General features: G+C 49.1%; 37 protein-coding genes and 1 non-coding gene across 38 annotated transcripts; 17 read left to right on the top strand and 21 right to left on the bottom strand.

Annotated features, from left to right (window-relative positions):
- Positions 1-2,783: 2,783 nt before the first annotated feature.
- ColSpa_10341 (inversin-B) lies at positions 2,784-3,559 on the top strand (the record flags this gene model as incomplete). Its single annotated transcript, XM_049276553.1, has 2 exons — positions 2,784-3,092; positions 3,230-3,559. 2 exons carry the CDS (start codon positions 2,784-2,786, stop codon positions 3,557-3,559), a joined length of 639 nt encoding a protein of 212 aa, XP_049132510.1.
- Positions 3,560-5,361: 1,802 nt separating this feature from the next.
- ColSpa_10340 (uncharacterized protein) lies at positions 5,362-6,646 on the bottom strand (the record flags this gene model as incomplete). The annotated part of the gene is made up of 2 exons (XM_049276552.1): positions 5,362-6,044; positions 6,169-6,646. 2 exons carry the CDS (start codon positions 6,644-6,646, stop codon positions 5,362-5,364), a joined length of 1,161 nt encoding a protein of 386 aa, XP_049132509.1.
- Positions 6,647-12,440: 5,794 nt separating this feature from the next.
- Positions 12,441-12,629, bottom strand: ColSpa_10339 (cytochrome P450; the record flags this gene model as incomplete). The annotated part of the gene is made up of 1 exon (XM_049276551.1): positions 12,441-12,629. One exon carries the CDS (start codon positions 12,627-12,629, stop codon positions 12,441-12,443), a length of 189 nt encoding a protein of 62 aa, XP_049132508.1.
- A 1,543-nt stretch (positions 12,630-14,172) lies between these two features.
- Positions 14,173-15,205, top strand: ColSpa_10338 (regucalcin; the record flags this gene model as incomplete). Its single annotated transcript, XM_049276550.1, has 2 exons — positions 14,173-14,251; positions 14,292-15,205. 2 exons carry the CDS (start codon positions 14,173-14,175, stop codon positions 15,203-15,205), a joined length of 993 nt encoding a protein of 330 aa, XP_049132507.1.
- A 2,004-nt stretch (positions 15,206-17,209) lies between these two features.
- On the bottom strand, positions 17,210-17,600 carry ColSpa_10337 (uncharacterized protein; the record flags this gene model as incomplete). The annotated part of the gene is made up of 2 exons (XM_049276549.1): positions 17,210-17,361; positions 17,420-17,600. 2 exons carry the CDS (start codon positions 17,598-17,600, stop codon positions 17,210-17,212), a joined length of 333 nt encoding a protein of 110 aa, XP_049132506.1.
- Positions 17,601-18,316: 716 nt separating this feature from the next.
- On the bottom strand, positions 18,317-18,994 carry ColSpa_10336 (uncharacterized protein; the record flags this gene model as incomplete). Its single annotated transcript, XM_049276548.1, has 1 exon — positions 18,317-18,994. One exon carries the CDS (start codon positions 18,992-18,994, stop codon positions 18,317-18,319), a length of 678 nt encoding a protein of 225 aa, XP_049132505.1.
- A 4,375-nt stretch (positions 18,995-23,369) lies between these two features.
- On the bottom strand, positions 23,370-24,981 carry ColSpa_10335 (kynureninase 1; the record flags this gene model as incomplete). Its single annotated transcript, XM_049276547.1, has 3 exons — positions 23,370-24,260; positions 24,312-24,760; positions 24,795-24,981. 3 exons carry the CDS (start codon positions 24,979-24,981, stop codon positions 23,370-23,372), a joined length of 1,527 nt encoding a protein of 508 aa, XP_049132504.1.
- Positions 24,982-26,068: 1,087 nt separating this feature from the next.
- ColSpa_10334 (indoleamine 2,3-dioxygenase) lies at positions 26,069-26,860 on the top strand (the record flags this gene model as incomplete). Its single annotated transcript, XM_049276546.1, has 1 exon — positions 26,069-26,860. One exon carries the CDS (start codon positions 26,069-26,071, stop codon positions 26,858-26,860), a length of 792 nt encoding a protein of 263 aa, XP_049132503.1.
- A 3,769-nt stretch (positions 26,861-30,629) lies between these two features.
- Positions 30,630-30,812, top strand: ColSpa_10333 (uncharacterized protein; the record flags this gene model as incomplete). The annotated part of the gene is made up of 1 exon (XM_049276545.1): positions 30,630-30,812. One exon carries the CDS (start codon positions 30,630-30,632, stop codon positions 30,810-30,812), a length of 183 nt encoding a protein of 60 aa, XP_049132502.1.
- A 9,139-nt stretch (positions 30,813-39,951) lies between these two features.
- Positions 39,952-40,845, top strand: ColSpa_10332 (repressible alkaline phosphatase; the record flags this gene model as incomplete). Its single annotated transcript, XM_049276544.1, has 1 exon — positions 39,952-40,845. One exon carries the CDS (start codon positions 39,952-39,954, stop codon positions 40,843-40,845), a length of 894 nt encoding a protein of 297 aa, XP_049132501.1.
- Positions 40,846-45,162: 4,317 nt separating this feature from the next.
- On the top strand, positions 45,163-45,947 carry ColSpa_10331 (uncharacterized protein; the record flags this gene model as incomplete). The annotated part of the gene is made up of 2 exons (XM_049276543.1): positions 45,163-45,466; positions 45,517-45,947. 2 exons carry the CDS (start codon positions 45,163-45,165, stop codon positions 45,945-45,947), a joined length of 735 nt encoding a protein of 244 aa, XP_049132500.1.
- Positions 45,948-46,367: 420 nt separating this feature from the next.
- On the bottom strand, positions 46,368-48,653 carry ColSpa_10330 (ubiquitin homeostasis protein lub1; the record flags this gene model as incomplete). Its single annotated transcript, XM_049276542.1, has 1 exon — positions 46,368-48,653. One exon carries the CDS (start codon positions 48,651-48,653, stop codon positions 46,368-46,370), a length of 2,286 nt encoding a protein of 761 aa, XP_049132499.1.
- Positions 48,654-51,778: 3,125 nt separating this feature from the next.
- On the top strand, positions 51,779-53,239 carry ColSpa_10329 (uncharacterized protein; the record flags this gene model as incomplete). The annotated part of the gene is made up of 2 exons (XM_049276541.1): positions 51,779-52,077; positions 52,222-53,239. 2 exons carry the CDS (start codon positions 51,779-51,781, stop codon positions 53,237-53,239), a joined length of 1,317 nt encoding a protein of 438 aa, XP_049132498.1.
- Positions 53,240-55,937: 2,698 nt separating this feature from the next.
- On the top strand, positions 55,938-56,700 carry ColSpa_10328 (sphingoid long-chain base transporter RSB1; the record flags this gene model as incomplete). Its single annotated transcript, XM_049276540.1, has 2 exons — positions 55,938-56,412; positions 56,468-56,700. 2 exons carry the CDS (start codon positions 55,938-55,940, stop codon positions 56,698-56,700), a joined length of 708 nt encoding a protein of 235 aa, XP_049132497.1.
- Positions 56,701-57,044: 344 nt separating this feature from the next.
- On the bottom strand, positions 57,045-58,451 carry ColSpa_10327 (actin-related protein 6; the record flags this gene model as incomplete). The annotated part of the gene is made up of 2 exons (XM_049276539.1): positions 57,045-57,955; positions 58,016-58,451. The coding sequence occupies 2 exons, from the start codon at positions 58,449-58,451 to the stop codon at positions 57,045-57,047; spliced, it is 1,347 nt and encodes a 448-aa protein (XP_049132496.1).
- A 4,744-nt stretch (positions 58,452-63,195) lies between these two features.
- On the top strand, positions 63,196-65,900 carry ColSpa_10326 (protein SIP5; the record flags this gene model as incomplete). The annotated part of the gene is made up of 2 exons (XM_049276538.1): positions 63,196-63,594; positions 63,654-65,900. 2 exons carry the CDS (start codon positions 63,196-63,198, stop codon positions 65,898-65,900), a joined length of 2,646 nt encoding a protein of 881 aa, XP_049132495.1.
- Positions 65,901-66,280: 380 nt separating this feature from the next.
- ColSpa_10325 (D-arabinose 1-dehydrogenase) lies at positions 66,281-67,471 on the bottom strand (the record flags this gene model as incomplete). The annotated part of the gene is made up of 1 exon (XM_049276537.1): positions 66,281-67,471. One exon carries the CDS (start codon positions 67,469-67,471, stop codon positions 66,281-66,283), a length of 1,191 nt encoding a protein of 396 aa, XP_049132494.1.
- Positions 67,472-70,192: 2,721 nt separating this feature from the next.
- On the bottom strand, positions 70,193-70,840 carry ColSpa_10324 (cytochrome P450 monooxygenase gloP; the record flags this gene model as incomplete). The annotated part of the gene is made up of 1 exon (XM_049276536.1): positions 70,193-70,840. One exon carries the CDS (start codon positions 70,838-70,840, stop codon positions 70,193-70,195), a length of 648 nt encoding a protein of 215 aa, XP_049132493.1.
- A 202-nt stretch (positions 70,841-71,042) lies between these two features.
- ColSpa_10323 (uncharacterized protein) lies at positions 71,043-71,330 on the bottom strand (the record flags this gene model as incomplete). The annotated part of the gene is made up of 1 exon (XM_049276535.1): positions 71,043-71,330. One exon carries the CDS (start codon positions 71,328-71,330, stop codon positions 71,043-71,045), a length of 288 nt encoding a protein of 95 aa, XP_049132492.1.
- Positions 71,331-74,493: 3,163 nt separating this feature from the next.
- ColSpa_10322 (uncharacterized protein) lies at positions 74,494-74,800 on the top strand (the record flags this gene model as incomplete). The annotated part of the gene is made up of 2 exons (XM_049276534.1): positions 74,494-74,542; positions 74,592-74,800. 2 exons carry the CDS (start codon positions 74,494-74,496, stop codon positions 74,798-74,800), a joined length of 258 nt encoding a protein of 85 aa, XP_049132491.1.
- A 71-nt stretch (positions 74,801-74,871) lies between these two features.
- On the top strand, positions 74,872-76,755 carry ColSpa_10321 (cellobiose dehydrogenase; the record flags this gene model as incomplete). Its single annotated transcript, XM_049276533.1, has 3 exons — positions 74,872-76,028; positions 76,081-76,181; positions 76,238-76,755. The coding sequence occupies 3 exons, from the start codon at positions 74,872-74,874 to the stop codon at positions 76,753-76,755; spliced, it is 1,776 nt and encodes a 591-aa protein (XP_049132490.1).
- Positions 76,756-76,959: 204 nt separating this feature from the next.
- On the bottom strand, positions 76,960-78,833 carry ColSpa_10320 (beta-lactamase-like protein ARB_00930; the record flags this gene model as incomplete). The annotated part of the gene is made up of 3 exons (XM_049276532.1): positions 76,960-77,851; positions 77,900-78,278; positions 78,335-78,833. 3 exons carry the CDS (start codon positions 78,831-78,833, stop codon positions 76,960-76,962), a joined length of 1,770 nt encoding a protein of 589 aa, XP_049132489.1.
- Positions 78,834-79,870: 1,037 nt separating this feature from the next.
- ColSpa_10319 (AB hydrolase superfamily protein) lies at positions 79,871-80,446 on the bottom strand (the record flags this gene model as incomplete). Its single annotated transcript, XM_049276531.1, has 1 exon — positions 79,871-80,446. One exon carries the CDS (start codon positions 80,444-80,446, stop codon positions 79,871-79,873), a length of 576 nt encoding a protein of 191 aa, XP_049132488.1.
- A 2,268-nt stretch (positions 80,447-82,714) lies between these two features.
- ColSpa_10318 (uncharacterized protein) lies at positions 82,715-83,143 on the bottom strand (the record flags this gene model as incomplete). Its single annotated transcript, XM_049276530.1, has 1 exon — positions 82,715-83,143. The coding sequence occupies one exon, from the start codon at positions 83,141-83,143 to the stop codon at positions 82,715-82,717; it is 429 nt and encodes a 142-aa protein (XP_049132487.1).
- Positions 83,144-86,549: 3,406 nt separating this feature from the next.
- On the bottom strand, positions 86,550-88,989 carry ColSpa_10317 (uncharacterized protein; the record flags this gene model as incomplete). The annotated part of the gene is made up of 4 exons (XM_049276529.1): positions 86,550-87,343; positions 87,397-87,683; positions 87,734-88,360; positions 88,415-88,989. 4 exons carry the CDS (start codon positions 88,987-88,989, stop codon positions 86,550-86,552), a joined length of 2,283 nt encoding a protein of 760 aa, XP_049132486.1.
- A 1,343-nt stretch (positions 88,990-90,332) lies between these two features.
- Positions 90,333-90,620, top strand: ColSpa_10316 (uncharacterized protein; the record flags this gene model as incomplete). The annotated part of the gene is made up of 2 exons (XM_049276528.1): positions 90,333-90,385; positions 90,446-90,620. The coding sequence occupies 2 exons, from the start codon at positions 90,333-90,335 to the stop codon at positions 90,618-90,620; spliced, it is 228 nt and encodes a 75-aa protein (XP_049132485.1).
- A 462-nt stretch (positions 90,621-91,082) lies between these two features.
- Positions 91,083-92,767, bottom strand: ColSpa_10315 (putative rhamnogalacturonase B; the record flags this gene model as incomplete). The annotated part of the gene is made up of 2 exons (XM_049276527.1): positions 91,083-91,112; positions 91,169-92,767. The coding sequence occupies 2 exons, from the start codon at positions 92,765-92,767 to the stop codon at positions 91,083-91,085; spliced, it is 1,629 nt and encodes a 542-aa protein (XP_049132484.1).
- Positions 92,768-97,574: 4,807 nt separating this feature from the next.
- On the top strand, positions 97,575-98,594 carry ColSpa_10314 (uncharacterized protein; the record flags this gene model as incomplete). The annotated part of the gene is made up of 3 exons (XM_049276526.1): positions 97,575-97,749; positions 97,803-98,016; positions 98,159-98,594. The coding sequence occupies 3 exons, from the start codon at positions 97,575-97,577 to the stop codon at positions 98,592-98,594; spliced, it is 825 nt and encodes a 274-aa protein (XP_049132483.1).
- Positions 98,595-100,719: 2,125 nt separating this feature from the next.
- ColSpa_10313 (uncharacterized protein) lies at positions 100,720-102,006 on the top strand (the record flags this gene model as incomplete). Its single annotated transcript, XM_049276525.1, has 1 exon — positions 100,720-102,006. The coding sequence occupies one exon, from the start codon at positions 100,720-100,722 to the stop codon at positions 102,004-102,006; it is 1,287 nt and encodes a 428-aa protein (XP_049132482.1).
- Positions 102,007-103,864: 1,858 nt separating this feature from the next.
- ColSpa_tRNA_273 lies at positions 103,865-103,947 on the bottom strand. Its single transcript is given in 2 exon segments — positions 103,865-103,900; positions 103,912-103,947. It is a non-coding gene; the product is annotated as a tRNA-Trp (tRNA).
- A 693-nt stretch (positions 103,948-104,640) lies between these two features.
- Positions 104,641-105,255, bottom strand: ColSpa_10312 (UPF0160 protein; the record flags this gene model as incomplete). Its single annotated transcript, XM_049276524.1, has 1 exon — positions 104,641-105,255. One exon carries the CDS (start codon positions 105,253-105,255, stop codon positions 104,641-104,643), a length of 615 nt encoding a protein of 204 aa, XP_049132481.1.
- A 410-nt stretch (positions 105,256-105,665) lies between these two features.
- On the bottom strand, positions 105,666-106,563 carry ColSpa_10311 (uncharacterized protein; the record flags this gene model as incomplete). Its single annotated transcript, XM_049276523.1, has 3 exons — positions 105,666-106,157; positions 106,220-106,432; positions 106,495-106,563. 3 exons carry the CDS (start codon positions 106,561-106,563, stop codon positions 105,666-105,668), a joined length of 774 nt encoding a protein of 257 aa, XP_049132480.1.
- Positions 106,564-107,017: 454 nt separating this feature from the next.
- ColSpa_10310 (uncharacterized protein) lies at positions 107,018-108,142 on the bottom strand (the record flags this gene model as incomplete). Its single annotated transcript, XM_049276522.1, has 2 exons — positions 107,018-107,373; positions 107,605-108,142. The coding sequence occupies 2 exons, from the start codon at positions 108,140-108,142 to the stop codon at positions 107,018-107,020; spliced, it is 894 nt and encodes a 297-aa protein (XP_049132479.1).
- A 601-nt stretch (positions 108,143-108,743) lies between these two features.
- On the top strand, positions 108,744-110,669 carry ColSpa_10309 (glucosidase 2 subunit beta; the record flags this gene model as incomplete). The annotated part of the gene is made up of 3 exons (XM_049276521.1): positions 108,744-108,840; positions 109,026-109,970; positions 110,020-110,669. 3 exons carry the CDS (start codon positions 108,744-108,746, stop codon positions 110,667-110,669), a joined length of 1,692 nt encoding a protein of 563 aa, XP_049132478.1.
- Positions 110,670-110,921: 252 nt separating this feature from the next.
- On the bottom strand, positions 110,922-111,776 carry ColSpa_10308 (repressible acid phosphatase; the record flags this gene model as incomplete). The annotated part of the gene is made up of 1 exon (XM_049276520.1): positions 110,922-111,776. The coding sequence occupies one exon, from the start codon at positions 111,774-111,776 to the stop codon at positions 110,922-110,924; it is 855 nt and encodes a 284-aa protein (XP_049132477.1).
- An 879-nt stretch (positions 111,777-112,655) lies between these two features.
- Positions 112,656-120,153, top strand: ColSpa_10307 (serine/threonine-protein kinase/endoribonuclease IRE1; the record flags this gene model as incomplete). The annotated part of the gene is made up of 4 exons (XM_049276519.1): positions 112,656-112,720; positions 112,786-112,853; positions 112,935-119,641; positions 119,695-120,153. 4 exons carry the CDS (start codon positions 112,656-112,658, stop codon positions 120,151-120,153), a joined length of 7,299 nt encoding a protein of 2,432 aa, XP_049132476.1.
- Positions 120,154-120,601: 448 nt separating this feature from the next.
- Positions 120,602-122,405, bottom strand: ColSpa_10306 (beta-lactamase-like protein ARB_00930; the record flags this gene model as incomplete). Its single annotated transcript, XM_049276518.1, has 2 exons — positions 120,602-121,671; positions 121,898-122,405. 2 exons carry the CDS (start codon positions 122,403-122,405, stop codon positions 120,602-120,604), a joined length of 1,578 nt encoding a protein of 525 aa, XP_049132475.1.
- A 1,602-nt stretch (positions 122,406-124,007) lies between these two features.
- ColSpa_10305 (aspercryptin biosynthesis cluster-specific transcription regulator atnN) lies at positions 124,008-126,091 on the top strand (the record flags this gene model as incomplete). Its single annotated transcript, XM_049276517.1, has 2 exons — positions 124,008-124,100; positions 124,226-126,091. 2 exons carry the CDS (start codon positions 124,008-124,010, stop codon positions 126,089-126,091), a joined length of 1,959 nt encoding a protein of 652 aa, XP_049132474.1.
- Between the last annotated feature and the right edge of the window lie 10,736 nt (positions 126,092-136,827).

Below are 136,827 nucleotides of genomic sequence, written 5' to 3'. Positions count from 1 at the left end.
GTGACGGTAAGTCGTAACCCAGATTTATCCATTGACAAATCTAACGGTTTGTCATGTATGGTATCGGCTTATCTTCATCTTCCCCTTCCTGTGACATTGGCTTCCTTTTCAGCTTTTATTGTCCTCTCTTCAAACTGAAATTTCTGAGACTGAACGGCAATTTGGAAGCATCCGCTGTTTGGAGCACCCTCAGTCCGACACCTTTTCGGCTCTCTCTGCACTCCAGACATTTCATTTACATGAAAGCTTCACTGCGGTTATAATTACTTCAAGATCTGTCAATGACGGCTTCAGTCTTCTTCGTCTCGCCCTGAAAAGAGGACAACTAAAGAATGGTAGCTTCAATGTCATTTTTAGTTGTCCGCAAGTGGGTCATGGCTCTCAAAGAACTTAGCATCTCCATTAACCTCCCCCCTCCGCTATCCCCACTTTCCAGGTAAAGTCGTGTAGGGCAACGGTGGATAGGGGTAAGCGCTGATCAGCGGGAGGGGGGGGGAAGTTGAGGGAATGGCCGAACTAGCGTCAACGTTGGTTTTGAGCTCATCTGTGCTGATGCCTAAGGCATTAATGGAAAGAGTTTTAATATCGAATAGCTCTAAGGGGATCAGGCTATGCTAGACAATTCGGTTGCTAGTTACTTGAATGGGTTTCCTGCGTAGCATACCAAGGATATCGTTCCATCTATCTCCCGAAGCTTTCTTAGTTAAGTATTCTTAGTCCATTTAAAGGTGATTCCTATGCCGTGAAGAATTTGTGAAGCACTGCCTGCCGAAGAATCACTGCACAAAGCCTTAACAAACAAATCACCACCTCTCTCCGGCATCACTTATAGCATTGACCATGCAATTGAATAAACCAAGGTTATCGGCAAAGAACCGGTGCGGAAACTGCAAGATACATATATATGAGTTCTCAGGATGCAACAAATGATTTTAGCAAGAGGGTAAGGGAGGTATGTGATTGCTCCAGGCTCCCAAAAACTCAATCAAGCAGTGAGGGCCGGAGTGGTCGTAAGGTCAATAGGTGACATGACGCCAGAGCACACAACTCAGACAGTGATAATATATCAGATAAATAGAGACAGAGGTGTACAGAAATCAATCTCTGCATCGAACGTAAGCTAGCAACAACCCTTATCTCCAATTTCCATATACATTCTCTTGCTGCTCGTCACTGACTCTTGTCTTCACACTCCTTAGGCTAATAGTTTGTTTTCCAGGATCTTGGACAGCCAAGTAGCATTTTTGTACCAAATGCTGAATTCATTGAATGAAAGATTTCCAACTAGTTGTTGAGCTAAACGCCCAAGCCATGAACACACAACCAATATATGTGACTAGTGGAATGGCCAAGAAGGTCTCTATTAAAGCACCTGAAGACGGTTGAGTGTTGTTGCCTTCTGGTGTTGTGTTCAAGAAGGGTAGTAATACCCAGAATGCCTGGATGTACTGTCAGTCGCACTTTCGACTGCAGCGGGGCATTACCGTTGAGACCTACAGCAATAAACCCGAGGGGAGTAAAGACAATTGTGACGGTAGGGAACACTTAAATTGCACGATTGGGTGCCATTCTTTTCATAGCTTCTCTGACAGATGCAGCGTTAAACAGCTAAAGCTCGCGTGTCAGTAAGACTAAGACCAATTGAATTGTCGGCGGGCTGCGAATGGCTCGACCGGCCTCGGGAGCAAGGGAGAGTAAAGCGCGAAGGGAAAATCATACCCTATCCTATAACGATTTAATCTCCTCCGTCTTCCTGTCAAGGCGCTGCAAGAGCTGCTGTGTCAATGTGTCTATGAAATGCGTTACTTCAGAGATTCAATGCGTCATCCCCTATGTGCTCTCTCATGGAAAGATTCCTTGCAATGTTCTATCCGTCGTTATCTGGAGAGCTGAAGTGGGTCAATTCGACAAAGTTGTCATTGACACGCTGTCTTGCTATCCATAAAAATTGCAAGGTTGTGAAGTAACGATTTGGCATGTTCATCGTAGCAGAGCTATCGAAGATATAAATTTCCAACAGATCATCATCGAAACCGTAATCCATCTAGCCAGATCCCTCAGCGCATGGTCTCTATGGTATCAAAAAATGAATACACACTGAGCCTACACAGGAAGGCTCAGTTCGGTTATAGGTTGAACTCACGTACTGCGATGCTAATGATAGTGTCGATAGTATTCAGCGTATCGTTCCATCCCGTGTACCAGGATTCCATCGGTGACGGAGCGTATGTTATCTCATGTTTTCTTTACCGCATTTTGGACTTGGCTGACGGATTTACTTTATAGCGACTCATCCATTGCCCCAGAAGATCTGGCATCTCAGTCACTACGCCTGAAAGATGAGCAGCTCCGAAGGGAAGAAGAGAAACTCCGTGAGATCGAGGTGAGGGTTTAACGCGAGATCAACGATAAGCGCCAAGAGCTGCTGGCTCGCGAGGCCCAGCTGCGCGACATTAAGGCCCGACTTCATCAGGTGGCTGCAGCTGCCGAGGTTCAGCAAGAAGTAGTTGCAAATTGTCAGTATCAAGGGCACGATGATGGTAACGGGAAGTGAGGCGGCTATCGTTGCTCATGGATCAACTGTTCATTTGTCTATAGCTAGAATACTAGTTTTGTGAAAGCATATAGGCCGTAGAATTACCACGCGCTTCTAATCTTTAATATCTTCAAGCGAGATCATTTTTCTATTCTTTATCTTTGTGATGATTACCAATTCTTCACAAGTTTCTAACACCATATCTCTGCTACCACAACGCGCAATATTCTGGAAGCTCAGCACAACCATGGGCTGGAGGGAGAACGGAAATGACGGTGCAGTACGACAGCCGGGAGCCTATGGAGGCAACATTCACGCTGCCAACAGCTATGACCAGAGCCCGCTCTTTTTGGCGGCAAATCACAAAGACCAACTTATAGTCAGATTTCTTCCAGACAAAGGTGCTCAAATTGACTCGAAAGATGGTTATGGCAGGACATCGCTATCTTGGGAATCAGCGGGAGGTGACGAGACACTGCTCAAGCTTCTGCTTGAGCAGGATGCCGAAGCCACCTCGAAAGACGACTATGGGCAGACCCCGCTTTCGCGGGCTGCTGTAGGAGGACACGAAGGAATCATCATACTACTTTTGAGGAAATAGGTGCATTTGGAATCAAGGGACCTCACCGGACTGACACCGCTGTTGTTGGCGGCAGCGGCAAGGTACGAAGCGGTAGTTAAGCTACCTTACAGAAAGGTGTTGATACGAGGCCTAGGGACCGCAATAGACAGACACCGCTGTCTTGGGCTGCTGCGGGAGGACATAGGGTGGTGGTTGAGTTATTCGTTGCGGAGAACGTTGACCTGAACCCTAAAGACGACTACGGCCAGACACCGCTGCTGTTAGCCGCGAGGAATGGACAAATTGCAATAGTAGAGCTCCTTACAAAACAAGGGGCCGATCCAAATTCTCGTGACAACTATGGCCGATTTTCGCTATCTTGGGCGGTTGAGAACGGCCACGTTGGTATGGTAAAGGTATTGTTGGCATATGGAGCAGATCTATGTTCTAAGAATCTCTAAGAATCGACCATGCTGGAGTTAGCGGTGCTGAGAGGCAATAAGGGTGTAAATGGACTCTTTCCAGATACAACGATCAATGGGAAACTACATATAATAGTATCCAAATGACTTAGGGGGAAATCCGCCGATTAAGGCTGTGATGAACTTAGAAAAAGCTTTGGGAGCGGTTGTGAGTAGTTTGTTGCTTCTACGGATTAATCAAAGAAGTTGCCATTTACAACATCATCTGCTATAGGTGTGTCGTTCTCCTAACAGGATTCACTTGATCGAAATTTGTTTAAGCTGGATATTACAGCGTCTGGCTGTGCACAAGCTTCATTGAAAAGGAGCCTGAATTCTGAGCCTGCGAGGTGTAACAGTTTAGAAGCGGCTGTGGTGGCCCCTGGCCTCGGATAAGTGAGAAGATCTCATATCGAATACGTCCTCATCAAGTCCGACTACTTGTACGTTATTTTCTCGCATGGGCAGTCTTTCGGTCAAACCTCTTTTCAACAACAACTAGTGTAATATGATTAATCCAAGTACCGAGCAAGAGGAGAGTAAAGCTTGTTAAAAAGTGAAGATACAAGGTGTTATTTTTTAAGCTACCCACAAGCTCAATGGCAGCAATTATATGCCTTGTTAGTTCTTCACAAGCTTGAGTGACCTACTTTTTCAAAGTTATCAGCATATTACACAAAATCACTTCAGTATTCACAACCTTGAGCACACATCTTCAAAGCAAGTGGTAATCTGAGTCCAGCGCTGTAACTGCTGACAAAAACAGACATTTACAGTGTACTTAGCACTGTAGCACCTGTCTACTTTAACTACAGCTCTACCAGCCTTGCGAATACAGTAGCACTGCTTGACAAGTATTATAAAGATAGCGAAGACTTTATATAGCCCTTAAAAACTCAGCGATTACTGGTCTCGACTTACCCCTAATCCGTTTAACATTATCTTTTGGCCTTAAGTGACAGTAAGTCTTATCTTTTCTGTTGATAACGTTTCTAGCTCTTTCCAATACTCTCACTTATAAAATATGTAGTCAGGCTACATTCTGGATTGTAGAAGTAATATAAACTACATACTCAGTTAGTTATAGCAGCTTTTCATCTCCCGCGATATTACATGAAAAATCTATTCGCCTAGCTTTTACAAAGCAAAGCATACAATAATCTCCTAGAGAGCTCTAGCATCTTTTTAGTTAATTTTGTACGCGTTGGCTAACTTTACACCTTACAGTATCTAACTATCTAAGAGGCTAATGCTTAGCATTATACTGTCTTACCTTTCTTGTGTTTTTTCAAAACGCCTCGTACTCACTACCTTAATATCCTGTCCGTCTTCGGCTCTTTGCAACTATATTAGTATCCTAGTTCTAACTTTCATTCCTTCTTTGATAAGGTAGTCTGTTAGAATTAGTAAGACTAAGTTAGTAGCACCCTTATAATAGTACATTTAGTTAGTATCTTAGTTGGAAATCCCTGGAATCTAAGGACATAATTGTAACAAAACCTAATAATTCAGTAGTTAGTAAAGAGCAGAAGAAAAGATAAACAAAGCTTTTTCATATTTAAAGTAAAAGATTTCAAAGTATAAATCATCTAAAAGAACAGTTAGGTGCTTTCTATATGCTTCTGTAATCTTGCATCCTAGTATCTAAGGTTTATTAAGCCCTTGATAGCCTATAACATTTGCTGCACTCTGTAGTACATACTATAATTGAACAAACATCTTTCTTCTCTTACATATTTAGAACTCCCTTCTGTTGGTATCTTTTTCGTCGGGTTTTGTAGTGCTGTCGATCGGCGAAATGGCTATTCGTCATCATGGCCAATCAATGTACCCCAAGCTGCTTTGATGGCTGGATTTCTTAAGCCAGTCGTGTCACCCTTTAGCTGCCACACATCGTGCTGTTTGTGTGCTTCTTCCCATCCAGTCCGATCCTGGTCTTTTTGCTCAACCCTAATATCGCTTCCCATAGATCCCCACATTCCCAGCTTGTCGCGGTACCGCCACTGCACGACAGGTGGAGGCCAGATGCTGTACGCGTGTAGTTGACCGTTCATTATCATCTCATTCATTATGACGTCCACAGGTAGGTTCAAGTCAAAATTGCTTCGTAGCAAAAGTTTCGCAGCGCCTTGGGCACTCACGGCGTAAGCTCCGGTACAAGTCATACCACCGGCTCGACGGATCATCCGACGGTCACCCTTGAGACCGATCCCAAAGTACTCGCTTTTTTCACCGTTCGTGTAAGGGTCGTCGTACTTGATCCGTTCAGACTTCCAACCATCCCCATCGCCGCAGTGTCCGAAGGTGATTAAGTCCCATCGATTGCTGTGCCAAGGATCCATTTGGACCTGCTCTTTTGATGGCTGGGTTGATTTGATGCCGAATACGCCAGAGCCGTCGAGAAGAACAGCCAAATTGGAGGCGGCAAGGCGCATGACTTCTTTGATGTGGATATCCCAAGTTACATCGTCCTCCATGATGAGGACTGTTTCTGCATTCGCACGAAGCATGGAACTCCAAGCCTATTTAGGCATTAGTGTATGGAAAGAAGTAGGATTGGAGAAAACGCCAACTCACATTAGCATGTGACCTCCAGCATCCTTTCTCACCCCCAGATAAGCCAGGCTCGGTATCGGCAATGCTGCTTGGTGGCATGCCCACTTCGCTAAGGCGGCTGCCATTGACACCCTCCACGATTTTGATCTCAATGCCGGACAGGAAGGCTTGAACAGTGGCAGCATCTGATTTGTCCTGCCTGATAGGCAAATTGATCATCTCTATTGAACCAAAGCCCAAGGTACGGTTGGCGGCCGCGTTGATTTCGAGAATAACGGCGGGTTTTGAATTTGTGCGTGCGGCAGTAAGAAGAATGACGAGAAACAAAGCACCTCCGATGGCAATGGTGAGACGGCGGTTGCTTAGGAATCGAGTCGGAATATAGTGTCTTGCACTTTTAAAGACAGAGTAGTTCTGGAACGATCGGCTTTGCGTATCAAAAATGGTCCTAACGGAAGACTGCGACGTTGAAGAAGACCGTGGCAGATCTATTGACTCTTTCGAGGTCGGCAAAGAACTCTCCGGCTGCATGGTGGCGGAATCGGGGCACCAGGCGCCCGGTTCTTCGAGCTACTAGGTCAAAGTACCACTTATGCCTTAAAGTTGAACAGCAGTGCGAATTATACTCAACGGATCTCCTCTCGGCGTGTAAGTTCGATGTCCGTCTGCTATAGATTGTGTCGATGAAAATTAGAGGAAGAAACAAAACTTAGGAAGACAAACTGCGGGAGGGCTAAATGGGAAGACCAAACTATCACACAACAACGGGCCAAGCTTTACTTACGCCCGGCTACTTAGCTGGTGACGCATCATTGGCTGGATTTAGTAGGTCCCTAGAGCGATTCTGGCCCGAAACTTCGTGTATTGCTGTGCCTCGCTTGCAGAGGATCCTCGCTTATCTCAAGACTGGAGGCAGCAGGCAAAAAGAACCGCAGTGATAGGTTAGTCAACAAGTGGAGTCGAAATGTGCCAAGGCAGGCTTGTCAGAATTTAGACTCACGAGTACAGAAGCGAAAGTGACAGTCCGACTTGCTCCGTCGAGATTTGATGACGGATTTGCAATGTATAGGACCAATCAATTCTTCTATGCTACTATTATTGGTACGAGACAGTACAATAATTGAACCTGGAATCCGGTAATGTCTACGCGTAGCCGCCGAGAAAATGGGAAGTCCATGAAGTTCACTTGAATCCTGCTTTGCATATAGTCAAGCAAGACGGGAAAAGGAACTCCTCAGGCTGACGATGTGGCACAAGGTCAAGGCTAATTAGCCGTTTGCCAGGTGTTCCTCAGTAGGAGAGGCTATTGAACACTGCGGGAACTAGAGGATCGAGCCCCTTGTCACTCACCGATTTGTCCCCTCCGCTTAATGAGCGTGTCAGCCAGAGAACAAGGTGGAGGGTGACTGCTCTCTTCAGAGTTTTAGATCCGCAGCAACGTTAGCGAATATCCGGGTTGGTTCACCCTTCCCAACGCGTTTTAAGCGACTCCAGTTATAGTAGGGAGAGGGATCCTAATTGCTAAGCTAAAACACATACTCATTTACTGGTACAAAAGCTAATCATTTCAGAGACTGATTTCACTAAGACTTGTAATTATGCTATGTTCTAACTGCGATGGTTTCATCACTTTTAGAGAAAGAACATCGACTTATGAATACAAGATCATTATTGACCAAGCGCTCTAACTTTAGGCCCCCATACCCACAACCACACCGTTACTGGGCAGCCGATACCGATAAAGAGAAATGCAAGCAGGGTGTTACCCCATCCGTAGCCAAGGCGGCCAAACAATTGTGGCGCAAGGATGGGAAAAACAAAGCCTACTAAATATGAGAGCGTGCGGCTTGCTGCATTCGCTGATGCAGCGTGGGCAAATTCATCGAGGAGGTAGGCGAGCATGGCCTGGGCCAGCAAAAAGTTTCCGCACACAAAGACGGCCACACCAGTGTCCACCATGGCCCAGTGCATGTCTATCTCGGCCGTCCAACCATACCATAACAGGCCAACGGGGATTGTGACGACACCCGGGACGAGACAGGGCACTCGAAACTCTGGCGTAGTGCTGCTATACCCAGTCCATGAAGCGGCCTCCTCCCCGGCCAGCGATGGTGGCGCCAACTGAGACGGAAATGTAGTGGAGACTGCTGAAACTCGGACTGGCCATAACGACTGATCCACAGAGTGGCGAAAGTCGAAAGGAGAAGGCAATAGATGCCGAAGTTCAGGGCCATAACCAAGGCAATGACCTGAATTACTGGCCGTCGCCAAAGAAGCTGAAGTGGCCGGCATAGGTTGTCCGCCGATCTAGAAGCCGCTACCTTGAAGGATATTGGGCTTGGTGAAGAATCCTTGAAGAAAGCCGCATTGCGCTTGCCAGCAACACAGGAGCATAGCTTTCCTTTATGAAGACAAAGCCAGCAGCCCAGATACCAGCATCGGAAATCTCATTATCCAAAAGAGCCAGGGCCACTCTAGCTTCTGCGTAATAATTCCACCCATAAGGGGGCCAAGGCCTGGTCCAAAGAATGATACGAGTGTTACAAGCGTCAGGGACTTAGCTCGTTCCTCCTTCCGATACATATCAGCCATGATAGGGCCAGTCAACTACATAATGCATGTTAGAGCAGCTGTAACGCATTTTAAAGTTAATTTACTGTAATTCCTTCGCTTGCGCCACAGCCACCTAAGAATCTTCCGACGATCATCAAAGCCGGTGAGCGGCTGACAGGGCACAGGGCGTTCCAGAGAACGTATATAGCATTGCATAACAACCAGACTGGCTTGCGTCCATCTCTATGTCCTTATTGGCTTACCAGTACTCTGCACTAGGGCTCCGCTGATGTTAAGCTGTAGCTAATAGGATACTGAGCTTGAATTTTCCCTTTCAGACCGTTAGACAAATCAAGACCCAGCTTATTATAAGTCTCAATAGAGCTCCGACCTGCAGTCGCTGCTTGTTATAGCGAGAATATAGTAGGGAACAAGAAATAAAAAGGTCCTAATCATGAGATCTATTAAATCAATCTCACAAGATATGCAAGGCACTTCAGACCATATCAATGTGGGAAATATCTACCTTAAACTCTACAATGAGTGATACATTTTCGCTCTCAAATCACTCCTACGAACTCATCCTTACCAAGCTTCACTACACGCGGTAACTAGAGCGAAAACTCACAAATGTGAGCATGATATTTACTTAACAAACCTGACTCTTACTGCACACTTGGGAGTCAATATAATTTTGGCAGTCATCTCGGGTCTTCCCTGTGTGCAAAGCTCTGCCAAACACGGTTTAACACAACCACCCTGTTAACGAGCCACCCCCACATCCGAGCCACCATCGGCACCACCATCACTACCACTATCACCACTTATTTCACTCCCTCTTCCACCCACCCAGATGTAACTTTCGGCTTCACTAGATAATTCAGATGCGCTGGATTCATCTAGAATATCTGTATCGCCGATATCCGTATTTTGCGCCCGCTGGATATGGGCTATTGTCGCGAAGGTGCTGTTAGGAGATGTTGGGACCTTTTTCCTCTTGCCCTTGTGCTGGTTATCTAGACAGGCCTGCAGATCGCTGGCTTGTTGCTCTACAATTGCTAGTCTAGATGCCTGCTTATCATATCCCTTTTGTAGCTTTTTAGATAGGTGACGGATAGTATAGGTATCTAGGGTATCCTTGCCTAGCTGGTTGAATAGATGTAACTGATGCCGCAGATCAGCAGAGTGACGAGGGGTTGACCATGGGATAGCAGATACTGCCTCATCCTATTGCTGGCTGCTGCTTTGCTAGCTGGCTGGCTGGCTAGATGATGCTTTTGATACTAGGGAGTTAGATAGAGGGCGCTATATAAATACTGGCCATAACCTAGCCTATTTCTAGCTAGACTTTATGTTCTGGGTTGTTATTGCTGCTTTACGCACATCAAAATAACAGTTTAGAAATGCCTTTTTGCTAGCAATAGTTAAGTCACTTATCTAGTTACCTAGACTTTTAACCCCTTTTTGATATGTCTGCTTTAATGGGCCAAAGACTGATATATCTAGAGGCTGGAGGACAGTAGAGGAATGTGGCGGTAAAAACAGCAGATAGATATAATGCTGGAAGTATTGCTACATAAAGTCTGTTGTTATATGGCTGTGATGGCCGTCTAGAATCAGTAGCCTGGCCTCGTCTGGCTGGCTGGGCATAGTCCCTAGGATAAAGACCTTCTTTAGCTACTCAAGGGCAGTCTGGTCATTTGTCCAGCCATTATCTGATGCTGTAAAGTGCCAGCCAGCATATCTAGATAGGTTGGATGATGGGAACCACTGAGCCTGGACTGACTTGCCCTTATATATAATAAGGGGAAGTAAAGAGGTCCTAGCAGTAGACACACACTCAATCAGTGATATCTATGCCCTAGATCCAGGCTGTTTTTTCTGGATATATTGTGATGCTGCAGAGCCTAGCACCAGCCCATTGCTTCCTTTGCTTTCCATGATGCTAGTCTCATCCATATTCCATTGGTTAGATGGATGGATACCCTTGATTGCTAGCAGATCTAGATAACTGAACCATTCTTGGATAGCATCTGTAGTATGGGCTCTATATCGCCTAGAATCGATTGATTGGCATCTTTGGGTCCTGATTGATGGGTATTGCCGCAGGAATCGAGCTATCCATCTCTTTCCTAGAGGTCGCTGGGTATCGCCTGTTATACGCTCTGCCAGGCCCTTCACTTGCTGATGGGTAAGGGCACTGCCTAGGGCAGCTTGGGTAGATATATAAGTAGCCAGATTAGCCTCCTGTGACTGCGATAATCGCTGATAATCAACCCACGCAGTATTTCTGCTTTGCCTGCCGTGCAGCTGATGCTGAAGGGTCTGGTATGGTATACCCCAGTTACGAGCAGCCTGGCGGATAGGGTAGCTATCTGCTACGTCTGCAAGGGCTCGTTGGAGCTCAAACTCAGTGTATTGCTTCATGGTGTAATAGAGAAGGTATCCTAAAAAGATGGCGTTGTTTGGCGACAAATAGCAATTGTTGCGATAGTTTGAAAAAAGGGATGTTCTTGACGATGCAGCAATTTCGGATGGCTCGGATGTGGGGGTGGCTCTCTTGTGGGGTGGGTGGGTTACCGTTGCCCTTCCTGAGCCAGGGCACCGGATCTGACTCAAGCGCAGGGTAGCCGTCGCCAGCACTGACAAGCTCGGCCTTGCGAAAGCGCTGGAATAGGCGCACAAGGACAAACGACATCTCAGTTAGAGCGAATGACTGCCCAATACAGATACGAGGGCCCCCGTTGAACGGTATGTAGGTCCATGGGGCCGGAAACCACTTGTCCCAGCGATGAGGATCAAAATCCTGTGGAGGGGCGAAATCAGGGCCCTCCGACGGGTAAATGTCGTTATCAAGTTCTGCCATGATATGTCAGCTAGACCTGTGTCAATTCAATGTTGAAAAAGAGAGGAAGTATTTACGCATTAAATTTGTAGAGTATAGAATGGGTGTGTTGGTTCTGATACCGATGGGGCGCGTCCCGTCTGGCCCGCCTCCTCGGGGTAGGGTTGTTTCATGGAGCGCAGCGCGGGTTTTATTTGGGGTAGTTGGATACAGGCGCAGCGTCTCATTGATTATGTTTGACACAAGCTTCAGTCCAGGTCTCTTGAGATCGTCAGATGTTGGCTTTGTGCCAAGACCGATGGTGTCTTCGATAGCGCGGCGCAGCTCTGTGACAAGAGCTAGTTGTCGTGATAGCTCGAATAAACACCACGTCAGGGTCATGCTTGTGGTATCACGACCAGCAATCATAACTGATCAAATCTCATCCCGAAGGAAAACTGGATCGCGCGATATGGCCGCGCACTGCTGCACGAAAGTGCAGGTACTATCGCCCTTTTCCATCGTATTAAGGCTTTCCAACGGCAGATTGAGGGCCTCCTGGATGCTTGGCTCAAGAATAGAGTCAAGGACGGCCAGGTCACGTTTGAACTGCTTGCGTTGTACGAGAAAGTTAAATGGACCCGCTCTCTGGATAAGTGATTGGGTTTCGTGAACCCTCTCAAAGGCCTCAAAGAACTCCTCACTCCGATTCCGCATTGTATCTAGCTCAAGACCCAATGAGAAACTTGCTGCAGTATCCATAGTAAACCTAACAGGCCAAGTTAGCTTGCTGGAGTCGAGAAACTGCTCGTGGCTCACTAACCTCAAGAATAAGTCTTTCAAGTCGACGACTACTTCCTTATCTAGCATAGGTAAGAGGACCTGCATATGCTTCTCGAAGCACTCAAGGTCGTTGATGCGTTGTCGCATGAAAAGAGGACGGAGTCGCTAACGCGCGTCATGCCATGCCTTGCCATCTGTGGTGAAGACGTTGTGACCAATGATGTCCTTCCAATCACGCAGAAATCGGTCGCCTTTTCCAAAGTCGTCGAACTGCGTCCCCAGCAGAGCTTTGATGCTCACTGGGTCCGCGGTAACGACATAACGAATTCCCATGCGGCGGACCTCAAATGTCATTGAGTTAGGCGGTTGCTGTGTGGTATCAGACACCCTTGTTGAAGCCAAGCATGGGTTATGAAAGAACTTTAGCACCTCGTCGCGACCGGCGTAGAGAACAGATTGGTTGGTAAAACGTAGTCCTAAGTTTCTCGCAGTAAGGGACGGCCTTCAGGAGCAAATTTCTGTATTGGAAAAACGTACCTTGAATATCCCATGCGCATCTGCCTCTGGCATGCCCCCCAAGTCGTTTAATCTCTCTCTCTTTTATTATCCGTTGGTAGATACTGTACAAAAGGATGGGGGCTATGAGAGATCCCACAGTCACCCATGAGGACAGGAGCAACTCATCAAATAACATTGTCACGTTAGAAGTGTGAGTCTAGGTATGATGGAGGAAAGTTTTTGACGAGGTTGGCTTCCATAGCACAAAGATGGACTGTAGCTTTCTTAAAACACTCAAACAGTAAGATAATATGCTCCTCTGCTTCAATAGTTTCAGCACTGACTTGATGTATACTTTCTTAACCAGTACCCCTCATCTGCATCTAGTTGGAAAGAAACTCGCGCAATGACTCACTCGTACTGTCCAAATTGGGACAAATGGATTGGAACCAAACAACCCTAAAGCATATCACTACGAAGACCAATTAAATGAAGTCTCGAATCAGGCAATAGCTAAGCTTCTGTTAAACACTAGTTAAAACTTGGTAGAGTACGTATGTAAGAACCTTGATAAGGACCAAGCAACGACTAAAAGTTAAGGAGTCAATGTGATTGACTGAAAAAGATTTATGCTGCGGAAAAAAGGCCACGTCATTGGCATCAACGGTATATTTACTCAATGATTGGACAACAGTTGCCAACTCTTTGGGGGTAGCCTTGGCTACGATTATACCCACAAAGTTCACTTTGCATACTTTGTTGGCTCGCTGTGAAGTATCGGATTGTGGTTTTGATCTAGAATTCGCACTGACTCGGAAGAGGCCTCGGATAGAATAAGCAACCTGCTTGTGCTACCGCCCACTTAAAGGTGTATGGCTAGCATGTTTATAAGAAGTTCATCAATCTTCCTTCTCTTTACTTAGATCCATTTAGAAACGAAAACCTCGTTCTTTAACGTCGTTTATAGTTTTCGTAGTTCATCGTCAATATAGAAAGTGACCAACTTCAACCTATTGCCATTATTGGCATCAATCTCAAGTTTTCAGGAGATGCAGTCTCCGTGGAGTCGTTCTGGCAGATGCTTGAGGAGAAGCGCTCAGCATCAAGCGTGGTACCGCCGGACAGATTCAACGTTACAGGTATTGAACTTCCTTGACATCTTGGGTTGGTCTATATTATTAGTAGAAGCTGATCATACCCCCTTAGCATTCTGCCATCCAGATCCAAACCGTCTAGACAGCGTAAGTCTGATATCAGCCCAAACTCCAGAATTAATGGAATTTCATTAATGTTGACGAGAATGATCTGGGCTGATGTCACTTTTACACTCCAGATCAGAACTCGACACGGGCACTTCATAAAGGAAGACCCCAGAGCTTTCGATGCTCCATTCTTCACTATGTCACAAGCTGAGGCCTCTATCTTGGATATCCAGCAACGAGGATTGCTCGAGGCAGCATACCACACATTCGAAAACGGTTAGAATTTCACGTTTCTGGTACAATTCTAATTTGCAAGGCTTTAATGGACACATTGGTTCCCTGTTGACTATCCCTGGTCAGGCCAAGAAGCCACATATAAACATTACCATCGCCACGCCGGGGCTTCTTGACACACTGTACTTTATTGAGAATCACGGAAGTACCACGCCGTTGCAGGATGACGAGATCGAGATTGAGATCAAAGCAAGCAGCGTCAACTTAAAGAACGTCATGCATGCACTAGGTCAGATACCGGGCGTCGGTTTCGGTTTCGACGGTAGTGGTACTGTCTCGAGAACCTCCGCGAATAGCAACTTCTCCATTGGAGATTCAGTGATGTGGTGTAACCACACGGGTGGCGGCTTCGGTACCTATCTGAGGTGTTCTGAGCTACAGGCCGAGAAGATGCCTGTGGGCATGGCTTTTAATACAGCCGCTGCCCTTCCTGCCGTGTACCACACTGCGATCTACTCTTTTATACACGTAGCGCGCCTGGAGAAAGGAGAGTCTGTCTTGATCCACGCCGCGGCGGGAGGTGTCGGACAGGCTGCTGTCCAGATTGCCCGAACTATAGGGGCGACTATCTACGCTACCGTTGGCAGCAAATCGAAACGAGATTTGCTTAAAGAGATTCACCATCTCCCTGACGACTGCGTCTTTGACAGCCGGAATCCGTCATTCGAGAAGGAGATGAAGCTGGCCACTAACGGTCGCGGTGTCGACGTGGTACTCAATTCCCTAGGCGGAGATCTTCTGGAACACTCGTGGGATTGCATCGCAGCGTTTGGGCGGTTTGTCGAGATCGGGAAAGCCGACATTCTCAACAACACATCTCTGCCTATGCTTCCGTTTGGCCAAAACGTTACGTTCTCAGCCGTCGATGCAGTAATATTGCATCAAGAGAACAAACCGCTCGTGAAGATTGATCTGAAGGAGCTCGACAACCTATAGGGAAAACATCCAGAGATGCACGAGCTAAAGCATTTAATACTATAGTAATAGGAGTAGTGGTTGCAAGGTCCACCCTTCCGACTGCCTAAAACAGGCTATCATCGAAGTCATCACATAACTTTTACTGGGTCATAGTTTCACTCAAGTTTTCAGACTAAAGCAGCCCTCAAGTGCCCTGGGTCAAGTGAAAGTCAATTAATGTCTCTCTTTACAACATTCTATTTGTTAGGTGAGCTCAAAAAGTTGCAACCTTCATCCTTTTTCTTTTGCTCCGGACTAAACGTTCTGTCTACTCTTTAATCCAGCATCCTGAAAAGCCGACCCTTACAAGTGTGGGTTCGGTCCGGTTTGAACCGTACATGTCTTTGAGAAAGTCTGCACAATGCTCTGTATGAAACGAGTTGACTACCACGCCGTCAAACGCAGGCCGATCCTCAAACAACGTCCAGAACTGTTTCTTCCAAAGCATAGAGCAGTGGTTCAAGTGATCCCTGATTGAGGTGTAATAGACTTCTTGTTCACCCATGGCTTCTGGTGCGATTCGCTCCGTGAGGTTTTGGCTGCATAATAACGATTAGCACATCTTCCCTCTGCCATGAACTAACGGCGACTTACTCGGCAAATGCAGTCCAGCTGTCATCATCCTGGTATTCTGTTTCGAACTCTTGGTCGAAGCATTGAGTATGAACCCAGTAGTTCAACAAAGTATCGTACCTGCATCCATTCTTTCTCGCCTCAGCTGTTGAGTTGCCGCATGAGATGTACTTTGCCTTCGATGTAACATTATGGGATGCTGCAAGATAGTCGCTGAATATTGGGCTCTTGCTATTACGTTCACTTCCTGCGCCGTTGCCTGGTTGGCTACCGAATGTGTTGGACGTGAAAAGAAAGAAAACGAAGGCCCATATCAGTGATGTTGCTAGACATACCACAGCGTCCCGGAAGACTCTGTTCCTCACCGATCCTCCTTTTGCGACTTTTTGGCAACAAGGACCATCATGTTCTGTCTCGCCATCGTCTTCTGTTGAATCTCGCTTGTTCGGGTCATCTCGAAACCCTAAGAAGGGCTGCTGGTCTTCCGTTCTTGACTCCATGTTGTAGAGAGCGTCTTATGTATGAGGGCTGCTTCAAGTCCAGTTGTTCCGCGATAATAGCAGCAACGGCGACGAGTGCCAAAGAGGTGGGTTTTGGGGCGGACAATCAGAATTGATGAACCTCAAAGACACCTTGGGACTCCAAGCGGCATATCAGCCGAAGGGCTCTGCTCTTGGGTCGAAACGTTTCGTGGCCATGTCATCCCATAGCCACGCTTGTTTCAGGAACTTCCGAATGGCCAACGCACGTCCTATGATCCGACCACACGATGAGCTTCGTTGTTGGTGAGGTCTAAGCTTGGACGGCCACGAAACAAAATTGAGACGCGTCCAAAAGCAATCCATGTTTACCCATCGGATGTTGGACATGGCTAAATACGACCGCACTGCATTAGATAAATTATTGTGCCTCGGTAACGCAGGCGTCTGAGCTCTAGGCTTGAAAGGCAAGCTTTGTAGTGGACTCGTTCATCTTTGGACGAAAACCTGCCACTCTCGCCCTCGATTACGCAAAACGCGATACCTGATCGAAGGTAATAGCGCTATTTCTTTAAAGATCGACCTTTCGCCTCATGGGAAGATCGGGTGTTGCAGCAAGAAGGGCCTAAGATATTTCTGTTGATGCCACATCAAACAAATCTGAAGTACTTAGCTGCACGTGCGAATAATCATGTATTTTAACGATATGCCTAACACCATGGAGCCACAGCTCAGGAATCGTAAGAGCGACATCATCGTTCAAGCTGGCAGAGCAACTGTCACCATCCTCTGTTAGCGGACAACGATTACAGTTCATGTCCGATACAAGATATCATGAATCCAACATCCGTACTTTCATCTACGTAGCCCTTGGATAGTGTTACCCATCTCTACTAAGCAATGCAGATGGATATACTCGCGATCGATTATTTTACGCAATAGTTTCATATCCGGACCGAGAGTTGTGGGCAGCGCGGTTCGAGAATAGCCAGTAGACGGCCATACCAACGATCGGAAAGAGGAAAACGACAAGACACCAGAGCACCTTGTGACTGACAGGTCGGTCGGACTTTAGAACCTCAACTACGTAGAGCGTGTTTAGAATACAAGTCAGTCCTGACAAAGGGAGAAGGGAACCTACTGAAGACAATGATGTCCAATACGAGAACAATAAAACCGAGAATACCGCCACCGGTGCCATACTGCCAAGTGTTGCCGTGGGCTGCGGCTCCCACCGCGGGGTCGGAAGCAGGTGCTGCAACAGCTAACAAAGCAAAGCAGAGCTGGAGAAGGAAGTTCATGACGGGGGCGTTTTGCATCATGATGTCGTCGGTTGTTTGTATCTTCGTGCAAATGGAACAAAAGTTATCAGTCGGTAGCACAAGGTCCTCGAGATGGTGTTTAAGGTCAGCAGGATGTTGACAAAGAAAGCGATGTAACTTTACTTCTTCGATGCGGGAGATCAGCGAAATTAATACTGGCGGCGTAGTTCTTGGTGACGTCACATGTTCGTGTCGTCTGACCAAGAGGCGCTGTGCGCTATGCCCAGAAGGGATCATCGAGCTTCTACCAGCCACACAACCCGTGAACAACAGGCGAGTGGGTAATGCACTGCTGACCCCCAACAGCTTGTACCACATTTTTACCTGTGACACGGCTGTCTCAATCCGCATGCCGTTATTCACCCCAGCAAACAGGCTGCCGATGCACCCTGTTTTAGGCTCTTTGCTTCCTTTATTTGCTTATAGAACCCGATACACAGAGGAAGCACAGCTACAGCTTATGAAGCAAGGCTATCGAAGAAGAGATATGTTAGAGCTTAATGCTGTTATTAGGATTATTATAAGATAAGTATTATAAATATACGATGACGTCCTGGTGACGCTTGCAGCTTGTGGCAGCCGTAATGGATACACAATTTATTGCCAACCAATCCCAACACCATGTCTGCAATCATTTCCACTAGTTTTCTCCCAGGTCATGCGAACCAATATAGCCACAACGCTTCGGGAGATCCGCTGTGTCCCGCTATAGCAGATCACAAAACCGTCAAGCGGAGAGAGCCATCAAATAGACTCTGGATGAGGTTGGCTACCGCCAAGCCCACAGTCTGGTAGGCAGGGTCGAGGATATTGATCAGGGCGGTGTTGAGTGTCTCTTGGTTGGCGAGTCCCAATCCTAATCCTTTAGAAATGGTGTCAAGCAAGCTGTTGCCGCCGAGGAGTGTGTTCAACAGGCCGCTGTCCTTGAGCGAGGCGGTCTCCAAGTCATTTTTCTTGGCCATGAGCAGTGCTAGAGCCTCTTTATAATGTTGGGCAATGTTGTTGTTCAAGAAATCGGTGACGCGTTTCGACTCATCCGAACTGAGTTTAACGTTCAGAGACTGAGTCTGGAGCAGGGCATTGTTGATGGCAAGATTGAGGATGCTGTTGCTGCCGAAGCTTTTCGCAATCTCAACCACGTCCACCACGGCGCCATTCTGGGGCTGAAAATTGCTGATGCTGTTTTTGATCGTCGCTATAGCTGTGTCGACAGCGGCGAGTTTTTCAAGGAGTGCCTTGGCCCCAGACGAGATGGGGGTAGCTGTAGATGTGGCAGAGGCCACGGGGATAGAGGTAGTCGTAACAGAGCCAATGAGATTCGGGAGAAGGGGCAGATTCAATGCTGAGGCCAGAGTGACCGAGGAGAGAGAGACAACAATGTTGGAAACACGCATTCTGACTGCTCTGCTGAGGGTGGGATTGCTGGCTTATCGAAAAGTTGGCACCGGTCGCTCTGTTACAAAGCTGATAAACGAAGATGTCTTGGAATGTTTATTAACTTGATTCTTAGTGACTGAGACGATTTGAGGTGATGAGTATGAAAGCCTGAAGGTATTCGGATCGTTGGGGGGAGAATAAATGGATTTATATGAATCTTGACTTCAAGACCCCACATCAATCATGCACTGCCGTTCAGATTGTCTCTTCTATCCGCTCCAAGACAACAGAGTCCCGTGTCTTTGTCTCCTTGTCTCCAATAGATCTAGATTTTGTAATCGTTTAGGCCTCGAATCGCTCTGGGTTCCCGGATCAGACAGTACCGCCTTTGAACAAGGGAGGAATATTCCTAATGCAAATGACAAGAACCGTTTTCGGAGCTTAGGTAGAGAAAGACAGGCTGCATGCGTATCACGCCAAAGGACGATAAGGTTTTTGTGAGCTGCCTAGATTCACAGCCACCATTCCTGAGGGACGTTCTAGAGCTGGGGCCCACGCACTAGTCTTGGACAATTTTGACAATCCGACGGTCTAGCCAAAGCTGGGGAGGCTTTCGGATCCTGTAGGATAATTTGGCTATACCCTTTTCAGCAGTTGGCTTGCTTTCCGATTGTTCACCAATGCAATTCTCGACAGTAATAGATTCTATTTTACAATGCAATGGAAGGGCCCTTTGCAGATGTTGCCGAGATGCACCCTTCAGTTACTCATATGTATGTTAGCTTGATGTTGTAGAGTGTCTCAAGACAACTGTTCATAACTACAAGCAACTCGAGCCAATGAACAATTCAAGCAGAGAATTGATGCCTTTTATTCAGATACTAGGAAACCATCTGGTGCTTCCATTCAAGTGGCCAGCAGTAAGGTGCCAGTTCTTCGATTCTAACTAGGTTTACTCCCTTACTCGATTCTTTTCCGGTACAAAATGTAGAGTTGATATTCATGTATGTTTAGAAATACTGATGGGTAAACACTCCCTTCCCAGAATGGCTGCTCAGTTGTGGGAGAGTCCACCGCTGCTCTAGGCTAGTTGTGAGGAAATGTATGACTTGAAGACGTTTACCTGCTTCTATTGCCAATATTGTTTATCTGCAATGAGAGCCAAAATTGTCCGTGTCCTGTGGGTTATTGGGACAAAACCGATGACGTATGCTCTTTATCATCGCACATAATCACCGGCTCAACGTCGGTGCATCATCACCGTGCATCGGTTGTGAGCATGTGATCTCATCTTTGCTTTTATATATCTACCTACATGATCTGCCGTCATCCACTTGAATTTTCGGGCGGAGTCGCATGCACCCTGTCAGTCAATGTCAGTCTACTTATCGTGTGATACTACAGCGGCCATTGCTTGTCTCATCACCATCATTCTTTGCGCCGACCGTTGCAGCAGTTTGCTATGGCGGGAACAAATGTTCAGTGGTCCAGCAGACGAAGTCAGGGCACTACTTTTACCAGACTGCTGCCAGCATTCGAATCAACGAAGCCGCCATCTTCTCTTACCCTCCGCTCGACGGTCGTTGGTACTGTAGTTGGTTTACTGATATGTCTGTCTAATACGTATTTTGGACTCCGAACTGGCTTCCTCGCCATAATGAGCCTGCCATCTACAATTCTGGGGTTCGCCTTCTTCAAAATGATACAGGATCAATTAGCAGTTCCCTTTACTCCACAAGAACACGCATCCTTGGTTGTCATTGCAAGCTCCTTAGGTCTGATGCCTTTCACCATCGGATCTGTGGGAATTCTTCCTGCTATGGAGTTTCTTACTCAACCGTCAGAGAATGGACCATTTCACTTTGACTGGTCTAGGCTCTTAGTTTGGTCTATCGGCGTCAGCGTTCTGGGGGTTACTGTGACGTTACCGCTCCGAAAAAGATTTCTCGTACAAGAACCCTTGCCATTTCCTTTCGGCACATCATCAGCAGCTATGATAGGGTCTCTTCATCAAGATGCGGATATTGCAGAACGGATTCTTTTGGCTCAAAACGACCTGGACAACTTGGACAACAAGCAAAAACGTTCCACTAGAGAACACGCGGAGGATTTCAGCAACGAAACACAGCATCGTGGCTGGAGCCGGAACAACAACCTTATTTTGCTCTCATTCTTTCTCGCAGCACTTTATGTGAGCGCTGACTCTCTCGGTCTCGACGCTTGCTTCGCTAACATGAGACTTAGTCGTTCACTGCATATTTCGTGCCTCAGATTCGGACAGTCCATATTTTCGGTAATTATTTGGCTCGCACTTGGCTGTTTTCTCTTTCGACCTCTCCTGGCTATATATCCATTGGCTTGATCGTGCCTCCTATCACTACATTCTGGATTGTCGTTGGCTGCCTGATAGGCTGGGGGATCCTGTCGCCAATTGCGAATATAAACGGTTGGGCTCCTGGACCAGTATCAGACTGGGAGTCAGGCTCTAGAGGATGGATCATGTGGATTGCCGTGGCGTTGATATTGGGCGACACAGCTGTCACAGTTTCCACAATGCTGTTGCGCACCCTTAGCATCTACGTCTTTCCGGATCCTGCTGATATTTGGGCCTTTGTGAGCAGCTCGATTTCTTTGAGCAACCCAAAACCACCCCCTAATAACGAGGAAGACGCTGAACCACTATTGGGTTCGTCGGAATCACCTGCAACATTGCTTTACACTAGTTCTCTGTCTTACCAAGGCGACGGATGGTCCGTCAAGGCCTACATAACGTGGATCTCGATTGGATTGTTACTTTGTTTCGGATCCATGTTCATTCTTTTCGGCTTATCGATCCCTGTCTTGGCTCTGGTTTTGGCAGTCCTTGTCATCCTGCCACTCAGCCATGTCAACATCCGTTGCTACGGAGAGACAGGAACTGGAGGAGCTGCATATATTGGTAAACGCCATTCTTATTATATTCACGGTGCTACTACTGACAAACACTCAGCCAAGATCCCACAATTTCTCTTCGCCTTCATGATACCATCCTCAGACCCCAATGCCATTCTGCTTAGCTTAGCTGTCGCTGGAGTTGTCGAAGCAAGCGTGTGGCAAGCTGCAGAGATGATGGATGAGTTCAAAATGGGTCATCTTGTAGACGCACCGCCACAGTCACTATTTTACGGCCAGTTGATCGGGTCATTGTTGGGATCCTTGATATCGATGTTGGTATATCGCTTCTACACGAGCGTCTTCAGTTTTCCCAGCGACGACTTTCCAATGCCATCAGCTCACATCCTGATTTCCACTGCTCGGCTTGTCTATGGACGGGGCCTGCCCCCTGGACTTATTGATTTCGGTTTGACGGCATCCGTCCTAGGTGCTGCTTTCAAGATCATAAAGGATTGGAAAGGCAAATATGGGATATCTTCCTGGGTCCCCTCTAGCGTCGCACTGGCTGCAGGTTCGTGCAATCGACTAATCCTTCTCATTCGTAGTTACTGACTATCACAGGCATGTACATTATGCCAGAGATGATTTTGGCGCAAGGTATTGGCGGTTTGATTCATTTTGGCATCTTGAGACATTGGGGACATACAAAAGAAGCGCGTCTCATTTCTGTAGCAACTGGTTTTATACTAGGAGAAGGCCTTTTTAGTGTTGTAACTATGCTTATGCAAAGTTTCGACGTTCCACACCTATAGGGTAGAAAGGGACGCTACTGTCTTGTCGAGACCGAACAGTCAATGCCATCTACGGATTGGAAAGAGTGCAGGGTAAACACAGGCTAACATAAGTCCAGACAAGCCTTTGATATAGCTATGCCAAAAGAAACCTACTTTTTTTCCCACGGGTAGGGTGCACAATTGTGTGAGCCACACTCACTCTGCAGTGGTGCAGTCCATTGGTTGAGAAATTTATTTTGGTCGTTGGAATCCCAAAAACTAGAGCCACTCATCATTTGAATTCCGATCAAGGCTCATAGCGGTATTCCTAAAGACTTTTACAAAGAAGTTGTCTTAAACATGTGTCCTTCCTTTACAACAATAGTTTTTGGCTACTCGTAAACTTAAATCGCTCAAAGACCCTAGTGCTAATCGACTCGTTCAGATTTGATCTCAGACCCATACATGCATGGCTTGCTCCTTTGAAGAAGATCAAAAGAGTTTGGGAGATGTTGCACCAGAAGTCCTTTTTACTTTAATCCAGTGCGTGGATATGTTTTTTTGGGTTGTTTTTGTGCTGGAGGAGTTGCAACTTGGTGTACGACGACAACACGTGGACAAGCACCTGAGCCAAGACTCACAATGACAAATTTCCATTGGCTGGATGTTGCAAAGGTTGAAAATGGATTGTGTAGATATTACGCTAAATAATTTCAATCAACAACCGACCACGGTCAACTGTCCCTCAGGCAATCGCCCTCCTGAGAGTATCCATAAACTTCCATACATCTTGGAAAGTGCAATACAACGGAACCGGCGCGACACGAATAACACCTGGTTTCCGCTTGTCACAGACAACACCTGCCTCAACGAAAGCCTCGGAAACGCGGTCCAATAAGCCATCCCTCAGGAGAACACTGAGCTGAGCGCCTCTTTCATGTGCGTTTCTAGGTGTGATGACTCGGAATGACGGCTCACTGCCGGTGTCGTCTGCCAATATGGTGTCCAGAAGGTGCTCTGCGTACGCCGTTAAAACGAGCGACTTCGTTCGCAATTCTGTCATGTTCGTTTTGCTGAATACGGACAGAGCACCCGAGAGAGATGCCAGGTCAATAGCTGAAGGGTTCGAAACTTGGAAACCGCCAGCGCCAACGGTAGGGAGAAAGTTGTTGTCCATGTTGAACCGCACAGATTTGTCACCTCCGTACCAGCCTGTAAGCCTATGTCGAAACTTCGGCTTGCCTTCGCTTGTATCGACCTTTCCGTGCCGTTCGTGCACGAAGGCACCAGCCATGGATCCTGGTCCAGCATTTTGGTACTTGTAGGTGCACCATGCCGCAAAATCGACGTTCCAGTCATGAAGCTTCAATTCAACGTTACCAGCTGCGTGGGCAAGATCCCAACCAACCACAATGCCCTTGGACTGGGCGTACTCGGTGATGCGAGGCATGTCGAAGAGTTGTCCGCTGTAGTACTGAATGCCCGGAAGTAGGAGCAAGGCAGTCTCATCAGCGTGCTCATCGATGGTCTTCAATATCAGATCCGTAGAGATGTAAAAGTTCTCATCGGGTTGAATCGGGACCATCGACTTGGTCGGGTCCAACCCGTGCCACTGAATTTGCGACTCGATGACGTACTTCTCATATCAGTAGCCGATCAGAAGGGTGTGGCATAAATTTAAACTCACATAATCACTAGGGAATGGTCTCCATTCAAGAATGATCTTGTGCTTCTTTTCTGTCGGTCGGTAGAAGCTAGCCATCAAGAAATGCAGGTTGGCAGTCAAGGTGTTCATCATGACGACCTCTTCAGGCAAAGCGCCGACAATGTGTGCACTCTTCTTTGCGACGTCCTCGGCCATGTCTTGCCAGCACACCAGTGGGGAGTTCTCAAGTCCCTGGAAGTGGCCGTTCACTCCAATTGAGGCCCATGTCTCCAACTGAGCATGGATGTATTCCTTGACTGACTTGGGCGGAACTCCCAATGAGTTACCACAGAAGTAGACTGAAGGTGTCTCGTCATCCTCTGTTGAGTCACTGGCCCCATTTTTGCCCTTGAACCCGTTTATATGGCCGTTGAGGGCTTGTTTGTCTTTTTCGACGGTCAGCAAAAGAACATTGTTGGAATGAAAACGAGCTGTCTGGTGGTACAGTCTTTTCGGAAATCTTACCTGGAAGAGTGCCATCCAAAGACTTCTTCTTCAAGGAACCCTTCGTCGGAATGATAAACTCATCGCGCAGGTGTCCAAGACTGTCCTGAGCGTCAAGCTGCTGGGCGAACTCAAAACTGGTTGCGTTGGCAGGGAACTTGGCCGGACGGCCGGATCGGATCTGCTCTGCAAAGGCGGCGAACTCCATATTGAATCGTACGAGAGGCTATGATCAAATTTGATTGTTGAATTGAGAACCTTCAATTATGGCACATTGTTCTGAAAAGCCTGGGTGTTTCTTTTGTCTTTGTACCCGACGCCTCCTCTCGGAACTCAAGATAATAACGCGCATCGTCATTCCGCAAAGTCCACGAGCGGCCCCACCACTATCCGCCTTCCGCTTCCGCTCAAAGCCTAGCGCTTCCGCATGTAACCGACATGGACGGGTTTCGGTTTGGCCCACTTACATGTCGGGATGACACGAGATTCTCCAGGGTATGCGCAACAAAGCCGACGGGTGATGCGGAAGACTGGAATTGTCACAGGCACTGTGAGAAATACTTCTTTATCTCAACGTTTCTTGACTCGCATTGACTTGGTTCATCGCACAACCCTCGATTCAAGTAACTCGACAGACCTTTCATCACTTCTGCCAAAGTTTGTTCTATCTTTTCAGCCATCGGTTGCTTTTGTCAAAGATCAATTCCTGTTCCAATGTCTCCTCATGCCCTGCCCATATCTACAGAGTTGGCGCAACTCGATGTATTTCCTCTGAGGAAATACGCCATCACACCAAACGGTTTCCTTCCTACCGAAGCACCCCTCAAAGTCCTCCCTGATCCGTATTTTGCCCCTTGGGAAAAGGTCATTCAACATCTTCCGCAACTTCTCAAGGCCGGAAAGCTGCGGGTAGAGGTAGACTCTCTTCCTGTACTGTCGACGGACAAGCTACAGAGTGAAGCGGAGTGGAGACGGGCGTATGTCATTTTGGTTTTTTTAACGCATGCTTACGTCTGGGGTGGAGAGAACGCCGAGGAGGTAAGTAGCTGGTACCATTCCGAAATGATATCTAAGGTTTCTTATATCAAACCCAGGTTCTACCACCAGCTGTATCAGTACCTCTCCTATCCATTTCCAAACACCTTGAAGTTCCTCCCGTTGCGACCTATGCGGGTCTAAACCTATGGAACTTCTTGTCAATCACAGATGACTTCACCGATCTGGATTCGCTAGAATCTCTTCATACTTTTACTGGAACCAAAGATGAAGCTTGGTTTTACCTAGTTTCAGTGGCTATGGAGGCGCAGGGTGCTCGCATCATCACTGATATGCTTAAAGCACTGGAGTCTATCAAGACAAGAGACTACGACACTATCACAAAAGCACTCGATGGCTTGTCTGGCAACATTCGAGAAATCGGTGCCCTCCTTGAGCGAATGTATGAGCATTGCGACCCGATGGTTTTCTTCTACGAGATCCGCCCGTTCCTAGCTGGCAGCAAAAATATGGCAGCGGCTGGTCTGCCCAACGGTATCTTCTACAACGAGGGGGACGGCCGTGGTAGCTGGCAGCAACTTCGAGGAGGCAGCAATGGGCAAAGCTCACTTATCCAATTCCTCGATATCGTGTTGGGCGTTGAGCATACCTCGGAAGGCAACAGCAATCCGCATGCCAGCAAAGGTGCTGCCAGCAAAGAAAAAGTGCCGGCTTTTCACGAGGAAGTCCGCAGCTACATGCCGGGACCACACAAGCGCTTCCTTGAGCACGTTTCCCGTATGGGTAGCATTCGCGAGTTCGCCAAGTTACCGGCTTCTACAGTCGAGCAGGAAAGGTTCCGCGAAGCATACCAAGTTGCGACCAAGACCATGACTGAGTTCAGAAACAAACACTTGCAAATTGTCACTCGTTATATCGTCCTTCCGTCAAAGAAGGCATACAGCGGCGCCAAGGTCGACTTGGCAAGCACATCTGCAGTCAAAGATGAGCAGCTCACCGGCACGGGAGGTACGGCATTAATGCCATTCCTCAAGCAAACTAGGGACGAGACTCTACAGGCTGGACAGTTGGAGAGAGAGGCACGAAAGTAAATGTTTTGGTGCTACGATTCATGATATCCAGAGAGCAGTCGAAGTCATCGGCATGGGTTTTAGACAAATACCAACAACTAATGCGAGGCGAACAAACTGTTATCCGTGTGTTGCCTGCACGCTCCATACACATGACGAAGGATCCACTAACGAGGAAAGTTGCATCCGCATGGCGCAGCTTTCTTTCTGCCAGTGACGCGGAGCTTCGGATCTCGGATCGACCCACGGATGGTTCCAAGTACTTCTGGGCCCACTCATCCTCGATTCCTTGCTGCACCGAGTTTTGTTCATGCAGGAATACCGCTTGGCATTAGTATTTCCAGGCCATGTCAGGACCTTTTTGCTCCGAGCTCGCAGCAGACCATTCAGCACTTGGATTGCAGGTGTACACACGCGCGGCTTGGCTATTGTCCCAAAAAGCAGTGTCGCGCTTGCCAGCGGGTCAGAATATTGGATTCTTGTATGCTGACTTGTCAGCGGTAGTCCATGTCGGCTTCGGTCCGCAACGGGTTAATTGCGCTTTAGACCAATGTTCTGCATCGCTTTGCCGCGATGCAAGAATGGCGCACAAGCTTTACAAATAACATCAGGCAACACACGATCTCAAAGCGCGGTCGAAGTGACGAAACCATTCGCTCGTGCACACACTTTTGGTATTGCTACCTAGAGCAGTTACAAATTAATCAATCATACTAGCACGGCAACCTTGACATGGACGCTACCTGTGAATTTTCTCAATTTGAAGCAGCGTGGTCTCCACGAATTGTTTTGAGTTGCATCTTGAAAGACAGACTCAATAGCGTTCTTTGATTTCAACGGCTAATCCGACACTCAGCTCCGCAGTCACCCAGCTTTGAGACTAAGCGTCGCATCTTTTTACGTTTTTTGCCCAGCGCAAGTGCGTTCATCTTTTCCAAGTCCCAGTCCTTCAAGGCAAAGCGGAACGTCGCGAGATTGTCATGGACATGGCTAGATGCACCCAAGCGAGTACCGACTATAACGGCACCGACTGAGGGCTGTTGGAGGACCCACCGAGTCGCAATGTTGGTCAAGCTCACACGGTGCTCCTCTGCAATCACAGAGAGTTCGCATAATAGGTCCTGAAAATCTTGCCATGTTCCCCAACTCATGATAATGTCATGGTACTGCGTAACTTCATGTCAGCCTGAAATCCATGTCCTCACTTAGAGTAGATTTGTATCATCGTCCTCACCTTGCGCTGCGATGGCGTCAGCTGGGATGACTCTGAATAAATGTCTGGCGCGACTTGACCCAGCCATTGTGCAGACAAGAAACCACCACACTATCGAGGTTAGCCGGAGAAGAAGTGCTCAATTATAATTTACTTACGACTGAGCCGTACGTAAGCAGCTTCAGCCCATACTTGGCGCAAACATTAACCATGAGGTGAAGTGGTCGAGAGTCAATAAGGGAAAACTGAAACAACTTTCAGAAATTCGTGGCCTAAAGAACAACGATGCAGGTCGATAGTTACCTGGACTTGGTTGGAAACGATCCCGACAGAGCCTGTCTTGGCTATCAGGTACTCGCAAACTTCGACTGTGTGTTCCGAATCAAAATTGCAGAGCCCGATGGTGGACACTAGATTGGGGTGTACCGCAGTGAGGCGCACCAAGTCAACCAAAATATTCAGATAGTCTTTACATGAATACTTAACAATAGCATCGTTAGTTTCAGTGTCCTTTTTCTTTTTTTTTCTAAATCGCCAAGTTGATTCTCTAGTGTGGAGATCATGACGCTGACTTACATCGTGCCAGTGGAATTGCAGCAACTCGACGCGGCCGCCAAGGCGTCGATATCGCTCTTTTACCTTTTCAAATACAAGCTTATACGTTAATGGCTCAGCTGGAGGTTCAAATACACACCACTTTGTGGCTGCAAGGACTTGTGATCTAACACTGGGCGACAAGCGGTTCCTAAAGTTTGCGTAGACCAGCTCAGCATCGCCCTACCAAGCAACGTCAATTTCTTGCTCAGCTCATCCAATATGCGACATACGTAGTGGTCTGCCATGTCCGCGGCAGTAAACCCAGACTGTACAAGTCGGATGAGCTCCTCCTCTTGTTTCCTGTCGCTCCCGCAGCCCCATGCAGGTGAAGATAATTGCCACAGGCCGTTGAATAATCTCGGAAACTGGTAGGGCCCTAAAGCAAAAGTTTCAAAATCTGGTTGAGTGTTGATGTTCAGTGACATGATTGTTTTCGTTCGCGACCTCGCGGGCGGCGCTGCTATGTTAGGGAGGAAAGCAGCAAATGCGTCTTTGATTTGGCGTTCTCCCCTTTTAAATGGATATTCCAGGTCCTCAGATTGTCTACTATCGTGAATTTGTTTGTAGTGCTCCAACGCCTTGAGTAGCTCCCGCATATCCCTTTCGAGGGCTTCTTCCGGAATTGGTGTCGATTGTTTGAGGGCCTGTATGGCCTGTACAATGTCGCCATCAATAAGCTGCAGCGACGACCTCAGATCGCTTGATAACGACGTATGTTGGTCTTGGACCATGGCCATCGCTCGAATGACTTGCGAAAGACTTTCAAAGTTAATGGATGCGGCTCGGAGGCGTTTACACCGATATGGCCACATACTTTTCCAGCGATTGCTTGGCCAGCTTTGCAGATAGAAGGCAGCGGTTCCATGCCAAATACTCTAAAAATTGCATTGAGAGCACCCCCGTGTCACTTAATATGGCATCTCTGTCTGGGAATGGAACAGGACTCTCAGTTAGTCGCGCTTGCACATGATTTACGAACAGGGTTTGTATCAATGGTCCTCGAGAGATGAGCAGCCTAATTGAGGAGCGGAGTAAATTAGGAGACACTTTTTCTCATCAGCTTCGTCAATCTGTTTCGAATCACGGAGCATACAATTAGAGATGAGAACATCATCCATTGTGTTTCTGGTAAATCATACTAATCAGTAAAGATTTCGAGATAAACGCGCAAAATCGCTTAGGATACCTCTATACACCCGCACACACACCCCCACGGAATGCAACGGATTGACTCACACGTGTCCGGCCATGATTAATGCGCGTGTCCCGTCTTCCGGAGGAGCGGGTTCGGTTGCGCTCACGTAAAATGTGATCGATAATTGCGATGACGAGTCACGGGAGCCACACAACATGCGCGGCTCAAACGACGGATGCCCTTCGGGTGGATTAGCAGCGGATGGATGGATGTTTGTGGGGCGGAAAGTTGCTGTTGTACAGCCCAACATTGGTTTGTCAGGGGGGGATCAGGTCAGGTAATGACGGAGGTACAGTGCAACCGCTACCGTGCATCGTCTCGGAGCCACTGTAAGAAGCTGCTGTCATGGGGTCCCTACATTGGACTTGTTAAGCTCCAACCAAGGCTAGCGTGGAGCCTATTCCGGCCCCGGAAAACTTTCCTGTCCTCGGCTCCAGTGGTTTCTTCCTCCGCGTCCGATCTTCTCTCTTCCGCGTGTGCCTGTAATTACAACCACAAGGTGATATCGGCGGCACCAGCATGGAGGATGTCTCGGTGCGGCAGCCATCGCCGCACACTTATGTCCGTACAAGAGTTGCCAATGCATGCGACAGCTGCAAAGCTCGAAAAGGTACTGTATCCACCGGTTTCTAAGGAGAACCCCAATACTCCTAGCCCGGGCAACAATTCCACAGAGCAATAACGGAGTTGCGGCTTGTTTCCGCAAGAGACTTCCGCAAAGTTCACCCATCCTTGTGTACCCGACTCTGACATCCTAATATAGTCAAATGCGACGGGAAACTACCATGCGGTTACTGCTTGAGACGGCAACGTCCTTCCACCTGCCGGTACTCGCCTCAGCAGAGACGGCGGGCGCCGGCTCCGACACCGAGAACCCCGTCCCCATCTGTGCACAACGGACCAGATCGTCAATCCGAGACCCGGCAGTCGGTGTCTGGCAACGACCCTTTGGCGGAAGAGGAGACTGAGGTTCCCAGGGAGGCGCGCCTCTTGTGTGATGCCCAAGGAAAACTGAGTACGTTTTGCAGTCGTCGTCTCTCCCTTCCCCGGCTGACCGGCAATGATGTAGTCTTCATCGGAGACTGTGCGCCATTATCGTTCTTCCAGACCGTCCGGCAGTTGGTGAACACGCGCGTAGATCCACAAGTCTTCGCACATCAAAGTGAAAATCCTCCTTTCAGACCGCCCGCTCACTGCTCCGGCAACGAAGAGCCTGGCCTGCACTTGGCAACGATACCCAGAGCCATTGCCACCTATCATGCAGTTGTAAGACAGGGCGAAATCCCCAGCTGAAAGAGCAACTTTAATAACCATATCATCTTTGTTGTAGACCAGCGGCCTTGTAGATCTCTTCGGCCATGCGCATTTTGTGGACGAGGTGGGATCTTGGGCTCAACAAACCCACCGCTTACAGGATGCATCATCAGCAACTTTCTATCTTGTCCTTGCCATAGGCTATCAGTCTTCCGAGGAAGACCGTGCTTCGGCTTACTTTGAATACGCACGCAACATTGCCTTGGCCAACCTCAGCGGCAACATCAATGTTCCCACCATTCAGACTTTCATCCTCGTTACTCTTTACATGCTTGGGTCATGTCAAATGAACGGGGCATTTCTGTTTTTTGGTACGTATGAAACGGGAAGTATGGCAAAGTCAAGAAGCTCGTCGCTGATCTTCATTCCAGGCATTGCAGTTAGAGCAGCATACTCAATCGGGATACATCGTACTGAAATCAATGGTCGATTTGGCCCTGAAATACACAAACAACGGTACGGAGCTGACTTTCATCTGTATTAAGCTGTCTTGTAGCGGCTGACTCTTTGATAGAGACCGTTTATGGAAGAGTTTGCGCGTATTGGATCTCTTCTTAAGCACGTCGATGGGCCGACCACCTGCGACATCAGATGTCGACTGCACTGTACCGTATCGAGCCTCGGACGAAAGCGGACAAGAAATCTTTGACCTCCTCAACGCTTCCGCACAAATCTTTTTGATCACCGAAGGCATTGTTGTGGAGGTTTATTCACGGAAGAAGGTTTCTTATCAACTAACTGAAGGCATTTCACGACAGCTGCGAGACTGGTCTGTTCGCTGGCTGCAGAGACTGAAAGATGTTGTGTCCGCTTCCTCAACCGAAGATGACCCAAGCAAGATAACTGGAGCCTGTCAAGTACTCTGCTCCTACTACTATGGTAAGACTCATATCTTATAATCCAGTTGCCTTTCGCCTCAAGCTGATCTTGGTGCAGCCGTCATCTTAGTATCACGACCGTTTCTGATGTATGAACTGCACAAACGCTTGGCCGACAGTTCCGCGGGCGTCTCCGTCAGCAAAACCGGACTTGCATCTGGCAAGTCAAAACTTGCTGATGCATGCATCGACGCGGCAAGCTTCATGGTTGACATCCTTGTGGGTCTCACAGAGAGGGGGTATCTGAACGGGCATATGCCGCTGATAGTGTGAGTACACCCAACTCGTGGCTTTCCATATCCGTCAACTAACTGAGCCACAGGTCATGGCTGTTCGCTTCGTCGCTTATATTGGGCGTTGGATTGCTTGGCTCTTTCGGGCGGATATTGGAGAAATACACTCGCAACTCCATCATGGTGCTTGAGCATTTCGCCAAAAGTGATGCGCATGCTGCACAGTACTCGCTCATTGCTAAGTCCTTGCTCAATGCCGCTCTTGACTACTTGGAAAAAAAGGAGCTACAAGAGCGAATCCAAAGAACAGAAAGCTCCTCGCAGCTATTCGGCCTCGTGCCCCGCGATAACGCAGAGACTGACCAAAGCACTCGTTCTTCCACAAACGATCATGCTACACCTGCAAGCGCAGATCGAACACTGAATACAAGGTCTAGTAACTTGGGTTCGGGTTTCTTGGGCCTAGGCTCACCGTCCTTTGCGGATGTGGATGCATCGTTTCTCGGCCTTTCAGCGTCCATACCGCGAACCCCGGATCTATCCGTGCTTGACGGAAGGAATGATGTTGATCACGGTTTCGGTGATCTCAATTTATTCCAACTTCTTGACGGCGACGGTCATATCGATCTTGGCCCTTACATTTAGAAAGGCCCGGGCTCCTGGCCTATTCAGCTTGCGACTCATAGGCTGAGGGCGGACAACAGCCTAGAATGCAATTTTCTTATTTACCACTTCAGTAGTAACTTTCATCTGATGACTGTCTTCGAGTGTGTTTCTTAGTCTCTTGAAGTAGAATTCCCTTTTGCCTCGAAGCGGCATGCACATTTTGCGCTCGGCTCAGAGACAGGTGGCTTATTCATCCTCTTGTTTTGATTCTTATGCAATTACTCAAATTGACTGCTTTTGTAGTAAGAGACTCCCAGAAATACTAATGACCTCACATAGCGGGACACTACAAAGCTGACCCGTTACGTTTCAACGGTGTGCAATACTAACATCGGCGATAGTACGAAAGTGGTCCGTTAGTCAGTGAATCGTTATTAATACGCAACGCGCAGGATTGGGCTGAGACCGTAGGACCTAATTGGCTAATCCCCGTCTGCCAAAGACTGACTCGGTCTTATCAATACTGGTGCATAGCCATATGTTGAATGCCCACAGTTCTTCTTTGAATCTTAGGCAATAGCAACAAATCCTAAACACAGAATTAAGTACTGAATGACTTATTGAAATAATGGGGCCGATCCCATCATAAGCATTTTGGGTGAACCTTTACATGTTTCGTCCAGTATTCTGTCATTTAAGAGTTTCTCACCGAGGGCGGCGAGGTTGGATGGCACTCCGAGCAACAGAGTTTAATGGCTTTCTTGCCTAGACAAACCTCGGGGGAAAAAAAGTTACTGCTTTCCACAAGAAAACGAGCACTGGCATGTTCAAGAAGAAGTCATAAAGTTGTGGCTTCGTCCAGTAAGAGTCGAAGCTTGGTACTTGGATCCGAGCTTAAAGGGGGGTTGAAGCCGAGTGTGCCGCTTTAATGTGAACGTGAGGGCTCGGATTCCGATTTAGGCTTTAGCTTCCTCTTTGACGTCTCATCAACGTCCAGGACCTGGTTTTACACAGACTTGCTCGACGCTACTGGACGCTAAGTCACTTGTTGGAAAAAAGAATGGGGAGTGGAACAAAGGGGAGAGAGGCTACAAGAGCACACACTACGGGAAATTCCGCAGTTCGGCGAGCCCCTGACCGAACCCCGACCGCTCCACGTACTGTGAACACTATATACTTGTCCCCGCTGTCGGTTGGACGGACACCTCCAGGTTTTCGGCGTCCATCCCCACACCTGCGACATGTCGACCTCGTCCAAGGAAAAGGCATCTTCTTCGAAACACTCTCGACCTCTAGCTTGCGTGCTATGCCAACGCAGGAAGGTTAAGTGCGATCGCAAACACCCCTGTGCAAATTGCGTCAAGGTATGAAAGAAGAGAATTTTGTTCTTGTGTTTCGCCCCTGAACAGCAGCTGCTTTACCCTTCCTCTCCCCATCTACTTGGCGCCTCATCGAGACGGGCACCAATGACCACGTCAACCGTCTCCCTTCATGCATATATCCCAGAAATCTGCTGTACTCGAGTTCCTCTTGGACCAACGCTAATATGAGCTCGACCAGTCTAAAGCAACATGCAGTCCCAGCATCCCAGCACCGGTGCGAAAGCGAAGACGGCCCAATGCGGAGCTGCAAGCTAGACTTGCTCGATGCGAGGAGCTTTTGGCCAAGTATGCGGCATCTAGCAAAGAGCCTCTGGACTTCGAAAGTACGGCTGCTCCACCGCAGTCTTCGAGCATCCCCCAATATGAGAATAAGGAGATCAATTGGAAACCAGCTGGCAAGCTTGTCATGGAAGATGGCACCGTGCGATTCATGGACAACTTCCTTTGGGCTACAGTTTACGAGGAGGCACGTTGCTTATATCTTTTACAAACTTAAAGACTAAGCCTGCTAACATGAAGGTAACAGTTGCGCGGGATGAGAGAGCTCGTGGAACAAGAAGACGAGGCGGTTGAAGCAGAACCCCACGATTGGGACCCCGGAGCATCAATGCCCGACTACAGCGAGTATTTACTTGTTGGTGGAGATGCGCCGTATGATGATCCTCAAGAGCTGTATCCGAATGCCGGTCAGATATTCCGACTATGGCAAACTTTCCTCGATCGGGTCAATTCTCTCACCAAAATCGTCCACGCACCAACATTACAACCATTTGTGGTCGAGGCAGCTAGTAGCCCAGGAACCCTCCCACATAATGTCGAGGCTCTTCTTTTTGCGGTATACAGTCTGTCTATCGTTGCGATGACGGAGGAAGAGTGCATGTCCTTGCTGGGCTCTACATGCAAGGCTGCTTTCCGGCGGTTTTCCTCCGGCGTGAGGACCAGCCTGCTGCGCGCAGAATTCCTCAAGGCACACGATCTAACTACTCTTCAAGCCTTGGTCTTGCATATTGTAAGGTTCAACGTCACTCTGTTTCTACTTATATACCTGCTGACTTTGTGGGAGATGTCAATTCAGGGAAGATGCAATATCCACGGAGCCTGGATTCTCAATGGCATCTGTGTTCGCATTGCTCAGAAAATGGGCCTACACAGGGACGGTGAACTTTTGGGCCTCCCACCCTTCGAAACGGAAATGCGGCGCCGAATCTGGTGGCAAATATTCATGCTGGACTCCAAATTCTCCATGCTATCAGGCCTTAGCCAGTCGCTGCTACCTCGACCAAGCGACTGCAAACTGCCTAAAAATCTAAACGACGCCGATCTTCATACAGGTGCAACAGAACGATACCAGGAACGCGAAGGCCCGACCGAAATGGTGGTCCCACTCTTGGTCTATCAGGTCGGCTATTGTGTGCAGCAAAAGCAGGACATTGAGTCCCTTATGCTCTATGCCGAACTAAGTACGCTTAGCTCCGGCAGAAGAAGCAAAGTACAATCAACCCACATAAGCGGCTTCATCAAAACTATTGAAGACCGATTGAACAGTGTGATTGAGAAGAATTCTGATCCTTCTGCTGGCCCCGTACATGAGTTTGCTGGGCTGTTAAAGTCTCTTATTCTTCAAAAGATCAAAGAGACCGCTTGCCCCCCACAGGAGCAGCCGGAATGGGGCACTCAAATTCTGACGCCAAAAGATAATCTATTCAAATGGTCTGTCATGACCACTGAACAAACCATTAATGCTTACAGGTCGAACAAACATCCAGGGTTCCACTGGCTTCTGAAGCTACTCTTCCAATACGACGTTGTCATCTTGATGATTGGCCAGCTATGCCACCGAATGACGGGATCGTTGGTTGAAAGGGCATGGCAACAAGTGCCTGCCCTTTATGAATATCATCCCGAGTTTTTCGATCCTTCTCAAGAGTACAACATTGCTCTTGCCAAGTTCATTTTGAGGGCATGGAAGGTCAGAGATGATTATCTCTCTTCTCAACGCGGAATCCAGCCAGACGAGCCAGATTATGTCAAGAAAATCCGGCAGAAGCTTGGCTCGCATATAAGCCGGTCCAGGGCTGGGACAGAGCCGCCCCAGCCATTGGAGTCACACAGGCATGGCCAACACACAACGACTGAGTCGCAAGATGGGCACCCTCCCATGGATCAACTCTTTTCGAGATATCTGAACGCAAGTGCTTCCTGGGACCCTTTGACCATGCCAGACCCCGAGACTATCAGCAGACAGTTATCCACATTTGAAGGATTAGACATGAGGACTCCCACAGGCTGGTAACATAATCATATAGCGTAGCTCCACGGTGACTGCACCTTCCATATCATTCTTCGAAAAGAAAACAAACAATCCACATCTGCCTAAAATGGCGCGGATTCCTAGGGTTATCGGTACTCTTGGTAGTTGGGAATTGCCATACATGGGCTGTATTGTTGACGCTATGAAGTAGTGGTACTCCCAAAGCCTTTCATGCTCCATTCTGTGATACCATCTCGATAAGAGATCTCCCATGAGCGGCCGAAAGTAATTTACAGTGACCTCGGTTCGGCTTGCTTCATAGAGCCGAACGGCGTTCGGGATTGATTAGTGACCCGAGACAGCTGAAATCGGACTGTGTGACTCGCAATATACCTAACTAATGCTCCTCACCCACAGCATCCTTTATTAAGAACCGAATGACCCACCCACGAAAAGCTTTGGCTAAAGCCATACTCTCAACTTATATTGAGGTACAGTTAATCGAAACTTCTTCAGAGTTACTGATACTATCCTTCGTTGCTGAGGCACTGGCACCTTGGCAATAATACTCTTCCGGGGGGAGGGGGTTTGTTTCGGCTGTTGGATAACTGTTAGACTTTCCAGTCGACTGTTTGCCAAAGTTGCAAGCGGTTATGCAGGCTCAATTAACAGCACGAACGAATACAAGCCCTTTCTTCTAAGTAGACAACGTAACACAATGAGCTGGATACAAAAGCTCTTGGCATACCCTGCATGCCTGTCCTATTACGGAAACAAGGATCAAAGCAATGGCCCCCTTGTGTTGGATTACGACTTCTCTTACTTTATAGTTACTTCAGAGACAAGTGAAAATAGCTGAATGGTGCTATAGAAGTTGGCTAACTATATCACATGGACTAACCTTGCGTTATCAACATCCAAGGTGATCATTCCACCTAATTACTAAGATACCTTGGTTTTGTATTCTGTAGGGAATTTCTTCTTCTCTGCGTTCTCAATAGCAACTTATGTTCACTGTTCAATGTCAGTGAAAGATGGGAGAGGGAAAAGAAGGATTGCAGCAAAGCTCAAGTTAAAGACAATCGTCCAACAGTGGCTCAACTTGGCATTCCAAAGTGAGTACTTTCTTTGTGCTTCTTTACCAGAGAAGTCATGGGTTTCATGTTACAACATCACCGATCAGTAATCAACATCACAGAAACTACAGTCAAGTCTCTGGCGAGTAAAGCCACAACACCCTAGCAGGTATTTTTGTTGAGGCCAGCACTTGAGTGAAAGTAAAGTTGGAGGATGTCATTAATTACCAGCTAGACTTGAGAATCGTTATGTTTTCATATACGCACCCATAACCCATGAAGACCTTAAAGCTCAAGCAGGTCAGCTCGGATGGCGTCTTAGAATACTGGAGGCCTCCCTCTGTTAAGACCCTAATTATGTAGACAGTATGGTATGAGAACTATAGAATTGAATCGTTGGATTCTGTGAAACCTGTATACTCGGTTTTCATATTGTGAACTTATGGTCCTAGCCAGGCACCGTCAACAGGAATATTGCCATATGCTATCCTCACACATAATGCAACCAGCAACTTTATCAAACGGATGCACCCGGTCCGTGTACTTTTGCATAATGCACTATCTACTGCGAGATCTGATCTTCCTCCATAACTTCAATCGCATTGGAAGTCTAGGAGCTTTCGCCCATTTCAGTGCGAATATCAAACCCAGTCTACCGCAGAACAGCAAAATACGTCCACGATTGCAATGTATTTCCAGGAGAGACGGATGTTGTCAAGATAATTATGGCTGTATCTTGTACTATGTTTGCCGGCTGATGTAGAAACCCCCCTACCACACTTTCTCACTCCATTACTCACATCCATACCGAAAGACGTATCTTAAATTATGTCGGCCATTGGGCGTGTATGTGGGTCAATCATCGATCAGCGGACGTTTGACTTACCCTTGAGACCAGAGCAGTTACGAAATGGCTGAAAGTAATATTCCGCAGGTATGGCTTGAGGGTAAATTGGTCGTAACCGAATCTCGGTATGCATGCACTCCGGATAAATAAGAAGGCACATGGAATTGATGGCAGTAAACCAATGACTATGTATTCGACCAATCTCTGAGAAGTGTCGTTGACGTCACATTCACGCGTTCATCCACTGCCTTTTTTCCTCGACTCGTGTTTATTCAGGCTGACTGGATTGGTCAACCCCCGGTCGAAATTCAGAGAAATAGATTACACCGACCGAACGTTGCCATAATCTCCTTTTCGGAGACGGCTCGGTTCCGAAAGTGATAAATATCTGATAACGCTAGTAAAAGCACACGCGGGGATAAGGCCTTTTCCAGGATTGCATCCCCGGTGTCTCCCCACAACCTTGTATACGCCATCGAATCACAGAAACGCATTCCTCACGTGCATCTTGGTGGTAATGCTACGTTGCCCGTAGCGGCACGGTTTTCCGCGAAAGACAGGAGGTAAACAAGCAGCCAAGAGCACGTGGTCAACAATGACCGGACAGACAATACTGGCCTCAACTGTATATAGTCGCATGGTAACTCATCGTGGAGGTGCAGTGATCTGATGGTTTGGCTCCATGCTCTTTGGCGGCACGATATACAATCAATATGGCATCAATCAAACTCAGTCTCATTTGCCTTGCGGCGACTGTGGCAGAGGGAAGTTCGAGGTTCCTCGCACCAGTTCAGGACATCAATCTTCCAGCTAGCGATTCCGCCGCACATCCGCTTGAGCACGTGGGCGCCAATGGTCCTTGGTTCGCAGGTATGGATACCTATATCTCGAGACCAATTCCAATCATCAATTGACATTCCGTACTCAGGGCCCAATGTTTATGGGATCTCGTCAGACATTCCAGCAAATTGTTACGTCGACCAAGCCGCGTATGTCCTTCGGCATGGATCGCGATTCCCTGATCCCGGCGCCTACAACGGATGGGTCTCGATGCAAAAGCGAGTCAGTTCCCAATTGTCCCTTTGCAAGTGATTAGGATACGCCTAACTCTATCATGCGCAGTTCCAAGCTGGGAACTACACTGCGTCTGGCAGTCTTAGCTTTTTGCCTAAATGGCAGACTGCGTTGACGAACCCCTCTTCCCAGATCTCGAATCTGAGCCCGACTGGGTACAAAGAGGCGCATGACCTTGGCTACACCTTGCGAACCAGGTACTATTATTGACGATACAATCCTAAAAAAAACCGAAGATTTAGCTAACCTGAGGCAGGTATCCGGATCTCTATACCGAAGGTGATGATTTCATGGTTTGGGCCAACAACTACTCCCGAGTTCTTCAAACTGCAAAGCTTTTCGTCCGTGGCTTTTTAGGAACAAATGCCACCCTTTTCGGAGATGTTATCTCCGTTACATCTAAAGGCTTTCCCAGCGGCATTGGCGATTCTTTGGCGCCCTCAGATATGTGCCCGGCCTTCGAGGATACTGAGGGAGGCGACGCTGTGACTCAATGGAAGAGCGTCTACATCCCCCCAATTCAGGCTCGCCTGCAAGCACTTATCGAAGGAAACCTCACCCTCACTGCAGACGACGTGAACCAAATTCCGTATCTATGTGGCTACGAGAGCCAGATACTGGGACGTCTATCACCATGGTGCGACATATTCTCCGACGAGGAGTTCCTTCAGTACGAATACTTCCAGGACCTTCGCTATTACTACGGTGTTGGCCTCGGCACTGATCTTCCCCAAAAGATGATGACACCCTATTTGAATGCCCTGGTGGGCATTTTAGAGAAGGGTCCATCAGTTACCGGCAAACGCGAGGATGGAAGCTCTTTCGATTTACCGAAGCTCATCATGTCTTTCCTCAATGATGGACAGCTCAACGAGTTGGCAGCCGCCTCCGGAGTCTTCGATGATCAACAGCCCCTCTCCAGCACCGAAAAAGACGACGATCGCTTGTTTGTTAGCTCTAGATTCACAACCATGCGGGGAACTATTGCTTTTGAGCGACTCAACTGCGTCGTGGCTGGCAACGCTACATCCCCCCAGGCGATTCGGCGAAGTAGATGCAACTCCACCCAACCCTTACCCCCAGTGCAAGGCTCACATAATGCGACATATGTCCGTATTCGCCTTAACGATGCTGTATATCCGCTACCATCTTGTAAAAACGGACCTGGCTCCTCATGCTTGTTGAAAGACTACAAGGAGTATGTCGCCACGAAGCAAGAATCTCAGGGCAATTGGATCCAAAACTGCAACGTTACCACCCCTGGGGCGCCAACAGAGGTCAAGGGAGCAAGTTTTTATACCGATCTCAGCAGTCCGTGGTTAAGTCATGTTGCTCCTTAAAAGGCATGATTGCATAGGATATAATCGGATGAGTCATTCATTGCTTGTACGAGATGAACTAATACTAATTTTCTAATACGAGAGACTCTTGATAATGAAAGGATAAACTCAAGTGTTTTTTTATATTGCTCGAGCCCACAAGTGAAGTTCTATTCTCAAGAGATATCGTTGTAGTGTCTAAATTCTTCATTCGTATTACTGCATAATGACTTGTTACGAGGCAAAGCGTTGGAGCCGAAGATTAATGAAATCTCAATTCTCACTACGAATCTAGCTATGTACATCTAATTTTCAATATTAAGACAGTTAACTGATTCAAGGCTGATTTCCCAGCATGATGTACTGGAGGCCAAACGCCCTTGCAAGCATTTTTGTTGATGTGCAAGGATGCAGCGCTTTGCGAAATAAACTTCAGTACTTGCAACCGTAACCGAAACAAGTCATTCATGGTTTGAATTCAGGGCCGCAAAACTGATCATGAAGCCTCGAAATGTCCCTTGGGACCAAATCATAAAGGTGAACATGGAGCTCACTAGAGGTTTCAGTCCCCGACTCTCAGACAATCAAAGTGTGGTGGACCTCATAAAAACCAATCAATATGTACATCTAAAATCAAATTACTGGACTGTTTCCTCGTCAACAGCCGATCGAGCATACATGACGGGAGGTTTTGTGTTATGCTGCCATTTGGATCTGAACCACCCTGCGTCACATTTTTTGTTAGTCCGGTTGTACCGGTATGCTATGTATGGGGCAACCCCCCACTAAAGAAAATAGCAATGAAACCGATGATTACCACGTCATAAGCCATTAGCAGACCACTGACGTAGCTATCACCACCGGTCACAAACAAATAGTATGTTGACAACAATGATATGCGAAGTTCTCTATACAAAAATTCATACGTGGTCGGAGAGCTGGAGAACGGCAATTATATTTCCTTTTTCCCGAGGTTAATAACAAAGGTCATCAAATAATGCCTCCAGTGTTTTCTCTCTCCCTCTCAATTCGGCGAGACTGTACTTCCCTGAGTACGTGTTTATTTGACCCGGGTAGCCACACCAAGTTTGTCAGATCTTGCAATGCGTTGGTGCATTTTGATGTACGAGTCACTTGCGCAATAGCAGAAACGTTAGCATGCTTAAAGTTCTTGCTACCCAGTGTTGGGAGTGCCCGAAGGTCTGGACTTTTGCTCCACGTTCAAAACCGCCACATCCCTTTCACTCCAGATAGGGAAAGCCCGTAGTTACACGTGGATGTCAAAAAGCCTAGCGGAAGCGATATGTAATTACTGGTCGTCTCACTGTAGCATCACGTTTGCCGGAACTTTCGAGAGTCACTTGTTTCCCATGGCCATACTTTGAGTTTGCGTCTGATGAATTATCCCCTCATGAGCAACTGCCTATCTACGACTCAACCCCCCACCAGAGAAAGCTTACGGAGCAGCTCGGCACAGCAATAATCCGGCAATTCCAGAGCAGGTCTTTGTTTGCATGATCATACATGCATGTTCCTAGAGGCGTGGTAATTAGATTTGCTTCAGGTCTCGTAGATCGAAGGCCTAAATCGAGTAACTTTCGGCTTGCCCACCCGCACATAAAGGTATGATAACTTGAACCTGCTAGGAACATGACATACCCAGTTGTCTTTTTTTCTCTACTGTAGGTTCTAAAAGGAAAATTCTCGGAGATTCTTTAAGTGGAAGTCTGCACAGCCTAGCTCACCTATCAAATGCACGGTAGTCCACATGGTACATCTGGACTTTTTCCATCTTGATTGTCATGACTAGTTCACTAAGCCAGTCTGAACTTTGTTCGCGATGCTCCGCGGGCCGAACGCTGTTCGGTTCCATATTCAGGACTATGTTGCACCTCAAAAGTAGAATACCCCCTCTTAAAGTCATTTTCTGACATTCAAAACATCTAACACTATTTTCCAACCCCTCGCTTATTTACCTCCATCACGTCATATCGTTTTAAGGCTGTCCACATGCAGTGAGAAAAGAAGCAGAACATAGGGGCATACAGTCGAGGGGATATGAAGCCTTGAACCACGGGAACGCGACGGGTTTATTTGTGGCATGAACGCCCAGAAGCTTTATGCAAAACTCGTTTGGTCTGTGCCGACAGAAGGGTAGTCGTGCCGTGGCTACAGGAGCTTGTAGGCATGGCGGATAGCATGGTGGACACAATCGTCGGCTCGACGGTAGGCATGATATGCATTACTACTCTAGTCATATCAATACGCATAGCAGTGAGAACAAGCATGCACACTTACGGGCTTGACGATGGTAAGAACAGCGCTAGCTTTCTGGCTGATTCACAGACATGCTAACTCATTGTGCAGTCTTAATCATTGTGAGCTGGGTACGCCGAATCCCAAACAACAAATCTTCGTGAACTGGTGATTGGCTTACGATATGGAGGTCCAGGTTTTTACAATGGCCATGTACACCGCAACTCTTGTTTGTAAGTAACTCCTGTGACTTGATTTATTGCGGCGGGCTACTAATCTTGTTGAACAGCGGCTCATTCGGGATTTGGCAATCATCACCAGGACGTTAGCCTGTCAGGCTACGAGCGGTTTCTGAAGGCAGGCTCTACCTTGGATTTACAACTATAGAGACAAAGTAGACTGACTACGCCAAAGCTTACTATCGTCACATCAGCAACCTATAGCTACGGCTTAGCTCTTGCCAAAATGTCGTTCGCGGTCTTATATGTCAGAATGCTCCCTAACCGACGCCTTGTCATGATGAACAAAGCTATCGTCTTATTTCTTTGCTTTCAGGCAATTGAAGAGAGTATTATCCCTATATTTCAGTGTAAACCGATTGCCAAGGCGTGGACAGTGGGCATGAAAGGCGTCTGTCTTGATCTTCCCGTACTGTGGTGGTGCGGTGTGAGTAAACCCCATCTTCAAAAGTTCATGACCGTAGCTTCTAGACTTGAGGCTGACAACTCGCGGGAATTTAGTTCGCTTTCAACCTTTGCACAGATTTGATTCTCTTCATAGAGCCAATACCTACTCTGTGGCGATTGCAGCTACCGTTAGTCAAGAGACTCGGCCTCATTGCCATGCTATCACTCGGCTTGATGTAGGGGATCTATTCCTACGTACAATTGCGACTAAACCGCCAAGCTTCTAACATTCCCTGCAGGGTGGTTGCTATTTCTGTAATCCGCATGCATTCTGTTGCTACCATGGGTCTTGATGACACCCGTGAGTACTGTCGTCTTCCCCGTTGGTGGCATCTAGGGAACGCTAATTTGATTCACGCCAGATGATCTTGCCATGCCTATAATATGGTCCGAAGCAGAAGTCGGCACCTTGATAGTGTGCTCCTGTGCGCCTTCTCTACGCAAACTGGCACAGAAACTACCGCGCTCCCGTAGAGCCTTCGGTTTGTCAAGTACAGATGTGCCAAGACGAACAGTCGAAACGATCGGTCGAGCGAGGAGGAAGCCAAAGCTTCTTTTCCAGGATAGTGGGGTTGTGAAGAGCCACTATACATATGAGTCGGACTTGACAGGACCAACATTGACGTATCCCCTCAGCGTGTTGAGTCGGCCGGCTCCGCATTCGGACACCGTCAATAGTGACACCCACAATGCCATGCGTAAAGCTTTAGGTAATGAAGTAGAAGTCTCTCGTCAACTTGAGCCAGGCATTGACCTGGAAAAAAACCGGACGGACACGATCGCGATACCCATGTTGACATTTTCTCCAAGGGGACCCAACGACGAGGCGATGAAAAGTGGTTAATGTACGGATCAACAAAGAGGTAGAGACTAATGGACTTTGGCTGCTACGGCCAAATTTGTTAACCAAAAAGTCGGTAGACGCTCTTTGGCGTGAATGCATAAAATCGCAGAACCCGCACCGGATGACACCATCCCCGTCGAGCCGGAGCCATGCTGTGGGGCCTGGTCGGAACACGCGGACCTTGCGGGGCTCAGCAGCGCCCGTTTCGGACCTCAAAAAGTCAATGACGTATGAGATCTCTCCATGTATTGACACACCACTACACAACTGCAGCCATACAAGCCTGCGTCATGAGAACATGAGCCTCCATGAGCCTCCATGTAGCCCGGGCTGTCGGAGTCGGTCTTTGAAATGCCCGAGTCCACGTCGTTCGCCGAACACTGACGCAGGGCATATAGTGTGAACGTCATGTATGAGCACCTTTTCGTGTCACCTTCATAACTTCTAAACCATACATCAATCACCTCGTTGAAGATCAAAAACTTTTACATATTCAAAACGCCAAATCTGCTAATAGTCAGTATCAGTTCCTTGTAAACAAAGCTAATGACGATGGGTGTCTCTCTTTCAACTGCCAAATGGCTCGCGCCTGCATCCTTCGCCGTCGACTTTGCAGCCCAGAACTATGGCATGTTCAGCACTCCTAACATGAAAGACATCCACGACGCCAACCTTTCCTTCTGGTCACCACAGCCTTTCTTCATTGCAGGCTTCTTTTTTTCGCAACAGCTTTTCCAGCTTGCTTGGCTGTGGCGCCTGTACAAGGCAGACCCCAAGGTTGAGCCGATGGATGCAGACGTTGGAATTATGGTTGATTTTGCACCTTTTTACGCTGTTGGAAACCTTTGCATTGCTAGTAGGTATCACGGTCCTGAAAATTGAGAACACGCTGACACGCTATAACAGCATGGATGATCTTCTGGAACAGCTCAGATCTTAAGACTTCCAACATTTTTGTTGTCATTAACAGTCTTGCGCAGCTGTACTTTATCTTTAACCGTCTTCCTCCGATGAACACAAAATCAATCAACTCGGTTCTCACTCACGTTGTTGCCAAGACATTTGCCGGCATTGGTGTCCTAGATCTTCTCCACAATGGCTCGGTTGCTTATTTCGTCCACCAGCAGCCTTCTACTGTTGTTAAGGTGCTTACCGGCGTGGGATTTGGACTGTTGGCCAGTGCCAGTGACTGGATCTTTGGTGGCTGTCTTGTCTACGACCTTATTGCTCTCTCCGTTGGCCAGTCCGCCTATGGAAACGGGGATTGGAGCAAACTCCTTGGTATCTATGCCGGAGGGATGGCTGCCATCGTCGGAGTCCGGAACCTCTTAAAGTAATTAAACCCCTCCACTTCAAATATCCCTCGAAGCCCAGTGCTAATTATACCCAGGTCTCCTTATGTTAGCCAGTCCACTGTTGGCTATCACTCTTTGTGAAGCAAGGGAGAGACAGAAGTCTGAAGAAGTGATTCGAAGAAGTAACATCTCACTACTTCATCTTCGATAGCTTTTTGGCCCTCCATCGACCTGTGTTTTGCCGATGTAGTAACAAGCTGTTCTGAATCTAATATTTGTGGTTGATCGAATCTTTGTACAACATTCTTTATTTTCTCAACGCCTTTGTGCCTTGATCAACCTTCAGCAACTGCAGCTCGACATGCTATGGGTCTAGTGTATCCCCTTGCTGAGTCTATGTGGTATCAATCGTATCTCATACACAACGCCATGAATCTGCAAAGTTAACCCGCATGTCTAACCTCATGTCCGTTGTCTTGTTGGCGCCCAATTTGTCAACCATTCCCGTGCTTTGTCCAAGTCTCCCGAGGCTGCTTCACACGCAGCAATGCACCACTGAAAATCCCAAACACCTTCGCCAGCCAACATTTCTGCCAGCTTTCGCCGCCGCTGTGAAGCTTCATCAACACAAAAGTACATTGATTCCTCTACTTGTGATATGCTTTGCACCAGCGGCTTAACGAGCGGCAGGGCGGCCTGAGCACTGGTTCCCTTGGACTCGAGTCTGAGGTTGGCTCTGCCAGAGCGGCACCACTCGTTTCCGCACCACTTCTTCCCACAGCCTGTCATCAACTGGCCGAGGTACCTTCTCTCGATACGACGTCGGAGAGCTTTGCCTTCTGGGTCGTGCATGCTAACATAAAGGGGCCCGAAGCACAATGAGCAAAGACCTAGCTCATTGCCAGGTCCTTGTCCCATCGCCGTGCCTGCTCCAACTGCGCCAGTGGATCCAACGCCATGAAGAGTCCGGCCGCAGTTCGCATTGCGGCAGATATCCGGCTTGGGTCGGGAAACCTTGTCCAGTTCATGGTGCTTCATGTGCGCTGCCATGTCTCGCATGCGGACGATCTTTGAACACAGATGGCATTCCGTTGTTCGGGCGCCATCTGCCAGCTCATGCGCTGTGAGACCAGACAGAATCGTCTCTGCAGACGGATTTAATGGGTCGCCCTCCTGCGGCACCTCAAGATGACAAAACTGGCAGAGGATCAACTTTCCCGGGCACATGTTCGTACGGTGCAGTGCCAGCTCTACCAAAGATGACGCCTTAAAATCACAAGCCGGACACTTGCGTTCAGTGTGTCGTATATTGTCATGCTTGGCTTTGCTTGCCATCGAGTCGCCGAAAGCATCGTCGTGTTCGCAATGCCAATGTGCTTCCCACTCCGGGGATCCTTTCTTGAAGACATGCTTACACTTTGGACAAGCGATGTTGTTTCGAAGGCAGAAGTTCTGGTGCAGTATCATGGTTCGCTTGGGAACCCACTGAAGGCAGTTCTTGCACTGTTCCTCGTCTGGTGACCTTAGATTATCGTTTGTCAGGTCAACCGTTACATCTTGTGATTCTCCTTCCACCGCTGCTCTCGCCCTGAGGCGAAAACGGACTGGTACCGACTCATCAGAACTTCCTGTCAAGGGGTAGCCATGAACCGCAATAAGAAGCTGCTCCGCATTTTCGAGCTCGACATTGGTAGGCTGAAGAGTAATAGATTTTTTCCCGTCTTCAGAAGGGGAGAAGTTGCCGAAGACGTATTCTGAGTCGCGGGGTTGGGCTCGCTGTCGAGTGGATTTGGGACTGATAAACAGGTCTACTGCATCTGGGACTGGTAGCTCAGACACTTCGATAGTCAGAGGTCGGGTTCGATCCCAGGAGGGCAGTTCGTAGTCGACATATTCCCCAGGAAGGACCTGGCCTTCAACGGCCTTCCACACGTCAAGCTCGCCTCCTTTCGAGCTTCCATTCGTGGTACCAGGCTGGGCCTTGGCCATAATCTGGCGCATAGTCTCGCGGGCCTGCTCTTCGTTAAGAGCTTCAATATCAACTTCCAAGTCCGTGTCTACGACACAGATGCCGTCGCCGTCGGGCATGAATTTATCGACCAAAAACTTGAACTCTTCGCCTTTGACGCCGCGGACGGAGAGCACAGTATCCTTTGTGAGGGTGGTGTAGCTTTCACGCAGTTGGCGTTCGAGCAGGGACTTCCAGTCGTCGGGGTCATAACCGGCTTCGAGTGGTCTAAGGCGGACATAGGTACCCTTGGGCAGTTGCCTCGCGTGCACTGTCACCATCGGCTGGGTATCTTGAATCATGCCGTCCGTCAGGTCGATCGATTCGTTGTTGGAACCCTCGCTGTCAAAGTCAGTCGACAAAATGCCCAGAGCTTCCAAGAGGTATGGACCCAAGGCAATTTCGCCTTCCTCGGCAGAGAACTCGCGAATGCCGGCGTAGACGACATTTCCGTTCTTCTGGTTGACCAAGAGAAACATCAAGGGGTTAGGCAGCTGCTGGGAGGTGTCCATATATTGATATTGGGTTTGTTGTTGGCGTGCGTATGGATTGAAGGGGTCGTAGGAGGTGAAGGTCGAGTTTGGGGGCGCAGGCGGTCGGGGAGATGCTGCAAGCAGCTGCTCTAGAGCGGACTGGGGGAGGAGAATCTTGTCGCCGCGCAAGTCTCGAGAGGCGGATTTTAAAGGTGGTAGTACTGCGAATGGCGCAGACCATTTCAGTTCAGATTGGGGTTCCTCCATGTTTTGCAGTCCGCGTTCGTATGCGTCGGTAGTTGAATTGGTATGGCTTCCCTTTGCTTTCCGACTCGTCTACAATGGATGGCGGCTGAGATGTCGTGTCTAGGTGGGGTGGAGGGGTAATGGAGGAATTACTCTGTCGTCAAGAGCACTGCCGGCGTTCGGGCTATTGCAACCTGACATGACCGGAAGAGAAACAAAAGTCTCTTAATCCCGGAGGCTAACAGACAATTATCATCCAGGCATGCCGCTTCAAGACTGGATCACCCGGAAAACACCATGGTGATGGTCGCGATGAATCAGCAGGATGGCGGATTTCTTCGGGATTCCATAGAAGCCCGGATCAATTCGCAGGAAGAAATGCACATCAGCCACACTAGCCCCGAGTCGAGCTGACCGCGTGGCGCCATTCCTGTTTCGGTCAGCTCGCGCCACAGTGCCTCCTTATCTCGCTCTTATCTCTCTCACCGCCTCAGGTGACACAGACTATGACTCTCGGATCCGGGGAGAGACTGCACCAGGCGCCAAGACCGGTCACCGGTGGCGGCACAAAGAAGTGGGGAAAAAGGGGATAGGTAGGTACCACCGACAGGGTCGACATGAATTGAACGCCTCGATTGGGAAGTACCGAGGCCACTCTCAATCACCCCATCTACTGGTCTCTTGCTTGGCCGTTTGGCTGTGCACGCTCTCAGTTCGCTCACTGAAAATAACTAAAACAAAACAAATGACACCCTAACCATTTGGACAAAGCTGGACCTTGATGTGCAACTGCCAAGAGGCTCCTTTTACCTACATGTGGCTCCAAAGCTCCGCGTCTCCATAAACAGCAGAAACAAAAGTAACCAAATCCCGATTTCGCGACTCCCGGGCTGCAACTCCGTGAGCCCCGGAGCAGGGCTAGCTAGCGGATCAGCGCGCCGAAACACTTCCCTCATAAGCACGTAGGAGCCATTTAGCCCCCCAACGTATGCCCCCCAGGTTACAATCATCCCAGGCGGTGTCGCGCAGGAGCCACATCTCCCGCAAGGGGACTGGACGCTCGAGGCACGGGCGGATGAGCCCAGTCGCTGCACGACTGCAAGCTGCAACATCAGGATGGGGCAACATGACCCGAGATGCGCGAAGCGGATAGCGCGACCTGGAGCAGCTCGAGTCGACACTCCGACAGAAAACCTACATGGCCTACCACAGGGACGCAGCGTGCCGCCCCCCTCCCCTCTATTGCTTGGTGTGGTAGACAGCCAAGGATGGATAGACCGGGTGCGACTGCCAGAGTGGCAGCGCAGTGTAGGGCGAAGCGGAAACCGCCCATCAACGAGTAAGTTTCTGTTATGGTGCATGTAAGATTGCCGTGAGAAGCAGTCGTGCGTGGAGGTGGAAAGTCCGGCAAAGCTGGCCTTTGCTCCTGGTTCGGCCAAGAGCACCGAGCGCATAACAGCGAGCCAGACGCCTAAGGCCCAGTGGGCTGTGGTGAGGGGACATGCACACACTCTACAGCAATCAGCGAGTCACTGGCCTACTATGGCAAGTCTAAACGGTTGGAGCGGCTAATTTGGGTCATGCGACGGTTTCAAGACATGCCCAGCTCAGCACACCTTCATTGGAACTTGGCTCCAGTTGCCTCTTTTGCTGGATATGAAGCGACGGAATTGGATGAGTCCATAAGATAGCACTTGTTCAAACGAGGGAGTTGGGTCGGTAAATGCCTCTAGAACGATGCGAACAACCAGGGAAACCTGATTGCGTCGTTGTAACCGCACGAACGTCGCGTGAGTACAAATGGTTTCCCGTTCATTCCGGGCCAGAGTGCGCGGATATGCGCATCTGGGCTCTTGTTGTTTTGATGAGAACTGCCTCAGCATGCACGTCTGGACCGATGCAGCTCGCCTTATGTCGCCTCAACACCTCGCTCACCTCACCTCACCACTCCAACCCCCCTTTTCAACTCTATGGAGTCTCTCCTATGCACATCAAACTCCGTCCGTTGCCTCAATATTCGGTCCGTACAACGTTGACTTTCTCCCCCTCTCTCAGCTGCCGTGTACCCCCAAGTGGATGCATGAATAAGTGGATGCACGGCAAGCCCTCAGAAACTATCAACACGAGCGTCAAGGTGCCAGCGCAGTGGACTTGCTCTGTTGCTCTGCAGTTGCCAAGACCGCGCCAGACGGCGGGTTGAACCTCTTCCGTTTCAACCGCACTATTCTCCATCTCCTTCTGCCACAATGGCTCCATTGACTGGACACGGCCGATCCTTCTTTCAGGGTCCGACCCAACCGGGCCAACCCCAGATACTACCACACTACCACCTTTTGCCGACAACACCTGCCCTGCTGGGTGAAGCGACAGGCAAGCTGATGGATGGTGGGCGCCTGTGAGTCTCGCGTCTATGCTTGCCGTTGCTGCAATGCTTTGCTCTGCTCCAGCCTCTAAGACACGAGAGAAACCCAGATTGGAGCCAAGGACTCGGATGGGGTGTGGACAACCGAACCACCTACTTGGACGTGCATCCAGGGAACTTGGACCGGTCTAGCCTGCTGGGCTCTAGCCTGCCCGTGCTGCATCTCTCGGCGCATCTTGTCGACGGTACGTACGCGGCGGTTGACCTCAAGGTCCCCTTGCTCGATGTACATTTGCTTCCCTGTCTCAACTCTGCTTCACGGAGTACCTCTTCACCGCAAAGCTAAGGATAGACACTCCCACGTTTCTTGTCTTGTCCTGCCCGGACATTAGCCCACCGTCCACTCTCCTGTGCCTGGCAAGGTTCGACGGTGTAGATATTTAGACCGACACGTCTTCCTACTCAACGGCGCCTCTTGATCTGCCCACCCAAGCTAGAGCTCTAATCCTCCTTATGTAACCCGCCAGCACCATCATCTCTCTAGAAGCCGACCGCGATTGCGCCACTGCCAGCGAAACCGCCCGACCGACCTCGACGGCCATCTTGTTGCGACCCTAGCTTCCCTTCCTCTCTGGCTCTCCTTCTCCCTCTCTGCCAACACCCACATCGTCGTAATCGATCAACCTCTTGATTTGATCGCCGCGGACCCTCGTGGTTTACGGCCGTCGCAAAACTCCCTTATCTCTACTTCCCCGGATTCTCCTCCGCGCGCGTTCGCCGTAACATGCTCCAGGACGTCGAAGACGCCTACACGCTTTACGAGAACCCAGTCACAACTCTCCTCTACCTCCTCTCCAATCCTCTCATCCTAGCCCACACAGCTCCTCACCTCTCCGCTCATGATCGTCTAAGTCTTGCATCCACGAGCCGAGCATTCCGAGAACTTATCAAGCACACCTCTGGTGTATTCAGACACCTTGATCTCAGCCAAGTCCGCGGAGCGCAGTTTGACATTGACGGCATCGACCGTGGAGGCGAAGTCTGGCGCAACGTTCAGCTCGATGAGAATTTGACCGAAGATGAGTGCGTCCACCCCCCCTCCCTCCCTTTTTCACTTGTTCCGACGGTCCCATTCCGCGGTCGCGGATAGCTAAGTTGCGCGGTGGAGACCACGGAGGATCCAACGGGCGGTGGTGCAACGGTCGGCTGACACAATGACCTCAACAGCTTCTACTCGGGTCCGCTGAGGGGCATCTTCTCCAACATTCGTAGACAAAACATCCTGCAGGATGTACAAACGCTGATCCTCGACGGCCTGTCCGTGACGGCCGAGCTTTGCCACGAAATCATTCTCGACTCGGTCTACAGCGTACGTCTTCTCTCCATTCGCGGGGTCAAGAATCTCAACGAGCGCAAGCTCTGCGGTTCCCTTCAGTATGCCTGCAGACCGTCGCGGCCGGAGGGCATGCCTCGACTCAAGGGCCTGTACGTTTTTGGTGCCAAAGACACTACACTGACGGCGTCGGGCGTCTCATTTGGCGCAGCTTCACACGCAGCGCAGATCGGCGCAGGGTGGAACGCCAAGTCGCAGCAGGCGTTGACCTCCTCCCTGCGCACCGAGGGAGATGAGTGGTATCAGAAAAAGGGCCGCATCATCACACGCCCCTTGGTGGACGAATGGGCCAACGCTCTGGTAGATTGCCATGGCATCATTGCTTTCGATGGTCTGGCTTGCACCGGTCCCCACCACATGAATTCACCAGCGTACGGCAAGGCGAGAATTCCACCCGCAGCCCGGCATTGGGCGGTGGCCACGGTCGCGTTGGGCGGTTGCGCTGGGTGCGGCGCTGCTCCGGAAGGCATGTCGGTCCACAGCGGCACGCCTGCGATCCATCGCCCGCTATTGTCGCCTCCGCCACTCTTGACTTCGTCAGTCAAGGCCGCGACTACACCGCACTCCGGGCCGGGATCGAACTCATCCTTCGTTGCACGGTGCATCGACTGCCTCCGAGAGCGTTACTGCGCCGGCTGCAACAAGTGGTGGTGTGAGGAATGCTACCAGGCGCCCGGCGCCGTGACCGAGCTGGCCGACTCGGACGTGATCGTCGTCGACGCCGAGGGCGGCGCCTGGGTCCAGCACCAGGAACACGAGAGCCAGTCCAAGATCAAGGTACGAAACGGCGCCTGCTTCCCGAACTGCTCCATGGGCGAGGTCATCGATACACAGAGGGTGTTGCTGGGTTGAGTGTTGGACGTCCTTTGCCGTCTGGCCCAGCCTGTTCCAAAGTGTATGCCACAATGCTGTCCATGCTCCTCGTTCTCCCACAGCCCCTTTCGCCTTGGTTCATGTGAAATACGTGCCTCTACCGGGAAACCAAAGTTGCTGATAAAGATCCACATAGGCCCGCATCACCAAAAGCTGCTGGGAGTGTGGTAGCAATGTGAGTTTGAGGCCTTGACCCGGATCCATGTGCCGATTAAAGCCCAGAACTGACGGCTAGGAAACAGTGCCAGGACTGTATCGAGCGCACCCAGCGGCTCTGCAGAGGCTGCTGTGGCGGGTACTGCATGATTCACAATGAGGGATCGACCTCGACTTTCGTAAGACTGCCCACCAGCTCTCACCATCCTACCTTGTGGCCTTGCTAACTCTATTCGCAGTGTGACTGTCCGATCTTCCTGACCTCGCGCCATGTGTGTGGATCACTGACTTTTAATAGGGTGCTCAAGCCGCGGTCGTTTCTTGCGACACCTTTAGGAGAATTTCCTCCAGCAATGACGACGACCTCAGCCTTTTGCTTGGCTATCGAACAGCTCTAAGCCTATCAACAGCATTCCAAAGGGTCCAAGAAGGCCTCTCTAGAGAGGCCTGCCTCCTTTGGTGATGCAGGCGGTTTCCCACGACACTTCTCTACTTCAGCCAAGCCACTTGCACGGGGCAGGGCGCACAAAGCTCCCTTGCTCTTGGAGGGCAGCCGATTTGGTTCTGATTTTTATTTGTTCTACCTTGGATATTGTTTATCGCAGAATATATATAGCGCGTGGGTTCTCACCAACCGTCGTTTGTGTCGTTTCTGAGATACCCTTGAAGCACAGCGTTTGAAGCCTCAGTTGCACAAGAAGTAGTGGCAATAGACCATCTCAAGTCTCCTCTCATTCTGATCTTTCGTTTGTGGCATGCATCGCAGCAAATGTACGCCCAGTGGCCGAGGCTCTTATAACTCCAGTCATGGTACTGCGCTGTCGCACGTGTTTCTTAAGCGCACAATTCATCCTCCGAAAACCACTGTGCTTTTAACTCCACTTTCGATGTTGTCTTGTCGTCTGCAGCCAACAGCATCATGCTGCTAATGTGTCTTAGTCCCACTAGTCCCTAGAATAGATTGAGTTGGACTCAGCTTGAAAGAATACAACGAGGTCGAATTGCCGTCTAGATCTTAGTGGAAAGACAAACTGATCATGGAAACCTTGGCCCCGTCTGTCTTACTGCCTCGCTGTTCATTGGGAACATCGCGCAACCTCTCCTCACGATCCTTCCATGATCACTTAGAGGATCGTGAGAAAGCGGCTGTCGACAGTCATGCATCCGATATCACGTCAGCAAGGCAGACATCTCTGGTTCTGGAGACGCCCAAGGCTCCTTTTCCTCCTAGCCCAGCCACAGGCGAGATTTTGTCCCTCTGGTACAAGGCCATCGTTTCCAAGCACAAAGGTTTACCTCAATACGCATTGTTGTCCCGAATCACAAGTATTGGGATCCTATCAAGACGATTTGCGTTACTTCCGGGGGCTATCCAGCTGTGGTCGACTGCCCTCAATCTCGACTCGTGGGTGTATCCTCGGAAAAGAAACTCCGGCTCAGGCCTCACAAGGTCTGAGCCTTCTATCAAACGTAACTCATCTCCACTAGGTTGGATCCTACGTATGACTGCAGCCAGACGATACCGCCCCTCTCGTAACACCTTCTCAGACTGACATGTTGGAGTGATTACTCAGATGAGTGACCCCATGAGGTGGTCTCGGGGCAGAAATCCATCTCAAAAGCCCACGATATCCGTCTCTGAGGTCTCCAGATAGCCGTTGGATTACAATCACCATGGACGCTTGCTTCACGAGCCTTCCCTGACGCGCTACACGACATTCCATGTCATTCTAGCTAGGCGGACATTGCTTCAGGGTATCCTCGCCCTTGACTCGGACAATCTCATAAAGATTGCTCTCGCCGAAGTCCATCTGGAGGGTTGACACGTAGGCTGGATGCTACGCATGCAACTCGCGGAGGTTTGCAGCACAGTCTTGACATACCTGCAAGGGAGACCGACCCCTGGACGATGTGTGACTCCGTTGAGCTACCTGCTACTAGATGATTTGACAAAAACTATCTTCGATTGTACCCATCAATGCATCAGTGTATGGATCGGGATCCTGCCGTGTTGCACCACAACCTTACACAAACTGAGGGTTTCGGTTGCATCTCAAGGTCTCCTGCTCGTAAGGTCCTCCTGTGATAACAATATCTTAACACAGCGCCAACTGCACAATCCATTAAACTAGTAAACTCGGGAAAGTGCAAGGTCCAAGCTATCTAAAGCAGGACTTACAAGACAGTCACAAAGAGAACCCGCAAAGCATTCCAGCTGACCCTATTGAAGGTCTAATGGTTCGCTTCCGGTCTCTGGATTTGATGTTGTCCAAGCAGCAGTCACATCACCGTATCCGGCTGCAACGCCTTTCGCCATGCTCTTACTTGACAAACCCCCTATCACGAGGCCGACTGTAGCCCCAACGATGAACGAGGTGAAACGGAGCTCGGGTCCAAGAAATTGACTGATAAATTGCAGCCTCGTCCTGGTCCGCCAGAGGACAGGGGGTCTAGAAGCGGTAAACCCCAAGATTAAGTTGGACACCTTCAGGACGCCTTAACCTTGTTCACCTCGTCCAACATGATCGCTTTTTCCATGACGCCAAAAGGCCTGTCACCATTGCTTCTGTGTTTACATGCGGTGACGGTCAATGCCACGGATGACACGCAGTATCCAGACCTCGTCAGATCACTGAGAACAAGCCCGGCGGAGCTCGGCAAGCTAGGAATACTCCCTGATGATAAAAACTGGACCTTTAATTACTTCGCCCATCGATTCCATACTCATACTCCCGGCGGAGTCGTAAACGCCGATGCAGCCACATTCCCAGCAACCGTGGGCAATGGCATGACCATGGCTTGGATCAGCCTCGGCCCCTGCGCCATGCTGACACCACACTACCACGCTCGTGCTTCCAACTACGTCGTGTCGGTTGCGGGGACCACCGAGACATTCATGACGTTGGAAAACGGCGCTCCTGTCGTCAAGACGAAGCTGGAACCAGGGATGATGACTGTCTTCCCCCAGAGCAGCCTGCACATTATGCAAAACATAGGTAAGTTGCCTCCTGGCTCTGATGCGCTGAACCAAGGATGACCGGAGTTTCTCAGGCTGCGGGAACGCTACTCTGATATCGGCCCTGAGCTCAGAGGACGCCGGCACACACAACGTTGCCAATGGACTGTTTGGCCTCCCTCCAAGCGTTGTTGCCGCATCGTTTGGCGGCGACTCCCTGTCGGTCAAGTTCGCGCAGCTTCGCCGCGACATTCCGGCAGTTGGCACTGGTGCCTCGATCGGCACTGCTGAATGCCTTCAGCGTTGTGAAGCCAGCGGTTCCAAGTAGGTCAAGCCTATTGTACGCCCGAGACTTGATTCGCTAATGGAAGACTGGCGCTGACACTTTTGCAGGCAGTCTTTCCCAGCGTCAGGAGAGCTTCAGGTGAGTCTAACAAGGTCTCCGAAGGCTCGCAGTACAAATACCCCGGGCAAATTGTTCTTAGGGGTTGGCCTCATTGGACGTTTGCAAAGAATGTGCTTATCCATAAAGGTCGTGATTGAGTGGGCGGCGCTGTTTGGTTTCTTTAGATTGCCGTAATGCATGGGAAGCATACCAGGGTCAGGCGAATTGCGCGAGAATTTTTGACGGTGGCCAACATCTCGACGGCTCGGCTATAGAGTAGTAATGATTCAATCACCTGCGTTCCCCGAGCCGAACTTTCGGGCGACCCACGAGGCGCCGTACTCTTCGTATTCCTGCTTCGTGGCAGAGAACCTGTGGATGTCGGGGTGTTTGGCCAAGTTGGCGCCCCCCTCCCAAGTACTAGTGATGGGATTGACGGGATGCGCGACCCGGACAATGCAGGCATCAGGAACTCGCTTGACGAGTTCCTTCTCCAGCCGCTGAATAAAGCCGGGAAACAAGGCGTTGCCGCCAACAACGACAATGTTGGCCAGCAACCCGGGCCAGAGCCCGATGGGGAGTTCAGACAGGGATTGCATGATGACATCGGCAAGACCAGGCTGACGAAGACCAATGTCAGAAGGTTGAAAGAGCAACTCGGGCACGGAAAATCGTTCGTTTCGGAGCGTCAAGATGTCTTCGTTATTATCTGCGGTGCGTGCGGCCAGCTTCCTCGCTTTTGTATGCATCGCAGGGTCGTAGTCTCGAACAATACCCTTGGTACGCGTGTGGAAATCGGGCAACACGTAGTCTTTTGCAATACCGGCCCCAGTGACATACGGCTCCCTCTTCTCGCCTCTAGTGCCCTTCCAGGTCTTTTCGAGGTCCCCATTGAAGTCCATAGAAACGTAGCTGGCCTGTTCCTTGATTTCGTTGACAATGTAGGTATCGTTGCGCATATCGTAGTACCTGAGAGACAGGAGACGCGTCAGGTAGTTCGTCATGAGCTTTCCGCCGACGTCGAGCCTGCGTACAGCAGAGTGCAGCGGTCTGCCGTTCAGGAGTGGCATGACGATCGTGTTGGAGTAGCCAGAGTCGATCAACAGCACAACTTCGGCCGGGAGCTGAGGTACCGTGTTCGGGTCTCGGGGTGTCTGAAGGATGCCTTGGACGTCGTGATACGCGTTGAAAGAGGCGCCTAGGGAGCAAAAGCAAATCAGTTGATGTCCAGACTTATGGGCGCGGTGCGGTGACATACCTATGCCGCGATAGTAGCTTGCGAATTGGTACTCCTCAAAGACAATCTGGTCGCAGTTGGATTGCAGGATGGGCAGCGAGTTGGGCTGCTCTGTGAGGAGCAGCCTCGTCTCTGAGGGGTCGCATTTCTGAGGCGCGTTGTCGTCGAAGAACTCGTGATCCCAAATCTCCTTTTGAGCCTCCCAGTTGACGATGAAACCTTTTTCCACCGGTCGTCGAAACTGAATCTCGCCAAAATCACGGCACTTTTCCAGGTCGGATGCGACGTAGACCTTCCTTGCTCGGTCTCGGCCGATGCAATTGGGGATCACTCGGGGCTCTTCGGTGAGCTCTTCGGAGACGAAGCCAGCCTTAATGGTGTATGCACCATTGTCGAGCACAAGGGTCTTCGACGGAGGCGCAGGGCCTGTGGACTTGTTCTTGCGGCCGCCAACCATCGGAGAAAATGCGCTGGTGCAAGCTTGCCCAGACTGATGGGTGATCGGTCGTGACTTTTCTGAACTTTTCTGTCGGAGGCTTGGGCAAGCTCCTAGGTCGAATGTCGACTTCTATTGGCTGCTTCACCAAAGTGGGTCTGGCTTCGTCGGCAGTCGGGCAAAACGTCACCGCGCCTCCTGCTGATGTAATGTCTCCTACACCCAGTCGAGGGAAACACTTGCCATCGGCCTTTTGATGAAGTTCCCGCACGCTGTATGCGGAACTCAGAGGCTTGGGCCATGTGCGATGGGCCATGACAATTTCTTATCGTGAACCGTCTTTTGTACTTTTAACAAATCCCCATCTCCATGAACCATCCTGGACGCTGATGGAAGTTCACTACTAAAGAATAGTCGGACCTGCAACCTGTGGGGGCCGTAGACAAGATATTTGCAGACTCTAGGGATATACTCGGTGACAATATTTAAGAAGTTAATAGGCATAGAGCAGCTGCCCACGTTTGTGTTTTTTTCCAAAGCCTAAAGCAAATCCAAATTCGATTTCAGTCCTTTGATTACCTTGCGGTGAGCGACAAATGAGCTGCAGTGGTTTCGGAAGACGTCTCTTCCCAGGATCGTCGAAAGAGGTTGCATATTGATAGCATTTACTAAGTTGGATTCTCGGCATGGAATTTGTACAGCACTGTCGCGCCAGCGCAAACGGTTTCATATATGCATAAAAGACAAGCGAAACCGAGGAATTGGCCGGTTTCGTGCAGCGATTATCTTTGAAGAATAGAATTCTCATTCCCAAGTCAGCAAGCCCATGAGTTTTGTTATGTGCTGCAACGCACGTCTAAGACTGGCTTGGAACGCAGCAAAAATCGCCGGCGTTATAAGGGTAAAACGAAACAAGACAAAACACCAAGAAGCGTGCAAATTTTCTCTCTTGAGGTTTCCCAAGTTTTCTTTTTCTTTTTCTTCTCTTTTCCTTTGACTGATGGATCGGAAGATTGTGGTGTAAATTGAGGTGTAAATGGCATTTTGAGGTGTTCACCGCCGCCAACGCAGTGTGATGGATGTCTCAGAGCATCACGCGACAGTGTCAGAGCATTGGGTAGTGAGATAAGGGGACAGACGGCTAGGGCTCTAGATAGGTGAGGGTGTATGGCTGGTGCGCATGAGGCACACCACAGGAGAGATGGGGTCCATCGGCGGTACCTGAAGCACTGACAAAGTCCTTGGGCACTGTTAGTCTTGGACAGAAAGGCACTCGAATACAGTATGGCGGAGAATCTGCTGAACAGCAGCACATGCCAAATGGAATTTTGTAGATGTAGGCCAGGCTGGAAAGGAGACTAGCTCCAGCCCAGACAAAGCAAAGATCAACCGAGTAAGTAAACCCGGGCGGCATAACAACAAGACTGGGACCAGACGGTGACCGCTCAAGTGAGACGAAGTGGTCGACCTGAATTCTGGGTGGTCCGGTCTAGGTTGGGCTGATGGGTGGTTGTTGAGGTGCATTGTTTAGCGGTAGCGGTTGACACGTGGAAAGGCGGTGGATTCGAATCTGGAACCTTGGGCGCAGCATACGCTCAAGCCTGGAAGGTATCATAGCTCTCTCGCAGGACCTACGTGTGCAACCTGCGAGGTGGGTGTGCGCATGAAGCTGCCGGAGGGCAGACCATGGATGAAGGCTGAAGGACGTGAGCTCTGGCAGCGTTGCGTTTGGGAGCATTGGACGGCAAGGGGGCCCACGAGGGTCGTGGCGGGTTAGATGAGACAGGAGGCTTTGCTACGCGCATTATGGTATATCGAGCATTGCAAAGAGAGGGGAAAGGAGACGATGTGTTGTGCGAGGGCGGGCCGGAATAGGGGCTGAGGGGGGGAAAGGAGAGATGATGTTGAGAATTCCAGTCTGTTCATATTATTGACCAATAACTACGGTAGCAACAAGATTCACCCAAAGCGAGAAGCTGGTTGCGGGAAGACCGGAGGCAGGGGGATTTCTTTGGGCTCTGAACTTTTCGGCCGGGCTTACATAAGACAGGTGTGCTGAGCAAGAAGGGCCTCGAACTGTAGCAGTGTGCTCTTTCAACAAGGAAAGGTTCGGATAGCGAGCCTCATTCACCTTCAGTCAGACTTCACCTCCATCCTGATGAGAGGGAGTTATGCCTGAGGCTGTTGGTATGGCTGACTTCGACAGTGGTAGGCGCGAGGCATTAATGGCAGTCGAGGGCATCAAAAGCATCCCGACTCGTCGTGCAGTGTACAACATGAGATGAGATGGATGCAGCAAGTGTGAGCGCAGACCATGGTGAGGGGGGGGTCATGGCCGAGTGGCACCTACTGTACATAGGTCGGGCTCGACGAAAGGAGACAGGCACTGTGGGATGGACGGAGGGACGATGTACCCCTGCGCGGGGATATGCAAGCAACGATACCTCCGCCCACGGTGGGAGACAGGTGCATTTGAGTGCATTTGGGATGTCGGGGAAAGGAGGGGATCCCGCCAGCGCTGGCCCCACCTTCCACGCCAGCCTCTCGCCCCTCTCTGTGCCGGCGGTACCTAACAACCTAGGTAAGTACCTTGGGCGAGCGTACTCGTACCTGCCTCTCTGGACTGTCTGTGCAAGTCGCAGCGAGTATCGACACCTCGCCTGCCAGTCGAGATTCTCCGTCGCCATTTCCTCGACAAAGTAGGGCAGGAAGTGTTAACTAAGGGCAACCACGTGGGGGAAAGGAAGGAATCAAGAACCCACAAGCAACCTCTGGTTCCTGCTTGGTATCCGACATGCAACTTACTCTCCCTCCCAGCAGAGCAGCAGAGCTCTACTCGCGAGCCAAGAACAAGCCGGGCCGGTCCAGCGAGCGATTTCGGTCCAGACTGTCATCACCATCACTGTCCTTGCCATGGTGCGTGCCTGCCCAGCTGCGTAGGTGCTGTAGTGTGGTGGTCACCGACTCCGATTTTCCAGGCATCACCGGCGGCCCAACTCTCCATTCTTTCCGCATCCACCTAGATCCCACTTGTTGCGCTACCTTGCCTCTCCACCACCGGCTCAGGTGCCTAAACTCCAGCGAGTCGAGTCCTGTACCTGGCCTGACACTGACCAGAGCCAGCCCTGCAGCAAACCCTCAAAAGCACGCCCAAAGCCCGCACACGACCTGGTGAGGCCAAGCCGGAGCCAGAACACCTCGTAGCGGGAGTAGGCCCATACCGGTACACACACACTCCCAGTAGACAGACGATGCAAGGTAAGGTAGTTGAGGTACTTTTGTCCATGGTACCTTGCGCAGGTACACGTCTCCTCCGCCGTCTTGAGCTCGATTTAATGTACCCTGACCTTGCTTGGCCTCATCTCACTGCTGTACGAACCCAAACATAACCCCCCCCTCCCGCGGTCGCCGCCGCCGTCGCCGCCGCCGCACGCTCACCCCAATTCTAGCGACATCTTGGGCAGATCCGGATTCCTCTTGGACCCTTCCTGCCTTGATTTCTTGATTCCCCCCTACAGCGCGCTACACTACCTTATTCCACAATTCTCATGATTTCTCCCTCCGTCTCTGGCAGAACCACGTCAGACGTCACATTGACTTGGCGACGCTGTCATTGACAAATTTGACAGCTACCCTGACTCTCTCTGTGACTGGCAACGCAGACTCATCCCTTGTCTATCACCGAGCGCTGTCTTCCCCGTTGTCTGTTATTGACCATACCCCTCCTCGCCTCTCCATACCACTTCATCCGTGCCTGCCGTACGTACGTACCTGTTGCGCCACGGACCAGCGAGCGAGGCACAGCACCGATAAACCCATCCATCCCCCCAACCCCGGCCCTCCGCCTCAACCCCCCCCAACTGACGACTCTGACAAGCATATGTTGCTCGTCCCTCCAACGACAAGACACTGGGGTCCATACAACAATCACCTGGCTCATCTCTCCTCTCGTCACTATCCCCGATCGGTCGCTACCTTGCCATCTTGGCCCCCTCTTCTTATCCGTCCTGCCGGTCCTGCCCTCTCTCTTTCTCTTCGCACTCCTCTTGAAGCTGTGCCTTTTCCTGGGCCGTTCTCCATCTCCCTCCCCCACGCCCAGAAGTTAGCAACACCATCAGACTTTGGTCGTTCAGCGCCCAGCCACGCACATACGACGTCCACGTTGTCACAAGCTTCCCCGACCCCGACAAGCCCGACCGGTTCCATCATCCAGAACGCGGCACGCAGAAAAACAAAAGCATCCGCTGACTACCACCCCTGGCTGTCAACTTGCACACTGCGCATTAGCCCCAAAACCGTCTCATCACGGTTATTACCACTCCCAGATCACAGTCGCTGGCCATCGCATATCCCATCCGCCTCGAGGATCGAAAACCCCATCGCTTCCCCCACCGCCCACCATCATTTGACAATGCCCGCAGCCCTTGACGATTTCGTCTGAAGGATGCATTGTTGATAGACACATCTCGACTCCGTCCACAACTTGACCGCGGCGGTTTTCCCCAACGTAACCACGATTGCCATTTGTTGTTTTCGCCCACAGCACAACTACGCGACGCTTCGCCCGACCGGCCCCATTGTCCGCTACCGCGCCGCATTCTTCTGCCATCGTTGCTCCCAGTCTTCACTAGTGCCCCTGCGACTGTCATTGATGCCAAGTGTCCCGCCAACCGCTGCCTGCGATTACGCCGACTGAAACACCTCAAGCACCCGAACCCAAAGCAACCGAAACAGGGACGTCGAATTCATAGCATCGATAATCAATATGGGCAATTCAAGCACCAAAGAGTCTCGTCCGGTCGACCCGGCGACTGACTATCGCCAGAGTCAGGCTGCCTACCTGAACACCTCGACCTCAAGGGGAACCCCGAGCGATCGCCCCAATTCACGAAGGCAGAGTCGATTTAGCAGAGCCGACCTGAACCTGCTCGGTCTCGGAGCAGCCGGATCTTCCAGCGCCACCAGCAGAGATGACGCCCCTTACGAGCGGAGAGAGACGAGACAAGAAAGAGAGGCCCGGCGACTTGAGAGGGAACGCGTTGCCAGAGAGAAGGAGCGTGAGCGTAGTATGAGGGAGGAACATGTCGATGGCGGTTACCTCGTCACGCTTGGAACATACACTGGCCCCGAAGACTTTAGCAAGCCCGTCGTCCGGCACTTGCAGGTAAGTTGCGTTACGAGTCTGATGCATCGAAATGTATGCTAATACCGGCTACCTTACAGATTGAGAGGCGTCTTGCCCCGTTCTGGAGAGGCCTTAACGACTACTCTGACAACTGGACCGAGTACCAGCTCATCTGCGCCGGTCGCGGCCTTCCTATCCCCGCTGCCGACGAGCAACCCCCGCCCGAATTCATCCCGCAGGCGAACTCGCCAGGTTCTCCTACTGAGTCGTCACAGAACCTTGCCAGCCTGACCGTCCCGATGGGCCCAAGGTCTTTGTCCGTTGGCTCAGATCGCAGTGGCTCCATGCCTGGCTCCGGTATCTCATCGCCCAACCCAGCTCAGCAGCAGCAGCGTAGCAGCTCGCCTTTCAAGCCTCGAGCGAAAGCTCTGGCCGCTGCCCTGAGCGGAGGATCCCGCAGCAACTCGTCTGGCGAGGTCGCTCCCCGCGAGATCAAGCTTCCCAACGATCCCTACGTCAATGGACAGCCCCTGGAGGTATTCCTGTACAAGGACGCTTCTGAATGCCCCATCTGCTTCCTGACGTACCCGCCTTACCTGAACCGCACTCGGTGTTGTGACCAGCCCATCTGCAGTGAATGCTTCGTTCAGATCAAGCGCGCCGATCCTCACTATCCCGAACACCACGGCGAACCGAATGATCAGCCCCCGAACCCCGCCAACCCGGAAGAAGCTCCTGAGATGCTGATCTCCGAGCCCGCCCAGTGCCCTTACTGCCAACAGACGGAGTTTGGCGTGACTTACGATGCTCCCCCATTCCGCCGTGGTCTCTCGTACGCCATTGGATACCCGTCGCAAAACACGGCGATGTCGTCGCAGAGCTCCCTGAACTCGACCCTGTCCCCCACCTCACCCACTTCAAGCAGACGGCGTGCTCACAGTTTGTCGGCCAATGCTCCAAACGTTATTACCACGGACCGAGTACGCCCGGACTGGTCAACGAAACTTGCGGCACAGAGAGCACACCAAGCCCGAAGAGCTGCAGCGGCAACTGCCTTGCACACTGCCGCATTCCTCATGGGCAACAACGAGCAACAACGCGGTTTCGCCTTCACGAGGCCTGGGCGTTTTAGCCGTAGGAACACCGGCAGCCGTACTCCTTCTGGGCCCTCCACTAATCCAACAGAGGAGAGCCCGAGCCGTCATCCTGAAAGCGAAGCTGTCCATGCTGGGCCCGAACCTGGGCCACGGAGTTCCTCGGGGCGTGGAGCTGTCAACAACAGGAGAAGCAGAATGGAGGAACTGGAGGACATGATGTTTATGGAAGCCGTCCGTCTCTCCCTTGCGGCCGAAGAAGAGCGGAAGCGCAAGCAGGAGAAGGTGGAGCGCAAGGAGGCCAAGAAGAGGGAGAAGGAGGAGCGCAAAGCTGTCAAGAAGCAGGATCGTCAAAGCGTCTACGGGCCTGGGCAAAGCTCTGCTAGCGGAAGCAGTCTCTCCCTTGGTCTTGGACGACGCCGGGGAAACAGTACTACCAGTAACCTGCGTGTGGAAGCAACTCTTCAGGGAGCACAGTCGAGTTCTGCCGGCGCCAGCGCCGAGACATCACCGATCGTACCAACGAGCAACCCGGCGCCCACCTCGGCACCTGTTCCAGCTCCGACCTCGGCACCGAGCTCCAAGGGTAAAGCTGTCGAGCGCCCAGCTGTTGAGACGCAATCGTCTGAGAGCAGCTTCCAGACCACCTCGTCAACTCCATCGTTACCCATCCCGACGACCGGTCGCGGCCCTTCTCATCTCAGACAGATGAGCAATGCCTCATCTATTTCGTCCTCGCTGGCCGATAGTGCTGCTGGAAGCTACACCAACCAGGCATACCTCGATCCCCGGGCAAGCGAGCTGAGCGTTGGCAACCGAAGCGAAGAGGGTGACCGTGACAACACGGAGCCCATGTTCAACTTCCGGAGTCTCGCAGAGATGGTAGGCGTTGATATTGAGAACGGCGAGGCCAATCATGATCAGGAAGGATTGTCAGGTGAAGGCCAGAGGGCCACTACCAGGAAGAAGGACGAAGTTGAGGACGAGCCCGAAGCCGAACACATGGAGGATGTCCACGTCGAGCCGCCCGTGCAGACCAGCATCGGTACTTTGCAGCCGCCATCTACCATCCCCGATGAACCTGTCGACGGCAGCAGCAGCAAGGACGACCTGTCTCCGGGCAGCGGGGCACTGACTCCGGAGGTCACCATCACCCCGGAGACCCCAGCGCCTATCACAGAAGAAGATGCCGAGACCAAGAGGCTCGGTCACGAGAATGTGGTGGAGAGGTCCTCCGAGATTACACAGTGAGCGGATAATGACATTATGGAGAACTACGATGGAGCCGAAGCTAGTTGCAGCAATTTTCGGCATGAGAGCTTGGGAAGACTTTTGCATACACTCTGGGTTGAGAACTCGAGGACACTCGGGGCGTTTAGCGTGGCATTTGGGAGGGCAGAGTGGATTCGACGTGGATTTTTTTATTTTTTTTTTGGCCATGTGAATGGCTGGCTCATTGTATTCTACCCCCAAGTACGTGAGACAAGAAGCCGAGATGACAACAGTCCCGGCTCGAGAATTCTATGTATTCAAGTCAACGCTGAAGATGGCAGTTCCCAAGTGATGATATTCCCAAGTCCCCCTGTGCTCCTGTCCACAAAAGTCCACCCAGACAGTCCCTGCGTAATCATCTACAAATGGGGCTCGGCAGCAAGGTTGGCCGGAGCAGCATCAGCGGCGGCGGCAGAGGTCTGCGCACGCTGGTTTACGAAATCCTCGCCAGGACTGGCCCAGCTGTAGTTGCGCCACTGCCCCAAAGCCGGCCACATCTGTTCCGTCACGAGGCGCTGGATCTTGTTGTGTCGACTGACGATGGAGGCGTCGGCCTGCGTCTTGCTGTTGTTGCCCTCGGCCGCGAGCTCGCGCAGCATGCTCTGCCAGGCGGCGACCGTCTCCTCGAGTTCGGGGACGGCCGTGACGCCCATGACGCTTACGCCGACCTTGGCGGGGCCGCTGTAAGCGGGCGACAGCACCTCGCTGCCAAAGGCGCCGCCGACGCGCGCCCAGTTCGCCATGGCCCAGTAGAGCGCGACCTCCTCCATCTTCTCACCGGCGCCCTCGGCGATGCTGACGAGGCTCTTGCACAGCTTGCGCAGGGGGCTCGGGGCCGGGTGCCAGCTCGCCATGGGCCCGTCGTCGACGCCGCGGGTCGTCAGGAGGCCCATGCTCAGCATGCTGGCGTTGGTGACAACGCCGACGCCAGCGCCCCGCAGTCGCGACAGGACGGCGTCGCTGCCGAGGGTATTGTTTTGTACGCAAAAGTGCGAAAAAGACTGGACGGCATCAACTGGCTCGCCCGTTTCGCGGAGGATCTTCTCGGCGAGCTCGCAGAGGACGGGCACGGGGTAGCCGCAGATGCCGACGTAGCGGACGAGCCCCTCCTCGTCGCGGAGGCGGCGCAGCTCGCGGACGGCGGCGACGACTTCATCGGGGGAGACGAACTCGGCGTCGTGGGTGTAGACAAGGTCGAGGTAGGAGGTGTTGAGGCGCTCGAGGCTGCGGCGGACGGAGGCGCGGATCCAGGTCGGGGAGTAGTCGAACTCGGTCGGCGCGATGCGGCCGGCCTTTGTGACGAGGAAGTAGGACTCGCGGGGCGGGGCGAGGGCGCGCAAGGCGGAGCCGAGGATGGACTCAGAGGGGCCGTAGTAGGGGGAGGTGTCGAAGGCGTTGACGCCGAGCTCGAGGGCGCGGGAGACGATGTCGACCGCGGGCATGCGGTCGGGGTCCGAGACGTATTGGTAGTTGAAGGTGGCCGTGCCGAGGACCAGCGGCGGCAGGACGGCTGAGAGCGGCCGGGGAGCGGCGGTGCGCGGGGCAGCCATTGTGTGTTTTTTGCGTCTGTGGTTTTTCGCGGTCCTTTTTTTCTTTCTTTTCCTCTCTTCTGATCGGCGGGTCTAGACTTGGGACAGACGGACGAAGCTCCGTGGTTTCTGTCTAGTGCTGCTGAGCGGAAAATGACGATCAGAGAGCCGCGCCGTCGTGGGAAACCTCGCAAAGAAGAAAAGCCAGGTGCAAGGGCGCAGAACCGCAATCACAGCATCGAGTCGAGCACGTCAATGATTGATAGTCAGGGTCCCCCGCGTGTCCGAATCCCCGAGCGCGATTTGCCCCGCCGGAAAGGTGGGGGTTATCCTTTTCTCCTTTGGGGGGGTTTCGCTGGAATCGGACTGGCGCTGGTCTCAGTAGCTCCGGCCAGGACCGAGATGGTGAGGGGGGAGAAACCCGAGGTGGTGGTTCAAACTTTCAAAACCGTGGTGTTGACCTTCAGTTCCGAGGCTAAGGGGCGCGCTCGCTTGCCATGTCTACTTGAGGCTGGTTTGTTTGCCGCCTGGTTTTGAATGGCGTTTGATTCCGTCGACTTGCATCTCATCTGGCGTCTATGTCCACGGCATTCTACCTGGGTGGATAGACGAGCATGCTATCCGACAGTTTGAGATCGCATACATTGCGGGGATGGGGTCGCGGATGGAGCCATGACTCGATCGGGCCGAGTGCTAGACTTCCGTGGCGGAGCTCCCTGTATGTTCGTGGCCTGGAACTTACTAGGCCCGGCGACTCTTGGAGCCATGTCGGTGAGCAGTCGCCGGTGGGCGCGATACTCGTCGTGGCGGCGGTGGTGGTGACTGGAGACCGAGAGCTTGGGGTGCGACGAAAAAGACGCCGTTGAACTCCCGATGCGGAGATGTTCTGGGGGGAAACGTAACACTACGTTCCAGACAAAGAGAGAAAACACCTGTCTGCGCCTGCACCTGCGCTACGCCAATTGATAGGATATTCTTGATACTATTGGGTATTTGTGTCTCTGGGAAATTCGTCCTGGAGGAAAAGTGGGATTTGGTCACTAAGTATCCCCCCAATAGTCAGTTGAACATCAACCTCCAATAAGGGCCCAGTCTAGTCCGCTGTTTTTCCGGCAGGAGCTGATCCCAACGCCAAGCTTCTGAAGGGCCCGGAACAGCCAGACGTGGGAGAAGAGGTTATCAAGGAAGATGTAGTAAGTTGCTGGCCAAACCAGGTCCACAAGGGTGGTCACAACCCGCTGCGTCGGCGTCAAGCAGGCCTCCTTTGCGGCGGCCTCATCGGCCCGGCCCGGCCGGGCCTGAGGGATTAGTCCATACGGCCCCTTTCCGTGTGGGTGAATGAGGTCTGTTGAAACCCTATCATCGGGAGGATGAGTCGCCCCACGCGTTTGACGGCGGGCTTAGCCTGCTGATACTTCCGTAGAGCGGTGGTTTATTGAGAACCCAGGCACCTGTGGTATGTTGTCTTGATAGCGAATCAATTGATACCGTTATACCGTTGAAAACTTCTGACGTTGAGGCGAAGGGAGAGTGCATCAACCCGGCCATGAACGGAAGCCTCAATTCTTCGTCTGATTCGATCTCCCTCCCTACCTCCTCGTCTGGTGATTTCTGAGCGCTTATTCGAGAACTTGTCTTCAACAAGCTTCAACAACGGATTTGCTCTCATCAAAATGATGGAAGAAATGATCTTTTTACATACTGGCGAAGTTGCGAACCCATCCCCACAGCTGCAAAGTAGATCACTACTTGTTTAAAAGGTGGTCGCGCTTTCTTCAGAGTTTATATATGAGGCATCGTTCTTCTCATGAGCCTTAAAGGTTCCCATAACAACGGCATAACGACTTTACTCAAACATGCACACTATGCCCGCGAAAATATCATACCACGTCCCTCCTCATCCATCGAGTGCTCCATCCCTGCCGGCGGCTAACATGGATCGACTGCATTGATACTTGTCGAGAAGGGACCTGACAGAGAAGATCAGGAATCGAGAGGAGAGCTATAGAGACGGATGGGAGATCTAACGACTGCAAAGCAACTGAATATGGCAGTTGGATCAAGTCGCTCAAGTTGAGACAAGCGACCGAATGAGTCGAGATTGTAGAGCTTGAAGAGGTGAGTTAGCGCGTTGCGGCTGCTCGTCTGGAAATGATTTATCAGAAACCTGGTGCATCTGGGCAGTAGGTGCCGGATCATTCGTGCTGATATCCTTGGGTGGATGTGAACACATTCTTGTTCCACACCATAAAGCTTTCCAGAGCTGGCAAAAACCGACTCGGCTCCATCAAGCTCTCTGCCTGATGTCGAGCTGGTCAAGACGTATCGCCGACAGAGTCAGGACGAAGACCTGTTCTGGCACCTCTGACAGTCAAGGTGGTCCGGTTGATATACGGGTCTTTACCAGTTTTCCGTCAGCAGATATCCGCGCTGTACTGTAGGAATAAATCTTGGTTTTTTGTTTAGCCGTAAACATCGTATACCTGAGTAGTTACCACCACTATCTTATTGAGCGAAAGGCTACAGGGCGCTCGCTATTAGAACGTCATGAGTCTTCTTCACTTTTTAATAGATTAAACTACTTCAACGACCTTTATTTGAGTGAAGTGTAGGTTCTCCTATGAGAGGGGGTTTCTAGACGATTTGATGCCTTAACTATATGGAAAAGTACAGTTACATGCCACATGAGTACACACAATTACAGCAACCATCCATCTATGTGATATCTACAGTTCCCTTCTTCTAACTTTTCTCATCGCCTTTAGGGGTGGTTTTGCACTGTGAGCTGATGACTATGTTCGCTGGTCGCTCACTGAAATGCTGAACCTCGTAATGTATCAGAATGTGCGCCGCAATTCCCTTCAGCAAGTCGACGGCGAAGAATCTTCCGGGACAAACACTTTTTCCAAGGCCCAACGAAAGGTTTTCCGCGTCGGTTGTCACCGCTGCCTTGACTTTGATCTCATTCCCAACCTTATCATGCTGTTGCAGTCGGACTCTAGAAAACTTGAACGCATCGTACTGATCGGGATTTGGATACAAGGACTCGTCACGATGACGACCCAACACAGGGAAACTGAGGCGTGCGCCGTGCTCGGCCTGGACAGCAACATCCTCTCCTCTGAGCTCTTCGGCGACATTTAGATCGGCCGAGAAGACGTCGAGGAGAAGGTTGGCCAGCGTTAAACCAGTTGCGTGGAATGCAGAGGCGTTGACCATGATGTAGGCTCGGGCCAGAGGAACAGGGTTGGTTTTCAAAGAAGGATCAAAAGCGTCCGGGCTGTCGAGGAGAAACTTCATGTAGTCCAACGGCTCGTCGAATTCGAAGTCCGGATCTTCGGCCAATTTCCTGCGCTTCAGCAACCGTTCTTCGGTTATCGGGACCACCATATTCAGAGCTTTTCGTTTCATAAGAATAGAGGGAAGTGCCAGCAAAGGCCCCAGAACCGGCTGTAGAAAATCAGGGAGCATGCGAATAATCCATGACGTTTGCAGTAGCATTTGAGCCCATCGCTTAGCTTGGCTCAAGTATTCTTCGTTCCGACACAAAGGCAGACCGACAAGCATTCGGTTGGTGACTTGACCGGAAACGTCAATGCAAGCGGCATTTAGGCTTTTCTCCCGCAATTCTCCGACACTTTCCATCTCCTCCCCAGTGCTTTTTGAGCGCTTCGCCTGTTTCATCGCATAAAGCTGCAGACTCGACCCCCAGCTTTCTCGAGACACCGCGACTCAACGGGTTGTCGTGGGCGGCAAGGTTCAAACGTCCACCAGAACCATTGAAAGTGCAGTGCTCCGCCGAGAGAATGGAGTCGTGTCGGTGGGCGTCCAGAATCACGTTGTCAATCTTGAGGGCGTCCTCAAAGTGAGCCGGCGACATCATCACCTCGAGTGAGCCCATATGATCCACGCATACCCAGACTTTTCCCTGCTTGCTAAACTGCGTAAAGAAACTAGTTAACTGCTTATCTCTGGCATTCGCACATCAAGTACGACTTCTGCAACTCATTGATGAATCACAACATATTTACCTTTAGATAACCTTCTTTACTCACTCGCGCAGCATACTTGAAACTTCTTGCTGCTGCCTCGATTAGGCTAAACCACTGCGTCTTTTCGACGCCAACCCATGGTAAGTTTTGGAGTTGATTTTAGCGTTTTCTGTGGACACTTTTGATTCGTGTTGAAGTAAAGGTCCCAACAAGCAAGAAGGTTATGATCCAAACATGGAAATTCAACTGAAGCAGCTCAGTTGTTGTGGCCGTGTTTATTTGGTTTGAGCTTGTTTGTAGATGGGTGATGAAAAGTAGAGATGAATTTGCTTTACATGAAAAATTAGGGGAAAGCAAACCATTTGTTAAAAGATTTGATTTATTGATGTTGATATGCATAAGATGAGGTTCAGCACTTGAGTAGGAACACGGAGCATAGACCGCCAGCTTGATGGATTTCGTATGAAATAACCTTCAGAATCACCCTTGCCTCAGGGATCATACACCTTAGCCTGTTACATGACCGACGTACATGGGTTCCTCGCTCTACAGGCGATAGAAATCATGGCAGAAGACGGGGTTCAAGTCTGCAATGATGGAATCCGGCTAGTGCAGTCTCCTCGTAGAAAACAGCTTGCTGGCTACTCATGGGTCTTATTCATTCTCACAGTCACTACTCCTCTCTGGATGGATCTCGTCTTAGCGTACGTAAAGCTAGAGAGGTTTATGGTTCTTCAATTAGGGAGGTGAGGGTGCATAGATATGTAACTAATGGGACTTTGGAATGTATAGTTAAACGCCTGGCTAACGACATTTTTCACGAACCACTTGTAAGCTACCTTGTAATAAGTCTCGAGGGTGTCGTGGATGGTTTCTAGGGCCTTTGCAGTATTGCTCTTGTTCGCAATTGCGTCTGCAACATCACTCAGACCAATGGAAAGTTTGCTATGTTCCTTAAGACCGTTTCCATTATACTGACTGCATACCTCTGTGACTCAGTGAAACCATTTCATTTTATCCACATGAAATGAGCCATTCTTAAAATTTTTTTAATTTTACTTATTGCTTAGTAGAGGAGTGGACTTGCAGCGTTTCAAGGCACCAGCCAGGAAAAGAACTCGAGAAACACCTGTGGATCTCTTTCCATGGAAGATCCTGTCCTATCAGTTAGATCATAAGATTATTCTCATGTTCTGAAAACTGGCCCTGGACTTAGCAGACCGCCTTTTTGACTTTGACCTCTTTGGCGAAGGGTCCAAGGTCTAACTTTCCAACGGATAGCAACGCGTTTGCCGTCGTTCTGTGGGTGGCTGCCCCCACTGCAGTTAGAATATCGTTGCACATCTAGCAATCATCCGCTTAAGGACTGCAATGTTTGAAAAGCCATTCGTTGAATGATACAAAGATGAAATTGTATTCCGTATCTCCATTAGTAGAAGCATAAGTTTCATAATTTTACATGTTCTCAGTTGCTCTATAACCTGGATCGTTTATCCTTCTGGGCTTCATTCTTGACGATCCGCTTATGTAAGTGACTTCTTGATCAGCTCTTGTACGCACGTTATCGATAACCTACCCTCACTCGTGTTCCCCGTCGGCCGTTCCCAGTCATCAACAGCCTTTCCATCGATCACTACCATCTCCGTTTCTCCAGTAACGCCTCGCAACAGGCTCGCATCATCACCGCCTATTTCCTTTCTTCCCAAAATACAACTTGGAAGCATGATGCTAGACGACGCCGCCACTGACGCTTTTCACCTTGCTTGTCTGTACTACACACTCAACTGAGCGGACGCGCCTGGGCCCTGAACTATGGCATCAAGCAAACCATACGACCAGGCTAGACTCTCTGGGCCGGCACCTCCATCACCAATAGGCAAAACGTCTGCCTCGAAGCAGTGCTTCTCCAGCTCGTGTGCATTCACATCGATGCCATTTCCATATTGCTCCCATGCGTCCAGCTCTATTAATTTAGTTTACCACATTGGTCGACGAAATAGCCTAAACTTTTGATCATGTGTTCGGCTCATCGCGTAAATGCTACCTTGCAGCTCCCTGTCAGTTGGCTGATTCCATATTCCATTCATTTGTAATCCTCCGAGGTTCCATACCAAATTTCACTCTGGCTATCCATCAGTCACTGTCCTCCCAAATTGACTGGCTTGGCCCGCCCACTATCCCCCTTCCGGCAGCGTGATCCGCCGTTCTGGAAGTCATTCCGCGGTTGTGCGTCACCGGAGCTTGTACCAGTTCCAAGGCTTGCTTCACCTGCCTATTTAGCCTCCCAATCAAGCCTTTGTCTTGGTACGCTCTCCCTGTAATTGGTCTTCAGCTATCGCTTCAACTGTTTTGGTATTTCTATTTCAATCTCGTGGAGACTGCTTTGGGTAGTCCCGGGCCTTTTTGAGAAGTGAACTTGCGCAGGTAGATGCAGGCTACCTCATGCCGAAGCTCTGCTTACATCCGACTCGCCTCCGTCACCAAGGCCTCTCAAGTGATCGCCCACGATGGCGTTGATCGTCAAAGTCAACGGCGTTTCTGTTATAGGTATTACATTGCGCTAAACAGCCATGAACGCTTGCACCTATGTTTCCGGTCCTGCAAGGGTCGCACAAGCAATTTGCCAGACACAATCTTCCGCCTTGGCGACCTCTGGCGCCTGGATCGACATATTGTCATGCCCCCTTCACTCTCGTCGAGTGCCTCGCGGCAGTGTTATTTCGCCCGGAGCTGCCTCCATATCCTCTGCTTGTTGCTCAGTATCGCCAAGAACACTTGCCGAGAACGACAATATTTCGCGTGTGCTATCGCATCCGCCTGCCTTGCTTCATGGTTACCTGCCATTTTCATACTCCACCACGTCCCCTTTCGTCATGGCGGAGGCTACTGTCCTTTGCAGTAATTAACCGATAACCTGCTTTACATTATACAGAGACGGCTGTCAGCATGAATTGTCTAAAAAGACACGCCGCCCTCGGTGAATGTTCCACGGCTCGCAGTGAACGTGAAAGCAGCATATCTGTTCTTTGAGCCAATGACCTAACCATCATCATGCGCTGGCTAATGTATGTCCTCAGTGCTACGGCGCTCATCAGTTCTGGTAAGATTGAATGCTTACAACTATCAAGCCCTACCTGACACATCTCTAGCTACTGCTCAAGAGCAGCGAACGTATTGCGACAGCTTAAAGCGCTGCTTCGCCTCATTTACCAGTGACGGTGGCATTACCTTTGGAATCGCCATTCCCGAGGGTGCTACTTCGGGCCAACCGTATGATGCCATTTTCCAGATCACTGCTCCCATAGAGGTTGGTTGGGCTGGGTTGGCCTGGGGAGGGGCCATGACATATAACCCCTGACAATTGCTTGGGCGAATGGCGAGGATGTGGTTGTTTCTTCTCGGATGGCCTTGTGAGTACCTCGATCCGTCATGCCGGGGTTGTCAGGATTGACCATGAGCAGCGGCTACTTCACCCCTCCACCTTACGCCGACGCTGAGTACACCGTTCTCCCGGGCACAGTCGTTAACGCGACTCACTACTCGGTGACGGCTCTTTGCAAAGGCTGCACGTACTGGGCGCCATTTGGCAACGAGCCGACATCCCTGGACCCTAATTCGGAGAACTACCTGGCTTTCGCCTACTCCAGTGTGCCCGTCGATGACCGCGCCTCCAATGAAACGACCTTTGGCATCCACGAGCGTGTGGGACACTGGATGCACAACTTCGAGATCGCAAAAGCAGCCGACTTCGAATTGTGGGCTCGGGGCGACGGCGGCGAGGAGGAGCCACCGGTTAGCACGGTAACCCAGACTACACTGTTGACGACCTTCTCGACATCGACGTTTCGTAGTACCACCACCTTGCAAACCACAGTCACTAGCACAGGATTCCCTCCAGGCGACAGCAGCACTGTCACTGCCTCAGCTTCGCGTTCCACTGTAACATCATCCGCTGTCGCATCCAGCGCCCCCGTGCTCCCCGTTCCTTCTTCGTGCTCCGGCGTAGGCCCCTTCAGGTTCGGATACCAGATCGCCAGTGGCTGGAAAGCCGTTAAGCTGGCCGGCTCACTCACCGGCCCCCGAGGTGTGGCGGTCGACTCGGAAGGCAACCTGCTCGTCGTGCAGTCGGGCAAGGGTGTCACGGTTCACACCTTTGGGTCCAACGGCTGCATCTCATCTACGAAAACCCTGATTAGCAACCCCTCACTCAACCATGGCATCGGCTTGACCCCAGACGGCAAGACTTTGTACGTCAGCTCCATGACTACCGCGTGGTCGTACGCATACGACGCGAAGGCGCAGGCCGTGAGCGGCCAGACCGTCGTCGTCAAGAACATGCAGCAGGGAGGCCACCCGACGCGCGCCCTACTGATCCCGCCCGCGACGCCGCATCTCCTCGTCATTCAGCAGGGTTCGTACAGCAACTTTGACTATGACTCGCTCAACAAGGCCGTGGCGCGTGCTGTGGTTAAGGTATTTGACATGCGAAGCATCCCGTCCGGTGGCTATGCCTACGCCTCTCAGGGGTGGCTTCTGGGCTACGGTCTGCGTAACGAAGTTGCTCTTGCGGCTGACGGAAATAATGCGTACGTTTCAAATGTAAACGAGTTTTAATTTCGATGCTAATGAATCGTGTAGGATCTGGGGTGTGGAAAACAGCGGCGACGACTTCGCCCGCACAGTCAACGGTCAAAGCTACGATATCCACAACGACAATCCGGCAGAGGAGCTCAACTTGCGTAAGCAGCTTTGTATTCTTGGTCAATAGTTGATGCGATACTAACTTAATGTCTAGTCGGCGACCCTTCCAAGGCAAACGAGCAGTGGTACGGATACCCGACTTGCTTCTCTGTCTGGGAACCATCCGTCATCACCGACAAAAGCTTCAAGGTCGGCCAGCAGTTTGTCGTCGCACCCAACAGCACCTTCAACGACGACACTTGCACACAGCGCTCTGTCCCTCCGAGACTGTCGATCCAGGCGCACAGCGCCCCGATCGGCGCCGTCTTCGACAGCACCTTTCAGAACTTGTACATGACTCTTCACGGATCCTGGAACAGGGCACCCGCGACGGGATTCAAGGTTTCAGTCGTCCCTTTTACGAAGCTCGCGAACGGAAACTATGACCCCGTCGCGGCGGCGGACTCCAAGACTGGCTACACTGACATTTTCTGGAGCACCAATGTTGGCAGCTGCACGGGTTCGACGTGTTTTAGGCCTTCGGGCATTACTTGGGACCGTTCCTATTCAAGAATGTTCGTTGCCAGTGACAATACTGCCGAGGGAGAACTATTTATGCTCGTAAAGTCTTGAGCCCTGTCTGCACTGCATAGTGTAGGGCAGAATACAATGAAAATTCACTATCGCTCTGGTGCCTTAGGTACTTGAAACTCAACTATCAATGTTCAAAATGAAAACTCCACAATTTGGCTGAGATTTGCTTAGGTGTTGTGAGAAATGAGGTAATGCTTATTCCGGGTGTTGTCACTAGACTGGCTGCTTAGCCGACTGGAAATATCAACGACAACCAGTGTAATCGCCGGGACCTTGGTACATAAATTTACCTAAAAGACCAGATCGGATGAAAGGAAATTCAACACCCAGCATTTCCTTAGTCACAGCATCACGTACGAACGTGAGCCGGTCCACAGGCTCGGAGCCGTAATAGATCCAGTCGTTGAGGGTCCATGACATGCAGTCCTTTGAACCAAGCCCACTGCCCGGAAGATCAGATGCATTGCCGTATATGGGTACAAACCAGATCCGCCATGCTTCTCTCGTCACATCCCTCTTGTCTAGAGTTGTTCTAGTGATATCTTCTGTCGGGAATATTCTAAATTGTGAGTCGATAGGAGTGAGTTGAGAGCCAACCGTTACCGTCCAAATTTCCATCAGTGCAGTAAGAATGTCCATTCCATCGCGGTACAAAGACGAGAAAAGAAGCGAGTCCTTATCTTGGACGATTGTTACGTTGATGCAACTGTCGTTACTGTAGGAGGGGTTGTTGACGAAAGTACCGGTGAGCTCAGCAGCTTGATCTCTCGCAATAGTATCGACAGCTGGTAATAACGTCGCAAGCATAGAACCATAGATGTATGGGACTGCAGTCATATCACCCGCAGTGAGAAGGACAATGGCGATCCCGTACTCGTCGATAACGGCTAGCTGACTCCGATACCCGTATGCACCACCGGACTTGGCGTATACGGTCACGGAGTGTGGGTGCTCCGGAATGAGGTTTGGTGGGCGGAAGATCTCCCAAGGGAGCCCTACGAATGAGTATGCAGATCCGACGAACGTGTGTGGCTTGAGCCATTGCCGCGTCTTGGCTGGCGAAAGGATTGTTCTGGAAAGAATGCCGTGTGCGAGAATCGAGAGGTCCGATAGCGACGACACGAGACCACCACCTCTACACAAGTGTCAGTAGCCAATAATTGCTGGTTTGATGGGAACTTACGGCGCATTAAGTCCATAGCCACTACCCCAGCTGTTTTGTACTGGTGGGATCACCGCTTTAGATGAATCTCCAGGGCTGAGTAGGGTATTTGAAAGACCTAGAGGCTCGGCAATAAGAGCCTTTAGAAGCTGCGAGAAGTCCATGTCTGAAGCTTGCTCAACAGCCATGATGAAGATGGCAAAGGCAATGTTCGAGTAGGCCGGGCGCTCCATAGCTGCTACAATACGATATGAACGGACCATACCCTCGAGTAGCTGGGCTCTTGTGCAAGCCTCGTTCAGCCCAGATATACCACAAGAGCCAAAGGCACTATCGTTGAGAGCCGGAAAGCCAAGTAATTCAAAATACTCCTTCAGATAGTAATACTCAGAGAATCCATCTATGGAACCTATCAGCACACGTTTTGCAAATATACCAGTAGCTCTGTGAACTGACAATTTGACGGAGCCCCTGAAAGATGGGAGCCAAGTGCGCGAAGTGAAATATTGGCCCACGGAAAAGAAGAAGACGCATCATTGAGTTCCGGAATCAAGTCGGTGACGGGAGAATCAAGATGGATCCCGCTTTTGAGAAGGATAAGCACAGAAAAGACTTTGGAAACCGAGCCTATGAGGTACTGAGAGTCCCTAGTCAAGGTTTTTGTTCCTTTGACGTTGTTGCTGGCCAGATGGTGATACTCCCATAAAGGCGACGCGGGAGACGCCTGATCGATAGACACAACGGCCAGTGAAAAAGAAGTGTTTTCGACTACCCAGCCAGCAGTGATTTCGCCCGATAAGGCTTGTTGTAGCTTGTTTTCTAATGAAGTCGTCGCGGCTTGGAAAGTGTTGGAGTAGGTTAGGTTGAGAGGACGAGGTACGACCGGGCCTTCGGGCCGGCAGTCGAGACCCGTATGTACAAGGCGAAACAAAGCCAAGAGTAAAAGTTTATGCATATTGTTGATGAGGACTTTAACACAAGATGGTGATAATGCGGGTGTCACCTGCAGCAAAGAACTACAAGATCAATTTATATTTTCTGAAATGTCGTCAAAAGCACGCTGTTGGCTTATACTAGAGGATGAACCAGACTTGAATATCCCCGATCTTCAAGCCGAAGCTAGCGCTGTTGGCTTAGACGAGGAATACGCGAAACACGACCAGTGCGACGACATGCTTGCTAGGAATGCAGATCGTCGGCCGCTCTCTGCTACTAAAAAATGGCGCTAGGCGCGTATCTGAGGCGGCTGGGTAGTCAGCAGAGAAGCCTAGGACATGCACAGAATCAACCACTCGCTGGAACGAGTTTAGCCATCCAATTTTCGATTGCAGTGGGTCTTCCAGGAACAAGGGGAATCCGGTTGGAAGTCATACGGGTTCAACGAACCAACTGCGCCTTGAGCTTGGCGTGATCATCTCTTGGCCAGGACAAGGTATTGCCTACAGGCAGCCCCTGGTGTCATTCTGTATTCGACAAAACATGCAAACACATACCGATGCCACACAATCTCTGTTCATGCATCCGCGTAAAGAGTAAGAATGCCCGTCTTGTTTATTTATAACCAAGCTCATTTGTCAGAAGACAAACTTTTGGCTTTCGACTACGATGGCGTTCTGCTGCGGCCTAAGAAGAGAAACACGCAATACCCGACGACGAGGAGACGTGCTTAAGTGGGCTTTCAATCACTAATTTTCGTCTAAATGCCTGGTCACTCAAAATCATGGACCAACCACCCAAGACTCCTGAATAAGCAGTCCCATACACACGCGCCTTAGTTTGAAAGACTGATATTGCCAACTTGTTAGAATGAATCATCAGGTGGTTGCTTGCATTTGGAATAGTCATGACCTGGGCAAACGAGTCCCTCCGAATCACCTTCCGTTCAGCCACCTACTTGAAGATGTGGTGCCCTGAATAATATTTTGCGGTAGCTGAACGATCTTTATTGGCCTGTAAACAAACACTACATCGATAGATCTGTCTAGCTGATGCTCAAACTGCCAGATCATTTACTTTCGCAATCTCCACATCAGAGACTTCAACGCCATGTAACCATCCAAAGCCTCTCATAGAATCCCTCAAATACCCCACGCTCAGGCTGAAACCGGGAAACAAGTCGGCGAATCCGTGTGGGACTCCTGGGTAGACGTCAATCTTGGTCGAGACATTGTGTTCCCTTAAGACCTTTTCGTAAATCAGGCCGTCGTCGCGCAGAGGATCCTGTCCGCAGACTTGAAAATAGACAGGAGGGAGGCCTTGGTGAGGACTCGCGTTGTTGAAGGGAGAGAAATCGGGTGAGTGGACATCGGGCTGGTAAGAGTCTAGAAGAGACGAGATTGTCGACGAGTTGATGACGAATGATTGGTCATTTTGTTCGCGAGAGATCCATAAATCAGAGTACTTGTTGGGTACGGTTTCACGCTCCATGATCCACGGGACACCTAGCCAGACCCCTTTGAGGGTAGGTTTCTTCTTCTCGGAGACCCATTTTTGAGCCGTAACGGCAGCCAGATTGCCACCGGCAGAGACGCCGCCCAGGATGAAAGTCGCTTTGTTATAGTCGCCCATCACTGCGTGGTTCGAGTCGTCGCAGGAAAAGATCCACTCTAACGCGTCCCATGTATCGTTTGACGGGGTCGGAAACTTGCAGAGAGATGTAAGCCTGTAAGCAAGGCTGAAGACTGTTGTACCAAAGAGCTTCGTGATAGCCCTAGCGTAATGGCCAACATGCGTGGGATGGCCGATGGCAAATCCCCCTCCGTGGATGAGAATTACTGTAGCCCTTCCAGGAATAGGAGAGTGCGGCTTGAAGACTCTTGCCTGATTTTTGAAGCCGTCTCTCATAGGTATCTTGATGTCGAACTCGTACTCGGAGTTGGCAGTACCTGGAAGTGACTGACAAGCGGCTTCAGCATGATTAACCATACTGCAGTGGACCCCATGCATTAGATTAATCACGTCGTCCTTGCCTTGCCTCATAAACTGCTTTGTTCTTAGCCTGAGTGTCGAAAACAATGAATACAGTCAAATATCAACATACCTCGGCAAATCGTAGGCTGAGGATGATATGATTAGCTCCTATAACTCTGGGCTTATGGTGTGTGTAACGAACTCTGTCTCACCCAGCTGGGTAACTTTCCTGGTATCATACTGCGCCATAATGAAAGACTATTTTCGAAGTCAAGGACTCTTCGAACATCTACAGAACAACAAAATACTCGACTGCGGAACTCTTCGTTAAAATGGCGGTGTTGCGGAGAATGTTTTTAACCCCGCCTGCAACTACCGAGGTCTGCAAGTCGCTAGAACGGCGCACTGTAATTCCGTTGCCAAACCAACTGCTTGCTGCCATAGTTATGGCTTGGCACTTCGCCATAATTGCGTAACCAAGATTTTCTGCTATTCGACTCTGCTTGTTCTATGATCTCCATTTTTTTCTTGCCGATTTAAGGACCGACATGTGTCAGTGCCCCTAGAACATGACTGACTGTGGGATGCAGGATGTCTAGCGGAGAATACCCACCCACCTTCACTAGAGAAAGTCAGAGTAACTCTAGTCGACATGTTGTCCATACCGTTGATTTTGGGAACTGAATCATGCCGGAACCACCGCCAGATTTTTATGTTTATCTGGAGTGGAACGGTCGTGTGAGCCCTTGAAGAAAAAAGTCGTCGGGACCCCATGGCGTCTTTACTAGGGACTCCTTGATAGCTAATCGAGACAAGTATACTTTGTTAAATTTTTCCATGTCTTGGGAACTTAAAACCGTATGCTTTTGATTCTGTCAAAATAGCCAGGAAGCGGGAGAAAGGTGGCCCATTCAATATTGGCTCGAAAATGGGATCCTGATTGTTAATATATGTTGTGTTAACTGATTTTTTTAGTTTTGGCTCTGCGGTTCTAAATTCACATATGATTCAAGTAGATGTTGCCATAAATAATCAAACGGGCTTATGATTCGATTCTCTAAGGCTGGCCGACTTTAAGCAGAAGATCTCTTCGGACGATACGCTTCGATACTGCACAAGATTGAGCACAAACCAGATGCTCCTATAATAATCATGCCATTTCTAGGTCAACTCAGTGAGAATTTCTTTTCACTTTCTTCCTAAGGTGCATCTCATCGGGGTATAACTCGAAAATGAATCTAGCTCGGTGGGATGCACACCGGTAACATCGTGGAAAGCGTTTGTAGAGATGCAGTTCGTCTTACCCTCCCGAACCAAGCTTTAGTACTCGATGAGATCCTGCTACTCTGAGGGATCGATATCTGTTTAAGTTTTGATGACCTTTTGGCTTCCGTTCTATGTAGCAATGTCGCTAGCATGTTTCGAAAGTTCAGAAAGAAAAGGGGCTAACTCAGAAATGTTTTCAAACTCAAGCTCTGTACCAAGGGCTTTACTCACTGCAGCGGCCAATTCTTTTCCAGCACAAAGCAGAGGGGCTGAGAAAAATGTAATAAAAAGGTTGAAAAAGCAGGTAAAGAGAAGCTAGACATGTCACAGTCATCATCTGGCCACGATGCTCGTCATCGAATCCATGTTTGCCTTTTCCGGTGAGGACGCTGGCAGCAACTTGAGCTATGTTGTTAGAAGAGCTACACATCGGCTTGAGAAGTGCTGTTACTCCGAGAGCCACTGGGGCAAACTTGTGATTTTCACCCATTGGCAGAAGTAGAAGTCCTGCTTACTGAGCTTGTGGAGCATATAGCAGTAGGTTTTCGGCACAGAATCCGGTTCTGAATCCATCTATGAGATGTTGTTTGTCTTCACGGGGAGTCTTGTATGAAAATACTGAACCACACACGGCGAGTGGCCGGTCGACACATCCGGGTCTCACTTGGCCTCCAACGCCAATTTCTCAATATCAATGAACTCCCTCAGCCGCGGTTGATTCTTAGCATTGGTGTAGTCACACCCGACAGAACTGATGAGCAGCACATTCTGGATATTTGCCTTCTTGGTCGCGTGCACCAGCTCCACGGAGATTTCGTATTTCTCCTCGTGAGTGGGAGGAACGAGACACAAAGTGTCGCAGCCAGTATCTTTTAGCGTCTTCACCATAAAGAGCTCTCGGCCAGGGACATGGTGAACGATAGTTGCGCCAAGGCTGCGAAGCTCTTTAGCACGGTCTGATTGAGGATGAAGTGACAATCCAACAAGCGAATCAATCTTGCGGGAGAAACCACGGTGCTTAAGGATTAGTTCGGCTATGAGGAATCCGGTTTGCCCATCGACAGCCGTGATGCAGAGCTTTCGGGCCATGGCATGTCGCACTTCTAGACAGCTGCTCGATTCACTGACTAGCTCGGAGACTCAAGATTCATGTGGTTGTCTGATCAAGGAAAAACAAGTGCCACAGCACGAGCACGATATCAATCAGTACTGATCATTTCAGGCCTCAAGTCACCATGCAAACATTTGTTCAGTAGGTCAGAGCTTCGTCATCGTGCTAGGGTGGCCTTTTTGTTTGCTTTTTGGCGTTATTCGTTTATGTAGCCAGCCAAGCACCCATATCACCTGAAAAACGAAAATTTCGTCAACGATGACACTCGCTACCTTTACCCTAAGACGCACGATGCTCATGTTGCGCAATAAATTTTACCAGTGAGTCAACATTCTATCAGAAACTCCGGAGCAGGTAGTCCGCAACTGATCAGAAAAGCACACTTGATAGAAACTATCCGGAAGGTGCCTCGGGGAGGGGGGCAGTTCACTAGATGAGACTGACATCACGATCTTCATCCCTCATCGTTCCAGGCGCCGAATCCTCGGAGTCCCTGTATGGAGCGTCTTCCTCCAAGAGATGCGCAGAGGCGTCTAGCTTCAAGTCAACGATGAAAATCTTCACAAGAGAGTTTCTCGGCTCACCATCATTGTTGTGTCTTGAGGTGGAAACGGCACCAAAAAGTGCGTCCATATCTTCGAGCCCACGGCCTTTGGTTTCAGGAAGGAAAGCGTAGATAGCCTGAAACAGATTTTAGTGTGATGAACAAGTCAGAATCAGCGGTCTTCCTGACACACTTACCGGAATACAAACAACATTTATCACCACGAAAATAAAGTACGTGTTGTAGCCCAGTAAGGAAAAGCCGTAACTCCAGCCCATACTAACGATAGCGGCGCCAAAAGAGCCACCCACGGAGGCGAAATTGAGTCCTCGGGCTCGTACCGACGTGGGAAAGATCTGGCTCCTATGTCAATCAAGATCGAATTTCGAGATCAGTGGCCCTCTTACCTCAGTGTTGTATACCCACGCAACTGGCCCAAAGCCTACGGAGAAGCCCATGGCAAAAACGAAAATAAATATGATATAAACCACAGTAGCAGCTTTGTTGAGTCCATACTCATAAGAAAGAGGCAAGACGCCGTTGATCTTCAGACAAAATAGTCAGCCTGCAATTTCTAAACGAAAACTCAAAGAAAGGTTTTAGGCTTCGGCTCACCAGTAATGAGAAAGCCATGATGACACAGCCAGCAGTTAAACAGGTTCTTCGTCCGAAACGATCGATGACAAACATTTCGAGAACAGTAAAAGAAATCTTGACCGTCATTTCAATAGCGGTTATCATGACAGCAGCTCTTTTGCTCAAGCCAACACCTTCCAATATATGTGGAAGGTAATATTTTATGGCGGATGCACCGCAAAGCTGCGACATAAACTGCAGCAAGGTAGCACGCCACAGGCGGGCAAACAAAGCCTTTTCTTTGAAGAGAGAAAGCCAGTTTCTTCCAGATTGGTGATACTCTTCGACGTTATCAACGATGGCGTTGAATTCTTTTTCGATCTCGTCGTCATCAAAGCTGCCTTCACGAAGCCAACGGAGGGTCAATCGCGCTTGGTCTTTTCTACCGCGCTCGACAAGCCATCGCGGTCTTCACGCGGTTAGTGTAGTCCATTCTTGGCTGATTCAAAGCACCCACGTTTCGGGGATCCATGGCAAGCCGATTCCAAAAATGACGGCCGGGATTATTTCGAGCAAAATAGACAATCGCCATCCCCAGAAAAATCCCGCACTCGACGTCCAAAACTTCATGAAAAAGCCAACCCTGCCGCCAGTTAGAATCTTGGAAGATATCTGAGTAGGAACGGTAGACTACCAAAGACCCGTGGCGATACCAGCGATGAATCCAACGTGGTTGACTGTTACGAAATGACCTCGTTTCTGTGCTGGCGAGATCTCTCTAGGGAAGAGCAGTTAGTTATCGGGCAGGTTGTTTGTTAAAGAGAACTCACGCCTGGTAAAGTGGCACGGAAGTTGAGACCACCGCGACCCCAAGTCCACTGACAACTCTGCCGGCGACCATAGTACTGAATCCGGTGGCACCATTGCTAACGGCTTGCAAAATGGCACCCAGACACACAACCACGGTTCCAAACATTGCTGCGTAGCGGCGCCCAAGCCAGTCACTCAAAGGATGGGAAATAAGAAGGTAACCCATGGAGGTTCCGAGGTAGTAGACGCTGATTATGATACCTTTCGTGACCAAGGGTATGTGACCCGTAGCCTCATCGAAACCGTCGTTATAAATAACCGTCGACCAGACACCTATGTTGTATCTGGATGTAGAATTAGCCTTGGAAGTTCTTTGCAGCCCTCGGACCACAGGTCAAATGGCCAAGTCTAATTCAAAGCTGCTACAGGTGACAACTACTAGATATGGTATAGTCGCAGAACTATGAGGTCAAATGGCAAGCGAGAGCCAGGAATTCATTAACTCACCCCCAGACAGAAGCGCCGATGCCAAAGTAGATACACAGGAAGTAAAGGCGTAGCTCGCCGGGCGGTGCTGTCAACCCGAGCCAAACCATAGTCGCAGAGTTGTCGTTGGGGTCGAAATGAAAGCTGAAGCTGCTGGAGGGGTATCGACGCGGAGTCTCCTGCGGTGGGCTACCAGCAAAGTCTACGAGGATGAAACACAACACCTCGTAACGCCTAGATTCAAAAAGGACACAAGGAAGTCTTTAGGCTGACGACGTAGCGTGATGTTTATGAGGTGGTGAAGAAATCCCTGGAGCCAACCGCGGGGTCGCTTGGCCGAGACAAGTCAGATGCATGATGATTATGTAAGATTCCGCTCGTATCGAAAGCAGCCAGCTGTTTGACTTCTCATCCATTTGCCCGCCTAATTCGGGCACGAAATTATCGCGGGCCGCATCTTCTGATCCATCTTTGGGTGTAAAGCTTAGAAATATCATTCGAAAAGACGCGTAGCGCCATGCACAAAAGTATCCTGTGATGAAGCTCATGCTGGTACGTTCGTCCCATTCATCATCAGGTTTGTAACGGGGAGGAAATCCTTCAAGCAGACTAGGAATGCACCGTCCCTGCCAACTGGTGTGACCGCACCCTTCATCAAAAGACCTCGACGGCTCTATTAACCATATGAATGAACTCGCCGTGTCAATGCAGACCCGAGCATTGAGCGAGCCGCTATGTAAGTTGCATCAATCACCACAGCAATTTAGTGGAGAAAGTAGCGAACACAGTATCTCCCGTCTTTGACATCATACCTTGCGTGTGATCGGTTTCCGTTTAAACAACCATATTATACATTTATCATTATTTCTCCCGTTACCACAAGCTTAAGTATACATCAGCCATTACTTAGATCCTGCGGTTTATAGACTTATTATACAGGTCCTTTAACCCATGCCTATACACCGATTTTAACGAGGCATATATCCCGAAAAGCTGTACATCCCATCATGATCCTGCAGTCCTGAGTTCCAATCCAGGAACTGATTCTGCCCATTAGCATCCATTGCCGGTGCGTACATGCTCATCTGAGCTGGCGAAGCTCCCGTCTCGACGTCTCCGCCGCGGTAGACCCAAAGCTGTGCTGCCATGTCCGGCGTCATCCCACCAACAATGGGCATGTAATCAGCCTGCTGGTTGAATACTGAGGGTTGTTGTAGCAAATGCTGATGCTGTTGTTGCGAAGGAGATTGCTTCAGCTGTTGCGGAGAACCTCCAGTACTGAATTCCGAGGCTGGCAGCTGCTCCATAAGAGGCTGCAGTGTCCGTGGAGGCACCGAGTTCCTGAATTCCGACGACGTGGAAGACACTCGTCTCACGGTCCTCACACTGTCCGAATGACCCAACATGCCCTGTCCGTCAAAAACGCCCCCGGGAAAGACAGCGACAGACTGGCTATCCTCGGAGCCCTCGTCAAGGTCTACACCCGAGTCCGGGCGGGGGACGTTGCGGGTTAAATGTCGGGGGGCTACGAAGCGGGAGGGCGACGGGTCGTTCTTTCGGTTGCTCCTGTTGGAGTAGGGCATCATCTGAGCGTTGGCGATGCACTGCTCGATGACTTGGATAAACTGGTTACGGTAGATGTTGCCAATGGTCTCCAGTGCCTGTGGAGTCATGCCTTTGTTCCGGAGGCTCTCTTCTACATCTTTGAGACTGTTCATGAATTGGGCTTGCAACTCGAAGTGCTCAATGACAGGGCAGAAATCTGAGAGTTCTTAGTCGAGACATGCGACAACGAATCGGTTGTATACTGCTTACCGAAGGGTTGGACCTTGTAGTCATCATCGTCTGGAAACAGGAGGTTCCAAATTTCCTTCCACTGCACCTCGGGGGTCATGCCACTTGCGCGCTTTCTGCTCAACAGCTTCGTCATCGTGGGGCCGTCAATACCCGACTCGGGGTCGTGATCGGAGACGTCGCACATCTGCTCTCTAGGCAGGCGTTGGTGGTCTCGGAGGTCCTTCTTGCTGGGAAAGTCTCGGTTGCAGCGATCACACATGAACGACGAGGGGTCATTCCGCTTGTGCTGCTTGACAATGTGTTGCCTGCGAAGGGTCAGGTCGCGCTCAACAAGAGCCTACAGGAATTGCCTTACCTCAACTCGGCGAACTTTGGAAAGTAAGTCATCGCGCAGGAGTGGTGCTCTCTGACGTTGAACCGATGCGGGTTCCTCTTTCGGAAGGGGCAGCTGAGGCGCAGGTTCTCGTCTGCCTCCCTGGGCGTCGGTCTGGCTCTTTTGAAAGGGATGCTCGAATCGCCGTCATCGTCGGTCAAGTCGTCGCCGTCATCATCTCCATCCAGGCGGCCCGCCTCGCCCTTCTTTCGTTTGCCGTTCTGAGACCCCCGGCCAGATCCCGATCTCCTCGCCAAGGGCATCGAGCCACTGGAAGAGGTCGATGTCGTGTGCGTCAGTTGTGTCGCGACAGGAAACCCGGCAAACGCAAACCTGCCGATGTCTTGTATGAACCTGAAGACGAACTGGCGAAGAAATGACGGTGGCATGTTAACCTCGTCGAGCTCGACACCGTACGTCACCTGAAGGATATAGTCAAGAACGGCATCGGCCTCCTCGTTGGAGAAGTCAATCGGTGTTGGTGTGACCGGCTCCCACGCTCGCGAAAGACGATCGGAGCCAGAGTCAAAGCTCATCCGTTCGTTCAGTGGCCGCCGAGGAATAGGCGCCTCGCGAGGCGACTCGGGAGCTTCATCCGGCGTCGGCGGCCTTGAGCCCACGTCAACATGGCGTTCAATGCGGTGCAACGATTTAGCGACTTACCTTGGTGTACCTGCTGTGTGATGCATGTCATTCTGCCCGTCATCCTCCGGCTCGCTAATATCCATGTGCGGGGGCGGGTCAGCCTTGTGCCCCATGCCGATGGACTCCGGATACGCCGGAAATCTCTCGTCGTGGATAGAGTCCACGAACGTCGAGCCCGAGTCGCATGACTCCCGGTACCGATGGCCATTCGTCCCGGACCTCGATGCGAGAAAGGGGGTTGGCAAGCGGTCCGGCCCGTCGATGTCCGGGGTGGTCGCCCTTGTAAATGTTGATGAAGTAGGAGACATGGGCATGGAGCATGTTGTCGCAGAGTCCGGGACATGAGTCGAGCTCATCGTCGAAGAGGTCGGCGACCGATCGCGGAATGTCTTGCCGAACGCGCCCGAGACGATTTTTAGACCTTCTGGACATTTTTGTTGCTGATGTTGCGGCTGCGACAGGCGGAAGTGGTGCTCAAATGGGGAGTGAATGACCTCTTCGAATTTGGCTTGCGTGGCAAGAGTCGAATCGCGGTGACGCGGCTCACGAGGCCGAATCGGAATCTCGACTGTAAATGACCGCTCGTCCTCCATTCTGACTGTCGTTTATCTTGTCGAGATACTTTGCACAGACTTGCCGGGATGATTCGAATGAAAGCCCAGATGACACTTGTACCCGTGACTGGGGTTGCCCTTGGATGTCCTCGGCTGGCCTTGACCACAGATCCCCTTCTCAGATGCCGTCCGTTACTTGTCGATAAACTCGCGATAAAATCAAATGATTAAAGAGAGTGTTGAAAGAAGACAGAACGGCTGAAAGCTTTGGGCAACACTCGAAAAAGAGAATAAAAAAGGACAGTTCCCTCGCTCATGCTGTTGCCTCATGGGCTCAGCCCCCCAAGATATGCGGAGTAGAATGCGAACCATCTCAGCATGACAAGGGTGGGTAGCGCCGAGGGCTGTGATTGGATCATGACGACGACCGTTGTTGGCGCAAGAAACAAGTTTCTGCCATTGGACAATGGGAACACGGTGGACGAAGATGCCTCGCCTATTTCTGGCGCGCAGCTTGCAGCAGGCCGGCATGATCCCTTCAGTTGCTTTTGAGAGCTGATTTGCTCGTGGCGGGTGCTTTTCCCAGTCTCTGACAGCTGCGGCAGGCAGAAACATTATTTTTGATAACGGTGCCCGTTAGTGGGGGACATTGGATAAGCCATAGTCCAGGGCTAAAGTCTTGTGAGTCACGGTAGTCTACTAACAGACCAGAAAGAGATCAGCATGCTCGGTCTCAGGGGGCCCAGGCGTCCGATATATCCTGACGCTGGCACCATCAGTACGTGATCCAGGTACCAAAATCGGCCATCAGCCCTACGAGGATGACATATGTCTAACATTGCGATTCCAGATGCACGCCGTCGCGACCTATGTGTAAGAGATCACCCGTCTAGACCTGAAGCGTTCCAGCTTCAGTTGATCTTGGATAAACAAGGGCCTTACGGTTGCCCTGTCGCAGGCCGGCCACCGGCCAGTCGAGCACCTCCTCTTATTGGATAATGGCAGTAGTTCATCAATGGCGCATGCGTAGCGCATCGTCTTCTCAATGGAGCGGAGTTGATGTTGGCGAGATGCCAGTTTGACTTCTTTCGAGCCTCGCTGGCGACTCTTTAGCTATGGGAAATCCTCGAGCCATCGGCGCCTCGATTGGGCATATTGGAGATGTATATAAAGCGGCGAGGCTCTCGAGGTAAAATTGGAGATAATGACAACTTCCGAGCCCATCCACTGAATTCTTGGACCGTCGGCAAGTCTTTATCGAGCGCCAATTGCAATAACCGTAAACTCTCGAAAGACTTGACCAAACCCATAAACGACCCAAGCAAAGCTTCTGCGAGAACTCAGCGCAATCCTTCTCCACATCGTCATATTTCATCGCAAACATGTCGCACGCCAAAGCCAGCTCTGGTCAAAGCGCCCTGGCTTGCTTCAGCCCGTGAGTCTATGACCCGTTTCCCCATCTCCAAGCGACCGCACTGACGAAGCAAACCAACAGCACTTCCCAGAACGCCCCCTACAGCGTCGATCGATACATAAACGAGTCATCTCCCTGGACATCACTCAGCCAAAGAAGCGACAGTCCCCGCACAAGTTACAGCGATCCGATGCACTCAGACCTCGATGGGCTGTTGCGCCAAGCCCAGCAAAGACCCAAGACGAGCAAGAGATGACGGTCATATCGTCAAGGAAGGCGTTGATGGTTTCATAATGTTTTGCTTGCTGGGATATAGCAGAGCCACAGCCGGTGACTGTAATAGAATACTTGGTGAAAGGTTAGGGGTCGGGTATAAACAGTGAGAAATGTGGATCACTGGGGTAATGACAACTCGAGTTTTGGTTTGAATTAAGAGTAAGGGATAAACGTATATGGCGGTCACTTATGGTTCACCTGCGGTTGGGCTCGGCGCAAAGACGATAAGGAGTGTCATGGCTGGTGAGACGGCTGGCCATCTCACTCAGATATGCATGCTGTGTAGATATATATGTACGATGAAGCGTATGTGCTGTTGACCATGGGTCAAATATGTACCGTGAAGACTCAAAGCAAACAACGATTCCCTCCCCACACCTGCTTCCATGCGACATACTCTGCCTTCAATCCAGAGATCGTGTTCGCGTGGTAGAGCAAGCATTTAGTGGAAGAGCTCCACAGCGTCAAAGATCTTGTAAATAGTTAGCTTCAGATTTTCGGATAGTGCGGAGCATGGGGTAGACTTACAACACTGGGGCTCAGGAAGGTCGTGCCGGTGCTGCCGGAAATGACAGAGATGGTGATGGTGTTGGCTCCAGCAACGAGGGTACCAGCAGGAATGCTGACGTCGTAGACCTCGCCGAGGCCGCGGTAAGCACCGCGAGTGACGCCACGAGAGTCGATCTTGGTGGGCGCAGCGGGAGCCGGGCCGGTCCAGCTGTTCACCTTGGCCTGGGGGCGGCCGCTGGCGAAGGCAAGGGTAGTAGCGATGCGGAGGGTGGCGGCGCCAGGGGCAGAGGCGAGGTTGAATTTGATGGTGACGGGGTTGTTCACGGCGGTGAAGATGGCCATGGGGAAGTCAGTAGCGGCGGAGGAGCCGACTGTGTAGGTGAGGGGGCCCCAGCTGCTCATGCGGCTGTCGGACGGGTGCATGCGGAGCTGCTTGTCGGCGTTGCGGAAGCCGGTTGGCTGGCCGTCGTACTCGCCAATCTTCCAGAGGCTGGTGTGCGAGATCAGGCCGCTGGCGATGTTGGCGGTGGTGGTCTTGCCGGCGGTGACGGTGACAGAGCTGGTGACGACCTTGAACTCAGTCTGGTAGAGGACCATGGTGTAGGTGCCTGGCTTCATCAGGGGCGAGGTGAAGGCGCCGGTGGAAGAGGCGTAGGTCCAGTACTGGGCGTTGGCGTTGTACCAGTGGACAACGCGCTGGAAGCTGCCGGAGATGCCGGAGGCGGTGCCGGAGACGGTACCACGACCAGAGCTGGCAACATAGCCCTTGAGGCCGAGCTCGCTGTAGAAGGAGTAGTCGAAGTCGGTGTTCTTGGGAATGCCGGAGCGGGAAAAGGACTGGACGTAAGGGCCGTGCAGACCCATACGGTAGGACTCGGTCTGGGCGTGGTTGCTGTTCATGTAGTTGTACAGGTTGGTGGAGTCGCCCGCGTTGTTGGAGTTGATGTCGCGGAAGAAGGGGCCGCCGGAGGACAGCTCGAAGCCGGTCTTGGGCTCGACGGACACACAAACGTGGATCTCCTCGGGGCTGGTGCCGTAGACGCAGCGGACCTTGTCGTCGATGAAGCGCTCGCTGGAGTAGAACTTGGATCGGGTCTGGCCGTTGACGACAAAAACGTCGGAGCCCTCGACGGCGGAGCTGGAGCCGGCAGTGGTAGAGACGGAGCCGAATGGGTATTCGCTAGGGAGGATGTCCTTGTTGAGACGCGAGATCCAGCGAAGCTCGCCGATGTCGGGCTCGGCGGTGGTGTAGGTGGCCATGTAGATGTTGGCCTCACCCTCCTTGACGATGAGGTAGTGCGTCAGAGTCGAGGTGGTGCAAGTCACCTTGATGACCTTTCCGGTGCTGGCTGTGACAGTGGTTGCCTCGACGGTGGCAGAACCAAGGCCGGAGCTGATGTGGCTGCCCTTGCTCGCGTACTGGAGCTCATTGCCGCGGTACTTGATGGAGTTGATATCGCAGCTGGACTGGGAAACTTGGAAGACGAGAGGGTTGGATGAGCCGGCATCGATGACAAAGTTGCTGCCCGAAGTGGTGACGCCAAAGGCGGCCAGAGCGGACGAAGCGAAGGAGAGGATGGAAAAGAAGAGAACCTGAAGAAGAGTATTGAAGGCCATTTTGGGCTGCAAGGGGCTGCCTTTCTGCCAGGCGACTAGAGAGTGAGAGAGAGAATAAAGTTGGAATAAGGCCAAGCAACACAACAGAGACCCGGAGAGCCTCCTCGCGGTTCCCAGAACGCGGATGATCAACTCTATTATAAAGTCAGGACCAGTCTGTTCGGACTTGGCGCTTGGCAGCTGGCGTGACCCAGAGTATGGGAGACCAACTCTGAACTCCCTCCTGCATTTCCTTCGCGAGATTCTATGGGCGCCCGCCTGCCAGAAAGGTTACCTCTGGCAAGGGCCCATGATAAATTGTGTTGGCTTGTTGATTGGCGGAATCATTGTTTCACGAACGGGCGACAGGGGGTTCCTCGCCGTAGCTGTACGAAATAGATCACTCGTCACGAAATGGGAGACGAAAAAGGATGAGCGACAGGGCCCTCGACTGCCTGTGAACCAGGGGACGTCCGCCTTGGGTCCCGCTCCGGAGCGGGTGGAGGAGGACGGCCAGGGAGGTGGGAAGCATGATTGATGGGAATTTGGGATGGCCTAGCAGAAACACGCTGTAGCCATGGATCGTGACATTTGCATGGCAACGGTACCTCAGATCTTCGCTCGATTGGACGGCAGATCTGGAAACAAGCATTCAATGTTGCAGTGTCAATATTGCAGTGTCATTCGGAGCTGGCAGCTCACTCGCGGGAATGATTGACGCGGGATGAGGGGTTGCGGGATGCTGGAACTCCAGATGGCTTGTGGCCACCGCACTTTTGGGCTTTACTGAGGAGCTTAGGCTACTGAGCGCAAGGCATGCCGCGTAAGACGTACTCGCCCGAGAGGTTGTAATCGGCCGTCTTTGCAGAAGGAGTAAGGCGAGAGAGACGTGAGGGTGAACGATAACACTGGTCCGCTGGACCAAAGGAGACAAATGACAAGGACTGCCCGCTGCAAGAGGTCCGAGTGAGCCGGCTAAGATAAATGGTGTATGCACAACGGACGAACAACGGACGAACCGACAGCGAGGGTATGCGCTGTAAGTCCCGGCGTCTCGGGGCATTCTACCCCAGATTCGAGCCGGCAAAGCGTGCAGGTGACTGTCGACTTGGTGCTGCAGCGGCGGCAGATGAATTGCGGAGACCTGACTTCTTCGGGGTATCATTGCTGCTGAGATTATATGAGCCCAACAAGGAATTGAGTTTAGTGGTTGTATAAAGCTTAGAAGATTGACAAGACGGTTAAACGACATGCTAGCTCGTATATGGATCGAGAAAAGACGCGCAACCCATTCTGGGCTTTGGGCCGTGGTTGTATTTGATTTAAGGATAATCTTTTACCTTGTGTGCCGTCGCAAAGATCCGACGGCGAGGACGAGCCGAATGACACCGTGGACCAGGTGAAATGAGACGAAAGCAACCAGGCTCTCTTACCATGGTAGCCCTCATAGCTGGAGCCATGCTCTATCGGTTTGCCGTTGTTGGTCAAATTGCTCAATAGAGTCCACATAGAGAGGTCCAATATCCGTTTTATTGTCTGGGGTCCTTGGGGGCAAAAACCCGATGTCTGTGGGCAGCGAGTGGGCTCTTACTATGTAAAACTAATCGCCGAACCGGCGCAAGGGCCTCTGGGTCTCTCGAGACTCTTCTTCGGGAAGGTGGATTGCTAAGTCCCGAAAAACAGTGGAAAATTGGACAATGTGCCGGGGTGTTTGCGTACTCGACTACACAAGCGAGGTCGCCGGAGTTTTTTCCAACAACGGGCGGTGGGCAGAGTCGAGCAGAGGAAAAAGGGAATTACCTGAGGAGACACGCAGAGGAAACATGCCCCGCCGCCGAGCCCTCCGTGCTCATCTTGCATCACGTGGAAAGCCGGGGGGAGGGGGGGTTGCGTTTCCCAATGAGTACTGCTATGTGCCCCTGCTGAGCTAAGGAGCCCGCTAAGCTTAATTCGTCTAAACTCTACTGTGGCGCCCCTATCAGATCCACCGCGTCAACCATCGCATCATTTTAGCCACTTTGTTCAACGACACGCTGCCTCTTCGGGGCTAGCAAGCAAGCCCCTGACGTCGATACGTACCCCACCGACTGCGTTCTCAACCTTCTGCTCATCGGCCATCTCCCGACGGAAATGTTACGGATTTTCGAACTCTGCAACCCACAAGCGCATCCACCACCCTTCGTAATTTCACCTGCATCGCAACATTCCACTGCGAGTTGCTCTTGTGTTGTGTTTTCTTGCCCGCTTGCTGCTTACCCCCCTCTCCGTCTCAGAGCATCAGCGTCTCCCGTCCAGTAAACTCCAAAGGTGTGGATGCGAACTCGGCCTCTCATCTAGCTCGAGAGGACGTCCGTAATACAGAGTCCATGTGTTGTTCAAACGGCTCCTGCGCTCGGCCCAGCACTCGGTGTTTTGCAGGTTAACTTCTCAGTTTGGCGTTTCTCCTTGACCTCTTTATATCAGATTAATTGAGTGAGGTGCTGGATCGATAGTCGATAAACCAATAGACAGCCCTAGCAATGGCCGGTAACTGTTTATTGCTCTTGAGCCTCAGCTCGGCGCTCTTGGCGGCATGGCGCCAAGGACGTCTGGGATAATCGAGTCACCCCTTTCCGCCAGGCATAGAGCCTTTGATCGCATTCTGTTGCTCGCACTTGGGGAATTTCATCTATTCTTCTATGTAAGTACGAAACAGACAAAACCTTGTTTCGTCAAACGGCGCCGACCGATCATAGTGGCATTTCTCGTTTCTCTACCAAGAGCAAGCTGGGATAGGTACTGGAACCGCTTTCACGGCTAGATGCAATTGAATGTACTGGGTAATTCGGAACTGGTTTCTTTGAGGCTCGACACGTGTGGCCTGTCTGGAGTAAACGCTAACAACAGAAGTCAAAAGGATAGCAGCCAAGGGACAAGCACACTTTACTTCTGAGCACCCTTGGCGAACAGCTTGGCACTAGCAGCATTGCGCTCACACCCAAGCTTGGTAATGATTATACACGCCGGCTTACAGGAGTCGGTCGAGCTCTCGTTTCTGTGGCTATTCTACCGACTGCAGGTGGACTACAGTACGAACGATCTCAAAGAGAGCACCTAAATCACCAAAACACCAAATGCCTAGATAGAAAACCAAGGCTACTGTCTATCGTTGGCTACTTATTCACACACCTTGCGCTCTAGTTCACTAGCAGGGCAGTCGGTAGAATACCTAGACACGCCTCTTTCGAACCGTACCCATCGGCGCTTCACGATTTTGAAGCGATTGGTCAAGGAAACGCCAACACATTTGACGTACGAACCATCAAAAGACCAGAGAGCAAAACATGTAGTGTCTACAGTGAACTACGGTAGTATTATGATGTATTATCTCTTCAACGTGCAAGAGGGCAAACCTGACTTGGTTGCCAAACTGAACTGCTAAATGTTTTGCTGCGATTTGGACCGCCCCAGCTGTACCAAGCTGATTTGGTTTATAGCACGGCTCTGTCCTTGGAATCCGGTATTCCTCTCCATCGTACCCTAATCAAAACTAAAGTTGTCGGGAATGTATCGAGATTTGGTGTGGATCTCGTTCATGCCCTCCATCTTTTGTGAATGGACCTGCCATGCTTCGCACTAATAATGCAAGAAAAGAAACATCTATATGGGGGGCGGATAGTAAATGAACAATATGGATCCCACTGTTTTGCATTGAAACCATTCAAAAGTAATCAGTATGTCTGAACCCATCATGGTACTAGAGCTGTTGCAATCTTATGAAGATGCCAAGTTGCGTGACCAAATTGTCAGATTGACGTGTTCACGACATCACTAGCATAACTGACACACTGTGCTTCTTCTCTCTCGAATCCACCATCCATGCTTTTATACCCGCCATTACGTGTAGCAAGATCCGACGAAAATACTTTCACAGCATCTTGGCTAATAGCCCCGTCAATGTTTCTCGGACGGAAGACCCTAGACACCATGATCGGTAAGCCGCATAGCGCCGGTGCGGATGTGAGGGGTCGTGTGAATAGGATACAACCGGATGCTGAGCCCCCCCCCCCCCCCCAAACAGAACACTCCAGGAGGTCTTTCTAGTCCTCATCATCGATAGCTCATAGCTTCCGGAAGAGGCCCATCCGTCCAAGAGCTTCCACCGTAATCGTTGCACGTGGTGCCTCGCCGATCAAATCAAATCACAGTTGCCGGAAACAAACTGATCCGGATGCCAGCCCAACTAGGACAGGGCAATCTCATGGCCGAGGAGAACCGCTCAATCGATCATTGCCTATGTAAACCTGCCACGTAGGGATTCCAGTGCCTTGGAACATAGACTTAGATGACGGCCTGGCGCTGTCAAGACGCTCTCGGCCCCCGGGGTTCGGATCGCTGGCTTAGCCTATCCGAACAACTCAAATCCGGGGCTTCAACGGCCCCTACCATCCAATGAGACGGCACGTATTTCCAAAGTGGTGAGCTATCGCCCCGACTTGGATGCTGCTCTCCCCGGATCAGGTCAGTCCCGGCGCTAGTGCCTGGCAGCCTACTAGCTCTGAACTCTGGGGCATGCAGCTAGTGCCAAGGCTTGACGAGACTATCTTTCCCCTTTTGGTGTCAGTTGCAAAAGATTCTTCATCGTTGACTGACAGGAAATACGGATGCATACCGTACCGTGGATTGGCTCGGTTGAGCAGGTAAGTAGCTTGTCTGCGAAAATTGATCTAGCTCTCAAAACACATATAGACCAGAGACCGCTCCCATATCCAGGGGGGATCATCCAAGCAACTTTCTTTCCTTACGATACCCTAACATAGCATCAAAACCTCTGCATCTGCTTATCAAAATGCATTACAAGACCATTGCAACTGCCATGGCTGCAGCCGGTGTTGTCGTGGCCCAGCGTCCGGCCAACACACCCATTTGCGACTACTACACGACAGCTCTGTTAAAAAACAACACGGGCGCGAACCAATACACCCTGCTGACGCTCCTTGTCAACACCGTTGTTATTGGAAATTGTAAGATATTCCCAAACTTCCTGCCGAAAGGTTCCTCATTCTAACCAATCCAGACACAATGCCGAATGTCGGAGTCAAGGTTCCTGGGATTTTGGCATCAGGAACATACAACGGCGAAAACGTCAACCTTCTCCCTTACTTCAACGGGGAGCTTGCCTCATCAAACAGAGGCGGCAGCTCCGGCGTTTCTGTCAACTTCCTGGACGGTGGTGGCGCGGCGCCTCTGATGAAGAACATGCCCGCGAATGACGACAAGTCTCAGCAATAGTCAGTAACTATGGATCAGGGTTTAGTTTGGGTTGAACTAACTTATTCTGCCATGAAGCTTCCTCCTGACTCATCTTTACCAATTTTTCGGCGCGCTTCTTGGCTGCTCGCAGTATGGCATGGCTGGTTTTCCCAGCTACAGCGGTTTTGCCTCCATGTACGAGGTGCACAAGTTCATGGACCTCGACGAGAATGAGCTGGGATACTTCATCCAGCAGGTTGCTCTCGCCGCTGCTTCTTTTGGCGTAGCTCAGGATGACCTCAAGGCCGTCGGCACGTCCTTGAACCAGCTTTTCGGCCTGCGTTGCAGTCCCAACGCTACTGCCATCCCCGAGCAAGGATCTCAGCTGCAAGCGATTTGCATTGCAGACAGCTGCCCCATCTCTCCCAATGCCACCTGTGCCAGCTACCAGCCAGCTGTTGCGCCGAAGAATGCGACTGCAGATGGCATGAATGCCACCGCGACTGGTTCGACTCCGGCGTCAACAGTAACCCCAAGCACAGTGCCAACAGCCGGCGCTGCTGTACAGGGTATTAGTTTGGCTTTGTTCGCCGGAGTTATTGCGCTTTGTATCTAGAGAGCTGGAACAAACAGTGAATTACTGGTAACCAAGCCATAATGTACTCAAAAGTACTGGATTGACGCTGGTAAACAAAGGCCCTTGTTCTTATGGTTGATCTGTAATTAATCTAACTCCTGATTTACAAACCTCTATTATGCGGATATTACTCATGTAACTGAGGCTCTGTTGTATTGCTTAATCAAAACATGCCCGTCCATCCTTACCTACTAACCACCTTCCCATGAAGATAAAGAAGTCCCCGAATCAGTGTCGATTCTCAGCCTAAACTAGTTATTTCAATGCTCTTACAGTGACAACAGCGGCAGTTGGACCGGTGGGGGGCTCCTCTTGGCGATCTTGGCAGGCGCCACACAGTGCCGGGTCATAAGTCTGGGCACACCAAAAAGGATAATCCAATCAACAGTTGAAAAGAGGACCCATCAGCTTGGAGTCACTTTACAGTGCACCACCAGAAGTCCTGTGTCTCCCCATGTTACTGTAGCTGTTGATTGGATTATCCTTTTTGGTGTGCCCAGACTTATGACCCGGCGCTGTAGGTGACTCAGGCTGCGAGGGATGAATGCCGTAGTTCAGGCTATCACGGCCCCAGCCGTTATTGAATCTGCCTATGATCATGTAGAGATCACAGAGACAGAATCAATTGTCAAAGTCTCGCATTGCCATAAACAAGCGCACAGACGCACAGTCACGAGGGTTCGGCTGGGTTTACATATTATGAAAGGCAGTGGCTCTCCATTTCGCCACAGGCTGCTTAGGTCCAACCCTTTCTCAAAGACTTAGCCATAAAACTCGACGACGTCTCCTTAGCACTCGGCATTAGACAGTATGCTGAGTAGATCTCCGCACGCTTCTCGATAAGACGGAGCATGTAGAGATTCTCGAGGCCATCCACCTCTTCCTAGTAATCCTCCAAAACAAAAACAAGACCAACGCAAAAAGTCGTCACAATCCTCCGTGTCGCCATGGTCCTTTTAATGCTGCTTGCATACGATCTAGTATCGCGACTGTCCCTGCCACATGAACGCGCCAGCCATGACTCAAAGACGCCCTTAAATGTGAGAATTGAGGCAAGGAAAAGAAGGGGAATTGTTGAAGTTGGCAAAAGCATTGCTCACATACCTACGAAGCGCCTCGATTACCCACATGAACTCCTCATTCTTGGCAACTAATTTTTGTTCTGGTCGACAATAGCAGCGTTCTACTTGATGAACATCTTCCAGCATTGAGAAGACCTTCTGAACCCTTGAGATCTTAAACAGGGAAATCGAGCACCAGCCCCGACAGCACGACCGTTTGTTAAGTTTAGAAATAAGCATTTTGCTGACCGGAATGGTTACTGAATTGAGTTGTAAAGGTCCTAGCCATTTCACCCCAGCTCAAGTTAGGTTAAGTGTGCTGAGTGGCAAACGGCGGCGGAAGGTGGGGTAAGTCGGTTTCCCCATGTATCATCCCCGATTACACTGTATTGTCAACTGGGATCTAGTCCCTCTAAAACCGTTCTTTATCTGCGTACTACCGTCAATCTTTTTGAGCAGTCTCACAGGTTTACATGCTTCAGGGCTCAATCGAATGTCGAACCGCGACTAAATTATTAATGTAACATGAAACCAAGTGTTATTGTAGATGCTAAGGATTACTGGATCAGTCACGTCGATGCAACATCCGAAGGCCAACGGCCTTAGCAGAGCCGAGACAGCCAATCTTGAATAGTCCGAGTTGTTTCAATACCGTGTCCTTCTCGCGCTGTCAGACGGAGCACCCACTTAGCTCGGAACAGCACATATGGGCCACGTACTGACCGGTGCGGTCACCATCACACGGCATCCAACCCTGAGTCTTGACGTCACTACTGGTGTAGCACCTCTCGTAAAACCCGAAATGGACGTCGGACTGCGGAACAGACAGATCGCCGAGCGGCTTGCTAGCAAGTACGACCGCCGATATCGTGTCCGTGTAGAATGTGACAGCCGTTGGGATTGAAAGATTTGGTACCTATACATACCCTTCGAGCCCAGCGGGTCTGGACGATGAAAGCAAACCGCCAGCGTGCAAAACGAAGCGACATCGCCAGAAAAACCGAACGACCAAACTGAAGCCCGGGCTTTAAGCTGCATCACACATGTCTTCCCTCAAAGTCCTCATCTCAGGCGGGGGCATCGGCGGGCCAGCCCTCGCCTTTTGGCTGGCAAAGCTCGGCCACGATGTGACCATTGTCGAACGATCTCCCGATCTCCGCGTCCAGGGTCAGCAAATTGACATTCGCGGCCAGGGCGTCGAAGTGGTCCGCCGGATGGGCTTGGAGCAGTTAATCCGCGCCAAGGTGGTCAACGAAGCCGGCATCACCTTCGTCAACGCCCAAGGCAGGCCGCAGGCGACCTTCGAAGCAAATAAGACAGGCGTCGGCAGGCAGTCATTCACGTCCGAGTTCGAGATCATGCGCGGTGACCTCGTCCGAATCCTTTATCAAAAGACCAAAGATCTCGGAGTCAAGTACGTCTTTGGTGCTAGAATCGAGTCCTTTGAACAAGACTCGGATTCGGTGACAGTGTGTCTCTCCAACGGGACCACGGACACATTCGACCTCCTCGTTGGAGCAGATGGTCAAAGTTCCAGGACCAGACGATTGATGCTTGGCCCCAGCGCAGAGGACCCATTCTACCCTCTCGGTCTACACATGGCATTCTTCACTGTTCCGAGGTGGAAGACGGATACCAACTACGCTACAGTCTGCATCAGCCCGAAGAAGCGGACCATAATGTCGAGAAATGACAACCCGGAGACGACCCAGGCCTACCTTGCCATCTGCCCACCTGACGACAAGACTGAGAAGTTGCTCGTGGACGCTGAGCGGAGCCGCGACATCACCCAGCAGAAGCAGGTGTGGTCAGAGCTCTTCAGAGGCGCCGGATGGCAGGCAGATCGCTTCGTCGACGCTCTCCAGGAAACCGGCGTCTCGGATGACTTTTACAGCGTACACATTGGGCAGATCCGGATGGACAAGCACTACAAAAATCGTGTGGCGCTCATTGGCGATGCGGGATACGCTCCAAGTGCTCTGACCGGCCGCGGAACAAGCTGTGCGTTTATCGGTGCCTACGTCCTGGCAGGAGAGATCTCGAAACACTGCTCGACATCGTCGGGCAGAGCAACCGATGGGGTGCCGGCCGCCCTTGAGGCATTCGACATGGAAATATCGGCCTTGATAAAGACAGTTCAGGATATCGGAATCAAGCCATCTTGGATTTATCCCAGCTCTCAATGGGTTATTACCATCCTGTACAACATATTGTGGTTGGTGACGGCGTTAAGAATCGACAAGATCCTTCAGAGGTTTCAGTCGGATGATGTCGAAGGTTGGAAACTTCCTAACTACCCTGGTCTTTCCTACGAGAACAAGAAGGCTTGAAAAGACACCACGGGAGGACAGATTGCCGATGCGACCACGAAAGGTTGATTTGTGAACTATGGCGTTTTCAAGTCTCGAGGCAGACTGCTTTTTTTCTCCATAAGGTTGATTCCAACGTAGTACAATTGATTCAACCACTCTACAGTATGATCCTTGTGCATAAACCTCACCGAATCTGTGAAGCTAGTATAGATAGCGTCCGTGAAATGCTGTTTGGCCACTTATGATAACGCACTCCACGAGGGTACTTGATCCTATTTCGCCAGTCAGAAACAGCCAAGGGGGCATGTCCGTCTCATAGATGGAAAGCCGATTTCAGGCGCGGCCAACGGAACACAGCACGACTTGGGAGTGAAGTTGGTTTACTTGTTAGAACGATCGACCGTTGACGCCAACTCTGCCCGAATACGATCGAGCGCTTTCACCTGCCTTCCACGCTCATCAAAGTTACCCCTATCCAACCACGTCTGCAAGGCAGTCTTTATCACTGGCCACTCATTATCGATAATACTAAACCAGCTCGTATCCCTCGACCTCCCCTTGATAATCTGATGGTTCCTCAATGTCCCCTCATACACATACCCCAACCGCTCCGCCGCCTTCCTGGACGCCGCATTCAAGCTATTACACTTCCACGAAACTCTCCGGTACGGCAAAGCCTTCCCCTCCTGAGCATCAACTGGCTCTAACACGTTCCTCAACATCACATAATGCGCCTCAGTGGCCGCTGCCGTGCGCTGCAGCGCTGGCGCAAACATCGCTCCCACCTCAATCTCACGATGCGCCGCACCAGCTAGCGAATACGCCATAAATCCGAACACCTCTGCGTGCCGTCCGGAGGCTTCCACTTCACCCGTCATTCTCATCGGGTTTAAGCGCACCGGATTGGCTAAAACAGCGTACAAAATAATATCCGGCACTGCAACCAAGTCATTGATTTGCTTGAGAAGATCCGCTTCCGAGCGGACCTCTTCGAACGGAAAGTAGTCCACGAGCCATTGGTTCTCTAATAGCTGAAGGTTACGCCAGAAACTGATCCAATGAGTCGGTGTTGACCAAGGTTCGAGCGTAACGAAGGAACCATACAGAACACAGGAGCGGTCTGGTCCGGCTGCTGGCAGGGTGCTGACAATAGGGCCGAGTTCTGTGTCCGAAAAGATAGGCAAGTCAGTGTATGCGAGAAGCGGAAAGGAATAGGGGAGGCGCAATGTTACCTTTTTCAGTAGGAGTCCTGCCCAAGATTTGGTCTTTGGGGGACATCTTCTACGGTGGTGCGGTCCAGCAAGTGGTTGAAAACAATGGATTGCGCTGGGTAAAAAGGCGCACAGGAGCACTTCTACGTCTCCAGTGTGTTTGAATCCTTGTCTTGAGTGAGATTTAGATTGATAGTTACTTAAGCCGCGTTAGGCGAAACTTACGTGATTTTATTCTTCGGGGTTGCAGTGTGCCGATCATGGCGCCTGTCTTAATGCCAGCCTTTGGTGCACTCGCCTTCATTGGAAAATTGTCCAATGTAACGCCATATAAAATAGCTCTACAAACATCACATATCAGTCTATACGAGCGACAAAGTCTCATTTTGGAGAGTCATTCAACAACATCAGTTGTGTTGTACTGAAAATTCAGATATGCAAACTGTTCCACACAGAGAGATCAGCCAAAGGCCAGCTGGCACTGATAGGTAGCCAAAACCCGCTTTTGACCTCTGAAAGCAGGTGCGTACTTACGTGCTTGTTTTCGCGCACTCTCACCTAAAAAAAAGGCACAAACCCAATCAAAACATCACGATATATGGAAAACACATCAACAATCAACGTTGTGAATGGCTTCAAAAGGCAAAAATGAATGTGTGGAGAATTGAACCCCACCCGATTTGAACGGATAACCTTTCGATGACATCCTATGCTGGAGTCGAACGCGCTACCGTTGCGCCAGAGGTCCTTGTTGAAGATTACATTTGAGATCGGAACCTATTACCTTGCATGTGGGGAAGCGGGGATTTTGAGCGGAGAAAGGAATGGCCAACTCTCGCAACCTTGCAGCGCCTAATTACCTCATTGTGTTTGTACAAAAGTCGTTTGCCTGTTGCGAAAAAGAAACATTTTAAAAGAGCATCATGAAAACAAGTTCTCCGATACCATACCAAGTCTCTACTACAGCCGCAGGTAGTTTCAACGCTACCTGATGGGATTGGCAAGTGTGGCATGGAAATCGCTCTGATTACTTCCTACACCGTCAACAACTCAAGCTACTGAACAGTGCCCCAAAATATGGATGTTTTATCGCTATTCACAACATCCAGTCGATTCAAGACCTTTCATATCTTATCATCGAGGGTTAAGCACGTTGTCGCCGTGCTGGAATGCCATTATTGGGTTCCGGCATAGACAATTTACCTTCAATGACTCCATGTGCTTGAGAAGTTACCCCAGAGCTTAGACAAAGAGGCCACCGTAATTTCAACTTTTGCTGCCTGTAACATAGAAGAAACAAGGTGCTTTATCTTCATTAAGTTGGATTCTATAACTTTGACTCCGGCTGAATATCCTTGTATCAATAGCAGTCAGTCAAGCTTCATGGTCCCAGTATCGTACCTTTCAACCTTCAGTTAGCATGGGCCGCTCGTATGCCATTTCATTTGGGATCCAGGTATCCCTTCGCCCTGAGAGCTCGCTCAAGAATCTCCCGAATGACATTCTCCTTCCTAAGATTGTAGTCGTTCATAGTCTCCCCAAGTGAGTTGCTTACCCCCGCTGCCTTGATCTTGGTCCTCGCATACAGCTCCCTATCATCGTCATGCGCAATGAGCCACTCCTTCATGATGACATGTCTCACCAACTCCGCAGTGTCCTCCTTAAAAACGTGCAAGTTGCAGATGTACGGCTCGTGCATGGCAAAGAAGCGATGCTCATGCCACTCTGGCTCGCGGATAAGAAATTGAAACCCCACCTGCTCTAGAGCGGGCACATAGGCGTCTTCATCCGTGGGGTTCGCCACAGCGAGATCGATGTCGATGACGGCTTTGGCTGGGAGATTGAGCACTGAGGTTGAGCCGACGTGAGTTACGGACACCGCGATTGGGCCGAGAGCGGCATCGATGAGGGATTTGATCTTCTCAAACTGCGCTGGCCACTCAGGGTTTGGAAGTTCAATGGACAAAGAAGGTGTAAACTTCCGCGTCGCAATGCGTTGGATTATTGTGGGGTCATATTCATAATGTTTGACGATATCTTCTACTGAGCAAGGCATGTTCCTTTGTTGATCGTGGACGAAGAGTATTTCCAAGTATCTCAAACTTATAGAGAAGAGGCGCAGTGTGAAATTGGTTGAAATTGAAATTTCTACATCAAGTCTACTTGTGTACATGAATCCAAACTTAAACATTATCGATATGCGGTCGTCGCCAACCATGGTGCGTCTACGACCGGCGTGAGTCATTCGGCCACGCCGTAGGTTACATTGCGTGTACCTGCAACTGCCCTGTCTCATCAATTGAGCGATTTCTGAAACCCGTAGTAAGGGTATTCATGGATCCCCTAGATCAACAAATCGATATGCCCAAAATGCGCACCAGACGAACGTGACTCCGCAGAAGAAGAAGCTGGCGAGGTAGAACACGGCCGCCTGGCTAAGTCAGCAACACTCTCAAGTAGATAAGATTAGACGACGCGCACCTTGCTTGCGCCAACCCATCCCTGCCCGTCGTACAACGGCGCGCAGACGTAGACCGTCAACCCACCCAGGAAGCAAATCGCCGAGTACGCCATAAGCATCATTGGCGCCTGCCATGTGAAGATCATGTTCCACCGGATCTCGACGAGCGGCATCTCCCTGGGGAACCAGCCGCCCTTCTCCTTGATCTTGATGGCGCGGATCTGCGGGATAGGCGGCAACTCCTCGAGAGGTGAGTGCACGGGCTCAACTTTCCTGCTGCGGCGGATATAGAGGATCATGGCGAGCTCCTTGTCTACATTGCGCGGCTTCGGCGAGCGGTGGAGCGTCTGGAAGATGAACTGCTCCGAGGCGGCGAGCAGAATGGAGAAGAGCGAGAAGGAGATGCTGGCGTGCCAGAAAGCCGGGCCGAGCCAGTGCAGCGAGTCAGGAGGCGGCCAGGAGAAGCAGCCGATGACAGCGGCTGAGATCAAAGTGCTCTGAGAATGGTCAGTCCTGGGGAGGTTCGTGCTGGAGAGTCGTAGAAAACAGTGAGACCTACAGCAACTTGTACGAGCTGGAATTCGCTCAACTTCCGGTCCCGCCACCGCTTGAGTTGAGCTGAGATTTCCTCGTCATTTTCGCGATCCTCGACAGCTTTCGCGATGGTCAAAATCGGTAGCAGAGTGTTTTGTTGGTAGAAACGATTGTATGGCAGTGTGAGGATATTTGTAGCAATGTGGGCGATTTTGCTGCTAACAGTTACGAAAATGATCTAAGGCGCGTAAGTGCATGGACATGTTGCTGTGTAGGACCAGGAGTAGGATTCAATCGTACTGCAATTCTGAGGCCGCGGTCGCTCTTGGGTACTCCCGGAACATCGGTCACTCCCTTTTCCTTGTCCATTTCGCGGTGACTTTTAGTATACCGAGTTTCACTCTGACGTGTTGACCATACGAATTTATATACATTCCCGGGGTTTGCAGGCAGCTAGTAGGCAGACCGTGTGCGGAATTTACACAAAGAAGCAGATGACTGGCTGCCTGCCCGTGACCGCGATGTTCCCCCACATCCAACAGGTGATGGTGTCCCTCAAAGACCCCAAAGTCACCATGTCTCAGACCAGTAGCCTCGCGACCAACACCCATCGGCCAGCTTAGCGTCAACTGACCAATCGCTGGCTCGACCTCAGTCATGGAACACGGCGCAGTGTGCCTGTTCCTTGCTCATCGGCCGCACGTCTGCAGCTCGGGGTGCATCTTCTAGCCGCGTGAATGTTGCGGATGGGGAGGCGAGACCTCTTCAGCTCCTGTGTGTCTGGATACGAGCCCATACTCGCGTGCAGGCTGAACTGAGGCGCTCAGCCCTTTTTGATCTCAGCTTGGAACTTGACTGCCCACTCGGAAAACTCGTCGGTTTCACCGGCCCATGGCGCCTTCAGCTGTTCCGAAAGTGCAACAATCTCGTTAAAGCACAGACTCATAACCCGATCGATCTCGTCAGGTGAGAGCTCATAGAAAGCGCCAGCAAGCTCATCAAACATATGCGGCAGCTTCCTGAGGGTGCGCATTGCCTCGTCAAGCCGCTTGGGTATGTCGGACTTCTCAGCAGGTAGTGAGGGAAGAGCTTTCAGTCGCCTTTTGATGATGGCCTGGTAGAGAAGTGTGGTCAGCCTGAGACGCTTCAGGCAGGACTCGAGGCGGTCGCGGATGTTGTCTGGGTCGTCACGAGGAATCACTCCCTGGCCAGCCATCATGTCGTCAATCATCTCTTGGGCCGAAGGCATCATGGAGCCCAGCGCAGAGTCATGGTCCAGGTCGTCGGCATCCTCGTCATCGTCGTCATCGTCGTCGGGTTCCTCCTCACCCCATTCCTTGAGTTCCTCCATGACATCTTTCAACGTCGCCCTGAACTCCTCAACCTTCTTGATGAAACAGCCGCCGATACCGCCGTTGGAGAAATGAATAAGTTCATCGCAGGCAGACCAGATGACACCCGTCGCGGCCATGCTGCCCTTGCCCGGAGTTCCTGAGGCCCCTGACTTTTGCGCAGTGGAAAGAATCTTGCCATCCCTAGGAATTCTTTCCACAAGGCTCCTCAGTTCCTTCAACACAGTGTAGCATTTCCATGACAGATCCCGTCGAACAGTTGAGGTGTAGCGCTCTGCGTCGCATGCCTGGGCGGCTGTGGCGATACCCGGAATCGGCCCGCTGACGAGCTCGCGGAGGACTTTAATGATGGCCGAGGGCGTGAACGGCTCGTTGATGATGAGAACAGAGATTTTGGTAGAGTGGGCCTTGATCAGGGAGGCAGAGTCGCGTGCGAGGGGGAAGGCGTCGACGGAGGAATTTTCAGTCTGCTGAGGAGTGTCTTTGCCACTATTGATAGTGAGAAGCACTGCCTCTAGTTGCTGGAGAAGAGCGACAGCCGTATCTGTCAGCGCATTCAGCGCAGTGGGTGAAGTGTTGGAAGTCGATGGAGCCATGTTGGTGTTGAGTGCCCCGAGGATCCCCTTGGAAGTTGAAAACGACACTGGCGCGTTGAACGGGAGAGTCGGCGTCGAATGTCGGACTTTGGAGGGTCGTTGCTCGCTCGCGTTGATGGAAAAACTGTCAGAAATTCATGATGGCCATAAAAACATTTTGCCCCGCGCCTGCGATCTTGGAGGGGTAAGGTACGTACCTCCTATCCTTTCTTTTCGCGCCTTCCCGCTCGCTCCCTCGAAGCTCCCGCCTCTCCAAGTCTCTTTCCCCAATGACGCTGGTGGAGCTCTGCAGGGATTCCAGCACGTGACTGCCCCTGGAGCAGCCAGCAGCCGCCCAGCTCCAGCTGTAGGTGTCGCCAGCTCCGACCCCCCTGTCAACAGAAACCCACCTAAAGCGTTTTGGGTGAGCTGGAAGTTCCACGAAGTGAAGTAGCCCCGTACCTCGACCTTCCTTCTCCCCATACCTCACCTTTCCAATCCTCCAGACTTCCGCCTTGGTTTGGATCTGGACAGCTTCACTATCACCACAACTCCCAGGATCCCAATTCAGACCCGAACTTGCGTGTTGATGAGAGTTTCCATCTCTTAAACATCCATCAAGATGCGCCAAAGCTACAGCCTGGTGCTTGTTGGCACCTTCCTGTCTGCCGCTGCACCTGTCTCGGCCACTAACCTGCCGAGAGGTGTCGGTCCTGAATGTGAGTATTGGCCGACAGCACATTAAACCCCCCAAATTAGAGGCTTTGTGCTGTTAAATTCTGCACAAATTGAGCATGGTGTTGTTGCTTTTGTCTGTATTCTTTTGCTGCCTTTGTGAAGCAGCCAATTGTCCCTGACCTTTGTCTTGCGGTCTGTGATGTGTCACTAACATGACTCCTTACAGTCGCCAAGTTCTTCGAGACCAAGGAAACCTTTTCCTGTATCGGCCACCCCGAGATCAAGCTTAGCATCAAGCAGGTCAACGACAACACATGCGACTGCCCCGATGGCTCTGATGAGCCCGGTACTGCGGCTTGCGCCTACCTCGATCCCCTCTCCCCTCCTCAGCCCTTCGCTGGCTCCCTGACGGGTACCACCAACACCACCAATGCCTTGCCTGGCTTCTGGTGTGCCAACGTGGGTCACATCGGCACATACGTTCCTTTCATGTTCGTCAACGACGGTCATTGCGACCACGATGTTTGCTGCGACGGAAGCGAGGAGTACAGTGGTGTCGGAGGGGTCAAGTGCGAGAACAAGTGCGCTGAGATTGGCAAGGAATACCGCCGTGTCGAGTCCGCTCGTAAGGACGCCATCGATAAGGCTGCTAAGAGACGCAAGACGATGGCCAAAGAGTCTAGAGAGCTCCGCCGTCGCGTCGAGGCCAAGGTTAACAGCCTCAAGGACGAGGTCAAGGGTCTCGAGACTCGCAAGGACGAGCTCGAGGAGAAGCTGCACGAGATTGAGCGCTCCGAGAAGGGCAAGGTTGTCAAGGGAGAGGGCTCTGGTGGAAAGCTCGGCACTCTGCTAAACCTGGCCAAGACCCGCGTCACTGAGCTTCGCGAGACTCTCGAGGACGTTGTTGCCCACCGCGACGAGCTCCAGAATAAGGTCAAAGAGCTCGAGGGCATCCTCGGTCGCTTGAAGGAAGAGTACAACCCCAACTTCAACGACGAGGGCGTCAAGCGCGCTGTCAAGGGTTGGGAGGACTACGCTGCCAATCTCGCCAACGAGGCCCTTCCCGATGGCCTGGAGGCCGACATCAAGGAGGTCCTTGTCGAGGACTCCGAGACCTCGGGCATCAACTGGAAGGAGTTTGAGGAGGACGAGGGCTCCGACACCGACATCTGTGTGTGAGGTCCTGAACCATCGTTCGGCGCATGACTAACAAAGCCTAGTATACAACTTCGAGGCCTATCTCCCCGATGCCGTCCGCGAGTTTATCCACGGAAAGCTCCTTTCCCTCCGAGTGTGGATGATCGAAAATGGTCTGGTCGCCGACAACAACAAGCCCGGCACTGAGTCTCGGCTGGTCAAGGCCGCCCGCGAGGCCTTTAACTCTGCCAACAGCGACCTTTTGGACAAGAAGCGTCAGCTGGAGAGTGAGCAGAAGGACCTTGACAAGGACTACGGCACCGACGATATTTTCCGCGCTCTCAAGGAAAAGTGCGTCAGCACTGAGGTTGGCGAGTACGAGTACGAGCTCTGCTGGATGGATAAGACCAACCAGAAGTCCAAGAAGGGCGGCGGTCACACCAACATGGGCAACTTTGTCCGCATCGACAAGGAAATGGCTGACGATGAGGAGCGCATTGATGGCAAGAGCCTTGGCAAGGGTCTCCGCATGGTTCTCCGCTACGAGAACGGCCAAGGCTGCTGGAATGGCCCGCAGAGACGTACTGATGTCTGGCTCGCCTGCAGCGAGACGGAAGAGCTCTGGAAGGTCTCGGAGTCGGAGAAGTGCGTTTACAAGATGGAGGTGGGCACGCCCGCCGCTTGCGACGAGCTGCTTGAGCCCCCTGAGCCCAAGGGCAAGGACGAGCTGTAAAGGAACGGAACGAGGACACGCATGGGGTGTGTATAGAGAATTAGCATTTGGGTCTGCTTAGCTTGGCGTACGGGTCATCTGGCTTGGACCAAGTAGAACCAAGTAGAAGGGCTGCATTAGGAATCACAAAAACGCTTCGTATTTCACACTCTTACGATTCCCAAAGTTTCTGAGAGAGGACTCGAATACGGGGTTTGGGGTATCATCTGGAATATTTTTCTTGTTTACACTTAGCTGCCGGCGCCCAGGTCACTACCCCCTCGACGATGCCATCTTCCTCCGCTTGCTGAGCTCCTCCTGCTCGGCCATCACCTTGGCCGTTAATGATGCCGCCATGGGATTGTTGATTCCGCTGATTCTCCCAGAAGCCTCCTTCTTGACAGACTTTGGAGCAACCGAATCGTCTGTTGCCCTCTTCTTGCCTGCCTTGTCACCCTCCTCGACGGCCTCCTCTGCCTTCCGCTTTTTCTTCTTGTCCTTCTTGTCCTTTTTATCCCTTTTCAAGCTGTGGGCGAGCCCTGCGGCCTTCAGGTCGTCCATTCTTTGCACCAGCTTTTTAAGGTCTATTTCCTCGATTGGCAGGATCGGCACCACGTTTTCGCTTTTGAACTCTTCACTGCACTCGGGGCAACTCGACTCCTGGATCTCCTTGATGGCAAGCTCGGCAAACACATGACCGCAGGGAACGAGGTAGACGGCCTTGACCGAGGGGCCCAGTTCCTTTAGAGAAATTGGGCAAGCCCAAATATCTTTCTTCGTCCCAGGCGGAGTATATCGGTGAAACTTGAGCTTGACGATGTCGCGCAATGATTTAATTCCAGTAGACGCAAATGTGAACTCTTGAGAATCGGGGTTGGAGGGCGGTGATTCGGTATTGTCGTCGGAGGGCATCAGACCCTGGAGGATAGACTCGTAATTGTAGAGGCGGCCGCGCCAATCTGAGACGACATTGTCCTTGTCGAGGGGCTGACTTGTCAAGGGGTCATTGTTCCAAGCATGGCCAAGGGACTCGAGGGCATTTGCTTTCAGTTCGCTAACGGTGAGAGCGCGGGCGGCTTCTTTGACGAGTTCGCGACGTTTGGGAATGGAGCCTCCGTCGTTACCCATGGCTGGTGATGACCACACAGAGGGGACAAGTTGATGGTAGAGTACGGACTTGGGGTCGAGCTTGGATCGGATCTGGATCCTAAGATTAGTAGACTCGACCAGTGCTGCAATGGGTGGTCTTGCAAATGGCGTGAGTCGTAATGGTTTAACTTTTGGTGATGGGAGGTCGGGAGGATCACACATGCGACACAGAAAACGGCCAGTCGCACGGCCAGCATTCCAGTGCCACCCGCGGGACGATAAGATAAGACGCGAGTTAGGAATTGAGGAGATGCAGGGGTTAGCAACTGAGGTCAGCAATGAGGCGGCTCCTCCACCACAGCCGCTGTGGAAGCTCCTCGGTTTAGGAACTTGGTGCCACAGTGGGGCGGGACAGTGCGGACAAAAAAGGGGACACCGCAAGTGGCACAGGTTTCGACTGATACACAGTCTGAGTACGGTATACATGGTACCTCACATTCTTGCGCTGTTGCTCCCACGGTTGACCCTCCATTCCACTGTCGCACTTTCCGTCACTGCAGTCAGGTCTTGCTCTGTGTCTGGTTGTAGTTCTAGCACCTCCATCAATTCAGCCTCGTCACTTTGTCTTCAGGAATATTCCTGTCCCGCCTTTTTTTCTTCTTTGCGGCACTCTCCCGACTTGTTCTTATAAAACCACTTTCTCGACAAGCAGAAGCGGTCGACTCGTCGCAGACACACGACGACAGTATTCCCCTCCTTCGCGTCCAACAGCGCGACACCTCATACCCGAATACATAAATCGACCATCCAACGCCTCCCACGCCCGAACCCTCGCCAGCGCAAACGATTCCTTTCACCGCCAGTCGATGTTTTTCCCATTCTGATCCTCGAACGCTCGGGTGCGCCAGCCAGTGAGCCATGGCGACCCAACAGCAGATCGCTCTCGAGCGACTTGACAACCTTGTCAGGGACCTGAGGTCCCGGTACGCCTTCCCATCTCCTCAAGTACCATCTTGGACTTTGAGCGCACCACCTAATACGTTTCCAGAACCTCAGACGATGTTCGAAAGCGAGCGGCATTGCAGCTTAGGGAGCTGGTGCTGGTCTGTCACCGAGGTAAGCCTATCCACCCTTTGGCCTCGGCACCGTTCCTTGCCATTCTTTGCTCAATAGCCTACTGACATGCCACTTCCGCAGACCTCCCCCTCGAACAGTTCAACGCTATTTACGGGCACGTCAACAACAAAATCACACAGCTCATTTCTCACGGAAATGACTCCTCCGAACGTCTGGGCGGCGTCTACGCCCTCGACGCCCTCGTCGACATCGAAGTGTCTGAGCAATCGACCAAGATGTTTGCCCGTTTCAACCAGAACCTCAAGACCATTCTGCGTGGCAAAGACATCAACCCGATGCAGGCCGCTGCCATTGCTTTGGGCAAGATGTGCCGACCAGGCGGTTCTATGATAAGCGAGCTGGTTGAGTCCGAAACCCAGATGGCCCTCGAATGGCTGCAGAGCGAACGAGTCGAGGAGCGCCGCTACAGCGCAGCCCTCGTCTTGCGCGAACTGGCGAGACAGGCGCCCACCCTCATGTACAACTACGTCGGCCTGGTTCTCGATCTCATCTGGAACAGTTTGAGAGACAACCGCCACCTCATTCGCGCCACCTCCGCAGAAACCGTCGCTGCATGTTTTCGGATCATTAGAGAGCGAGACCAGGAACTGAAGCAGACGTGGATGGAAAAGGCTTACGCTGAACTTATGCGCGGTCTGCAGCACGGTACCGTCGAGTACATCCATGCCTCGCTTCTCATGCTCAAGGAGCTCCTCGAGCAGGGCGGCATGTTCATGCAGGACCACTACCCCGAAGCGTGCGAAATCGTCTTGCGGTACAAGGACCACCGCGACGTCACAATTCGGAAAACTGTCGTCCTCCTTATCCCCGACCTTGCGAGCTACTCTCCTGCTGAGTTTGACCGAAGCTACCTCCATAAGTTCATGGTGTACCTTTCCGGTATGCTGAAGAAGGACAAGGAGAGAAACGACGCATTTCTTGCTATCGGCAACATTGCGAATTCGGTCAAGAGCGCCATCGCCCCGTATCTTGACGGTGTTATGACCCACGTCAGAGAAGGGCTGAGCTTGGCAGCTCGCAAGAGAGGCTCGGTTGACGCAGTCTTTGAGTGCATAAGTCGCCTCGCTGTTGCTGTCGGCCAGACCCTCAGCAAGTACATGGAGGCCCTCCTCGACCCCATCTTCGAGTGCGACCTGACGCCAAAGCTAACCCAGGCCCTCGTTGACATGGCCTTCTATATCCCGCCGGCCAAGGATACGATCCAGAACCGGTTGCTCGATATGCTCAGCATGGTCCTTTGTGGAGAGCCTTTCAAGCCTCTGGGAGCCCCGCACCCAAATACCCTCACAGCTGTGCCTGCTGTTCCAAAGGACTCCAAGGACCCTTTGGCGTACGAGCACCGCAAAGCTGAAGTTAAGCTCGCCCTCAACACACTTGGCAGCTTTGACTTCACGGGGCACGTCCTCAATGAGTTTGTCCGCGACGTTGCGGTGAAGTATGTCGAGGATGAAGATCCAGAGACAAGAGAGGCTGCTGCTCTTACTTGCTGCCAGCTCTACGTGCGCGATCCAATCGTCAACCAGACGAGTTACCATGCACTCCAGGTTGTCGGCGATGTCATTGAAAGACTGCTCACGGTGGGTGTATCGGATCCTGAGCCGAATATCAGACGGACAGTCCTTGCTGCCCTCGATGAGCGTTTCGATAGACATCTGGCCAAGGCCGAGAACATTCGCACTCTTTTCTTCGCCCTCAACGACGAAGTCTTCGCCATCAGGGAAGTTGCGATCTCTATCATTGGTCGCCTTGCCCGGTACAACCCAGCATACGTCATCCCCTCCTTGCGTAAGACTCTCATTCAGCTTTTGACCGAGCTTGAGTTTTCTGATGTTGCAAGGAATAAGGAGGAAAGTGCAAAATTGCTCAGCTTACTGGTACAGAATGCCCAGGGGCTGGTCAAGCCATACGTCGAGCCGATGATGTCGGTTCTGCTCCCAAAGGCCAACGACTCGAGTGCTGCTGTGGCCGCGACAATCTTGAGGGCTATTGGTGAGCTAGCAACTGTCGGCGGCGAAGAAGTCTTGCCGTACAAGGATAGACTGATGCCCCTTATCATCGAAGCTTTGCAAGACCAGAGCTCGAACAACAAGCGCGAAGCGGCACTCCATGCGTTGGGCCAACTAGCCAGCAACTCCGGATATGTCATTGAGCCCTACCTGGAGTATCCTCAGTTGCTGGAATTGCTCCAGGGCATTATTCGCACGGAAGGCCAGCGCGGGCCCCTTCGACAGGAGACCATCAAACTGATGGGTATTTTGGGAGCCTTGGACCCGTACAAGTACCAGCAAGTGGAACAGCGTCGTCCGGATGCCCAGCGTCGTGTTGAGAGCACGCAGATGACGGACATTTCTCTTATGATGACGGGCCTCACGCCATCCAGCAAGGAGTACTTTCCAACAGTCGTTATCAATGCGCTCCTCCAGATTCTCAAGGACAACTCTCTCTCGAGCCATCATGCGTCCGTCATTGAGGCTATCATGAACATCTTCCGCACTCTCGGTCTTGAGTGTGTATCGTTCCTGGATCGGATTATTCCGGCTTTCCTTGGCGTTATTCGCGCGGCAGACAAGACACGTCTTGACTCCTATTTTAGCCAGCTGGCCACTCTTGTGTCCATCGTCAGACAGCACATTCGCAATTTCCTACCCGAGATCGTCGAGATCTGCCAGGAATTCTGGAACACCACGAGCACCCTACAGTCCACCATTATGAGCCTGGTGGAGGCCATCTCGCGGTCCCTTGAGGGCGAATTTAAAATCTACCTCGCAGGATTACTGCCCCTGATGCTCGGCGTGCTTGAAAAGGACGCCACCACGCGACGGACGCCGTCCGAAAAGGTTCTTCACGCATTCCTCGTCTTTGGGTCAAGTGCCGAGGAGTACATGCACTTGATCATCCCTGTTATTGTCAGGACCTTTGAGAAGCAAGGTCAGCCCACCCCGTTGAGGAAGCAAGCGATCGAGACGATTGGCAAGATTACGTATCAGGTCAACCTGAACGACTACGCTGCCAAGATCATCCATCCCCTCACCCGCATTTTGGGCAGTGGAGATATCACGTTGCGTGTTGCAGCTCTGGACACTCTCTGCGCTTTGATCCAGCAGCTCGGCAAGGATTACCTCCACTTCATGGGCACTGTCAACAAGGTCCTTGCCCAACACCAGATCCAACACCAGAACTATGACTTGCTCGTCACCAAACTCCAGAAGGGCGAGGTGCTCCCGCAAGACCTTGGTGGCGGTGACCGATTCATTGACCGCGTTGACGACCAAGCAGCGTTTGCCGACCTCGGCGCGAAGAAACTGGAGATGAATGCTATCCATCTCAAGCAGGCATGGGATACGAAGGGCAAGTCAACCAAGGAGGATTGGCAGGAATGGCTTCGTAGGTTCTCCACGACCTTGCTCACTGAGTCGCCCAACCACGCGCTTCGCGCCTGCGCCGCCCTTGCCAGCTCATACTTGCCGCTTGCGCGTGAGTTGTTCAATTCGGCATTCGTGTCATGCTGGAGCGAACTATACGAACAGTTTCAGGATGAGTTGATTCAGAACATTGAAAGCGCCATCAAATCCGAGAACGTCCCCCCCGATCTGCTCGGCCTTCTGCTCAACCTCGCCGAGTTTATGGAACACGACGACAAGGCCTTGCCCATCGATATTAGAGTTCTCGGTCGGGAGGCTGCGCGCTGCCACGCTTACGCCAAGGCTCTACATTACAAGGAGCTGGAGTTCCTGCAGGACCAGAGCAGCGGGGCGGTTGAAGCTCTTATCGTGATCAACAACCAACTCCAGCAGTCTGACGCAGCCATTGGTATTCTCCGTAAAGCGCAGCTTTACAAAGAGGGAATACAGCTTAGAGAGACGTGGTTCGAGAAGCTAGAGAGATGGGAAGAGGCTCTTGCCTTCTACACGAAACGCGAAATGGAGGTTCCCGACGATAAGCCTGTGCCTGTCGAAATTATCATGGGCAAGATGCGATGTTTGCACGCCCTCGGTGAGTGGGAGGCTTTGGCCGGCATTGCCGGTAACACCTGGGCCAACTCCTCGCCCGATGTACAGCGTTTGATCGCTCCCCTTGCGACCGCGGCTGCATGGGGCCTCAGCAAGTGGGATTCAATGGACAACTATCTGCAGTCCATGAAGCGCTACTCGACTGACCGATCCTTCTTTGGCGCCATCCTCGCTCTGCACCGCAATCAGTTTAGGGAGGCTGTCAACTGCGTGCAACAAGCTCGAGAAGGCCTCGATACGGAGCTCAGTGCACTGGTTAGTGAGTCGTACAACCGAGCTTACCAAGTCGTGGTTAGAGTCCAGATGCTGGCCGAGCTTGAAGAGCTCATCGTCTACAAGCAGACGGACGATAAGAAGAAGGCCACGATGAGACGTACCTGGGAGACAAGACTCAAGGGCTGTCAGCGAAACGTGGAGGTATGGCAGAGGATGCTGCGTCTCCGCAACCTGGTTATCAGCCCGACGGAGAACATGCACATGTGGATCAAGTTCGCCAACCTTTGTCGCAAGTCCGGTCGCATGGGTCTCGCCGAAAAATCTCTGAAGCAGCTCATTGGCGTCGAGCAAACCCCTCTGGAGACTCTGATTCCTTACTGGAACGAGAGACAGCAGCCGAACGCCGCTGTGCCGAGAAACATTCCCTCGCAGGTCATCTACGCTATGCTCAAATATGAGTGGGAGGTTGGCCAACAGCCCGCGTTCCGCACATCTGGGATCTCCGAGAGGACGCTCTACTGCCTCCGCAAGTTTACGAATGATTCGGCGCACCGTTATGAGGCGACCAAGGCCCACCTCACGGCGCAGGCACCAAATGGCATGGACTTGTCGAGCGAGTACGGATTCCCGCATCAGATTGACCCCAACCTCATGAACCCTCAGACGCAAAAGGCTCTGTACGATCAGACCGTTCTCTTGGCCAAGTGCTATCTGCGCCAGGGCGAATGGCTCATTGCCTTGAATAAGGAGAACTGGCAATACGAGCACGTTCAGGACATCTTGACTTCGTACTCACAGGCCACCAAGTACAACCCGCGTTGGTACAAGGCGTGGCACGCATGGGCTCTGGCCAACTTTGAGATTGTGCAGGCCCTGTCCACCAGAGGCGAAAGAACCGACCACATGGTCATTGAGCACGTTGTGCCGGCTGTTCGGGGCTTCTTCAAGTCGATTGCGCTGTCGGCTGGTAGCTCTCTACAGGATACGCTCCGTCTCCTGACTCTTTGGTTTACACACGGCGCCAGTGCCGACGTGAACGCGGCCGTCACCGAAGGGTTCACTAATGTCAGCGTCGACACCTGGCTGGAGGTCATTCCGCAGCTGATCGCTCGAATCAACCAGCCGACACGTCGCGTACAGCAGTCGATCCACAGTCTTCTGGCGGATGTTGGTAGGGCTCATCCGCAGGCTTTAGTTTACCCATTGACTGTTGCGATGAAGTCGTCGCAAAACACCCGCCGATCGAGGTCCGCTGCTCAGATTATGGATAGTATGCGTCAACACAGCGCCAATCTCGTCGCACAAGCCGATATCGTCAGCCACGAACTTATCAGGGTCGCGGTACTATGGCACGAGCAATGGCATGAGGGTCTCGAGGAGGCTTCGCGGCTCTACTTTGGCGACCACAACATCGAGGGCATGTTTGCAACTCTCGAGCCACTCCACGACCAACTTGAGCGTGGCCCGGAGACTCTGCGCGAGATCTCATTCACCCAAGCCTTCGGAAGAGACCTTACCGAGGCCCGCGAGTGGTGTCGTCAGTACGAGGCTAGCCGAGACGTTAATGATCTCAATCAGGCATGGGATCTCTACTACCAAGTCTTCCGTCGCATCTCGCGACAGCTGCCGCAGCTTACTACTCTTGAGCTGCCCTACTGTTCGCCGAAGTTGCTGGCCGCCAAGGATCTCGATCTCGCAGTGCCCGGAACCTACCGCAGTGGCCAGCCGATCGTCCGCATCATGGAGTTTGAGGGCACGTTCACTGTTATCAACAGTAAGCAGCGGCCTCGCAAGCTCAACATCAGCGGCAGCGATGGTGTTTCATATGCCTTCTTGCTCAAGGGCCACGAGGATATCCGCCAGGACGAACGAGTTATGCAGTTGTTCGGTTTGTGCAACACCTTGTTGGCGAATGATTCTGAATGTTACAAGCGACACTTGAACATCCAGCGGTACCCGGCAATCCCGCTCTCCCAGAACTCCGGTCTGTTGGGATGGGTACCCAACAGTGACACTCTTCACGTGTTGATTAGGGAATACCGTGAGAGCAGAAAGATCCTCCTTAACATCGAGCATCGCATCATGCTCCAGATGGCCCCCGACTACGACAACCTCACGCTTATGCAGAAGGTCGAAGTCTTTGGCTATGCTCTTGACAACACGACGGGTCAGGATCTCTATCGTGTGCTGTGGCTCAAGAGCAAGAGTTCAGAGGCTTGGTTGGAACGCCGCACCAACTACACGCGTTCTCTGGGCGTCATGTCAATGGTTGGATACATCCTTGGTCTTGGTGATCGTCACCCATCGAACCTCATGCTCGACCGTGTGACCGGCAAGATCATCCACATCGACTTTGGTGACTGCTTCGAAGTGGCTATGAAACGCGAGAAGTACCCAGAGCGTGTGCCATTCCGACTTACCCGCATGCTCACCTACGCCATGGAAGTAAGCAACATTGAGGGAAGCTTCCGTATCACGTGCGAGCACGTCATGAGAGTGCTGAGAGACAACAAGGACAGTGTCATGGCCGTTCTGGAAGCGGTGAGTTCATTTGTTGTCGCGTGCTGCTGTCTTTAACTAATCCGATTCCGCAGTTCATCCACGATCCTCTCCTAACCTGGCGCCTTACGAATGCGGCCAGTCCGGCGGGACCGAACTTCCGATCCGAACGCGAGACAGCCCTTGCTGGTCCGCAGGCCGCCCGAGCTCGTCGCCCATCAGTCCTCGACGCCGATGTAGCACCCTCCGAACTGCTCGCCGCGGGCGATCCTGCCATGCCGGGGGGGCCCGTCGCCCGCTCCCGGTCAAGGACCAACTCATCGATGGCTCACGACGGCAGTGTTGTCAACGGTAACCACGGGCAAGACCCTACGGAGATACAGAATGCGCGGGCTGTGGAGGTGTTGGATCGCGTTTCTCAGAAGTTGACTGGCAAAGACTTTAAGCCGAATGAGGAGCTTGATGTCATTAACCAGGTCAACAAGCTCATCACGGAGGCGACGAAGCTGGAGAACCTCTGCCAGCACTACATAGGATGGTGCAGTTTCTGGTGAACCAAGCGACATGCAAATGGAGACCCAATGCTGGAAACCGCGCGATGAACAAGGTGTCTCCGGGAAAAGGGGGCAACCCTTGAGAATTCTGGAAAGGTCTTTGGGTGAGTGGCTAACCGCTGCGGTGTTGGCGGCATTTCTCTTCAATGTGTGAGTAGCTTCCCTGGCTCGTATACCAGGTCTTTTCGCTTCTGCTTCTGTCTATGTATACCAGATCATGGATCACGGGGGGATGAGTTTGTTTTAGGGGTCGCACGCAGCCTTATCTGCTTAGTCGAGGCATCATGGCATGGCGTAATGGCAAACAGAAAATTCAATGGTAATTCTCCACATGATGCATTCCCGAGGCCTGCAAATGATATACAATATGTACAAGTATGGAGCGTACTCGAGCGCGCCCATTGTCCATTACTATCTTTTTCTCTCGTTTACGCCATCAACTTCATCCTCAGATCTTCTTCAGTGTGACGCCAAAGGGCCGGGGCAAGATGCTCTCGGCCGATCCATCGTCTGCGGCGGTAACAACAAAATCGTCCAGGGCCAAATAGTTGTATGTTTTGCGGTCGATCAGGCCCCAGGTCTGGCACCCGCCCTCAGGATAGAACAGCTTGCCGTCGACCTCTGGCTCATCATGGTTCTTGTAGACGGCGCGCCACGACCACTGGTTACCCTCTCGGATGTTGGTCGGGTAGAGCCTCCCACTGACGTTGAAGGTCTTGCGCGAGGGGCTCAGGCCGTAGTTGGGGATGTTGGCGAGCACGTTGACACCGCGGACCGTGTAGTTCGTGAGTGAGAGGCCCGGGCCGTCGTCAATGGAGAGGGTGAGGGTTGAGTTCGTCTCCTCGTCGGCGTATGTTCCTGCAAAGGCGGCATCGGCGGACTCTTTGTTCGCCTGCTCGAGGGCCGGAATAAGAGCTTCTATCAGAGGGCTGATGACCTGGGCGGGGAACAGAAAGGAGCCTGCCGCCTCTGCGCCTGCGGTGAGGATGGACACAACGAGGTCGTAGTCCGGGACGACGATGAGCACGTTGGTATAGAGACCGAGGTCGCCGGACTTTGTGTAGAAGGACACCGGGACGCCCGAGTCGAGAAGCGTTGAGGACGTCCAAATCTCCCAGGGAGCGCCGATGGAGTATCCGCGGGACGAGGTGAAGACCCGGGGCTTCAGCCAGGAGCCCGTGTCGATACCGAGGTCGGAGGAGAGGATCGCGGTGCCGAAGGTGAGCATGTCGCGCGTATTGGTGTAAATGCCACCGGCGGAGGCGTAGACGCCGAGGTCGCCACCCCAGGTGGTCTCTCCCTTGGGGATAAAGCCCCAGGCGTTATTGGCGGGGACGGCGATAGACGTGTTGGTGAGGCCAAGGGGCGTGAGGATGGTTTCGGTGAGGACGGATTCGTAGGTCTTGTTGGTGGCGGCTTCGACGACGAGGGAGAGAAGGGAGAGACCGATGTTGGAGTAGACGGGGGTCGTGTGGGGACGGAAGACGAGAGGCTTTCTGTTGAGGCCGCTCAGAAGGTCTGAAAAGTGTCAGGAGACTTGGTACAGAGGAGGAATGAGGGTGAGGCTGCCTACCCTTTGCTGTGCAGGGTTTCGTACCCCCAAGGCCGGAACACGTAGGTTTCGTGTCATTAGAGACTGGTGGGAGGCCTAAGGCTGCCCAGTTGCCGGGGAAGATGGCAAGGTCGGTGGCGACTACCAATGGTTAGTAACGAAGGGGGCAGACAATGAAGAGGGGAAACTGACTGTCACCTCCCAACCCAGAGACGTGCGACGCGAGGTCTTCGACGGTGATGTTGTCCCACGGCACGAAGTTGAGCTGGCCCTCGTTTTTGATGGCCTCTGTCTTCAGCTGCGGAAGGTACTTGGTGACGGGGTCTGTTCCCTTGACATGGGTGTTCTGCAGAGCCGTAAGGGTCGTGAAGAGCTTGGTGATGCTGCCGCCCCGGTAGACGGTGTCGATATCGACCTTTGAGGTACTGCGGTTGTCTGCAACGGGCGGGGTGAAGTGCCAATCGAAAAGAGGGCGATCCTCGTGGATAGACTTTACACCGATAGAGATGCCCGTTCCTTGGAGGGAAGAGGTCTGGCTGACAAGCCCCTCTTGAAATTTTTCGATGGCTTCTTTGACGGCAGTCGAGTTTCTGGGCGTCTTGGATGATGGGAGTGTTGGGCCGAGGGGCGGGCACGGGTTGGCCTGGGTGCCTGTGAGGAGGGAGGCTGTCGTGATGACGAGGAGAATTTTGGAAACCATGATGATGGTACCCACAGCTGGCTTAGACAACAGATGGGGTATCAAGGGTGAACAGAATGCGGATATATCGTGTTGCAAAGACACTGGGTGACTTTAGAACTGGCTTGATCTTGGGAGTATTTTCATGCGGCACCATGGGACTAATTATATCATTCGTGAATGGTGACTAGTTCAACATTTAGACAAGAACGGGACACTGGAAGGTATTCCTGGATATCGAAGTTCACATTAAAGCTCAGCCACGGGTGTACACGACATGGGGCTTTGGTAGCTACGCAAGTCATGTTGATCCCCCTAAGCTATGAGCTACTACAGCCCTCTACCAGCAACGTAGATCCTGAGTTAGAGCCTCAGGAAGTCCGGCATCACCAATCGCGTGGCATCTGACAGCAGATCCTGAGCCCCAATGTCTGTGGACTTGCAAGTCACCTCCAAGGCAACAAGCTCAAGCTAGTAACGTGCTCCAGTGAAAATAAGGTTAAATCTCGTTGTTCTGTATGTACTCAGCCTCCGGTACATGGACCTGAGCAACGGACGATCCCTGCCGTCAGCCAGTAGTCCAGGCTGTGGGGAACCAACCCTGGCTGCGCCAGCAGGGCAAACCGTCTGCTGGGGCTCGAGGTTGGAATACTCTACACAGCCGTGAGGGAAAGTCGTTCGAAGGTGGCTTGGCCGTCCTATGACAACGATGGCATGGCAGAAAGCTTGGATGAGATTGAGTGAAGGGATTCAGGTTGTCCAGATTGAACGATACGAGAGTACGTACCGAGACGGACAGGGAAGGGATAAACGGCAGCCTCCCGGGTTCCACATCGGTAGGATTTACAAGTACCTTGTGGGGGCGCTGCGGGGCTAGCACGGGATCCACAGAAGCTCGGCGATTGGTCAGCTCGCAAACATAGTCCGAGCTGTGTGACCAATCGCGGTAGCTCATCACTAACATTCCAGCCGCTAGAATGGAACCTGCGGTTAAGGGTCGAGGAGATCTGGACTGTGCCGCTTCCTTTAAACTAGGTAAACCAAGGAAACTGAGCGCCATCGCTCCATCTGAAGCCTTGACGCCAAATTCATTGCAGCCCGCGCGATGAGACGTCACACTGGCAGTGACAGGCTTGAGAATACACGCACCCGCGCGGCCTCCATGTTGTAATCGTCACCGTCTTTGCTCAAGGCAGAGACATTCTCTCGGCTCTCGTTCGACAATTGACGCCGCGACTCTGGCGCGAAGGATTGTTCATACTTATTGACCAGCTCCTAACTTTCACGAACGTGTCCATACAGTCTTGGAGGATCTGGCCTCGAATCAGCTGTGGGTTTGTTGCCATTCATCACCACTCTTCTCAAGACACTCGCAGAAGCCCCTCATACTCCCCTCATTCTCTCCGTGTGGCCACAGATACAAAGTCCTAATCACGCCTCTCTCCATTTTCCGAGGGACGCTTTGACCTGATTGCTCGCCTCGGATATGACATCTCGGACTGCGTCTCTCTCAACTGCTCTGAATCAAAACAAACTGGGGCACTCAGGGAACACCAGGTCCCAAAACCCCGGCATTGGCCCAGGACGCCCACTTCACGTCAGCAGGCTAGAGGAGCTCGCACCATGAGCACGACGGCTGTCCAACAAATGACGGGGCCTGGAAGTACGCCGCCGGCGTCATTGCAGGTCCCTTCTGGTCGAAAAGGCACCAAGAAAGTTCGGACTGGATGTGTCACCTGCAAGTTGAGTCCGAGCCTTCCTATTATCTGATCTTTCCCCGGCGCTGGTGGCCCGATTGACTCCAGCCCTCGCACCCATCACCTCATGCCTTGTCATCTCAGCTCCTCAGCTCATCTCTCCTCGCCTTACACTTTCCCCTGCTAATTCCGGACGCCACACCCAGGATACGAAAGGTCAAATGCGACGAGACCAAGCCTGCATGTGTCCGCTGCATCAAGACGGGGAGGAAATGTGACGGCTACTTGCCTGCCAGGCAGACGGGCAGCAACTCCAGCGGCAGCCCTGGTTCTGATGGCATCTCGCGTTTAAGCCCGCCTGTCTCACCTTTTGCCGATTGGGCTGGGGGGACTAGAGAGCAGCGCGCCTTTGACTTTTACCGCAACTTTTCTGCTCCGTCCATCTTCAGCGACGGCGTCGCCTCGACGTTATGGAAGAAGCTGGTGCCGCATTTTTGCCATGCCGAGCCCGCCATTCGCCATGCCGTCCTCGCCATCAGCAGTCTTCATGAGACGCTCGCGCTGCCTCCGGGCTCCAGTCCGGCTGCTGAGGAAGGAAACAACAACGGAGTGCTTACCAACACGTTTGCTGCCGAACAGTACGGCAAAGCTTTGAAGTGTCTCCAAGAATGGAAGCCGGCCGAGTCGTCGCCCGCGACGGTGCCGTTACTGGCATGTTTGTTGTTCATCTGCATCGAGTTCATGCTTGGTGACGAAGGCGCGTCGCAGGTCCACATCAACCAAGGCAGACTCATCTTATCCCAGCTCGAGCCATCAAGCGAGGTGGACATTATCAAGAAGCACTTTGTGCCCATTTATAGTCGGCTCGCACTCGCATCATTCCTCTTTGGAAGCTTCCCCGCTGCCATACCTCCGAACATGAAAGCGAGCCCCGCGACGAGTCTATACTTTTCATCAGTAGACGAGGCCGAAGTCGTGCTGTATGAGCTGATCGACGACGGGCTGCGGTTCACGGCGCAGGCGAAGAGGGCAGTGTATTCATGCCCCCCGACGGATCCGACGTTATTGGACCTGGCCCGTGAACAAGACACCTTTCTCGCAAGATTGTCACGATGGCACGTCGCCTTTGTTGTGGCCTCAGCCATGGACGACTCGTTGAGCAAAGGCAAGCTGTGCATGGTGTACTACCACGCAGCGAGGATCGCCATCAGCACCGCAATGGACACCTTGGAGACGGCGTTTGACACCCATATTCAGGCTTTTGCATCCATCATCAGCAACGCGTCAGAGTTTGTGCATGCGTCACGGAAAGCTTCGGGACGTGACCCTTCCAAAGCCGCCATGGCGATGCCCAAATTTGTCTTTGATACCGAGATCATCCCGCCACTATACTACGTCAGTATTAAATGTCGGCACCCGATGCTGCGGCGGGCGGCCGTGGACTTGTTGAGACAAGACTCCGTTACTAAGAGAAGAGAAAACCTATGGGACGCGCAGATGCTCTCCGAAATCGGTAAGCGGTGCATAGATATTGAAGAAGAAGCCGCCCTTAGCCGCAAGGAGTCGCTCGACATGACCGCAGGCTGGGACACAGCATCCTGGGAAGACCCGAATGGTGTGCCCACCCGTCTTTTCCCCGTCGAACTCGACCACAGCATCGACTGTGAATACCCAGTGCTGCGGTATCAGTTCCCTCAGATCCCCAAGCGCCTCAACCACCAGCTAAACGCGGAATACGAACGGACCAGAGACGTTGTTGGCGATATCGTCCGCAGCAGACACACAACGCCCGGATCCATGTCCGCGGGGTCGACGGCGTCGTCTGGCAGCAGCGCTGGGTGGAGCGCCTACCAACTCGAGCCGCCTTATGGTCTGCCCGAGTACGCAAGGATAAAGAACGCGCTAATAGACAATGAATCGAAGAAGGGAAGCTGGGTCACCATCTTCATGGACCCTGAGGAGGCTGGAGCGGCGCATTGGAAGGTCACCAATGAGTTTATCCGGCGGTGATATCCGTGCATGGAGGGAGATCCTGGTCAAAAATTCTTTGTCCTGGGGGTTTTATGAATAGTAGGTTATTACCTAGAGCGTACACATGTGTTCAGGGGCGAGCTGGTGGCATGTCGAGCCGAGATGTTGAATAATTCAGAATCAATTCACTGAGGAATTCTCGAGTGACCATATAAGGCATTTCGACAACAAATCTTAGCCGAAACAATGCGCCAAAACTAGAATGCAGAGGCTGGGTGAAGTCTAGGGCTCTGCACTTCAATGAGGCATAGATGGACTCGCGTCGTAAATGGGTTTCCAAGGTATCCAATGCCAAAGGCCAACAATTATACAATACTGAAAGAATGGTTTGTTTCGGGAAAGGGGGGAGGGGCTTAAGATGAGTACTTCTGTGACAGCTAGATACCAGAGATAGTTTGAAAGCTGTCGTAGAGTCACCACTTAGGGTGGAAAAGACATAAGGAAAACGGCTTAGATTTCTATGTGCAGGATTGCCTTGTCTAAAACAAATAAATATGTATCCTGCGTAGTGGATCTGCACAAAGGGACCAGACTAATAGTTAATCTAGGCCTAGCGCAAATCTCACAAGGCTACGCGATATACGTGAAGGCATTGCAACACACCCCCCTAAGCAGATTAACAAATTCTAACCGTTATACGTTTAATAATAGCTATATATAAAAGAATTACTTTAAAAAAATAAATAAAAATATAAATATTTATTCTTAAAATAATAAATATAAAAGAAATAATTATATAATATTATATTTAGTTATTAATAATAAAAAAACTACTTTTTTTTTTATTACTTTTAAATAATTTAATTAAATTAATAGCTTTTAATTAGCTAATTAATTATTAAGTTAAGTATTTATTTTTTTTAATAATATTACTTTTTTTTAGTTTAATAAAAAAGCTTTTTATTTTATTTTATTTATTTATAATAATAATAACTATATATTTAAAATATTCTTATTTTTATTATATATATATATATTTACTTATATTATAGGTTCTTTATATAATATTAACGTTTAAAAATAAATGCCTTTAAAGCTTAATAAGAAGACTATTATATATACTTATATTACTATAATGTATATAGCTTAACTTAAAAAGTATAATAAAGCATATAAGGGTAATAGAGAAAGTAGTAGCTCCCTTGATCCCCCTGGTAACCAGCCTATAGTCTCTCTTCTTCTTATATATCTATCCTTTAGCTAGCTCCTTTATATCTTAAGTAGTATTAATATATAAGAATAGACTCTTCTCGCTAGAGGCCATAGTAGCAAGGAGGTTAACAACAAAGAGGACAGCTTACAGCCTCCTCTCTCAGACAACCTTCCTACAGATACTGTAGGTAAGGATAAAGACAATTCAGAGTCACTTCCCTCCCCCAGCGCCCTAGCCCACACTAACGCACACCTACAGGCCTAGGCCATGACCCAGAACAACTATACGTTACGCTTACCTATATTCAACCTAAACTTCATATTAACCTAATCAAATAGTAATAAATATAATAGGGTTCGTAAAGAAGGAAGGGGAGTTAGACAAGAAGGAGGAGAAGGAGAAGAAGACGGAGCGTGCTAGGACCCTAGAGCCTACTCTCTAAAAAGACTTTAAGTACCTACAGTACATTCAAAGCGTACTATATAGCAACTCTTTAGGTTAGTATGTACTAATAAGCAATAGCTAGACCCTTAAGTATTAACGCTATACACTTAGCAAGACCCCTTATATTACAATTATTAAGGGTTCTAAGCTCTACCGCTTAGCCTAAAAGTTCCTAGCCACAAAACGCAGTAATATAGCTCTAAGTATATATTTCTATACATAATAATTATTTATTTAGTCCTAATTATTTTTATAGATCCTTAGCTAAGCAACTAGCGTATTATAAAGCTATATTACGTTTAAGTAGACCCTTTAACTTAAGGATATTTAGTATAATATATAAAAGTATAATAAAATAGTAGTAATACTATTTAGTAAAAATACGCTAGTTAGTCTAACCTCGTCTAGTAGTTTTACCTCTAATATAGCTATTATTATTGTAAATAAGGGTTAAGTAAATACTATTTAGGTTATAATTAATAGCCTTATTAATTAGTTAATACCTATATTATCTCTACCTATATATTAGCTCTTTATAGACTAGTATATAGTACTTCTAAGGGGTTAGTAACACTAAAAAAACTTCTTTCTTAGGCTTTTACTAGGAGTAAAAGCCTATAAGCTATAAATAACAATTTTAAATAACCTATAAATATTCTTCTTTTACTAATACCTCTTCTTTAATATATATAATCTTTATTTATATATCTTATAAGTTAAAAAGTACTTTAAAGTACTTAAACTTTACTTTAATAAAGTTCTTAGTAAGACTATTTACTAGTATATTATCTATTAATATATATATAACATTAAATAAACGTTTACTATATTTTTATTAAAGTTATATATTCTAAATATTAATATACTATAAGTAAATTAAAATTTAGTTACTTTTACTTATAATAAAATAAATAGTTTAATTATTATTATAATTGATTTTTTATATATTATTAAGCTTAAGTTATATATCTTAAAAAAAACGTTTAAGAGTAATAGTCTTTTTAGTAATATACTTAAAGCTAAGGAGCTTAGCTTTAGTTATTAATATTATAATAGTGTTTTACTAAGTAGCTTTTTACTAGATTAGCTTTTTAAAGAGTAAAATAATATATCCTTATGTTAAATAAATTCTCTTTTCCTAAGAGAACCTGTTTGTATAATTATACTTGGGTTAAAGTTAAGGTGAACTAAAGATATATTTTCCATGATTATCTTCCTAACTATAAGACTTAGCTTTTATATATAAGATATATGATCTTATATATCCTTAAGTTAGTTTAGTATAAATATACTTTTAATCCCTTTAATAGATAACTAAGAGCTAAATATCTAGTCTGTGCCTTCTGCTATAATGTGTGTCCCTAAGTTATGCGTGTTATATAACTAGCTAGTGCTATTATTCTAATACTTACAACTTTTTCTTTTATAACTATATAACTTCTTATAGTATCTAATTAGGTTATACTAATTATAACATTAATAACCTTATTATATAACCCTATAGGTTAAGCTATTTATGTTATATAATAAATCACTAATATTAAAACTCTAAGCAACTATTTATTTTCTTTTTACCTAGTTAAATAAGTAAGTTATATATTAGTAAAGTTTCTTCTTTCCTTATTAACTTTACTTTTGCTCTTATTATTAATATATTTTCTTTCCTTTATATAATAACCTTAGCTATTTAAAACCCTTCTTATTTAATTTTTTTTTTTTCTTTTTTTTTTTTACTTTTTATATATATTACTTTTTTATATAATTAATTAATAATAATTTTTCTTTTTTTCCTTAATTAACTTTAATAATAACTACTTATATATAAGATTTTTTTTATATATTTCTTTTTATTAATTTATTAATAATACCTTATATAATTAATCTATTATATTTCTTATTACCCTTAGTAGTTTAATTTTTAGTAATATTAGTATATATACTAATACGTTTAGTAATTATTAGCTTTATCTTTTAACTAGTAATACTAATAATTACGCTTTTTTATTAACTTTAGTTATTAATATATATTACTTTTGTTTTTACTTTATTTTTATATATTAACCTTAACTATAAGATAAGGAGCATCTTATTATCAATATGCTGTTATATAATATTAAGATCTATGTTATTAGTAACACTTCTATCCAGCAATTTATTACCAGTATTATTTGCCGCTAAGGCTACTTCCTTATAGTCTTAGTTTAGTCTTGTGGTTATATAGCTATTACCTATAGCAATAAATGCATGACTACTAACTCTTTGCATTTCCGCCAGTGTACCCGCATTCCCACCTTTCAGGGTAACGCCTACGCTAAGTGCATCTAGTAGTTGCATAACGCTTACTACACCTACTACAATCAAGATATTAATTTATTTAATAACCCAGGCAATAATAATAATAATAATAACAGTAGCCTTAGCAACTATAAGGCTCTTAACGTTACTAATGCTTATAAGCCTTATATACTTAGTAATAAGCTTAGTAAGAATATTAACAAAGGTAATTACTTCCTTAGTACTTCTACTAGCCTTATAGTTATTAATAAAAAGTAATTATATAACTTTTTTTCCCTAAAATCTTATATAATAATTAAATAAATTATATAATATAATAATTTAAGAAGGTTATAAATATAGTAAAGATATAATTTAATATTAAAATTAGTATTAGTAGTAGTTAAGTATATTAAATATCTTCTTAAAGTTATACTTTATTTTTAAATAATTAATAATATATAATAGTAAAGTTATATAAATTAATTATTAAGTATTTTCTCTTAATCTTTTAATATATACTTTAATTTAAATCCTTAATATATTTATTATAATTAATTATCTAAATACTAAGTTTAGTAATTTCTTAGTGAAAATATTAGTAAAGTTATTTTTCCTATTAATTTATTTTATTTCTAAAATCTTTTTCTTTTTATATAACTTATATAGACTTATAATATTAATTATAAGCTTTTTTTTATTTATTATATTTAGTTATATAAGGTACTTATATAAAGATTATAAGTCTAAATAAATAATAACTAGAATTTTTAGGAGTTATAATATATAAAGGATCTTAGTAAGTATTATACTAAGAGATATCTTACTATTAAATCCTGTAGTTATCCTATATAACTTGCTTACAAGTACGCTTTATATAACTCTCTTATACTTTATTAAACTCCAGTATATAATATTTCTTTTAATCTGGAAGTCTATTGTTGTGTAAGCTATTTCTTTAGCTAGTATAATAATAAATCCAAGTTATAATAATAGATCTAAGTTATTTGTAAATAATTTATTTATAAAGATATATATCTTTATATAATAGAGATTAAGAGGAATATATATAAGGCCTTATATAAAGTTATTAATTTATTATTAAAGTTATATATTTAAAGCTTTAATATCTTTCTTATTAGGTTCCTTAGTTTAGACTATAGTTAATAGGTTATATAATGCCTTTGGTTAACAGATAGATGTAAGGTATATTCTTCTTGCCTTTTAGGAAATATACTACTAATATATATTATATATATTAAGATTAATAAGTTTTAGGTGCTTTGCTTAGCCTTTTTAAGTAAAGGTAATATGGTTATTATATAATTAAATCTTTTTCTTATTAAAGTTAATTTTACTGTTAAGTAATAAGGTAGTCTTTGGTTTTATATAAAGTCCTTTTCTTTTTAGCTCTTCTTTTTCTCTTTAGGAGAAAATAGGTATAGTAAAGCTAAGTGTATTATCTGTTTATATAGCTATAATCCTAAAGGTATCTAGTCTTTTTGTTATATATAGTAAGTATAGATTATATATTAACTTTATTATCTTTAAATCTTTCTTATAATACTTAAAATAGGTTTTATATTAATATAAGCTTAACTTTACTAGGCTATATAGTAGTTTTAAAATATAAAGAAGTATATTCTTAAGGTATTTATCTTTTAACTCCTTAAGTAATTATATAATAATTGTCCTAGTTAAATAATTATTTAACTATATATATACCTAAGTTATATCTCTAAGTTCCCTTTTATATTTATAGTCTTATATAAAGGTAGGTCTAATTATAAGTATAAGCCTTTAACTTATCTATTAGATAATAGATACTTAGGTTAAGAGTTCTTTTTTCTCTTAGTCCTTATACCCTTATATAACAAGTCTTAACTTCTTATATAGCTTAAATAATAAGTTCTTAATCTCTTATATTATCTATATCTTATAAATATAAAAATAGTTATACTCTTTTAGATTATATAATATAAAAGTAAAAACTCCTTAGTTAATAAGGTTATTTATCTCTATTTAGTTTAACTCTTTATATAAAGTACCTAATATTATAATTATATTATTAAGCTATAACTTTTTTATTAACTCCTTATAGTTTTTTTTTTCTAAAATAAAAATACTTAATTAATATATAATAATTATTATATAGCTCTTTTTTAGCCTTTCTTTGGTCTTCTTTTCTTATTTAGCTATTTTTAAAAAATAAGTTATGTAATATTTAAATTTAATTATGTTATATCTTAATAGTATAGTTTAATATATGTTATATAAAACTGTATAGGACTATTAATTATCTTAACTATTACTATATAGCCTTTTATAGCCTAGACTTTATATAGTCTAGTTTATCTCTTGTTTTTTCTCTATACTAGAACCTTACTTTAGATTAGTAGTAATAATATACTTTAGAGGTTAAGGCTATTTCTAGTGTTAATTATATAATTAATCTCTACTTTTATATAAATACTTTAAAGCATTTTTATTACTTTTTAGATTACTTTTGCCCTTTAAGTGATTTTAGGTAATAGAGGTAAGTTTTTGTTAATCCTTAGATATATCCTAAAGACAAGTAGTGTAGGTATAATGCTATATAGACTAGCTATGTCGTTTAATGTTTTCATAGCTATCTAGAGAATGATTTCTTTGTTTATGTTATACCTAAGCTTAGTATATAAGATATTATATATATACCTTAGAAGCGTATAAGCTCTTTTTATTTTGCTTATTACTTAGTAAGCTTCTACTAGTATTTCTTTATATAATATACTTATAATATTAATATAGTTCTTAAATTCTACTAATATAAAGTTTATACCTAGGTTATATATAATATAGTCTAGTAGACTAATATATATACTAATTTAATACTTATAAAGTATATTTTATATATTTTATATAAATAAGGACTTTAAGAAAATAGCTCTTTAAAAGCTTATCTCTATATTAATAACATATAAAGCGTTCTTATCTCTTAGTTATATAACATCTATAATTATTTTATAGTTAAAGTAGCTTTTGTTTTTAAGTATAAACTTAAACTTCTTTAATATTAAGTTATATAATTAATAATAATAACAAAACTTCTAGACTTTTTTTAAAATATTAATATTAATATTATAATACTTAGCCTTTTTTAAAAAGTAGTAAAAATAGTCTATATAAGGATATCTAAATTGTCTATAAAGCCTTTAGAGTTATTCTTCTATAAAGAACATACTAGCCTCTATGTAACTAAGGTTAAAGAATAAATAACCCTATTTCTGTATAACTAGGATAAGTTTTTTATTTTACTATACAATTACGTTATTAATATTATTAAAATATATACTTAACTTATTTATATTATACAATAAAAACAGGAATAAAATAGAAGCATTAAGGATATAATATATAACCTTTTTAAGCTAATTCTTTATTTCTATAGTATTAACTAATATAATTAAGTTATTTACTTTAAATTATATATTTATTAATCCTGGTTCCTAGGATATTACTATATAAGGGTTCTCTTATAGATATATAAGGACTTAAGGTTTCCTTATAGTAAAGAACTTTGCTACTCTTATATCTTATAGTTCTCCTTAGTATAATAAGATATAAGGATTATATAATAAGAATTAATAAGCCTTTAACGTTTTTAGTAATAAAAAGATATTCTCTTTTGTTATATAATAAAAAAATAAAAAAGATATTAGGAAAGCTAATATCTCTTTATCTCCTATAAATTCTTTTTTTTTATTATATAATTTATTTACTAAGTTTTTTCTTTTAAAGTTAAAAAAGTATAAAGTAAAATCTCTTTATAGTTCTTATTTAAGTATACTATATACCTAAAAGTATTAGTCTTTTATATAATTATATTCTTTATTTAAATAATTTATAGACTAATAACCTTTTTTTTTATACATAAAATATCTTTTCTTAGATATTATATAATTAAACCTAAGTTATAATAAAGGTTAACTTTTCTAAGGTTATTAAAAAGATCCTCTATTATCTGACAGTTTATTGTATAATAGTTATAGGTAACAGTAAGAATAACAGGGGGTTATTCATAAATAGTCACAAGGAAAAGTAGAGAAGAATAAAGGTAGACAGAAAAGGTATATATATATATTAACCGTTAAGGTATCGTTTTTCCTCGTTGTTATTATAAAACTGTCTAAGTAGAGGGGATATCTCTTAGTTATATAGAAAGTCCCTTAGATACGTATAGTATCTAAGTGTATATCTAAGCGTATATCTAAGCGCCGAGAGGTACTTATAGTTTCTCGTATATGTATATATATGCCCGTATATGCCCGTAGATAAGCATAAGCGCCGGCATATGTAATGCTTAGAAGTATATGCGTTTATATGCAGTAGACTGCATTAGTTTGCAGTAGTTTGCATTAGTATAGTTATATATAGTAATATATACTTTTATAGGTTATTTTTCAAGAAGAATCTAGAAAAAATAACTATATATTTATAGGACTTTTAGTTATAAAGTTATAAAGAGATTTATATATAAGAATTATAAGAATTTTACTTCTTAATTCTTAGTGTAACTCTTGTTGTTAAAGTATCTTTTATCTACAAAGTTAATGTTATATAACATAGACTTCTTATCTAAAGCAACTTGTAGTAATACTCTTAGGCTAGAAAAGAATTGCTTACACGTGTAATATGCTTTAAGATTACTTAGAGCAGTTTCTAGCTCTAGTATACCTCTGTACGCTTAGGTGACTTGCGTACAAAGCATAATCTCCCCCTGAAAACCTGGGCCAAGTGCCCATTATACAAGGAGTATCTTGTCTAAGAGTATCTCTAATATGTCTATTAGATTCTTGTCTGGATTATCTTGTCTAACTCGTACAAAGGATAGACTTGTCTAATCTGTTTAATAGAGAGTGTAGTTAATATTAGTATTAAAGTGTATTTCTAATATATTGTATATCTTGTTTTATTTCCTTGTTAATCTAATATAATAGAAATAAAACTCTTCTGCATAATCAGCTAAGATATTAAGAAATATTATATAATATTAGTCTTTAGTAATCCTAAAGTATTAACAAAAACTAATAAAGACTTTTACTTTATTATATAAGATATTATATAGCTTACCTATATAATTCTTATCTTTTTTTTATTTTTTTTAAAAAATTAAAATTATAATTAGCTTATATAATCTATTTTAAATTATTTATTTTAGTAATAAGTTATAGATGTTATTTCTTTAATATAAAGGTGTTATATAACCTTAGATTTATAAAAAACTCTTAACCTCTTATATAAATCTTATTCTAGGAAGTATATTTCTTAAAGCTAATTATAACTACTTTTATATAATTAATATTTAAGTTGTTTATGTATTATATAAGGGCTTAATTAGCTCTATTATTAGTTCAGCTATGTTTTAAGGTAAAGTTAATTTAGGGTTTTAAATAGGTATTTAAGTTATTGTAATTATATAACTTGGTGTAAGTACTGTATAAGTAGAAAGCTATTCTTCTTACTTATTAAACTTCCTCTTAATCTCTTTAATAAATTTAACTAGCTATTAATTTATATTTCTTATTAGTAGTAATTAGAATCCTTTTAGCTTAATAAGTCATATAAACTCTACCTTAAATACATAATAAACCTTTTTTTATTAAAAAATAAACTATTTATTAAAATCTTTATATAATAATATTATTAAGTTTTTTTTTAATTACTTAAAATAAAGTATTTCTATGTTAATATATATAATATATATAGTTATCTTTTCTTTAAATAGTGCTTATATAATATTAACTAGATTTCCTTAGCATCTAGGATTCATAGTCTTTTTTTATATATATAATAAGACTTTGCTTTTTATACTTATTTCTTTATATATTAATAAATATCTATTAATATTATTATATTAGCTTTAATAATTATTTTTTAGATCCTCTTAAGAAACTATATTATATTTAGTAGTTATTTTATATTATATAACATCAAAATTAGTTTATTTAGTACTATAACATATACTTTATACTTTATATATAGTACAATAAAGATTCTTGTTTAGTTTAGCTTAGTAGGTAATAACAAGAATCTATCTTATATAATAGTAAAGCAAAAGTCGTCTTTATCCTATCTACCTGGTTTAGCTTAGTAGGTAACAATAGGTAGAATTAAGGCTTCTTAGTATAAGAGACTTTTTAGTATAACCTCTTAGGTATCCCTAAGGATTTTTTGCTTTATATAAAGTATAAGACTACCTAGTAGCCTAGCTATAAAGCCTAAGTCTTATCTCTTTACTCTTATTAATCTATAATTATATAAAGTAATTATATAGATTACTAAATAACTACTAATTAGTATTAAATAGATTTTTTCTTCTTAAGAGAACCTATTTATATAATTATACTTAGGTTAAAGTTAAAGTAAACTAAAGATATATTTTTTATAATTATTTTCTTAACTATAAGACTTAGCTTTTATATATAAGATATATAATCTTATATATCCCTAAGTTAGTTTAGTATAAATATACTTTTAATCCCCTTAATAAATAACTAAAAGCCAAATATCCAGTCTATACCCTCTGCTATAATATGTGTCTTTGAGTTGTGTGTGTTATATAACTAGCTAGTACTATTATTCTAACACCTTAGAATAATCTTTATATCTTATTATTATCTATAAATAAAGTATTACTTGTAATTAGTAGTACTTATATACCCTTTAAGATACTAAAGTATATTACTAAGTACTAAGTGTAATATAAGTATCTAATAACTTAATCTGTTACCTATTAGTAGACGTATAAAGGGTTTATTAGAAAACATAAAAGCAAGGTATATATAAATATAATATTAGGTTA

The sequence above is a fragment of the Colletotrichum spaethianum genome (genome assembly GCF_022836535.1).
Source record: "Colletotrichum spaethianum MAFF 239500 DNA, contig34, whole genome shotgun sequence".
NCBI lineage: Eukaryota > Fungi > Ascomycota > Sordariomycetes > Glomerellales > Glomerellaceae > Colletotrichum > Colletotrichum spaethianum.
This window is presented reverse-complemented; position numbering and strand designations above follow the sequence as displayed.